General features: G+C 38.9%; 1 protein-coding gene across 2 annotated transcripts; it reads right to left on the bottom strand.

The window, feature by feature from the left end:
* Window positions 1-33,738: 33,738 nt before the first annotated feature.
* On the bottom strand, window positions 33,739-90,899 carry PIK3R1 (phosphoinositide-3-kinase regulatory subunit 1). 2 transcript variants are annotated; one of them, XM_054284153.1, is made up of 16 exons: window positions 90,731-90,899; window positions 85,518-86,269; window positions 57,533-57,625; window positions 56,117-56,191; window positions 53,188-53,319; window positions 52,104-52,305; window positions 51,828-51,907; window positions 41,790-41,892; window positions 41,021-41,119; window positions 40,714-40,894; window positions 40,131-40,256; window positions 38,996-39,138; window positions 38,556-38,732; window positions 38,390-38,458; window positions 35,894-36,064; window positions 33,739-35,437 (listed from the first exon to the last, which is right to left on the bottom strand). In XM_054284153.1, exons 2-16 carry the CDS (start codon window positions 85,849-85,851, stop codon window positions 35,248-35,250), a joined length of 2,175 nt encoding a protein of 724 aa, XP_054140128.1. In that variant the 5' UTR covers window positions 85,852-86,269; window positions 90,731-90,899; the 3' UTR covers window positions 33,739-35,247. The 2 variants fall into 2 exon arrangements, with proteins under 2 accessions (XP_054140128.1, XP_054140137.1); XM_054284162.1 differs by lacking the exons at window positions 51,828-51,907; window positions 52,104-52,305; window positions 53,188-53,319; ... (2 more) ...; window positions 85,518-86,269; window positions 90,731-90,899 and adding an exon at window positions 43,276-43,929.
* Between the last annotated feature and the right edge of the window lie 53,280 nt (window positions 90,900-144,179).

Genomic DNA, 144,179 nt, shown 5'->3' on the forward strand with positions numbered 1-144,179 from the left:
CCTTTTTTTTTTTGGTAGAGAAATGAGGAGAAACTGGCGATCATGGGTTCACACACACTTGTTTATTTTGTGTCACTTACAGAAGCAACAAAAAATTCCAGAGCAATCATTAATATACAGCTGTAATATTTTAAATAGATCAAACTGACATTGGGGAAAAAAAAGAAGGAAAACCCTTCCAGAAATTTTTGATGTCATCCTGGCATGCAGGTGCATGAGATCAGACATCTGCATGGTCTAACTGTTGTGAAGGTCTGTTTGGGCTCAGAAGTTTGCATGTGGGAATCTTTGTCCATTTTGCAAGTTAAACCAGTCAAGATTTTTCCAATTAAACCCTCCTAAATGAGGTATATTCTCCAGAAAAGCACATGATCTTACACAGGGGAAGAGGGGGACATGGACTGTTAGGACTTTACCCAACGGACTCTGACTCTCATGAAAGACTCTTTGAGCAAAAGACCAAAACAAAAATTTCGTAAGATACTGTAATTCTTCATTACAGCTGCTTCACAGCAACTTTGTACTCTCTTCTGTCCTTGCTATGGACCATTTGGCTTAGAAAATACAGGAAAAAATACCCTGAGACCAGTAGCAGCCTTAAAAATACCCAGTATTACTCAGAAAAGGAGACTGAGGACTTTAGTGAGAAAGGGGGACATGAGATGCAGAGTCTTGGGGAAAGAAGAGCCACTTAAGGCTCTTACAAAGAAGAGTCTGCTGGCAGGAGGAGGAAGGGAGCAGGTCACTGAGTATAGTCTTGCAACATACTCATTGGGAAAATGCAAACAGAGTAAGTGAGGGGGAGCTGTGGTCTGCTTATGGATATTCTGGAAGCAGACAAACAGGCTGATTTAACTGGATAAGTTATTAACCATGAATTGCTCTTTCCACCTGGATGATTAAAAACTCTGTTTATCTTTGTAGCCCATTTCGTATTTCTCCACAGACTTCACAGGTAAATTCAGAACTGGTTACTTAGGTAAGGCGTTTTGATAAAGGGACAAGGTAAATTAGTCAACTTGATTACAGTGGCTTCCTGCCCAAGGGCATTTGACAAAGATTACATTACACAAAGAAATAATTCAGATTTGCCTCTGAAACAGCCACATGACTAGCTCTGACCCTTTATAAGAAACCTTGTCAGTTGCTTACCTGCACAATTAAAAGTCTGTATCTCACTTTGGCCTGAATAGATCTAGTTCAACTCCCCTTGAACTTTACTCAGAAAACTCTGAATTTAGACAAAGATAAAGCAGATGTATCTTTACTGACAAAGCTGAGATGTTTTTGCAAGTTTGATCTGAACTGAAGAGAGCTGTTAAGTAATGGTGTCCTTTCAGTCCAGCAGAGGAAAGTAGGAACTGCTGGATAATTTATTTATCCTAAGATACTGCAAAGAAAAAGAACTGCTGTCCTGGGAGAGTCCTACCTTTGGTGCTAGGAAACAGTCAGAGCAAGGTAGGTTTCAAAAAAAGAAGTGCAGCATTAAAATACATCTCCACTTCAAACTGCTTAGGAAAGCTTTGCTTTCTGCCCCATCTAACTGTGCAATAAAGTGAGATCACAGCAAATCAAACAGGTTTTGCCTGGAAGCCAGGCCACCCAGAGGAGTCTGCTGCTTCTGAAAAAAGGAAGACAAAACTTTGCTCTTGGTCTGATTGCCATGGCTATCTGCTTCTACCCTGCTAGACCTGCCTATATATCTGTGAGGGACAACTGCCCCAGAACACCCCTTCAGATCCGGTTTGTACTCGAGGCTCTCCAGGCGGCCTTTCAGTTTGCATAGCTCTTGTAGTCCTCCTCCTCCCATTATCACAACTCTCCTGTGCATTGGTCTCCTTTGTTATTGTACCCCACACCGACTGCAGAATTGAATATGTAGCTCCCACCACCACCAGTGCTACGATTTTTTTAGTTGCTTGCCAGAATATTTTAGGTCTGGTAACAAAGATTCTTTGTGTATGAGAGGTGAGAGTAGGTGACTGATGTTAGCTCCTTTGCTTCTCGGCTTTCCCACTCCTTGCTCTATGCCCATTTTTCAGTTAAATATCTTCTTGTTTCATGGGCCAACAGTGGTTTCCCAGTCACTTGTCTCCCAGCTGCCTAAGGAGGAAAGTGCAAGGAGTCCAGTACTGCAGGGAGGAAGGCTGATGTTCTTTTGGGCTTTGTTTTTCTTGCCCTTGGTTAATACTCAGGTGCAGTACTTATCTTCAGACCTAGATGGTGGTGTCTCTGCTCTCTTGTAGGGGAGCATGAACCTCTTTATCATGGATGGTTCAGGTCCACTCCTGTGGGAAAGGGATATCCTGCAGTGGGTTCTGTGCTGCAGAGTGAGGCTGCTTATGGCCCACTAGGTCACTCTGCAATTGTGCCTTGCACATGATTCTGGGAACCTATGACAGGCCCCTTTCTCAGAAAATTCTCAGACATAAATTCTGGCTTTCTTCCAATGACCTGAAATTTATCCATCAAAACTTCAAAGAAGGCATACAGAGGATTGAGGTAAGGTAAAGTTGAGGGTGCATTTGCTTGACTCTATTTTGGAAGTCATGTGGCTTTTTTTCAGGAAATCCTTTGGGTCCTTTGAGGAGAGACTTGGCTACTTACAGAGAAAGTCCTGCTCATCCCTGGATCTCAGGGTCCCCGGAGCTGCTTCCAGAGCTGTCTCTTTGTCTCTGAGACCAGCTCAGTTCTAATCCCTCTGAGGTGCAGTGTCTCCAGACTGATGTGGTGCAGTGTGGGGTGGTCCTGCTGGGAGGTGGCACCAGTGATGCCATGCTCAGAAATCACAGCTATCAGACTATGGTGAATGTGGGTGTGGGGCCATCTCCTTAAAGAGATATAATGGCAGCCCTATTACTTTGACTTTTCTGCTTATGAGCTCAGGAATGTAACCTTGGAAATGCTGTTCAGTTTTCCAAATACTACCTTTTGCTTCCAAACATTCATCAGTAATCTTATCAGCAGTGCTGTACAGTTTTTGCAGTGAGCTAGATTGCCAAAATAGTTTTAGTTGGTTTTTGACTCAAAAGATCTGGTGCCTGTACCACACTCTGCTACTAAGGTGATCTGCAACTGTGAGTAAATCCCTTCTGGCTGTAATGCAGTGAAGTGAACTAACAGCAAAGTGAGGGGATTTAATGTTTTGCTTATTCAGATGCAGTAAATATTATGCCCCCATAACATGATAAGAAGTAATGCAATGAGTGAAAAACACAGATAAGGTCTGCAAAGCTTCAGCATAGCACCAGAGAAAACAGAAAAAGAAGACCCAACCTTCTAGAAAGTTCCATCTAGTCTTTCAGGTACCTGGAACCTGTTGAAATGTTTTAGCATTCATCAGATCATGCTAATATTTAAATTTATTTATGAAAAAGCTGTATAGTTATATAGTTGTAATTATAAACATAGGCTGCAGTTTTAAGATGGTTTAAGCCTCAATAGTTTATACATGCATGTAGCTCTACACAAGCATAACTGGAGAATTACACACTCTCTTAGATGTGCATATCTGTTTCTTTCTGTTTTAAAGGAGTGAAGACCAGGACAATATTCTTGGATAATATTCTATATAGTCTAGTATAATAAAGATCTCAACTGAAAAAAACCCAAACAAACACAAAATCAGCTCAAGTTTAACCCTCTGCCTTCTAAAGGGGGTAGAAATCAACCAATCTACTCAAAATATATTGAAGAGACAGCAGACCAACGCCATAATCTTCATTTAGAAAACCATGCCAAAAATCAAACTTAGATTTCCAATGACTTTTATAGTCCTCACACTCTACAATTTAAATAAGAAGAATTAATTATTTTAAAACAATTTTCCAGAAAATATGCTCTATCAATTTGTTTACCTGTCTACACTCTAACTTCATAGATTATTTACTGTGCTTTCACAGTTGTCTCCAAATCTCTGCCCCTTTACTTTTCGCTGTTTAAAACAACTTATGAAAGAACCCATTAAAAGTCAGCATAGCCTCAGACTCAGGTTAGTGAGACATTGGATCAGCTCCTCCCTACTTAGCAGCTTTATCTTGGTCTACAAAGCAATTTGCAAATTAAGCTTGTCCACCTGGCTGATCAGTGACTGTACCTATCCTGTGAACTGATTGTGTACAGCTCCTAAAGAGACCTCATGTGTTTCCTCATGTTTTGATGGATGTCTGACTCCCTCAGCCATTGTTGTGTCTATACAATGTCCTTGGTCCTATGGCCTGAGCCATTGCTGCATCCAGCTCCTTGGTCTGCAGTATGTTCTCAAACAACACATCTCACTTTCAGAAAGACAGCCTGGTACAGGACTCAGCTTTAAATTAACAACTTCTCAGTTGTCTTTCAGCCAATACAGAAAATCATAGAATTATAAAGTTTGGAAAACACTGCTAAGATCATCCATACACAATAAACACTAAGGCCTTTTGTGACATTGCCCAAAAAGTCCACCAAAGAGTACCATGAAAGTTGAGCACATAAATACACAAAAAGAGATAGTCAGAAACAATGAAGAATATGAGAAAAGGGCAAAACCACTAAATGATTGTATTGTCTTGTTTTGACATAACGCATTTATTCCTTCTAATTAATCCTCATTACAGAACTGTTTCACATTATTATCTACATGGGATAATTAAATTTTTTCTTATTCTGAAGAAAAATGTGGACATATTCCTTGCTGTCACTGAGGAAGCTTATCCAAATTCTTGCTCAGATTCTCTGTGAAAGGATCCAGAGCTGTTCCCTCAACTCTCCAAGCCTGGGCTGCTAGCATATCCTGTCCACACATTTTCAGCAGTGGTCATGGGACTGACTGCATTTTCTGGGGACATTCTCACTAAAGAGATACCCAGTAGTGTTATTTCTCCATTCCACTAAATTTTTATGGACATAACTCCCTAAAGTAGCCAAAGATGCAGGACTGAACTGTTATAGACAGACTGCTTGTCATCTTCATGTATTCCCGAGCACTATCCTTGCCAGGGGCTCCAGTCTGACTCCAGTGATATTACAGAATATTGAAGGAATTCAGCACCTTGTATATACAGTTTGGCACAAATAAAGTATTTCATTGCCTTTGGATGAAACAGTTTAAATTGACTTTTTTTGGAGCATGAAAGACACACTCTAAACAGAGTGAAATAGATACTAGACTAACCAGGAAAACTGGGGAAAATTTTGTTTAGGACAATTTTATAATTTCAAATAAAAAAACTTTATGTATTCAAGAAACTGTCAGTTTTGTATATTATTTTAGTGAACAGGGATTGAGAGTACCTATGACTATCTTCAACAGGTTTACATTTCTTGCTACTTCTCAACCACAAGAACCAGTGCAAAAGGTTCTTCTTAGTCCTACCCACACATGAGTACCCTTCCTTTTCTCTCTCCAGTCCTCACCTGTGATCCTCATTATCAAATACACCTTAATCTTCCAGGCCTTCTAATTCAGCAGCTACAACTCTAGAAATACCTTCTGTTTTAGGTAGTTGCTTATATGCTGTGCAGGTGCTGGCTTTTGGTCACATCTAAATCCCGTTGTGGCAGACTTTGTGCACTTTGCCCTGCCTATTCCTCTTCTCTCCCTCTCTTCCAATATCCTGCCTCAACTCCAGTGAACTCTGTATAATGACAGAAAACATAGAGGTTACAAATATTTACAACACCTCACATCTACTATAGATTAAAAAAACCCAAGTACTTTGCTTGTTTTTTCCTGAATCCTATTTCTTTAGGTCTTTCTGCTTTTAAAGTTACTTCAGTAGACTTATAGGGATAAAGATGACTTTTTAATTCTGGTTTTGCATCTTGTGGATGATAGTGGATTGTGTTCACAAGAATAATATAGTAAGTTCTTAGTGAGGTGACAATGGTTTTATACACAATAGGACAAAATGAAGTTAAACAGGGCCAACATGAAATAAATATCATGATTTTTGGAGCTTACTGGTAATCTCTCATCCAAAGTCATTAGTTGATCAGAACCACCAGAATAAATGAATGATCAGATTTTGTGGACTTCTCAGTGTTTCAGCAGCTGTCCTGTCAACTGCAAAAAAAGAACTTTTGCCTGAAGTTATTCAGTTACATAAAGAACCATTAACCCATCAGCATGCAGTCTGGACTATTGCAAAACAACCATGTGCCACCTCATTTTTGAGAGTATGTGTTTCTCTCCTTCTCCTTGGATGTACTATTAGTCCTCAATCTGACAACATTTTGTAATCCAGTCCCAAGGGGAAAAGCAAATGAGGATATTTTTACATCGTGCAATGTTGTGAATTCCTTTGTTATAGTCCTGTTTCCCCTTTTTACAAGAAATCATCTGCTCTGATTCTGCTTATGAGCACCCATTTAAATAGGAAAAAACCCCCAGTGATGTCTAGATTCAGTTTTGGCCTTTTCCATTATGTTCTGGAGGTGTTAGAGTATAGGTGGTCCCCCTTTTATTTAGCTATGAGCCCTATGGGGGAAAAATTTAGCCATCTTTGAAATGTTGTGTGATATTAGATGGATTTAGGACCACAGTATTTAGTGAAATAAAGAATATCATATCAGACTATGTAAACAGAGAATGAGGAAGGGGAGGTGAGCACATTTTAACTTTGTAAAAGTGAAACACCTCAATCACTGTGTGGAATAGCACTCAGTGGAATCAGTGTGCTGTTGAAGAATAATTTTTGCTGTTGAAGAATAATGTAGCCTTAGCCTAAAAACACTCTCCCTGCTGCTGCAATCTGAATTGGCTGGCCCCATAGTCTTCAAAGAAGATGAAACATTGTTCTCTCACAAATTTCACATTTATTAAAAGATTTCATCTTCTCCTGTGCTATGTTTGCTTCACAACACAAATCATCAACTTGCTTTGACCCTGACACCATTTTATAGGCTTAATAACAATAAATCTATGTCCTGAAATAGTTTCTGCAGATTACAGCAATCAATCAAAATTCCGGGAGCCTTAAACCATTAATGTCATTGGCAATGATCCAGCACCCTGGGAATCCATCTAAATCAGCCATTATTACTGAAAATGCTCCTTAAGAGCCTAAAGATAAAGGTAGTATTTGGGAGCATAAATTGCAGCTCTATTTTTATCAGCCACTGAGGGATGATTTTCATGGCAATGTTTTTTGTACCTGTTTAGAACAAGACAAAGCCAGAACAATTCCTTCTTCTGCCTCATGCAGCTCTTTTGGTTATTGTTACAGAAAATTAGAAGCCAATACATAGCAGACTGCTTTGCCTGTGTGAAATCTGTTTGTTATACAAAGGAGTCCCAAGATTTTTTTTTAAGAAAAAGGAAAGAGCTGCTGTCACAAGCCCTTGCTGTACTTCATGGAGACATTTTTAGTTCAAGGCAGTGTTACTAAGAGAAGCTGTGCCCACTTTGTGAGACTACAGGTCTGGTAATCTACAGGTTTGGTAATTTCATGCCCTGAAGTTTTGTTATGCAGAGAAGCAATGCAAAACTTTGGGACAAAGCAAGTATTTCACTGCAAGACACATCTACTACTCTTTGTCTCAGGATTTTCTGTAGATGACCATTGGCAAAGTACCTGAAAACCTTTCATCAATGGCACTTGTGTAACACTGTAGAACCCACGTATATTTCTCTTTTATTGGTAAAAATGTTTACTTTCTACTTTGTGTGTAGATTTTTTAAAAATAGCTTTCTTTTACCTGTTGTAACATGATTTTTTAAATATTATTTTTTACTTAGCTGTTTTGATTGAGGGATTCTAGTTAAAAAGAAGGGCCATATGCTTTGGAACAGGGTCTTTTGAAATTGTCTAAACTGTGTCCTCCTAAATATTTTGCTTATTGTGCTCTGACAGCTTGTTCCCACTCAACTGTGAGCACACAATGCATCTCAAGCAAATCAATGCAGGCTCTGTGATCAGCATTGTTCTGAGAACTGCCATCATTTTATAAAGATCTGATGTCCATCACCAGTGGGAATGGATTCAAGGCACCATTGAGGACTAGGCTGGGCTCACAGGTTTGTTAGAAGCTGTCTGATTGCCCAGCAGCCTGAGCCTAATGGACAGTGCTGAAGCAGTCCAGCAGTCTCCATCTTCAGCCATCAGTCTCTCAGCAGAGATCCAGCCAGATAGCTATACAACATGCTAGCAAGCTAAAAGAAAAAATGCTTAAGTAATTTTGCAGAGGAGGGGATTGTTAATCAGGTGATCAGATTGTCCCTAACGCAAGACCTGTCTGAAAAGGAAAGAGTTTTTCTTCCCTTGATGGTCTAATTCATCCACAGGTACAGCTACACTGTTTCCTTGCTCATGATTTGAGCTTTCTGCACAGAAAGAGAACAGAGCACACACAAACTGCATGGACAATTTTGAATCTTCATATCAATGAAACAAAATAAAAGATCACAAATAAAATCCTGTGTTGGAAACCATGTTGTGTGAGGCTCAATGAAAAGCACTTTAAATTTTTATCTTATTCAAAGGAAATATATCTATAGACAGGTTTTAAGCTTCCCATTTCACACTGAAAAGTGGAATATGTAAGGCAATAATTTTCTGGTTCCCCACTCCAGTGTGACTGTTTTTGCAACTGCTTAAATTCCCTGGTAAAAGGCCAGCTGAGTTTTGCACTTGAAATATGACATAGGTATTATTGGCAATTTATGGTTGAAACCAAACTTGAAGGTGTCAAGGCAAAAAGATTTCCACAGCTGACCCATCCCCCGTGAGAAATCTATAAATTTTGCTCCCAGTAACCAGGAGGTTACTGGATCTATAAAATTCTGGCCCCATCAGAAGCCTGACAAGTTTCTCTACTAGAATCTGGATTATGGCTTGTAGAGTCTATGCAGTAGAAAGAGGGTTGTAAGGAAAAACCAAACAAGTATTGTCCTTTCTCGCCTGATTTGGAGTTAATGGAAGAATAATCTATGAATATCATTACCTAAGGAGCATGCAGCAAAATCTTCTTCTCTGGTTCTTCCCTTAACCTTGTATTTCCTGAAATGGTACACTTGACCTTTTACATCTTTTAAATTTGATAGCAGTATCTTTTAAAAACAGACAGGCAATTGTGACCTTGTCAATGTCAAATAATTTTATCTACCATTAGATGCCAGTCCTTCTTATTTAACTGATTTACATTTGGGACTGCAGCTCTCCCTGAGCTGGGTGGCTGTTAATGGGGCCTGCTGCTGTGGTTGGTGATGCAATGAGCTATAAATGCTACCTTTTATCTTAGCTTTTACTATCCAAGTGAAGCCAGTTACTGGAAAAGCTGTTTGGTCAAATTTGGTCAAAGAGCCCATTTCAACTGAACAATGTAGTCCATCCTGCATCTGAAACTTTGCTACATGCATTGCAGTTAGACAGCAAAGGTGGGGACTAAAAAGCCTCAAGTTCAATATTTGGAGATGGATAGCTGCTACTTTAATTGAGCAGTGGAACAAGCAGCAAAGTTTTTATTAGGTTATTTCTGAGGCAAGTTTTCTCAATGCACTGAATGGAAGCATTCAGCTAAAAAGGAGAGGTACATGAGAAGGAGAAATTTGATTTCTTGGAGTTCAAGGTATTCCCCAGTATACAATTTTTGGCTGGTTTAGGTATACAATTTTTGGCTGGTTTAGGTTATATCTCACAGCTGCTACCCACATGACAGGACAAATGCAGGCTTCTCTGAGTTCTTGCTCTTTTACATCTTTGTGTATAACACCTATCAGGCTGTGTAGCGCTTATTCAGGCTCTGCTCTTCAGTTGTCACTAATAGTTGTGAGATCAGTGTTTGAGGTGGTGGTGTGGTGTAGGAATGAGCCATAACAGATACCCTGACAATGATGAAACCCATGGACCTGGGTAGTAACAGTGCTCAGGGATGTGTCAGGTGATGACCTAAACCTCAATTGAGGGTAAAACTAGCTTCTTTCTTAGTAGCATTTTATCTTCAGCAGAGCAAGCAAAGGCTAATGGAACCTGTGTATATGGTGCAAGCAAATTTGGAAGATTAAAAACTGTGGTAAATTTTGGGATGAACATTTGAACTCTGAACATATAACTCTTGACACAGTATCTCTGCTCTCAGAGGAGGGTTATCTTATCTAAAAGAAGTGCTAATTTGCACTGAGTTGTATTTCTATGCAATCGAAACAGGAAGAGGGTATTTCAGAACTGGGATGTCTGGTGTGTGTGGACTCCCTGTACTTACAAATGTTTACTGTTTCACTTAATGTTTGACCTTCTAGTTCTGACTGTCTCGTTCTGGAAGTCTGATCTGTGAACTCTCATCTTTCCTCTAAGCTGCAAATTAAGACATTGATACCATCACATCAAAGACGATCAGGATCACCTGCATGCAGAGTACCCTATATGGCATAGACGGTTTTTCTGGCAACTAACTCCATCTCAGAGATTTCTAACCCTCTTGGTTCTTTTAAGAAGCAGCCCAGATTCTGTCACATTGCAGTCTGGTGAAACTACATAAAGGAGATTTGCTGACATAGTGACCGTGTTTATACTACAGTAGATAATTTAGATCATAATCTTACAAGTCTACATCTGATTTTGACAAATATGTACATGTATTCAAAAGAGAGTTCCTTGCACTTAGTTAACCATATGCATAAAATGTCTCTAAGAGCTGAACTTTAATTGTTGAATGCATTTCATGCTGTTCTATATTGTCACAGGTTTATACCATCAAGAAAGTGAAAAACTCACAGTTGTGGGATACTCCTGAAGATTAATGAAGACAAATTAGTATAGAAAGACCTAGCTCTAAATTATATATGTCTTTCTAAATAAATCAAACATGATCTTTCTGACTTCACATTAGGTCAATCTTAGCAGATTCCAGCTTTCCCATTTAAAAGTTTTAAACTCTAGAAGACTAAAGACTGTTCTGTTGCTTCAAAGAGCTTTAGGTCTGAGTTCTGATGGTCCCAGTGCCAATCAGAAGTTATGCCACAGGGCATCCCTTCCCTTCAAGTGCACAGCCTAGTCCCATGTCTAGTGCAGGGTAAGAGGCTCCCTAGGATTATCAAGTATCCTCTGTAGGAGCAGTTAGAGGCGTGAAGTCTTGGGGAACTTGAAATAAAGAGTACAGGTCAGAAATGGCCCTGAGCTACCCAGGGGTTGTTCCTGCCTACAGGAACGAGGCCTTTCAGATCTGCTACAAAATAAAGCAATCAAGCCTACAAGTTGCCAGGTTGTGTTAAAGAGAAAATTGGAATGTGGGCAAAGAGCTAAGTATAGTAATGTGAAAATGTACATTAAAAAAATCATCAGCATTTCTGGAGGCTTTTGTGCTCCTAATCTTCAAGCCTAAATCATGTCCTCGGTGAGCTGGTTTTCCCAGTACCTGTCTCAGTCCTTCAGATTATTTCCTCAGTGGATGAGGACCAGAGAGGAAAAGCAATAGGTGGAGGCAGGGTGGTGATATAGGAGAGAGCAATACTTACACTACTGGCTTCATTGAGAGGATAATTCAAGGATTAATGCTTACTCCTTATTGCTTTTGAGGCCATTTCTGCAGCTGAAGATGAAGGGAAGAATTATTATTTTAATTATTATTCTGCTAAATATTGTAGAGAGGCATTTCATAATCTCCAAACTGTCCATGAGGAGGTGTTGGTTCTCTCCAGATTCCCAGGAGGTCAGGCAGGCTATCTGGTGTCTGTCTATTGTTTAAGGCTTCCAACGGATAGGGAATTTATGTAATGAACAGTAGGAGTACAGCTCTTTTACATTAAAAAAATAATGAAGATCTTGCATTAAAAAGTTGTTAAAAAATGTCTCCGAGTCTTTCATTTCTGTGTAGCTATGTGCTGTCATTCCCATGGGGTCAAGGTGGAGCCTGGATGAGGTAAAAGAAAGCCAAGAATACAAAACAATCTTGTCTGCACAGTTGTAGAGTAATGGTCTACAGTTAGAAATTATTTTAAGCATTTCAGCTTGATGTTTAGTGAGGATCAGTGCACTCAAGGCCTAATGAGGCCTGTAGAGCAGATTGGTCATAATAGAGAAGCAGCTTTCATCATCTCTTTTTTCATCCACATTATTCTAGACATAATGGGAAACAACCTCAAGGAGTTACAGCTTTGAAGTGTCTAATAAAGATAAGTTTTTCCTTCTTTGAGAAGAAATGTCAAGTGGAAGCATCTGTATTTAGGATGATAATTTCTGAGTGCAGTGAGTGAGCAGATAGCTGACAAATATGTAGTGAAGGGTTTCTGAAAAGTAGCCATGGTTTTGAATCACCAATTGTACATTAAATCTCTACATGGCCTGACATTATGCGCAGATCTTAGCAGAGGTGTAACAGAGAAATATATTGCATTTAGTGTTCCTCTTTTAGACTTTGCCAGCTGTTGTGTAATTCCTAGTGGTGACAAAGTCTTTAAATTCCAAGAAGTTAAAAGGATCAGTAGGTGCTCAGCATCTCTTCTCTGAGAGAACTTAGTCAACAGGCTCACTGCAAATCAGAACTCAGGGCAGTGCTGATAGGGAAGTGATAACCTGCTGGTGGGCAGAGGCTGAAATGTCTATAATCTCAGTGATCAACACCTCTACATGTAGGCTCAGATGCAGTCCCGAGACAATGCAGCACTTTGGCTCTGTGTAATAGAGAGCTGGACTTTGCTGGACAAGGAGTGTGTGATTGAAGTCCCATCCAACCATGGTGATCCTATGCATGGCAGCTGTAAAACAACTTTTCCAAAGTCTTCTTCATTGCAGCATTACAAACTGTGCCACACTTCACTGGTTGTCTAAGGATATGGTTTAAGTTCAGGACTAGGAATCTCACTGGGTAGAGCAAAGAGCAAGTAGCTTTTGCACCACACCTATATGACAGTTATGATAACATTCACAAACCTTCAGGATCTGGCCTGATTATTTTGTTGGGCAGAAAAGTCAATCTCCAGCGTAAGTTTATCTTTTAATTTTGAACTCTGTTCCTGCTTCCTCAGAGATCTGGTTTCAGCATTCTAAAAGGTAAAATTTTGCATTCATATTAGCTCAAGCAATGCAAATCATGCAGTTCAAAGACTGTTATGTTAAGCTGCAGGCTAATATGCTCAAAAACTTGTTAGCTGCTCATATTTGGTTGGGGGGTACTTAGTGTAGGCTACAATTCATTGTACACCTTCAAACTTCGCTTTGCTCTTAATGTAGCATAAATAAAACCAAGAAACAATATAGGTATAAACATAATCCAAGAGACTAAGTGTCACTGATATGTATGTATGCAGATCAATATATATACAGGTTCACTATCTAACTTCTTTAGCAACTTTCCAGTGACATTCAAAACAGTGATATGAGAGCCCACACAAAAGCTACAGGATATAAAAGAGTTACTAAAATATTTGAAAGTTTCATCTGTGTACTGCACTGGGCTTTTCAATCACCCTAAGTTAACCTAGCTACACCTTTTCTACTCCTAAAGAGGAATGAAAGACCCATGATCAAAGACACCTCTTCCTTATTGCTGAACTGTGATTAATGACATTAACCTGACTGAATAGTCATATAGTTGTGTTTTGCTTAAGCAAGTTTATAGAAGATACACATTTTCCTACGGGTCCTAAAGCACATAGCAGCTTGATGGAAGTAAATTTGTACAGGGATTTGCTTCCTGCTTTCTGATTTCAAACCCAGACTAAGAATCAAGCCTCATTTTTCAAAGGGTTTAGGATCATAAAGTCATAGAATGGTTGGAATTAAAAGTGATCCTAAAAAATATCCTGTTGCAGCTCCCCTGCCATAGGCAGAGACAACTTTCAGTAGACCAGGTCGCTCAAAGGCCCATTAAGACTGGCTTTGAACACTTGCGGGAATGAGGTAATACAAGGTTCACTTCAAACTGAAGCTTTCCTTTGTGATGCTAAAGAGAAAAGGGAGCTCTTCGGCCCCACTCTGCAGCTCCTGCAGCTGCACAGACTGGCGGTGCCGCCCTGCACTCCCGCCGGTCCCTGTCGTGTCTCCAGCTGCATCCTTCTCTGGGTCTCTTTAACTCTGTGTCTGCTTTAACTGGGGCTTCCTCTGCACTTAGACAGCGTTGGGCAGCACAATCCTGTTCACTGCCTCTGTCTGGGTGCTCACGTAGCATCCGTGCCCGCAATGTCCTACAGCCAAAGGAAAGGCAGGGCTGTCCTTGCTCGGAGCTGGCCAGCCCTCAGAGTGCCCAGGCACAGAGTGTTCCCTGGCCTACCTGCTGCAAGGGGGCTCAGGAGGAAGGGCACACAGCCCTCACGCTCTGATGAGGTTTTGCTTGCCAATCAAGCCATGCTCTGTGCTGCAGCTGACTGCCACCTCGGTTCATGGACACGGGAGCGCTAACAGGGGCTTCACGAAGCCAGGCCCGGTCAGCGCTGGCCCTGGTTGCAGGAACAGGACTTGCCGGGATGGTTTCCAGACGCCCCCTGAGAGGGCAGAGCCTGCAAGGAATGCCAGGCAAGTCAGGCTGGCCGGCAGTGCTGGCGTGCCCCTGAGCTCAGAGGGCTCACTGCAAATTCGGTCACAGAGTGGCCTCAGTGCCACCACAGTCGGAGCCTGGAGGAGCCACGGGAAGGATTCCTGCTGCACCGGGGACATGGCGTTGCTCACCAACCCTGCAGCAAATGGACACCCTTAAGCGTGGAAAGCTGCCACATCCTCAGGCTCCTTCCTACACAGTGTGTCCTCCCAGCTCAATTTAGGCACTTGATGGTTGGAGCTGCCCCAAACCACAGGTGGCTGCAGCCACGGGGCAGGACACGGTGCTGGCTGCTCAGTGTTGGCATCCAAGGCACAGGGCAGGGGCTGGGAAGGGACAAATAGAAAGGGAACTTTAGCTGCTCCCAAATGATCTGCAGAAACAGCAACACAATTACCATCCATGAGACAGTCATTTCATGGCCCCAAAGCTGTAGCCACACCACTGTTTTTAAAAGGAGGACATAAATGGAAGATCAATTCATGATTTATCACAAAATGGAATTAGGTCTATTCTTTAGTTATAATGGCTCATGAGGTCATCATGGCTTATGCCATACTCTCAAATTTTGTCTTCCTTGAAGAGATGGTCTACAGCAAATTAAGTGTCTGAAGTGCAGAATTTTATGTGCTTATGACTGTGCATTTTTCCTGACAGAGACATGAAATGAACCTCTATTCTCCAAGTCCTTGCACTGCAAGGTTCTTGGTGCACCTTCCTCCCTCTCCAGTCCCTCCCTCCAGCCAGCCTCCAACAGAGTTTAAAAGAACTACAGGAGGGGACTTTTTACTGCTCTAATCACCCCTCATTTGTGCTGGAAGTAGCTCATGGTCAGGGCTGCTTTACATCAGGCCTAGCAGAGGTCAGGCTGCTCAGAAGATCAAGCAAAGCATGGCTTACTTCTCCCTGGTGCTGTCAGGTTCTGAATATTCTGAGTTGGATTCCCCTGCCCACTGCAACCACCACCATGTTTTAAAATTTTGGAGTTGCTAATGCTTTTCTTTTCAAAAGGAGAGCACTGCTACAAACCTAAGCCCCACCTGCAGCATAGCCTGACTGTGGCGTGGTGTGACCAAGAGCTGAACACCAACTGGCAGTGGTCCAACAATGAGCATGGTGATGGTGCCCTTCCCATGCACATGGACACCTTGTTCTTGTCCTCTGAAGGCATTGATTCCATGCACAAATCAGGGCAACAATTGCCACAGAGAAATTCATTGTCAGAGAAGCAGAACAGGGCTGTGGAGAGCCAGGGGCCCATGGAGCAGGGTGGAGAGAAGCTGGAATCTCAACACCTTGTGCATTGTCTCAGTTTCATCTGTGTAAAAATGAGAAGCAGAGCTGGAAAACTGAGGGCCTGGCAGGGCCTTGCAGTTTTGGACATCTGGCTTGCATGGTGTGGCAGAACTACTCTGGCAAAAGGTTCTCCACTGCTCAAATGAGTTCTTCTCAAAACTTATCTTACTCCCTGCCTGAAGGGAGTTTTACACTGAAACTTAAACACTTCTTAGGGGGTTACTGAGGCCCAGGGCACAGTAACCACCTTAATTACTTCTGATCACATGTTGGGACAATTTGACTGCCATTTTTGCTGGCCCTTTTTTTTTTTGTGATCTTTTAAAAAAATATTTTTTTTTAATTTCTGTGCAGTTAAAGTAAAAATAATGATGACAAATTGCCTAGTGAGGGATGGATTGCAGTATTGGTACTGCTGCAAGCCCATTCCAAGCATAAAATATGATGCTGATTTTGCTTCCCAGTGGTATTTTGATTGCTGATAGGGCTTGCTGCATCAGTGTTTCAGTTTCTGTTTGAGAAAAACTACAACCAAAATACGTTATGAAAACTAAGAAAAATCCCTTTCAATGCAAAACTATTTCCTAGTCCAAACTGGAATAACAACCCATGTGTACAGCTAATTTCCTAAACTATACCCTGCCAAGCACCCTTTCCCACGAGAGAGACTCCTGTATCAGCCCTCTGTGGTTCTGTATCTGTGCCCAGTGCCGTGTGCTCATACTCACATTACTTCCTCCTCAACACAGCCTCCACCACCAGCAAATGTTCTTGAGTGCTTTCTTCAAAAATCTAACACAAAAAATAATCCAGAACACTCTTTCAGTCTCTCCTATAAGTCATAGCTTTAAAACATCTAAGCAGTTTATTTTAAGCCACTCCTTCACCTAATTCCATGTCTCTAACCAAATTATCCTGCTGTTAGCTGTTATCTCAGTAATCCTCAAAAAACTGTATTTCAGCTTAGCTGATTTGTAACAAAGTCTACTCCACAGGCCTTAGTACTGGGGCCAGAGCTCTTGGCCCCTCCACCCTGACCTAGAGCTTGTGGTGGCTTGAACGTTTTCTCTTGGGTTTGTTTTCCCTGAAAGAGTCAAGATGATGCCACACTGCTGACTTGCTCCCACAAGCAAAGCCCATTTCAGAGGACTTCAAAATCCATTTACAACAGTTATTGACTTTGTAAGAAACGACTGCTCACTTTTAAAATTTTTAAAGGTTTATTAAACCTTAACAAAAAATACAACAAAAGGACTAAATAAGGAAAAAATTACAGTGCTGGGAATGGAGCCAAGCTAAGCCCCACCCCCATGACTACCAGCCACAGGCTCATCTGCAAAAGGAATGCCCTGCCTTTTATAACCTTAGCTCTGCCCAAAGTTTTGTCAGCCAACTCCTTCTCTGCCATCCACTGGTGGAGATCACTTTCTTATACCTTAATTGGAGGTCAGGTGTTGTTACACCGCGCCTCCTGGTAACAAGCCCGCCTTCTCCAAATGTCCTGGCAGCTGAGGCTACTACAAGGGCAAGGGAGAAAGGGAAAGGGGAATATGGGAGGACATATTGCCATAACATCACTCTACATTTTAACATCCACCTAATATCTGTCTCTTAATTGTGAGAGCTGACTGTTGTATTACTCACCTATAACAACTTCCTTAAATGTTCCAGAAAAAAGGTATCAAATGACATGAGGAAACCTACCAGCTGGGATGCTTTTTTCTTGCCACAGGAATGGCATTGTTGTTTGGTGGGAGGAAAACCCAAGGGAAAGGAGAACAGTCTTCTGCTCACTAGAATGGCTAATTGCTAATGAGCTTCTGTTCCTGAGTCAGTTTAAGAAATCAAAAAGCAGCTTGTCCACAACATAGTGGAGTACTCTCGCCATGATGCAGCCACATATTTGAAATATGACTTTTCCAAATGAAAACTCTTGTTAGTATTATTAAAGTAGATAAATACTGTCTACTAGGGCTCATAAATAACTAAATAGATGCTAGAGAAGGATCTTGTACCTTGTCTCTTATATCCCCCAGTGAGAGATCTAGCCATTGTGCCATCATATCCCTCCTAATTGCCTATCATTGCTCTGGGCCAGTGAATGTTGAATTATTTCCACAGTGAAGAATAACTCCCACAAAAGAGGCTGGTATTGGTGGAGTATGGTAATGATATTACTTTGCTAAACATGGTGTATGATTATAATAGCACAACACTCTTCCAGAAGTACTGTGTCCTTGGTCATTTCTCCCAGACATGGAAAGTGGAAGCTCTGCAGTCACAGAGCCTCACCAAAATGCTTCTTTTAAGAGGTTTTTTTCACTTTTCATTTGTGTGTCTAATTTTTTAGATTTTGTTCTCTATGGATTGAGTGTTCTCTCATGCCTTTCCTCCCCACCTCAAAGAAGCTTGTGGTAGAAAGCTAAGAGATAAGGCTCTGCTAAAACAGAGAAAAGAAAAAATGTGACCAATTGCAATAAGCTTGCACTGGGTAATTTAATACACTCACATGAATTCTGCTTTCCTAATGTGCTGTGTTAGTTAGTGCATAGTCAGATGGCCACAAGAAAAACATAACAGAAGAAAAAAGAAAGAATCTGAACAGGAAAAAACCCGCCCATATTCCAACCCTCCCAGGGAGGGGTGAGTAAATTTTTGGCACTCAGATATTTTAGGTGAATTATTTCTCCTTCCCATAGTCATCTAGATGAAAGGAGACAGGCTGATGAGAGTGACTGAGCTTTCCACAAGCAGCCTGGTCTGACAGAAAAGTGTCCTTCCAAATAATTTCTATTAACATAAGGCCAAAAATGAAGTACAGTGGCTCTAAGGCTACTGGGTGAGACTGAGGAATTGAGGAATAGACAGAGTTTGACAGGCTTGTCTAGCACAGTGGATCCTCTCACAGGGCTTCATCTCGTGCCTGGAATGAATTCCAGATGTATCTGCATTCCACTGAACAGGAGGAACTGCAATATCTGCCTTGAAAATTAATCAGGATGATATAACTTTGTACTAGTATCTTCACAGCTGGAGGGAAAAATTGATTTGTCACTGTGTTAATCTGAAAGTTGTTACTTTTTTTTTAGCTTTGTCTAAATGACGGTTTTTTTAGTTTCATCTCTTTGTTATTGTTTTTTTTTCATTTTGGGTTTTGGGTTTGTTTTGTTTTTTGTACCTGCAGTGTCTGGAAATAGAAGGAGATTCTATTTTCCTCATACTTATTTGAGTAATGAAGAATGAGAAAGGAGACAAAGGGCAGGAGGGGATAAAAATTCAGAAATTCATCAGGTGGAAACGCAGTGACTAATCTATGATAATTCAGGGATTAATAGCCTTAATCCAGCATGATCGTAGGGCTTTTGTTTTCTCTCCTTTCACTTCAAGACAAAACTTCCCCTTACGGCTAAACGTAGGGAAAGAATGAAAAAAAAATCTTCATATTTATCCTACTTGGTGAGTGTTTTCCAGAATGGAAAGGAGGAGGAAGCCCTGTTTGAATGACTGAAAATTTAAAGGACTAAATTATCAGGAAGATGTTTCTAACCAAATAAATGTTATTTGCATGCAGCATGAGTTCTGAATATATGGGCAGGCAACTACTAAATGTCTTATAGTCCGATCCATATTGGATAGCAGCTAAAGACCTCTTGGCTTCAACATGTTCGGATAGAGTAGTACCTTAATTCTTCTTCCCCTTCCTGTTAATGGGAAGAACAGCAGCTGGGAGGAACATTTGCTGTGGGCAGAGCGTAGATTGCATTAAGGATCAAACATTTAAGCAGAACATTTCAACAGGGATGCAGAACCCATTTAGATTTCAGCTGTGAACATGTTCCATCTTGTTTAAAACTGAGCCTCTTAGAATGCCACTGCAAAAGCTGAGAAGTGTTGGAATTTAAGATTGCATTTACCCTTGAAGCAAAAGGTCATAAGAATGAAATAAGAATATTCCCTTATTTGTTTGTGTTAACAAATATGTGGTGTGGTTATGGTACTGCACACTCCAGAGTTTGAAAGTGAGTCTCACAGACTCTTGTAGAGATGGCATTCCTATAGATTTTTCTAGAACTTCTATTAAATTTCTCATGAGCTCTGGGAGACTTAGGAAGAAAAAAAAAGTATTATTCTAAATGTGAACCAATATTCTGGAAAAATGGCAAAGCATAACAAGACCTGACATTTTTGAATGTAGATCTATGTGGAGTTGATAATCACAGGTGACGCTATAAAGGGTCTAACTCTCAAAACCTTCAAAAATTTGGCATCCAGGTCTGAATGATTTCAATATCTTTTTATTATACACTTGATTAGTCCCTTTATAATAGCTTCTGTGGTTTATCATTCCTTCAGTTCTACCTGCAGTCTACAGATTTTACTGCCTGTAATTGTAGCAGCAGTTTTTCATTCAGTTGTCTGGCTGTATTTGACTGCAATGAGTTTGCCTTATCACCCTTCAGTATTCATGGTTTCCCAGCTAAAGAATTTCACAGTGCATCTATATACTATTTGTATTCATGTGTTTTAAGTTAACCACCTGTTCAGTTTGTTTGATGCCATTGGACCTTGTGTTCTAAGAAGCAGTAACTAAATTTTCTGTTTGCCTTTTCTCTGTCTTTCAGAAGTGGTTGTACCTATCACACCTCCTCATCAGCTTCTTTGCTGAGCTAAAGCACCCTATGTCCTCTTTCAGTGAAGCTCTGCTACACCTTTGACCACATTTGTCATGCTACCTCTACATTTGCTAGCTTTTTAATCTGCTTTTCATCTGCTTTTTTTTCATGATGAAGAAGACAGCAACCATTTGTAGTCAAAGACTCCCACTATCTTTGAAGCAGCTGAGTTGTTTACCAACTTATGAACTGAGCCTCTTTGAGATGGGTTCTATATAAGGGCTTTCTCAAAGGTTCAGGTTTGATAAGGCAACACTGAAGTGTGAAGTTCCACTACCAGCCCAAGAAAAAGTTGGTGTGTCTGTACGGGTCTTCGGGCTGATTGTCATCATGGTGCCGGGGAGGCTCTAGCAGTGACATTTACTTGTTCATTTGTCCTATGTGCCTGAAGAAACACTTGCAAAAACCCACAAAAAAACCAAACCAACCAAACAAACAAATACAGCCAGAAACCAAGCAGCTTTTAGGAGCATTGCAATTTTAGAAGAGGAAAGGTACACCTCCCTTTGCCTTTATGACTAATGAAAAAAGCCACTTCCTCCCCACACCCCACCCCAGCTATCTCCACAAAGAAACAAGAGACAGAAAATATTGAACCCTCCAAAATAAGGTAACCACTGAGACAATTTTCTCATCATCCCCTGAAATTTGCTCTTCTACCAACTGCTTGCCCCATCCTGAAAGAGTGGGGCTCCTGATGACTCAGTGAGACAAGCATCTGATCAGACTGGCAATTTGCCCTCTCTCCTTCACTCCCACCAGTTTATTTTTCAGACAGGGAGATGAACATGCAGAAGAATTTAAAAAGACAAAATCCATCTTGTATGAAGAACGTATAAACAAAATTTATAGTTCAGATTCAAAAGACAAAGAGATTAAAAAACTTGATCATCTGTAAGAACAGTCAAGCTCTCTAATTAGGAAAGACAAGTTCTCTTCTCCATTGCAAATATTATTCAGGTGCAGTAGGTGCAATCAGTCAGGCACAGAAGGGGAAAAGGTTTCTATGACACTTGTACAAAAGCAGTCCACAGGAACTTGTGGCAGAAAAATTAGGTGAGACAGATAATTTACAAAAGCACTTACAAAAGCAGTATCATCAGATCTAGATAAATTATTGAAAAAGTTGTCAAATAAATAGCCTAATGGATATGATAACCATTTTGCTGGTTGAACAGCATTTGAATAAGTGCTCCTCCAATAATTTGTGAAAGGAACTGTCTGAGTGAAGTTTTAATGTGACTTTCCTTCTGCTAAAGTTTTTGAAATTAATATCCCTGATGCAATTTTATCACTCACTTGTAAGTTTTGCACTTTGATACTGCTCCCTTGGAAATGATAGGAGAAGAGTTTCTCCTTAACAGATGATGCATGTTTTCAAGACTCGGAGGTCTGACCAGTGATTTTAGTTCAGCCACATTTAAAAATGTTAGTAAAGAAAGCAGAAACCATTTAAGAATATTCTAGTGTAGCAGATAGGCAGGGCTAATCACTGTAATTTAACACCAAGAATAGTGACCTGAACGCCAGCCGGATCTACCTATAGGGTAGGTAATTCTAGGGGGACATTTTGTGCTGGGATTAGATGGGATCAGTGAACCTAAAGAGAGTTTTGGCACATGAAGCTCCATCATGTATTTCCAGTTCACACCAATTTCTGTTGAGATTGGAGTAGTCTGGAGGGAAGAGGTCTGAAACAAATAGGAATGGGTCTTTTCTAATTTGGAGTTTCCAATCAGTGTAATAGTTAGTTATGTTATATGGTTAGACTTATATGCAGCCATAAAAGATTCTAATGTGTTCATTGGCCTTTTTTTATTGCTGTGGTCAAATGCTTGTGTTTCTGATCGAAAAGACTAGGCAGTATTGAGTTTTTCAGTACAATGGAGCCAAACCTTTGATTTCTAAATGGATAAGATATGGTTGTGAATATACCAGTCCAGTCTGGTTTCTGTGTCATACTCAGATCTGGCTAGGTATGGTTTCCTGATCTGTTTTTAAGTTACTTATGTCCAAAGCAGCAGGTCTGTTATTGCTGTGATTACATGAGAGAGCTTTTAATGGTCAAAAAATATCCCAGACTTTGATACTTTGGTATCCAAAGCCAGACTCATATTGCAGACGAATTAAGCCTTAAAATGCGGATATTGATCTAAAAATATTTCTGATCTAGATATCACTTCTTGGTCTGTAATACTCAGTAAAAACCAAAGAACTCAAACTGCCTATAGAAAAACATCACCACCTTTATAACTGTACAATTACCCATATCTACCCAAAGCCTGCCTAGTTTTCTTGCTCTAGGCATGCAGTAATTATTGAAGCAGGGATGTGAATTCAATCTTCCCTTTTATCTGCTGAGTGACAAAACCAGGCATTATAAACAGTTTTCATTATCCAAAAAAAATATTTTATTTTATTTTATTGGTGGACTAAAACCACCAATGAATTGAAACTATTTCTGTAGTGTGGTGAAAATTGCATAAAGCATTCACCTGGAGCACCTTCTCTCTGACTTCAGCCTCTTCTCACTGAAGACTCCCCTAGATCTCACATGGTCAAAGTGGCTATGAGGATGGTCACTGTTGGCTAAGAGGCTTTATTAGATGGAAAATGAAGTCCCGCTTTTAGTTTTGAACCTTCATATGGGCCATTCACTTCAGAGTTGGACTTGATGACCCTTGTGGATCCCTTTCAACTCAAAATATTCTGTGATTCTGTGATCTGTAAAAGAGTTCCACTAAATTCATAACTCTTTTGAGGATTTAATATAAAATTAGTGAGGTTTTAAAAATAAGAATTTCTATGGAGGAATGATTTTTATCTACTCTAATTTGTGCATACTGAGCCTTTCCTTCCTAGGGTCTTTCAAGGTTCATGAGTAAATTAGTTTCTAGGAAAGGACAGAGAATGATGACATCTTGCTGCTAAGTGTGTCATTTATATGACACAGGAATATAACCTTGGATTATCAAATGCATCAGCACTAACAAATACACCAATAACTTTGAATTGATAAGGATATTGAGCTGGAAGACATATCCTCTATTATCTGCAGAGCAAAATTAAAAAGATAAGTAAATCCAAGATTTTAGAAGACTGTGTGGACACCTGGGCATGTTTTCGTGCCTTGACCCTTCTGTTTCCATTTAAGAAGATCCACCGGGAATATAATCTACTGCAAATGGGTAGCTCAAGAAAATTATGGAAGAAAACTTGGTTTTTCATGTCTTGTGGTCCTTCTCTTGCAATGAGAGCTAGTTCTCAGAACTCCAGAGTTAGGTTTGCATCAGAAGCCTTAGAGATGAAAATGTAGATAAACTTCAGATGTGAATTATGTGCTGAGACTCTGAAGATGTCAGCTCAAAGAAGAAAACATACATGTTGAATTGGGCATGGATGCATGCCAGTTAAGGGCTACATATGTGTTACCAGATGGGAGAGTATTTTTTGGAGTTTCTGGATCAGGCATGTTTTTCACATGCATCCTGATTTCATATTAGGGCATAAGTCAGCCACCACCTTCCCTCACAGCTCTGTTGCCACAGAAAACAACCCAGGTGCATGGGTGGGAGTAGCTTTGGCTGCTTCAGCTGGTTTCCCAGTCAGTGGCCAGAACACTAAAATTTGAGAACAGTAAAAAAGAGCACAGCCCTTGTTTTTTGACTGGAGATAAATCTATCAGATCTGATCTAGAAATAATAAATATTGTCATGGTTTGAAAGACAGGTGTCTTCCAAGGAAAGTGGGAACCTCCCTTGGAATGGAGAATATGGTCCACTTCCATCCGAATCATTGCAAATCTGAAAATAAGGGGCTTTCAGGCAAAGATATGGGAAAGGAATAACAGTTCTTTACTGGTTGATGTATGTATATAACAAGGCAAACAAGTGATAACAACAAACAAACCAGAACACCCAATCAAGTCTCCTGCCGGCGGTTTATCCCATTTCCCCTTGGTGCAGTTCCAGTCACAGCCAGCAGGGGCGCTGCTGGCTCCGGGCCGGGCAGCGCGGTGATTCCCCCGCGCCTGCAGGGGGCGCTGTGCCGCGGGCTCAGGGACCACGCGGGGAAGGCGGCTCGGCCCAGATGGGAAAGGATGGAAAAAAGGTTTTCTTTACAAATTCTCAAGGGTAACCAATCCAGGTGCCCCTCTGGATAGTGTAATGAGTTGTAGCTGGGACCTCGGAGCAGCAGCTGGAACGGCAGGAATCAGGACAGTCCCGGAGTACTAGACAAGATAGATCAGAAACTCTGCGGCTGTAGCACCAGGTCTTGGCAGGCACTGGGTGTGGGGCTGCAGTGTAGTGGGGAAAAAACCTGGAGCAGTGGCAGAGGAGTAGTGGGGCTGGGCAGTAGCAGCCTGTCTCTTGAACATGGCAGGAAGAGGTTGCCTTGGAGGAGGAAAGGGGCTCAGGGATCTTGGGATGCCCTGAGGGAGCTGAGCAGATGGGGAAGGGTCCCCTGTCTGGTGAGGTAAGGTGTTAATAAAGTCCCAGTGCTTTTTATGAGCAGAGTTCTGCTCATAAGAAGCATTGGGACTTTTTTAACATCCTATCAATGCTTCTTATGAGCAGAGTTCCACTCGTGGTAGGAGGCAGCAGAAGACAGAATCCCACAGTTGGTGGCAAATTCTTCTGACATTGACCCCAGCCTCTCTTACCCCCGAATGCTGAGAGAGCAAGACAGAGCTAGGAGCTGCGCCCAGCCCTTTCCCTCAGCCCCAGTCTTGTGGTATCTCTGCCCTTTCCAGGAGAATGCCCTCAGCTACCATAGTAAAGCCAGCTGCACTCCACCCCTTTCTCCATGGTTATTTCTTTTCTTTCTCCTAAGTAGCAATTGTTATTGCTTTTTAGCAATAAAATGGGAGAAGATGCCCTAAGAGAAAGAAAACAAAAACGGAAAAATCCTAACCTCTAACAAATATGTACAATAGGGACAGGATCTATCAAGCTCCACAAGTGTCTGTTCTGGAAAACCTCTACAGCAATGTGCTTCACTTGGGCAACATAGTTACTTCTTTATTTAGGCATTGACATGGATTTCTTTGGCTTCTCCAGAGGCTTTTCCTCAATTTTATACTAATTTCAAAGGATGTTTGAATTTCAGAAATTTGGGAAGAGTGGCATTTTGAAAGGAAGACTATTCATTGGCATGGCCTGGCTAAGAATCTGAACGCACTTTCCATAAGTTAGCTTGTCTTCAGACCTGAGGTCACGTTATTGGGTGTATTCCACTAAGAAATGTCACCTTAGGTGAGTCTTAGGTCATGGATGTTACAGTCACTGTGTCTCCAACAGAGACATGCTGAAGGGAGCATGTGCATGTACACTGGTATAGTGAAAATAAGGGAGAACTTGTTCATGTAATTGCCGCAGCTAGCTGCCTTCCCCAGTAAAAGGAGCTCTCTCCAACCATCTTCGTGGAGAATGTGTTCTTCGGTATGTGACGCCAAAAGGAAAATTCTTACTATCAAAACTTTAATAACAGTCTCTTTCTTTTCCTGGCTGCTCCCATGTTCTGGAAATGGCTGTTTGGAGTCAGGATTACTCAGGAGTTGCCTCAGACAGCTGTCAGAAGGGCACACAGGCAAATTGTGTCTGGTCTCTGGCCACACCCTGCTGGAAGTACATATGGCCCAGCCAGATAAGAGGCCTTTTTTCTACTGGAGAGCCATGGACAAGACCTAGCTCATCCATGCCTGCCAAGATTACAGTGCAAATTTGGCAGGCCATGACAAGATTTCAGTTTTAGTAACTCTGTTATTGGTTATGGAGATCAAGACATTTTGAAATAACAATGTTATTTAATTGTGTGTATTTGTACACAATTGGCCTTTTTTTTATTCCTTTAAATCAGTTTGTCCTCTCATTCTGTCTGAAATACAGCTCTGCAGGACAGTGGCTGTACAAATTCACTCATGAGCTAGGTCAGTGTGTTTTCACCTAGAAGCAATATGTTCTTGCCCAGAAATCTACAGTGCCTACCATAAAGAGGTGCAATGCTGTGAACCCACTCTGAGGATTTTACTAACATATCCTGAGAAATCCTGGTGCTCAAGGGTTGTTTGTCAATCCCTGGCTTTCTTGTTTACATTGCCTCTTATCAGTAGAGCAACAGACTGTTTGCATAGCAGTTTGTCTTCCTTCATCTCAAGACTTCTGAAGCTTCTCCCCAAAATGTTCCTGCCTTTGACCTGACACTGGATCTGCTCTAGCCACTGAAGCTATTCAAGGCCAGATCCTCCATTTCATTGGATGGGGAAACTCCCCGGGCTGTCTGCAGTCTCTTCCCAGTAGAACACTCTGCACTGAAAGGTTCAATTTAACTGGAGTAGGTATGCATACATAATGTACCCAAAAATCACTATGGGACCTGCCACCTTCTCGAATTTTTCATGTAGTAGATGCCTGGGGGATTTCACACAGTTCTCTTGCCCGGAGGTAGAACTCAGTCTGACTGGCAGGTAATTTGACTGAAGTCCTTCCGATCTTAGTTTTACTATCACAATACCCCACCCTATTATCTTGGCTATGAGCCAACTGGAAGGAAAGAAAGTCAAGTTCCCTAGATTTCCCCTGGATAAGAAAGGAAACATAGATGTGGTGATTAACAAACTGATCTTACTTGGAAAAAACGGCAGCATCTTCTTCATCCATATCTTTTCAGTGACCACATGGTTGGCAAAAGACCAAATTATTCCTCAAAAGACAGGTCTATAGCCCTCACAAAGACAGGCTGTTGGGAGGAACTGATAAGCCGGGTCTGAGGTAGTGCCAGGTTTTTCCCTGAAGCAGTCAGGGAAGGCGGTAGTATCATGGCATTACTGCTTATCTGGATTCCTCTGTGTGGAATCCAGCATTACATCTCCAAGGAAGATAGGGGCCAGAATCTCTTTGAACCTGTCTGTCACCCTTGCAATTATTATGAAAAACCCCAACTTCTATGAACCAATTGAAATTCCAGACCCAAATTAATTGTCCTTTATCATTATGCCTAAGAGCAGAAGACATTGCAGCTGGTACTGGAAAGACTAAAACTGAACTGCCTATCAGCAGGGAAGAGACTGAGTTCATCCAGCCTTAGCCACATTAAACGTGCAATCTAGCATAAGCGATTTGCCTGAGCTCTGTCCATCCAGTCAATGGAACAATTCCATAGAGTGATTCACTGCATCCTAGGAATAGTGCCTGAGGTAGGTGGAGTGAATCACTCTGGGGAATTGCCTGGCTCTCTCTGAAGAGAGTTTTGCCAGACAGCTTTGATGAAGAGCCTTTCTTCATGTGCTTAAAATTAGATAAGATGAATCCTGCCTCTAAATGTTAAAACTCACTGTCTTTCTGAAACAATGAAGAGCTGCAAATTGCATGAGAATGCAAACAGCTGATGTTTTTAAGTGACAGCCTTCACCCAAGGCCAATCCTTCATGGATTTCACATGGTGGAAGACAAGTGGACGGTGCAGTCTGGGTGGGAGGTGCTCGCTCAGCCTGCAGTGAGAGGTGCAAAGCTGCTCCTCTCACCTTTGCTCCCAGGTCTGGCTCCAGTTCTGACGCCTCGTGATTTGCATTCATCTCGTATTTCCACATCATGCTCTAGGAGGTCTCTACTCCCATTCAGCCATACAGCAAGCAACCTATGAAGAGTTGCTATACCTCTTAGATAGGTAAAGCTTACTGCTCATTACTGTGAGCGCAGTGACAGGCACGAGAGCCCATGAAAGCCACCACCTGTATGAACCACTGCCATGGGTACTGTGCAGGCAGGGGTAATGGATGACCCTGTCACACAAACAAGACACACAATTCCTGCAGAATTGACTCCAAACATTGAGTCTCAATGTGTCTTTTTCACCTAACACCCCATGGATGACTGCTGGAGGACTTCCACCAATTACAACATGAACATGTTGTGAAAATTAAATTAATTTCACAAAATTGTGGAAATTATAAATCCAGCAATATTTGTTTTATACCAAGCACAAGATTGGGGGGCGGGGGAAAGTAAACCATGTAGAAAACAAACATTTATAGAGGATTAAATGCTCTCAGGTATGAATTCATTATCTTTCTTCTCAGGCTATGACTTCTAATAAGTTAGGAATACCAGACACAGGTGGACAGTGAAATCATCATCTGAATTAACTATATTCATGTCCAGTTTTGTCAATATTTTTTGTTCAAAGACCTGAGAATGGTGGGCTTTAGATCCTTTTATATGCTCCCTGTTAAATTTTAGTCCTGTAAATATTTACACATTTAAATCAGTAACCCTAAATGCCTCCATTTTTAGTATGCAAAGGTAATTTCTTCGTAGAGGACAGAATGGCACAAGTGGTGTCCTTGTAATGCCATTCTGGCAGAAAACAAGCCCTTGAATAGCCATGGATAAAAGCCCTTTTTTCGAAGAAGGGCATTTCTGGTTATCTCATTGCTTCATCAGAAGTCAAAAAGCTTGTCCCTGTAAAGATTATCCAAAGTTTAAATAGTGGCTGATCAATTAATATCTGTTTATCTAGAAGGTCCCAACAGAATTTCTCTTTTTGGTGGTCTATGTATTTGAGGACATAGGTCCTCAAAGGGATTGAAAGAGACACCAGAACCACGTGGTGTTCCCAGAGTTCCTGCTTTTTGTGTACCAGAGGCAATAGGGAAGCCTGACGCCTCTTGCACAGCCCACATCTGTGCGGAAGCATGTCTGACCTCCCTCCCCTGCAAGCTGTTCTGCAGAGAAAGCAAAACCATTTATTTTTAGCCTTCTTTCCAGTCAGGGATGCTGGCAAGTCCCTGCTGTTTGCTATTCCCTCAGTTTGCACCCTCTAAATGAGGGAATGGGGCCCCTGTGGTAAATGTTAGATGTATCCTAATGGCAATCACTTCAGGAGAGTCCATGAGAACAAGAGCAGCTCTTCCCCTGTGACAGCTGGGAGGGCCATGATGAGCAGCGATAGGTGGCTTCAGAGGAACTGCTCTCCTTGCCCCTGCCCTTTTGTGCCCAGCTGCAGCCCTAGGAGCACCTGTTGGTCCATGAAGAGCCACAGAAACAGCAACAGTGAGTTTCAAAACCTCCCTCCCCTTTTTGGCTTCATGGCTCAAATAAAGAGATTTGAGTGAAGTTACTTGCACACAACTTTGCACTAGTCAAGCAACTCTGGGAGAAAAAGTCCCAGCCCATGAGCGTTCCCAAGCCTTTAAAAATATCACATCCATTTGTATCTGCACAAAAATAGAATTAAGCAGTTTTCCTATGATTCTGTGACCATCAAAGTTTAGCAAGAAAGCAGAGGGAAAATGGGGGAGCATTTGTCTGCAGACAGTAAAAATAGAATGGCATTTTTGCAAATTACTTTTCTCGTCTGCCAAGTGATTTCTATACAATGTATGGTACTGGCAGGAAATCTGCCAGTCCATAGATTTTTCTGGATTATGATCCATCAGTCTTAATTTCTCTCCAATAGATGATGATGGATAACACATGATTCACCACTTACCTCATCTTATTTTTCAGTGATGACTCTGTGGCTGCAGAAGAGTTTTGGTCCCCAACATTGGTTCAGGGGGCAGGAGTGAGATAAACTCAGTGTCAGTATAAAAGTGTCAGTCTTCTGCGAAAAACTGCAACAGATGCAAGTGCTGCAGGTCTAGCCCCTCTTGCTATTAAAAAAGCTAAAAATACAGTAATAGCCCTTAGTCTAAGTTTCTTGTAAGAATCTCTAAGGGCCAATGACAATGTTGTGGTTGTTAAAAATTGTTCAAGTTGGGGCTGAATATCTCAGTGAAGGGTATTTCCACATTAGTGTGAGCAATATTTAAGCAAAGTTTAGAATGGAAACCTTGGACAGAACAGGAAGAGGAATCTCTTTTTCCAGAATAGCTGGCTGACTTCCCTGGAGGACCTCTCTTGGGGCAAGATATGAATGAACTCCAAGAAGTCAGATACCATATATCAATAATGAGGTGAAGCAAACAATATTCACAATTGCCCTTACCCAATCCCCTCCCCCCCCCCCCCCCCCCCATACTTCCTCCCTCTTCACTCTTCTGCTGGGTTTCACAATTACATGCAGACAGGAAGCTGGTAAATGACTTTCAATGGCAAATGCTCAGGGGCTGGCTTCATGGAAATCAGTGACAAAACTCACACACTTTTGAGAAGAACCATAACTTTATCTGCACTGCAAGAGGCAGAACACAGATCATGAGTATTGTACTGGTTTTGCAATAGCATGAGATGAGCAAAACCATCATTTTGTCACTGTTTGACAAGAGATTATTTTGGAGCTACTCAACTACCTCATTCAGTTCAAGACACAAAATGGCTGTGAGTCAGCTGAAATGATTTGCTCCCTAGTTCCTCTAATAATAAGAGCATTTGGGTATCATTTTCAAAGAAGGCCACATATTGACAGGAAGAGTTAGGCAAGGATGCTGGTAAATAGATAGCACGGTCGTTATTGAAGCCTCAACAAATGAAGTGCAGTTTCAAAACAACCTTTATTCTGCTTGAAGACTTATTACAATTTTTAAAGCAACTCAAAAACAAGACACAGCTCCATCAACTCTACAGCTTGAACAAAATTTTAAGGAGGCATGTTTTCACTGTTGCCTTGTAAAGGCAGTTTACAATCTGCTTTACTCTCCACCTCCTCAACGACAATTTTGAAACAAAGCAATCTTAATGTTTTAAAGACATGTAACAGAACAGAGCTTTATTTTCAAAAAACAAGAATAAAAAAAAAAAATAGCAGCAACTTGGGCAGCTAATGCAATCTCATCAGGACAAGTGCAATGTAACCTTACCAACTCCTACAGTTTAGTCTCAACTGCAGTAAACAGAACATGACTCTACATAAAATGTTGCACTTTGTAACCTTGTCCCATGGGAGGCATTATGCTTTGAGCTGCCCATTTCTAAAGTGACCCTGAAAAAAACCACTATCAGGATTCACTTTCCCAACTTAATACCATGCATAGCAAAAGCACTGTGTGAAAATCGGCAGTTTTCCCCATTAGAAGCATCTGAATGTTTTCCCAAGCATTATTATTTCATTGCCAATTACAAGACAAAGCCATTTTTTCACTACAGAACAGTTGACACCAAATAGAAAATCTGAAGATTTGGTTTTACAGATTGCTTGACAAGATAACGGAACCATACAGACAAGCTTTTTTTTTCTTTTTTTTTTTTAAAGAAACTATCCAACAACACAGAAACTCAGTTTTCTAACTGTATCTGGAAACATGCTGCACCCACAAAGGTCTAGTGTGCATGTGTGTGTCCTTAAACAAAGTTAATGATTTCACTTACTAAATTCAGCAAAATGATCATGTTCGGTGAAAATGCATCTATATTGGGAACAGTTCATACATAAACACAGCAAGTGTGTATGAGTATGCACAGATATGAATCCCCAACCTGCAAATTCGTACTTCAGCTGAATTAAATCAGAAACTCATAATTTTGCCTGTGAGTTTTGGTTCTCTTTGCAATGTCTCATGCCTTTCAAAGGCCTTGAGAAAGAGATGCTGCAGTGCAGCATAACTCAGGGACTTAAAATAAAACGAAAAGTTATGCAAATTAAAAAAAGAAAAAAAAGTAACAGAGTTAAGCCCATCCATTGATTATATTTGATGAAAAAAACTTTGCATCAATAGAAATACAGAAAAACACTGTGTTTCTTTAGTTATATCCCCATGCTTTTTTTTCTGTATATAGTAGTCTGAGATCAGATCAAAACTGGAGTGAACAATATGGTACATTAAAGACAAACAACTCTGCAGTGAATAGGGCCTTTGGCAGGACTTAGCTCTGTGCATTAAGGAGGGAGAGAAATGCAGAGGCCACACAATATGTAAGTACCAAAGAAAACCCACTCATGCCAATTTGAGGGCGTAGATGATCCCTGCAAATTGCACAGACCCTGTGTAGGCAGAACATCCCCTTAAGAAGCCCTAAGCATTCATCATTAAAACATAGGGCTTATTTCTCATTGTTGCTTGTGCAAGAAAAGCAAGTGTCAAATCTGCACACACACTGGTTTTTTTCTGCTACAGCCACACACAAAGAGAAGTTGCACAGCACACAGGAATGAATTATATTCCATATTGGGCTGGGCATGCTAAGGATATGGCCCACTGACATAGCAGAGATTTTCTTAATATGAGGAAAATTAGATCCAAATGCTTTAACTATGATAAAATTTCTTGACAATTGCTACGTGAAACATCAATTCAGATTACATATATTTTGCCTACAGAGAAAAAATACAATTTTACTCTTAAAATATTTAACATTCAGAAATTAATATATGTCCAAAGAATATCTTGGATTGCTATAAGCGTTAAACTGCTGTATATTGAACTAATCTGTAACTTCAAGCCCAGTAGTATAACTGGCATGCTAGAGTAATTGTTGGTGTTTTTTGTAGTATAAACCAGTTATTTGTATAACAGATTCACATGGTCCTACAGGCCTGAAAAAGATGTGGAATGGGAAAGGGAAGGCATGAAGACTAAACTTCTATTCAGGAAAAATATTCAGAATAATTTTCTAAGTGATGACTATCGTGAAACAATATTTGTTGCATCTTGTTTCCTGATATAAATAAGAAAATACAACTACAGGAAAGCTAAGACAACCCACCAAAAAAAAATAGACCACAAAGTCAAAGTAAAATCAAAAATCTTACAGCCTCAGAACTGAAGTAACAATGTAAAAATGAAAAGATAATATGAAGATTAGTGGAGACCGGCAAATTTCTTATTATTATTTCCAATAGCTTATAAAGCATTGCATACTTTGAAATAAAACACAAGTATCTCTAACCAGAGCTATTATGAGAGAACTCCATTGGTCTCATTCTTTTGATTGTGTGTGCAACTCTCTTTAATATTAATAGATCTTATCTTTTGCATCTTGGGGGAAGAATAATTTCATATGTTCACTTAGTCAAATCTTCTCCAAGATTTCTCTGAATGTCATTACTTTATTGATTTGCAACGTGTGAATTTCCTCAGTGGTCAGGACAATAAATAACCATTGCAAACTATTGACAGTGAACTATCTCAGGATTATGGGCAACTCTGTTTTAGGGAGATTTATGTATTTGTTTCCCTGAACTGAATCATGATTTTGTCTCTGGTGCCCTAAAATTAAGGAAGTGTTCACTTTGATACTGCCTCAGCCTACAGACTTTTGAAAATACATATCATAGCCTAATCATTTTAAAAAAAGATATTTTCCAGTCTTAATTAGTTCTATATTGTATCCAAATGTTCTCTGTAGAGGTGGAATTTTTTTTTTCCACAATACTAATACAAAAAATAAACCTAGGCAACAGATTGGAGAAACTTCCTTCATGTGAAATGAAAATACCTTTAGAGCCTGACAAAAATTCTGTCACAGGAGGTCAAGAAGTCATTTATTTACTGTGAAGGTGGATTCATTCTGAGATCCAAACTATCTACACTCTACACTGCAGTAGCAAAATATCCCCATTTATTTCTGCAGTCACTATCAAAGAAGGATACACTATTTTCCTTGTCTTCCATATATAAGACAATCATTATAGAAGTCCAAAATGCTTCAAGAAGCAAATGTAGCATGGTACCGTATTCTAAAGATATCTCTGAAACAGTATTGTTGGACTCAGTGATATTTTGTAATGTTCATATAATTTTATTGAACTAAGCAGCTTTGAAGCTTATCAGGCACTGCCCAACAAAGTATTTAGTCAAAAAAATTTATGAACTTTTTAAACTTTGAGCTAGTAGCTCAATATTCTATACAATGAAAATTGTCAAATATTCCACAGTTTAAATTTTCAAGCCAACTCTTGCTGGCTCCCTGTACATTAAAACAAAACAAAACAAAACAAACAAGAAAATTATTAACAAAAAGTAATCGCCAGGAAGAATATCCTTAGGGAAAGGAAATAAAAAAAAAAAAAGAAGATAAAAAAACCAAGAAAAACAAGCTTAATCTGCAGATATGCTTGAGAGAAGACTACAGCCTAAAGAAAATTCAGTATTGCATAGCATAGTCTAAAAACTTAGCTTTGAGCAAACAGAAAAGGAAAAAACGAAGCAGTTTGGTATTGACAGTTTCCATCAATGACAGTTAGTCATCCAGTACTATGTACATTATTATACACTGTATACCATTGAAAATCCTGTTTTCTTCAGTCTTAAATATATTCTTAAAACAGGATTTTTAATCATCTAAACAAAACACTTCCTGGCACTTTGCTATTACAATTACTCTGAGCAACATACTGTAACTGAAGTCCTTTTAAAGTGTCCCTTAGAAATGAAAGTGCCACTCTGCTACATATCATTCACCAGAAACCAAAACAGAACCACAAGGCTGTATGTCTGGATCCACTGAGTGCAGCAACACCATTCCAAGTCAGATTATGACCACGAAATTCCAATAACTGAATGACACAGACCTCTTATACCTTGTGTCTGCATAATCCAATGTTCTAGCTGGTAAAGCTTCAGAAGTGGTCGTAAACAAGCACCATGCTTAAAGGCCTCTATGTCCCTGCAGGGAGATCAGGTTTGGATTTTTCTCTTGTGTTTTTCTTTTATAATTACAAAAAAAAAAAAAAAAAGCACTTTAGATTACAAACATACATTCACAGCATAACACTGTGATCTCTCCCACTGCAGTTGTGAAGGAAATCTTTAGTTCCATCTGAAGACAAATAGCTTTGATACTACAAATTCTTGAGTAAAGCTGAAAGGAGCCTTTTCTCTCCAGAGGCCTCAACGTTGCCAAATAATTCCTTTAAAAAAACCAACAAACAACCCAGAGTATCAGGATCTTCATCGCCTCTGCTGTGCATATACTGGGTAGGCTAGCGTGACATTGAGAGAGTCATTGTGCTGCACAAGTGACGTGTGTTGGTAATGTAGCACCAGTTCTTTGAGCGAGTTGTACAAGTTATATGGCTCTGCAAATCCATACCCAGTAGGTGTTTTGTTTATCACACAGTGCTTTACTTCACCATCCACCCTAAAAAAAATCAAAACAAAACCAAACAATTTTTAGTTTTTGAGTACAGTAAAATTAAGATAGAAAATAAGGTATTAGCAATACATCTTAAGATCCTAGTCAGTACATAGAATTCCTCTGTTTTGTGGTGGGATAATGGTAAAAACGCATGTTTAGTCCAAATTTGTGAATGTCATCCTAGCTTAGGGAGGAAGGAGATAGGCAGGACTTAGCAGCTGCACAGAAAGGAGAGCACACATATTTTGGTTTCCTCTCTGAGTGAGGCTCCTCTGTGGGAGTGGCACAGGTTGGAGCTGTGTAGGAAATGGAGCAGCAATAAGAATGCTCAGGAGTCCCTGAGCTGCTACTAAGCCAAAAGGTCCAAGAGGAATTGTGCATATGAAAGTGACCATCTGCCCCCAGCTGAAGGTAGCCCCTTGCATGTGGGTTTTATCATTCACAAGTTAGGGTACATACACAACAGAGCAGGCATAGCAGCCTTGTTTGCTGCTCTCTCGAACAAGGAATGTTCCATCTCGTTTTCCCCGCAGCAGATTTTCAGCTTGGCTTCTATTGATATTTCCCACATTCCATGTTCTCTCGTCATGATGGGGCAAGTCTTCATCATCTTCTACCATAGAGTATTGGCTGTTGGAAAGAAAAAATATGTTTGTGAAACACAGAACAAAGTCCACTAATTAAGTAATCTTTATTCAGTATTACAGTGGTTAGCAGTACCTCCCAGGCAAAACTGGGGATTTAAACTAAGTAATACTGCACCATTTAAACCACTGGATAAAAGTAAAATATAAGCTCTGTTTCTTCTTTCTTTGAAACATAAATTTTAGGAAGAATACAAAAAGATGATGTGTTATTTTTCAGAATATGCTGTGAGCACTTTAGTACTTCTATCATTGCTCACTGTTTTGGTAAATAGCAAGCCCAACAAAATCAGTACTCTCTGAGTCAGCTTCATTTCCAAAGATCAGAACACTTGGTCAGCAGTGAAAAATCATGCAATGTATCAACTGCAGCTGCTCCTAGAGAACCTCTGAGCAGTTGCACAGGGAGGCATTAATTATTTATAGGGGAATGGCTTTGTGAAAAGGTGCAAGAAAACAGAGTGCTTTCTCTCTCCCTCTCTCTCTCTTCTCCGCCCCTCCTGCCCCTTATAAGGAGATTGTGAAAATAGCATGCAATACATGCTTCTCTACTAAATCAGCCACCAACTATAAAGCTGATTCAGAGTTACAGAGAACCTTCTGAGCTAGAGCCACCATGAAAAAAGAGGGATCTAGTTCAGCTGTGTGGGTATCACCTTGGAATTCTGCAGTTGCAGAGCTCCCCAATCCCACAGTCTGCAGTGGCTGGCCCTGCCTCTCCTGTTCAGCTTGCAGTAAGTCTGTGTTAGGCTAATGCATTCATTCTCTCTGTAATAGGCTTTTAATTAGTTTTTCTTGGTCTAAGAAAAGATAACTTCTCACTCATCCATGGTTCTGTTTTTCTGAAGATTCTCAAAGTAGTCTACAGAAACCAGCAATCGCACAATTCTATTTTTCATAAAGAGAAAAGGTTCTTTTTGTTTCAGATAACATTATCTCCAGGTCCCTTATCCCATCCCTCTTTTGACCTGCATGACATTCACATACATTCAGTAGTAGCTCTGTTTTCAAATAGCATTTAGAGAAAGGAATTCTTGTTTTCATCCTGCTTATTATATTGGGGAATTTTTTTCTGCACTACAACTTCAGAAGAAAAGCCATATTCTAAAAGTTTAATTTTTCAGCAGTTATCAGACTTGCCAGCAAGGAGTATCAGAGTGAGAGAAAATTAAGATTTTCTTCAAACAGTTTGATTACTATTTTGATGCTACATTAAACTGACAGAGTGTTCTTTGTCTACTGTTTAAGTGATAGGAAAACTAGTGGGAACAGGTGCCTACCTATTTTACAATATCTAATCTTTGCTAAGACTGAGAAACCAACATGGCTTTAAAATGTGTATGTCATTTTATCTCCTGCTACTACCACAGTGATAAGAACAATTTCCAGGATAACAGTAAGAATTTCTTTATTAACAATAAACCAAGCCAAATGAAAATAGATTTGGACAAGGCCAGAATGCAAGGCAGAATGCACTACAGTCATTGTCAGTCTGCTGCTTTCATATTATATTCAATCAGGCAACATAAAAGGGATGCATAAGAAACTACATAGGCAGAAAACGTTGATACAACTACTACTGAGACAATTTTGATTTTTCTATTTGTTCATTTTTCACTGTTACTGTGCTTCAGATATTACTTTGTGTCTTGCTTTTGTTTAAATTTGGCGTATGTTTACACAACCCAAGCACTTTTTGCCTTTTTTTTTCCCAGGAATGAAATGAAATGTATTCATCAGCCTAGCCTCTGTCAGAACCTACAGTAAACTAAACTGAAAGGGCAGAATACTACCCTGCCATTTTCCAGAAAAACAAATCAGACCACAAAACTACAGGATATTCTTCAGCACATACAAATTTTTCATCTCCAACCGCAATGTGACACAATGATGTGGGTACCCCTATACTGGATAACATCATGGGACCCACAGATGAGATTTGGAAAAAGCCTGCTTATGCCTAAGAGACCTTCTGAATAATTTATCCATCCATATGACATCTCTCTAAAATACTAAGACTTTATGAACTTAACTTTGCTGGGAAGATAAAAGACATAGGTTACATTTCAGTGCTTTGCTACAGTAACTTGAATATGCACTTAGCTGAAAAAAGGATGAGAGCAGAGGGTGAGACAGTATCCTTTCTAATACTTGCATTATGTAGGCTGTCATGTCTTAATAGTATGCATTGTTACTGAAGACCTAGGCTTGAGATTTACTCTTTGTGGTCCAAGACTTAAATATGCCTTATCTCACTTCTGTATTTAGGTGATTTGAACAACCAGAAATATCTAAATCTTTCAATACTTACTCTTCTGCATTTTCATTTCCAAGCCATTCATTTAGCTTCTTTTGCCGAACGCCTTTTTGAGTCAGCCACCTGGACAATAATTGCAAATGAAATTAATTTTTAGTCACAAAAGTTGGAAACCATTAAAAACCAAACAACTTAAAATTTTTTAATTCATGGTACTCACATCAAGTACTGATCTCTTGTCTTCCTCAGCTGTATGAGGTCCGGCTTAATGCTGTTCATACGCTTGTCTATCTCTCTATATTCAGCTGCTTGCTTTTTTAAGTCTTCTTCTAATCTACGCCTGCTGTCCACAATTTCACTTATCCGAGACTTCAGTTTTTCATAGTTGTGCATGATCCTAGATGGAACAATGTGGCAGGTTACACTCTGATTTCATAACTTTATAGTCTGCTATTTAGGGGTGTAGACTCCTAAGAGAACAGATTCTTTCTCTAGATATAGTTATACATTTTGCCAGTTCATGTCTACCCTATTCGAGGCTTCTTTGCTTACAGCTGAACAATTTAAAACTTGCCATCTTGCTTCAATTTTAGGCAGACCTATACTTGGCATTGTTTTTTCAAAAATCATACAATTTGGGACTCAAAATCAAATACTGACCTTTGTATTTCTTTTTCATTTCCTTCCCGTTTAAATTTTTCAATGTATTCCTTACTGTATCTTTCCTGTGTTTGGCACTGCTCTTCAAATATTTTTATTGTTTCATTAAATGCCTCAATGGCTGTTCTTTTCATTTGAATTTCCTGAAAATAAAATAATTGTTATTGCAGTTGTTATCAGATAAAGGGGAAGATTTATTGGCTTGTATCACAGAAACACTTCAGGATATTGTAGAAGAATTTCATCTCAATATCCCTTCACCAAAACATATTTTGCCTGCTGAACCTCATGGCATAGAGACAACAGGCCTGTGCAAAAGGTTACCGTGATAAGATTTCCATGATGAGGTTTATCAAGAAATAGAACTGCTAAAAAAAGAATCACCTACAATCTTTGCTTTGTATAAATAAATTGATGCTTAGAACCTTATGGCAGGGCACTTTGCCCTTTGTATGAACTCAAGTCATTAGAGGCACACCTGGCTTTCTGAATTAAAGGCAGCCTTGACAGGTTTCGGGAGGTTATCTGGTTTACCCTCCTGCCCCTACATACCTAGTTGGTAGCCAGGTCTTAAGTAATAGTTCAAATTGGCAACAATTCTCCAACTTTCTTCAATTCTTTTTAGGTGTATTTCCTGCACACTTTTAAGAAGCAGTCCTGATTCTGGGACTTTAAAACTGGACTTTCAGTGGCACTTCAAGGCATGGCTAAAAATTGATTAAGCTGAAAGAGGCAGCTTTTCATTCCTGCATTTTGTCTACACATGTCATCTCTTTATCCTGTATAGGTAAACCAGACCCTTCAAAAACTCAAAACAAAATGCAATGCTTCCCTGGAAATGTGCCTTGAAAACTGTAAATCAGCTTGATGAGGTCAGTATGCAGAAGTGGTGTAAATAAAGACATTTATGTACTTGCTTTGGATGGAGCTGTCAGACTTGGGCAGAGGGTGGCTTAGTTTACAGGTGGTGGCTGTTCAAACATGAGTAAGCAATTGCACTGTTCTGAGCAAGCACATCAGGGCAATGCAGTGGTGGTGGAAGAGAGTAGTAGGAAGATGACAATACAAATTCACAGTAATATTCTTCAAAATCTGCAAAGTTTTCCATTCTCCCTTTGGTTCAAATCCAGCTCACCTGAGATGTTCTTGTGTAGTCTTCATAGAGTCTGTCATATTCTCTGCTTTTTTCTTGGAACTGGGTATTATATTCATGTAATTTCTTTCCTACTGCTTCAATGCTATCCTCTTTTACAACTTGATCCTGGAATGATGAACAGAAAGAAAGATATTCTGTAAGGAAACAATTATATTGCCCAGCTTTTCTGGATAAAACTGCTTAAAAATGCTTAGATAATTACACGGAAATGTGACTCCTCTTTCACCAATATGGAGATACACTAAATGCATAATATGCAAATGAGATATTAATTACAAAAAGGAATTTTGCATTGCAAGTGTTTAGCTTTATGCTGAAAATTACATATTTCACCACTGAGTGGGATAATTATTAAGATGTTTATTTCCTAACAGTGCATCTGCATTATTTAAACTTTTAAATATTTACATGCAAAGCATGGAATTGATTTTAAACAAAAATATCAGGTTTTGTACCCACATGATTTTTTTGAACAGTAACAGCTGAAGTTTTTCATGTTTGGCAAGTTTGGCAATAATTTCTCTGTTTTTAAGTGAAATGCAAATAAAATAAACTAAATTACCTGCTGGTACTTAGATACTGGATAGAGTAATTTTACATCCAGTTTAGGATTATACTGGGCTAGAGATTCATTCCGGTAGTGGTTTATTAGCTCGACCACAGAGTTGAATGTTAATGGGTCAGAGAAGCCATATTTTCCATCTCGGTGAAAAATTTTGATTAATTTGTTATTTCCTCCTTTCCTGCAAATAAAGTATATTGAAAAGTTAGGCATGCTTCAAGTACTATTTCCTAAAGAATACTCTGCATTAAGAGCAGTTGTTGCATTTTACTATCAAGTATTACAGACCCAGTGTAACTAGTCTTACCTCAGTGTCAGTGTGTAGTCCCCATGCATTTTGGTTGAAGCATCTCGTACCAAAAAGGTACCATCAGCTGTGTCTCTAAGCTTCTCATTCACTTCTTCTCTAAAATGAAAGCAAAAGTAACCAACATTTCAATCAGTTCTCACACACTTATTCTTCCACAGTGCTCTAAATTCAAAATCAAATGTTTTGAAGTAAGTGTGTTTTAGGAGCCTTCTATGTCTCCATATTAATATATTACCTTATTTAACATTTAGAGAGCAAGTGGGATAAAAAATGGCATACTCTGTGCTCTCACTACTGGACAAAATTATTATTCATACAAAGCTCTTTCTGCTTGTTCATACAAGCCTATGCAAGTGGAGCAGTCAGTGCTGGTCTAATATAGCTATATATAGTACAGATAAAAATGTTGCTAATATATGGCACTTGTTAGTCTGACTTGCTGACTATAGTGCCTACAGCTGAGGTTCTGAATGAAAGACAGGAACAAAATTCTTTCTTAGTGCAATCTTTTCATGCTAGTATTTCATATAAGTCTTAAAGTAATAGAAAAATCATTTTGCATACTACATTCTTAGTGACTGCCAGTAACTTTTTAGTCATATTTGGAATAAAACCAACTGTAATATGTTTATGGTGGAAACTATAATAAAATTGCTCTTAAAACTGTGAATTTTCTATACTCAAAGCCTAATACATATACAAAGAATAGCACAGCAAAAACAGCACAAAGCTAAAGATAAGAAATACATGTCTTGAGGTGATTTACCTTGAGATATCCCCCCAGTACCATTCAGCGTCTTGTAATGACATGTTGTTATTCATGCTATTGTTAGTTACGGTATTAGGTTTCGGTGGCTTAGGAGGCAGTGCTGCAAATGAAAGGGGGCAGAAAAGTTGTAACTCACTGAAAACATTACCATATATTCCTTGAAATTACACATTATTACATAAATTTTAAAATTCTATGAGTGCATTAAAAAAAGAACTGTTTACCAAATAGAGTTGTCCATCATTAACAGAATTTAAAAGACACTACAGGAATCAAGAAATTTGAAAACAAAATAACTCAAAATAAAGTTTTACTGTTTCAAAAAATGATGCTATCTTGCAATAATATTTTAAGGAAAATATAACACCATACTCAACTCCTGCCTCTGTGAAGAAAGCATTTGAGAAAAAAAAAATCTGAAGTTTGTTTTTACCCTCTTTCACTATCTTTGGGTGAACACAAGTAATAAAACATGCCACTTTTTTTTTTTTATCCTTCTATGTAATGATCTTAGAGGAATGCTGCTGTTTTCTTACCTAGAAGCTGAGTAATAAAAGATGCAAACCCATAGCAATATACTGTAGAAGAAGCATCAGGGTTTTGAAATCCTCAGCATTCTGTGCAATGATTTTCAAGAAAACCAAAAAAAACCAAACTCAACAGTTTAAGAAACCCATCTGTGACCCAAATATCCGTTGTGTTAATCTTAGTATCCCACAGAATAAATTGTGTTCCAAATGCCAGGACTGATTGAAAAAACACCCCCCCCTTTTTTCAATGTCAAAGCTGCATATGTATACCAGTGGGTGCCAGAGAAGATACTGCAGCACTGACTTAGTAACAAGAGGGACTACACTGGAATCAGGATTAAAAATCAACTCAGCTCTTTCAGTTCTCCAGTAAGTACAACATTCCTGTCCTGTATATTATGACCAGGCTGAAAAGACAATGTTTTTAAAGTTGCAAGGAATATCAGGATCGTGTAATACTTTCATATTATATGAAAAAATGATGCTACAACAGGCATTCAATTAGTATTGCTAGATTTTAAAAATGTTTTTTCCTTAAACAATCCAAGCCAATGATTTGGAATTACTGTTTCAGGAAATATGAGTGTTACTACAGCATCTCCTTTTAGGCACAGTGTGGAACAGAGAGAGCAAAAATAGTAATGAAAGAAATACAATTTTTACATTATAAAATAGCAGGACTAAAACTACATCTGACATAATAAAATCAAAACAGAAACAGGTCAATTCAGTAAAAATTCAATTAAGTAAGCAATCAGATATTTTAACATGTTAAGATTCTAATTACTACAACCATGCACTAATTCACAATTTTATTCTAATTTATGAAAAAAGGAAACCTATTTGTATCAATAACAAAGTAAAGAAATCCTACATATCCAGTAAGAATTTTTCAGCAGCTATTGTAAAGACCAAAATTAATTAAGTCTTCTATAATAAGACTGCAGTTTTACCTGGTGGATCCATTTCTATGTAAAACATCAAGTCTGTGCCATAATTTATATCTGTCTTAGGATATTCTATATCCAGTTCTTCCATATTCCAAACAGTATTGTACATTTGTATGAGTTTCACTGAGTAAGCTCAGATACAAGAAAAGAGTCAGGCTGTCTTTGTAATGGTGTCTTGGAATTCATTTTAAAACCTATAAGGGGCTGCACTGTAACCTATTACATCATAATCCTCAGCCAATCATGTCAAAATAATGTCAGCAAACCACTCCTGCTTTCTCATTTTTTTCCACATTAATCTTAAAACATTTTCAGTTTTGGGAAGAATCTCTATTTAGCAGAATTGCAATATAAAGCTGGTATTACATGCAAAAGGAGCAAGTGGACTCTCCTTGCCCATATTCCTGGCTCATTTTCCTGACTTTGCAGCATGGTACAGTCCAATCCTGGCAGGATGACAAAAGGCTGATATGCTGCAGCACGTAGCTCATAGACACAGGCGCACACAACACTCACACACAGGGCAGCTCCCTTCAGAAGCAGGTTGGTCACATCTCAGGTGCATTCTCCTGCTTAAATGCCTGAAGCTTGCCATTCAAAAATATTTTAAAAGATTCTATAACTACTGCACATATTAGAGATGCATTAGAGAAGAGCATGACTGTGTGTGTATATCCATTACACACTCATTTTACACAAACACACAGAAAGATGTATATATCCACATAATGAAGTATGGATTATGTTTTTAAACTCTCCATACTTCTACTATTTTTATGGGCACATAGGTCTGATAGAGTTTATATTATGATATAAATGTGCTTACTGAAGAGATGCCTTCCTCTCTTGCTATTCAAATCAATCTATATTAATTAATTTTGAAATCCAAACCCCAAATACTGTAATCTTACATTCAGCTGATTCACTCAAACAATGGAAGAAAGTTGTAACTGAGCAAAATCTTCAAAAATGGTTTGCTGTACATGAAAAAGGCTGTAAGGACAAAACAAGATTTAGTCTGCCTTTTCACACAGTTTCTCTGCCCTATTCTCATTGATATATTTATCAAGTTAATTGTTTTTAAAAGCAAGAGTCTCTTGTCAGTGTCTCCTCTGCCCCTTGTCAGTGTCTCCTTTGCCCCTTTATGTCAGCAGCATCCTCCAACCATTTAGAAATATTCTATCTTAACTCTCCTCATCACTGACCATAACTCTCTCTGACCACTTGGAAGAAACATGGACAGAATAGACTATTAACTTCAGAGCAGAATGCTGTGTAACGCAATATACTTGCTATAATCTATGGCGGGAGAAAACCAGAGACAAAAAACAACTACAACGAAAACTAGCTGTAGCAACTACCTGTGCCATACACCTTAAGAAATTGTGGAACAGCTGAACTGTGCTCTATCTCACATAAAAAAAAATTAACACAATTTGTATGATTTCCAAATATTTCACCCCTGCCCCCGCCCCCCCCTCACCCCCCCACTGTCTGTGCCTCTGAGCAGGTTACCCCTTACAGACAAGCATCAGCATACAAGAGCATGTCTGGAGTACAAACATACACAAAAAGATGCAAGCTAGTTTGCTTTGTACATTAAGAAGCTTCATTTTGAAGTAGACTCTCCCCTTCCTATTGAGGTAGATAAACTCCAAAGATTCTTTCAATTTCCAAAATGAGAATCACCCCAGACACAAGTCTAAATGCTAAACTTTGGGGTTTAACCCACCTGCTGCCCAAACAATTAACTTGCCAAGGTAATTATTTAAATTAACTTACAAAGATTTCCTACAAAAACTGCATTGTTGTTTTTAGGTCTCATATGGGAGCAGTAATTTTTTTTTATTCCATTGAATAAAGACTTCCAGGAAAAATTACTTCCCTAGAGTTTCACTGGTGGCCAAATCTAGGACTGAACAAACTTGTATAATCAGGTTAGTGCTCAGTTCAGACTAGCCTAGCCTGCAGGCAAGAAAAGACAGAGGAGGCAGATAGGCTATTACCCATTTCATATATAACCTGGAGAGGTACTGAAGTACTAGACTTGAATTCATCTTTCTCTAAAACTTTAAAAACTCTACCTGGTAATCAGTTGCAGTATAATACTTCCACAAGATGATGAAAAAACCACAGAAATTCAAAATCACTTACTTTGTAAATTATGCATCGCAAATGATCACTCTTGTAAAACAGTTGAAAATACAATCCAATATTGGTTTCCTCTTATAAAAATCTTGCTTAAAAATAAACCCGAAAATCTTCATTTACTAGGAAGCTTCTCTGAAGCAATGAAGAAAAAGCAATTGCTCTGCTTTCCAACCAATATTCCATAAAACCCCCTAGTAGAGTTGTAATTGGAACTGAGAAAAGCCAAGCCTTCTCTCTCAACTGCTTAAACCTCTGTGCTGTGCAGAAGGTATCCACTTACTCTGGTTCATCATTAAAAGTGAACCTGACTTCAGTACTGTGAAAGAAAAAAAAGAAACCACCACCCTCAGTAGCTTGCACGTCCCTCTCAGATAAAGATCTCAGTTTCATGATTAACTTGGGTAGGTTCAAATATTTGCTGAGCCAGGAATTTCAGCTGGGGGATGGGAGCCATATTCAAAGTAAAAGTTGTCATCAACTAACAAGTGGCCAATGCAGAGCTAACTTTCTCATTTTAGCTAAGTAAATGAGAAGACCATTGTAAGAAGTCTTAAAATAGTCCCTATCACTGGCTGCTGCATGCAGCACTGAAGATGAGAAAAGCACCATGAACAGCCAAATACAGGAAGTGGCTACTGCAGAAAAAAATAAAATAAAAATTTTCATTGAAAAGAGCTGCATCTGTAGAAGCAGCCTTGTGCAAGCAAAATAGCCTGCTTGCAAGCACAGCATCCCTTTGTACATGCTCACGCTGGATCATAAATATAGGTGCTCCTTCAAGACCCTTAGTCTGAGGCTGTGAGACTGTTTATCAATTTCCAATATACTAAAAATATTAAAAAAAAAAAAATCTGTCTGTATCCATGGTGGTTTCCAGTACATCCGGATTGTTCATTTCCTGGGCAGGCAGGTGGGAAAAGGAATGGTACAAAAAGGGAGGAGCTTAGGTTAAATCTGTTTTCCTTGCCTTAGTGTTTGGTGGAGATCAAAATTGCTAAAGGAACAGAGCAGCAATTAAAGAGCCCACAGATGTTATCTTCTTTGCCAGTTAAACTTCCAAAAGGAAATAAATTCAAAGTAAAAGGAGAAGTAGACACATTAAGAAAAGGAGAAGAGAGGACTAATATTTTCCTCTCCCTTCTTGCAAACAGTGAGAATTTCTAACAAAAACACTGAGAATTTCTTTGAGATCTGCTTGTTGCTCCTCAAGGCAGTCAAATAGTATTGAAAAGTTTTTGCCTTCTTCATACTTCACATACCAAAATCCTCCTACACTATGAAACACCACTTGTACCTAATAATGAAATCCCAAATACCTGCAGTACATTTATGTTTTGCACTTGATTGATTAGCTTCTCCTATAACAATCCCTTGCTTCCCTACTTTTAGCCTCTGCCTACTCGAACAATTATCAGTTCTAAATATAATTTAAATCTGCAGAGTCATAAAGGTACAGCCTACTTCAAGTGGAGATGGAAACCTGTGTTTCTGAACTAATTTAGCTTCAGACTGTACTTAATATACTTCTTTACTGCTAAAATTACAGAAGGATTTGAGAACATTTCTTTGGTTTTAGGACCACAATACAGATGTATATAGTCAGAAGAGAAAAGACAATGCAAACTTCATTCACTTTTTATGTCTAAAAAAGCACAAATACCCACACAGAGATAATGAGTTCATCATTATCCTGCAGGAGAGATACAAGTGTCTTGTCAGAAAGAGATACTGACATGCACACACCTGTACTTTCCTTGATATATTGCCAGGACTTTTCTTTTTATCTAAATTTCAAAAAATTGAGTGGTGTCCATTTAATTTGCAGCCTGCTATTCCTTGCAGTCATATTCACAGTGTTCCTCTATTAACACAGCACATTTTTTTTTCTAAAATATTATGTCTGAAGCAGGAAAAGAACTTAGCAGTTTTGACACGCTTCCACATGTTTTGCACACGCATACCTGCACAAGGACATAACAATCTGTAAAAACACTAATAATGTTGTACATATTGTTTCACTTTTATAAAATTCCTGCAATTAGTTATTGAGAAACATAAAGCACTGGCTTGTGTGAAACCTTAAACCAAGGATACAGCATTCCAAAGCACGGTGGTTAGCCAAGCACTGTGGTTTCCGTTAGGTCGGGGATAAAGCCTGGCTTTTATTAGCTTAGAAGGGGAGCCCTCTGCTGGGTAGGACACGGATGCACACGGTCCCCGCGGCCGCCCTGGGCACCGCATCCGCTGTCCCTGGCACTCGCAGCCCTCTGCCCGCTCCAAACCCCACTCGGCCCTGCTGGCAGTCCAGCCAAGACTCTGACACGATGCAGATAAGTTCTGACAACTGATAGCATTCCTACACATTTGTTTATTTCCCCAGGACATTACTGACAGGACTGTGGTCTTAGGCTAATGCCTGTATCAACAGGCATTGTACCTTTGAGGACGAATCAAATTCCAGGAGGCACTGTTTCAGCCTTTACATTGCCCTGCTTTAGCTATTATGCCACCACTCTTGTGAATATTTTTTGTAGCCAAAAGCAAAGTTCTGCACTTTGGTGAAGCTACCACGACTTTCATCTCATCCCCAACAAGTGAGCAGTTACATGTAAGGCAGCCTTATTACCTCACTCATTCTTGCATATGATGCTCTGAGTAATAAAAACTGCTTCTTCAGGCTGCAGTATTTCAGTCTGAGCTGTTATTTACCATGTCACATACAAGCCTGGGAAACAGGAATAAACTGGGATAGACAGCCCAGACAAAGCAGCTCAGCTCTAGTCAGTGCACAGCTGTTGGAGGCTTTGATTCATTGATACAAGGCAGCTCTTTGCTGTAGCTCCTCTTCTGCTCTTCACCAGCAGTGCTATGAGCTCCCCACATCCCCTTGCTCTCTCGTCAAATCCCACTTCCTCCTTGCCTTCCTTAAACAGATATTATTCTCACACACTCCAGCTCCAGAAAGGACTCCTATCTCTCTAAACTCCCCACCAAAAATTACTTCCCAACTTTCCCTGTGTGGCCTGCTTTCACAGCTACAAGTGTTAAACAGACCCTGTTGCTCTGAGCACTTACTACACCTACTATGGGCAGTCTTGGGATCTTCATCCAGGGCAAGTCACCTCCACAAAGAAAAACCAGGAGCCTCTAAGATCCTTGACAATTAACTGAAAAACTACCCCAGTCTTCTATACTACAAATATAGCCTATTTATTGTCACAAGTCTGTATGATGTGTGAGATTCTGTGAGACCTGAGCAGCACTATTTGCTAAAATATATGTTACAATTAAGATATTTTCTTCTAATAGTACTGTTTTGGATAGCACACTTAGAGGCTTGTACTTTGTTTCTCACTGTGCCCTTTAAAGTCTGTGCAGCTGTACATCAAGCTGGGATGTTTAGATGGGATACAAAAATCACCTGCCTTGCCCACCAACACCATCTTTTGTCCTTTTGTACTGACAAACTTGAAGAATGAGACAAGAACCAGAAAACTGATCTAATTTTTTCCAGCCTTTCTCCTGCAACATTACTTTGTCTTCATCTGCTACACAAAAATCTACGATTCTATTAATAAGTATTGTTAACTTTAGTATTCTTTGTAGGACTAAGCACTATTTTAATCCACAAACTAGAATCTATAGTTTGCTGATGAACACCATGACAGGCAAAATACCCCAATCCACATGTTCTGCGGTAAGTCAAGTAATGGTCTAGGAGTAATTATTTTATTCATGTTATGACATCCAAGAAGCACCACTCTAGCTAAAAGACGTCCAACTGAAGATGCCTAATTTAAGATACAGATTTTAAAATGCAGTAAGATGTAAGGTCCAGCTGCTTACTTTCTAGTGTTTTCAGGTAACAAGTATATTAGTGGGTGATGTGGAAAGGAAAAAACCCACAGCTGTGCAAAGATCTGCCTGCTATTCAGATCGGTTATCTCTTAACACCACCTTTAATGTATTTATATACTGCATAAGATACCACTAGAACTTCATGCGCAGCTTGTTTCAGACAGAATGTTCTCATCTTAACAAAATAATTAAGAAGGAAGGAAGCCATCACTCCAGCCCATATGAAGAGAAGAAACCTGGCAGCACTAGCTTCCCTGTTATCACTTAGTTATCATGACGTTATTTTCAATAAGTAAACTTCTTTCTGCTTAAGACCTCTCAAATTCTCCACTTGTAAAGTTCTATTTAAGATTGTAATTCTCAAAATACTTACATGATAAAGAAGGTATATTTTATTGGGATTTTCTTTTTATTAGAGTCTATCTAAACAGTCTTTATGGAAAATCAAGCCACTGAAAGCAGTAATCTTAAAGATGACAATTCTGAAAAACACATCTTAAGAGTGCTTTTTATAGTTCTATGAGAACAATAAAAACAGACCACTCCAGATGTTCAGGTGACTGAATGATATTGGTGTGGAAATGGACTCATGACATAATCCTGCAAACTTACAGAACATATTAATAAGTATTCAACTTTGGAAAATTAGTCAAACTCCTTACAGGCCTGAGGGCAAAGACTAGCTAACCAGCACTACAAAGCCTGAAAATTTGTATCTGAGGTTTTTTTTCCAGCATATTTGTGCATGTGTTTTACTACATGTTCTACTAAAAAACATTCTACCAGACACGACAGACTTAAATGCAGAGGGAAGGAGTTCTATTTTTGTAACAGATCACATGAAAAATCCTAGGACTGTCAAAGTAAACTACTGCATCATGCTATATTAATTAATGCAGAAGTAATATTAAAAATAATCAGGTCTTCCATTATAATTATTAATGTAGTGTCACATCATATAAATCTGGTGGATACAATGGCATTTCTTCAAGCACTCTAATGACGCTCTCAAAATGACTAGATTCCTTGTTCTCTTTAGTTGTTCTAACATCAACACCTTTCACTTTTATACTTTCCTCTCATGAAGCTACTTGGGCAGATAAGCAACCAAGTGATCTCTTAAATGAAACTTCTAAAGTTCTTGCTTTGAAACTGACGAAACTGTTGACCTTACCTTTGTAACCTCCCAACCAGCTTCGAGACATATATATTTACACATTCCAAAGCATTTGCAAACATGTAACTACAAAAAATGCTATTAGCATCAGACTTTTAGAATCTGTTTTGCTTTTTAGGTCTTGCATCATGTGACAAAGACAATAATTCTTTAACAATTAGCAGCTATTTGCTGATTCTTAGTAAAACAGAACTAATACTGTAAGTCTGGACTCTCCTAGTTGTTACAAAGCATTAGGCAGAAAAATACACAGTGGTTCTGGAAATCTCTGTTAACTACTTCACCAAAATTGAACAAAACTAAATAGCAAGCTGAAAACAGAGGTACACAAAACATTAGGGAAAATTTCCTAACTAACAGAACTGGCAAGATCAGAAAAGCCTTTCAAACATAGTATTAGGAACAAAAATTTTAGCCATTTTAAATTAATCTTCATTAGCTGATGAAGAGGATTATACAATGTGCCTACCTGAAATACAGGAAATAAAGTACTTTTCTGCTGTGTTCTAGCTCTTCAGAACTTAAGTAACCCTACAAATCCTACTGCCATGAACTTTATTTTGTCCTTTGACTACAGAGGTGGGAAAGGTATAGGATGTCAAATGTTCTATTTGCCCTTTCCTTTGCTAGATTATTCTCTGTTAATAAGCTGTGAAAGGAATTGCTTTCAGCTAATATGTAAAGTTGTCTGCATTAATAATTTCCTTTGCACATAGTTAGCAACTCTGCCTTGCTTCTACTGAATACTTGATTCAAACCCAGGGATTTTGCATAAATTACAGGTGTGTTTACTATTTGTTGACTTAATTAGATGCTAACTTACAGAAGCAATACAAGTAGGAAGGAACTTTCCTGGATGGGCTCTTAATATTTTTTACGTTATTTATTGATATTGATAAATACATATTTTGTGTATCTGGATTAAAAAATATGTATGTAAATATGTATGTAAATAATGTCTCCGTAGGGTATAGCAGATCTAAGAAAATTTGCCTGGGAGTAAATTGAGAGCTCAATAAAATCCAAGAATTAGCCTCCCCACCACTGTATGACATGCATTCTACTTGTTTACAGGTCTTAAAAAACTCACAAAATCCAACTTGCTGTTTACTGAAAGAGAACAAAAGTCCTAATGCTGTACAAACTATAGGCACTAAAATGATTTTAATGAAAAATCTTCTATTTCTTATAAAACAAACATTACACACCACTATAAAACACACAACTTCTGCTTAGCTCTGTAATTGTGCACTTTTGTTTTGCATGAAGTTTGACTTAAATAGAAAACATTGTAAGCATTTACTGTCATTAAGTTGAATTTTGTTATTTAAGAGAACCTATAACTTTTAAAATTAAAAATATTTTTTACCTGGTACAGGCTGTCTCTCGTTCCATTCACTTGAGATTAAAACCTCTAGGATTTTTACGTGGTGTTCTGTATTATCAGAGCTGCAAGAGATGGATTAGGCAGTAAGAACTAGGAGAAATACAAAAGTTTACTTTAAATTATTAAAACAAAATAGAAAGAATTTACTACAATGCCCTCACATCAGAAATAAGGTCAGAAAATGATTTAATTAATTTTATTTTGCATATAACTAATTCATATTTACAGTACAAAATATGGTAAAGATGACCCACATACCTTGCTATCTGGAATCTGAATAGCAGAGGGCTGAAAATTTCAGCCAGAGACCTTGCATTCAAGAGATTTTTGCTGGAGGCTTGACAAACTCTGAGGAAATGTTTGAGCAAATACTGGAGTGTGAGCCAATACTGAGGAGGTATATTTGGAGATCTGATCAGTTTCTTCAGCAACTGAGCATATTCCTCTGAGCTCTGCACTTCTGCAAGCAAACAGATAAATGGTTCTTGAAACCAGCACAGAAACATTCAAGTAAAATGAAACTATATGTGGCTCCTTTAGAAACACCAATTTTAGAGAAAAAAAAAAATCTGTCCTGCATTAGAACCAAAAGATATCTTTCTTCTTTTAAAAAATGAGAAACGCTCAGAGAAGAGTAAAGAACAAGTATTTAAAAGTCAAATGGAAACAGATATGCATTTTTGTAAAAACCACAACGTGTTCAGAGTGTACTGGTAGAAGTCTGTCTTGTGTTTAGCGTCACACATGATTGGGTAATTCTGAGATGCACTAGATAAGTCTCACAGGTGCTGTTCTAACTTTGAAGGTTACCAGTAACAATATCCTGTCCTGAGATATATAACAGAATACTTGGCCTATGTGCTGAAAGCTTATCAGCTGTACTTGTTTGAAATGACCACTGTAGATGACGAATCTCACATGCATGTATTTCTCACTTCATAATCTGCAACTCCAATGTAACACAGCACTACATGACCTCTAATACATTTACTTTGTCAGCACTGATAAAAAGTTAAAAATTAGCTTTCTGTATACAGTCCTTGATTTTTTCCCCCAGTTCTTCTATAGTGTTTCTACTTACTCAAATGAAGAGAACTGTGTTATTCCTTATATTTTACATTATGTTTGCCTAAATAAGTAACCAAATAATGCAGAATAATGTCTAAAAACAGTTTTCTATGAAACAGTTTTCATGAAAAAGGGTAAAGGTATATTTATGGCTTCTGAGATGCTGCCAGGTTGTGTAGAATTTTTGCTGTTCTGTAACAGCTGAACCACCCGTTATCCAGAATTCTAATAAAAGCCTTTCTGTTTGACATTTGAAATAATGTCATAATCATACCTTGAGATACAGAAATCATGTCACTGTAAACAGCTGCTGGAATGATGGGATTTGGCAGGTCCAGGATATACCTCTTGAGAGCATCTGATAAAGTCTGAACATCAAATGTCTCTAAATCTAATGAAGAGGCATCTAAAGGAAAAGAGCAACATGCTTTTAAGACTTCAGAAAGTGGAAAAAATATACAAGCTCACAACAAGCCAAAATTGCTAACTTACATATGGTTCATGGAGAACAATTCATAAGAACGTAAGACACCAAGAAGTTGTCTTTGAGAAGTTGTCTTTGAGAAGAACAACACACAGAGTTCAACACCATGCCCAGTCCCTTGGCATCTGATGAACCAAATGATTTCCATAACTGTGTGTGGCCTTCTGTTGCTGCATCTTGGCAATGTTATGGAACATCAGAATATTTTTAACAGGTCTCTGTTTTATGTGTAAATATTTTGTGTAAGAAGTAAGTACTAATCAAAGGTTTGGCCAAATGCAGCTTCTATACAGGGAGCTACTTCTATTATGACTAAAAGTTTGATTAACATCTTGGGGATCCAAGTCTGCAAATATTTATGTAAGTAAGTCAAAACAAATATACACGTGCAGAACAGTGTGCTTGGTGTTTTATGCAGCTGTTGAGATTTATCTTGTAAAACCTGATACCCTTCCAGGATAGTTATGACTTGGGATAAGGTTTGGCAGTGTCACATAAAGAACTACTTGTTAGTGTTGGAGCAAAGAATATCAGCAGCAAAAATTAAAATGAGAAAATACAAAAATCCTTATTTAGTGAAAGCAAGGTTAGGGTTCATCCTATAACATGAAACTCTGGCACAGTAAAGTCCTAAGTGTATACAAAAAGATCCTTATTTTATACAAGAATTTGGAGGCATTAATGCTGATCAGCCTTCTATCTAGCTAGAGTCTTGGTAAAATAACTATTGAATCTGTTTGTCTACTTTAAACAAAGGGAACAGGGAGGTAGAAGACTCAAATAAATGGTATGTCTACCAATACTGTGAAATAAGGCAGCCAAGAGGGGGTAATGAGAAACTTAGTGCTCCTCCACCTCCTTTGTTTTCCTCAACAAAGAGCTTGCAGTATGAGCTCAAACCTTCTCAGACACCCAAGAATTTGCATGAGTGAAATGGCATAATAAATGTCTTAAATTATATAAAACTTGCAGTGTGGGAATGATTTCTGCAAGATCAATTATGTGTCAGAGAATCCACAAATTCTTAAAGAAATACCTTTCATTAATTTTGCTGCTTACTGGCTGTTTTTTAATTCATAAGCCAAGTTAAATCATGCATTTTCAGTGTTGACCATTTCTCTGAAGTATGTCCCAAATTACTATAATGAATACATGAGTAAGAATATACTTATTCTGCAACTCTCTGGGTGTAATATCATAAACGGACCTGAACTCTTCCATCTGCTGAGCTGACAAGATGTAAATCAGCTTTGATTTTGGAGCTAGATAGGATTGTGTTAATGCTAACAGCCAGTTATCCAATTAAAAAATGGAGAGTATTTAAACCACTAGCAGAACAGCATACTAATGCAAGTTCATAACTTTGAGACCAAAGCTGACTTTGCTCTCTGAATTAGCATTCTGCTAATTCAAAGACAGCAGGCAGAGGAAATAGATCTGCCTCTATCCCTGTACCTGGATACTCACTGCACCAGCTCTGAGCTGAAGATACTAATGCTATTTTAAAGAGAAGTCAGAGAGAGACACTTTTACTAAAGGGAAAAATTCTATTTCTGTTACTCAAAACTAACAACATTTTAAGTAGGAATACATGTAAACCATGAGTTTTTAATCTCAAGGAGCAGATAAACCTTTCAAAAATTATAGCTCAGTTTAGAGACTTAAGAAAGGATTCAGATAAATAAAGAAATGTAATCATATTGATGCCACCAAAAATCTGGATTTATGCAGACTGAAAAACATAAACACAACACTGAAGAGGTTGCTGCTATCATGCGGCTGCTAGCACCACATGCCTATCTTCTCTCTCTGCTTGTACACTTACAATTCTTCACTCCTACCACAATCAGCATAGGATAGGATGCTCTTTTATTTTGAAAAACAGACAACTCAGAGTATAATTAGCTTTGTTGATGTTTGCAATTATTAAAAATGAGGAGACTAAATCACTGAGTGAGTTTGCTTTTTTTGTCCCTTTGGCAACAAGGCACGTAACCATTTCCATTTTCTACCCCTTGTATTTTTTGCACTCTTTTAGGCAAATGAAAGCTCACATTGCATCCCAGCTTGCCAAGTCGTGGTCAAACTCTCCTCCAACTCTCATACTGAAACAGTGCTGCCATGACAGTATATTCTGTCTTGAAGAAGAAATTAAGAATACCAAAAAAAGAAGAGGAAATATATTTCAGGAAACTTGAACAGGTATGTGGCGTGGTTGCATTTTTACTGTCTGAGAACTCAGCCTACAGTATTAATTCAATTGTCTTTCTTCAGTATCACTCTGTAGCAGGTAGATAATGGGCTGCTATTGACACCCCACCTACTGGACAAAAAAAATGCACCACAGAACTGTATGTAAACAACTGGCCATTTGTTTACAAAATAATAACCTGCAGCCTTTCAGGACTAATCTATCTTTATCTCGATTTTGAACAAAACATCTCGTTTTTCTCAGTACAGCTAAAATGTCAGTCTTTGAACAAGCCACACAACAAGAGATTAAAATAAATATTCTTAGGAAAAAAAGGTGCAGCTGAGCCATGAAAAAAGACAACTTGTAAAAGTGAAAAATACTTTCCATATCAAGAGTAAAAGTTAGAAAACTTCTTTATTTATATATGTCTTTTTAATAGTATATTATTGAGAACCAGCACATATGTGTGAGAGTGGTCTGACCACAAAATCTGTCTAGTGCTTTAAGGAAGAGAACTGTACTTACCACACTCAAAAATTTGTCTTAATTCCACTGCGCTGCTTGAGCCTTGTGCTCCATACAAAGTTGAGTACTCCAGCCCTTCAGAACAAAATCAATAGGACGCGTTCAGGACAGCATTAATATTTTGGTGACTGTTGCCCTGATGCAGCATATTTCTGTTTTGTTCAGTAAGTACTTACAGTATAAACTAGCAACATTCTTTCACCTACCACACTACAGAATGTGATTGCTTTTTTAAGGCTGTAAGACACCTCTTTGTGCACTCAAGCTGCTGTGTCTGCAGAAAGAGATGGCCAAAGAAGATCAGAGATGCTGGCATCATATTCTGTAGAATTGTCCACTGGCCAACTACAAAAGGCCAGGACTAGGAAACAGATTCACACTAGTGTCAGAGAAAGTATCTGTATACATCGCATAATGTGATAAAATAATTCACCTGAATTGTTAGAGAAGACATCAGTAAAGTGTTTTCACATAAAAGATATTGTTTACAACTCTTCTACACCAGTGAAAATAGAGAAGACACAAGGAAAGAGACCATGTGCAGAGCACTGACGATTTAACTCTATCAGTGGTGTCTCCTGAAAGCAGCAGCTCCTTATGCACACTTGTGCTAAATACTGGCCCTCCACGCTGGTATCAGCAAGCTTCTACTCTTTCAGGAAAGGCTTACAGCCTTTTAAAGTGCCAGAGAAGTATGTTAGAACCCATGAGCCCAATGACAGCAGCCTGATTCTCATCAGAATACCACTTTTGCTCTTGTTCCCCAGCTTAAGGCCCTTAAATGAGCAGGACTCACAGAGCTGCTCCTTACCTCACCAGGACTATGAAAGACACATCAGAGGAGATGCCAGGAAGATATAAATAGGGCAAAAGAAGTATGACATTGTAAGAGAAAGAGGAAAGCTTCAAAAGGATGGAGAGACATCAACACAGAAAAGCAGGTGAGGGAAAAAAAACATAAAAATAACACTGTCTGGCTCATTATAGAGCAGCAATAAAGAATTGGCTCCTGAAGAATAAAACCAGTTCCTGAAACCTTTTCATATTTCATTATTTTCTTTTTTCCCCTGCCTTGGGGCAAAACATTACTTTTTTCCCTGTGCCACCAATGCAATGTTATGCTGGCATTTACATAACCAACTAAAGGTGCTTACTCGTTACAATACCAAACCCTTCTCCCTTACTTTCCAATAATGCTTATGTTAATTATTAAATGCCATTTGAGGCAAGCTTTGGTTTTGCTCCTACAGTCCAAAGAGCCTGTAATGAGCAAAAACCTTAACGAAAGTTAAGGAGATTATTTTGGATGTTAAGTAATGTGATGCATTATCAGTTCTAGAAAGAGGACATGCCAGCTCTGGATCCAGTTCTTCACATAAGCAACAGAACATTTTGGAAGATCATTCTTCAGCCTACCTTTCTTTTCAATTGTCTCTACTATCTTGACAAGAATTGGTGGAGCAACATCAGGAGGTGTGAACTGTTCTGTAAGGTCTGGAAGTGAAAAAGCTGTAAAAAAAAAAAAAAAAGAAGAGAAATAAGCCAAGCTGCAGATGAATGCAATTACTTTTATGAAAATCATGACATATAATGCAACTAGTTAATTTTTAATCACAGAACAAACATCCTGGTTGTCAGTGCTGTACAAGAAAACAAGCTCCATACTTAATCAAAAAAATGAATAAAAATTATGACAACTACATTTTTTATAGCATTTTCTTTCAGGAAACTCAGTTCTAGATTCACTCTCCATATTGTCTAGGAAAAGAAAACACAATAAAAGTTTGCAGTCTATGGATGTGCAGAAATACAATGCAAGTAAGGAAAGAAAAAGTCTTTCTGTTTGAGATACTCACATACACTGTGCACCAAGTGAAGGGGTTATTAAACACATAATTGGCTGTGAGTACCTGATCCCCTGGGTAAAACAGACTTAAAAAGGCCTGAAAGAGCAGTAGAAACAAGTATTTCACACTCATACACAAGCTCAGTAACTTGTGTGCATTTCAATTTTCCAGCATTATACTATTAACAGTATAGTTTACTTGAAGCACGAATTTTCTACATGGACTGGTCAGGAATAAATAGCAGTATAATTGGAAAGGGACACTTTGCAGATTCAAACAAAACTGCACACAGGTTTTATACAAAGTCAGCTTTCATGCAATCTGGTTTCTAAATGGAAAGAACACACTCTTAAAGGTATGTTTTGGCTCTGTGAGTAAAGATCTGTCTCTAAATACACAATTTTCTCCAAAAGAATAATTCAAAAGTTTTAGAGTGGTGCTGTTTAACACCTGGAAACAAAAATGTTTACATAAACTACTGCCAGAACCATCTGGCATAGTTTGATGGATTATGATTGATGAACAAAAAATTAATCATTGAAGCAAAAATTGTCATTTGCCTAAGTAATGGTGATCTCTGCTCAATTAAACTCACCATGGACAGAGAGCAATTCTTGAACACACATACACAAAGGTGCCTATAGGGATATGCATAAATATATATACGCACACCCTCCACCTCTATTTTCAGAAGACTGAAACAAAATGATGATGATAACTAAGTAGAAGGAGAAAAAAACCCACAGAAAATTATGAACAGAGAGTTTTTAACTAAAAACTTTGAGATAACAACAACAACAAAAAAAATCAACTGAGAAAGAATATATATCAACTGAGAAAGAGAGAGCAGACAGTTTTGGCTGGTAATTCACCCTGTTTTGAATTACATAACTTCATTAAAATGCAAACAATTTTGCTGTGGTTTAACCCCAGTCAGCAACCAAGTCCCACACAACTGCTCAGGCACTCTCCTCTGGTGGGATAGGGGTGAGAGTCAGAAGGGTAAAAGTGAGAAAAGGTTAGCAGATTGACGTTTAGATAGTTTAACAGGGAAAGCAAAAGCCACATACAAAAGCAACTCAAGCAAATCAAGGTATTAATTCATCCCATTGGCATGCAGATGTTCAGCAATCTCCAGGAGAGCAGGGTTTCATCACTGAGTAATGGCAACTTGGGAAGGCAAACACCATCACTTTGTGCATCTCCCACTTTCTTATTCTTCCCCCAGATTTACTGCTGAGCAGTGCTCTGTGGTACGGAATGTCTCTGTGTCAGTTGTGGTCAGCAGTCCTGACTCTGTCCCTTCTCAACTTCTTGTGCACTCCCTGCCTCCTCACTTGTGAGGTGGGGTCTGAAGCAGAAAAGGCCTTCACACTGTATAAACCCCACTCAGCAATAACTAAAATATCCCTGTACTATTAGCGCTGTCTCCAGTGTGAATCTGAAATGCAGTCCAAGGATAGCTACTATTAAGAAAATTACTTCTACCCCAGTCAAAACCAGCACAAATTTAAAAAACAGTAGGACAGCAAGGAAGGGACAGAAGTTTGGAAGTGTAGAGAGACGAGGAGTGAAATGAAAAGACAATAGTAGTAATACAAGTGAAGCATACTGGCAAAAAGAAGGAAAATTATGGTACCATAATGATGGAAATACTTTCCTAACCCATTCATAACTGATGGTATTAGAAAAACATCTGTTACTCATAACAGTTTAACTTAGGAGGCCTGGAAGATAACCATTCAGGAGTTTAGAAAGAGTTGCCTATGCAGATCTCTGCCCTGCTGATGCTTTTTAATGACTTGAGGAAAATAAGAACAACTCCCACAGATCCAAAGAGCTCTAACATCTGATACCATACTCTGCAAGGACAAGTAACATGCCTACATGCTAGTGTCATTATGGGTCCTGGACAAAATAAAGAAAAACCTAAAACCAGGCTCATATAATGCAACAAAAGACAGCAGACAGCACTGTAATGAAGGATAATCTACACAGTTTTTTAGAAGATAGGTTCTTTCCTTAGTGACACCTTTGTGAGCTGAAAAAGGCCAATGAGTAGACATAATAAACTCCAAAATTCTGCCAGATAGTTGATTTAGTATAACAATCCAATTAAGCTAAATTCAATGCAAGCATGTTATATAGGTATATTAAGGTAGAACCAAGCTACTCAGGGAGCAAATGGACTTTTCAACTTTTCCCATCTTCAAATCATTTTCAGATTCCATTTGGAACATCTCTTTTGTATCTGCTTAATGAACACAAGATGGGCTCAAATGGAAAATGCTGCACTCTAAGTAGCCTCTGCTGAGGCATACTGAAGTACAGGCCAACAGATCTGTAATATTCAAATCAAATAGTTATTTTCAACTCCAAACTATGTATCTATCTTATGATATGGACAAATCTATTGAAATAATAAATGAAAGACTAGAGTGATTTCAAAGGCTATGCTATGAAATTTCTCAGATTGTGAGATACTAGTAGACTCAAGTGAATGTTAAGGGCTTAAAATGGATCCCTTACATGGTAGCAGAGGAGGAATATGTTTTAAGAACAGAGCTTACATAAATTGACCTATGAAAGTAACTTTCTGGTTCCTGAGGGAGCTAGTTACATTTAATTCCTCCCTCTTTCATAACATCAACAAAATTGCATCATCTCTGAACAAAGATGTTCATTTTCTAATTCTAGATGGAGGCAACATGCAGCCACAGTCAACAGCCTAAACTGGAAACAGAGGAAAGAGACAAAGAGCAATAAATAGAGACAGAGGATGGAAGTCAAAACTGACAGACAGATGGATCCTATCAAGTGACAGCTTGGTGGTTCAGGGATGGCCTATCTAGGCTATTGAGCAGCACAGTGCTTTCTTCCATTAACCAAATTGTGCTTTGAAATGATGGCAAGACATCAGCAAATACCTATCAAGAATATACAGAAATATTAGAAATATACCTATTAGAAAAATAATTCTAATTTCCACTGATGTAGACTTTCTACACAAGGGGCAGAGTCCAAGGAAAGCAAAGAGGAGAACCCAGCCACAGGGGAAGAAGCCCCTTACAAGGTGAAGACAAGACAATACAGAAAACAGTTTGTCTCTGCAGACTTTACCTAAATTACCTAAGCAGAGAGGGCCTCTTCCTGCAGCCCTTTAGCTTAAAACCAGGTTTTTATCATAATCTGTTACAAATATCTTTGTTGTAGAGTATTCATCAATCAGTAATATTCTTACTTGTTGAAACCCTTTTGGAAGCTATGCATTTCCCTTTATATTTACACAAAATACGTAATGTATCTACAAAACATGCCTATGCAAACAAAATGCTGCATTGCTTCAAATGAAAAGTTTCCAAAAGTTTTCTGCTAGCATAAAATATGCATTTTAGGAGTTCAGAAGATTGCTGATGTCTCTTCCTTCTTTATCCCATTCCTTTGCAAAACTGGAAACTTATATAGCCAAAGACATTGCCGAACTTTTAGATATGACATGAGACTTCAAGTGAATGACAATGCCTTCCATAAATACATTGTATGTAAAATACTTGTGTATTTGACTGAATACTCAGGATATTCATCTCTCTTTTAAGCTCTGCAGCAAAAAGACACAAACAGGTCCAAAACCCGCAGTTATCAGCAACTTCAAAGTTAGAGAAGAAAACATCTAAGTCACATAGTTACAATGCTCAGCAATGTACAAGAAAAACATTCACTTCATCAGCATGCTGAAGACAGCATGAACAAATTAAAATAATTTAACCTCCCACCTGTTCTAGGATTTTCCACTCACTGTGTCACCTTCAATATAATTAGTGCACAACATCATACTGACTTTTGCTTCAAATTTCCCAGCTTTCACACAAAATAGAAAATTAGGTTTGTTTAAAGGAAAAGGCTTTACAAGACACATGTAGTCAGAAAAAAACCCCAAAAAACTCAACACTACTCAAAGAACTGAAGCCACTTATTTACATTTATAGAGAAGACAGCCTAATTTGGGAATAGTGTGCGTACCAGGAGAAAACCCAGAATGCATGTTAAGATTTGCAGCAGGAAAGGAAGACTCTTTAGATAGGTCAGTTTTAGTAAAAGACAACTGAAAAAAACCTCATATGCAACCTGCATTTAGTACCTGATTTCAAAGTTGACTTTTTCTTTGAAGAATGCTGTAGGGCAGCAAAGATGTTTGAAGAACCATATCCACTCTAAAGGATTTTAAAGGATTTGGGCAAATTTGTAGATGCCTTTGCTAAAATCCTGTATCAGTTTTTCATTAAAAGCAATATTTTTCCCCAAATGCCTCTGTTTTGTTACTTTTGTTTTCCTTCCCTTAATCCCAGTGTCTCCAAAATATAATGGTTCTCAAAATTGATCGTAAGGAAGCTTATTCCAGATTGTAAGGAAGCTTCTGATGACACTTAATAAAAGCTGGGTTTTCCACTAGCTCTATTTTTACCTTGCAACAGTGAGAATCAATGAGATGAACCACAAATCAAGAGTTCTCTCCAACCTGCAAACTCTTCCTTCTCCCTGTTACAGACAGGACTGAACAGCTCTAAGGCAATGGCAATGTGTGGAAGATGAGAGCATACCTTAGATTCAAGGGTTGCCAGCACAGCTACAAAGTGCAAGATGAAACCAGCACACAGCTGCACCTTTTGGAAGGGTTCTCAGTAAAAATATATAGAGTTAGTACCTGGCAATGACAAGTGGAAATTTAAAGCCGCAATTTGGCTTCAGATGATTCTGAGACATATCTTTCATTACTGCCAGAAGAAGAATGAAATTTAAAAACATATATAATAAAACCCCTTAAAATGTACAGTATGTACCATGAAAGGGAATTTAATTTCTAAATAATTACAGGAACTATATACTAACTCTACTTGAATTTAATTTTGAATTAAGACTACTCCACGAATGTTCTCATTTTTCCAGAAATGGCATTAAAGTTTGTGCACGCATTTTGTGCTTTTGATGACAAATGTATCCACTAACATAATGATTTTCTATAGCTTTACACAGGTACCTTGTTTGGAAGTCATACAATAACTCCAGACATGAAAGGTTTTACCAGTACTTAAATCAGCTATATTAAACATTGGCATATTAATTAATGCAGAAGAAGAAATGCAAAGGTAAGGATCATGGTCAAGCAAGTTGTGATAACGCTCCAACAAGATTAGCCAACAAACTGTAAAGAAATGATGCCTGCTCAAGCACCTAAAGTACTTCTGCCAGCAGCACCATCCATATAATGCATTACCAGCTGTGGACAATGGGGGGTTTCCTACATAGTTCAATACCCATGCTTGCTATTGGAATTTCTGGGAAACACAGGAGCTTACTTTCTTGATTGAAATACTATTATTTCAGCAGTTATGTACTCTACTCTAGGTATGGGAAATGGAATTCAAACAATGTGCCACTGTTATCATCCATCTTCCTTGAAACAGAGTCTGGATTTCAATAAGGATTCATACTATCTGAATTTAACAGCTTATCAGTATACAATGTTGAATTCTAGTGAAGATGCATTGGAAATGAGGGCAGTTTGGCAGTTCTGCAGGCCTTTCAGGCAGTGGTATACATTAAGCTGTCCCATGTATCCCTCCAGGGTGCTGGCTGCTAGTGACTCCCACATCAGAGACAGCAGAGCTTGAGGAGATTGTGCTGGGAACACAGCAAAAGCCATGCCTGCAGAAACACAAATTCAGACCCTGGAAAGCACTAGGAGGTATGCCATCATACAGATGATGGCACAACTTGAAGCCTTTCCTGGCCCTGTGGTGTCAGCTGGTACAGATGCTGAGCCTCAGCCATCACCACCCTCTCAGCACCTGTTGTAATCAGCTGGAGAAGAAAAGGCCACATGAGCCTCACAAAATGTCTGAGTGAAAGAAGCCTTACTGACAAAAAACTCTTAATTTATAGTGAAAGGGAATTCTGTGATCTACTAAATGTTCCTTTAAAAAGTAGTGATTCCTTGCAAAAAGTTTCCGTACAACAGTATGAAAGGCTAAAAAAATCCCTCAACTCTTAACTCTGGAGAAATTTTCCACAGAAATCTGTGCTTTGGGTTCACTGTCAGACCAACACAAAAGATAAGTCTGGTATTAATTAAATAACAAAGAGCAATTCACCCTGAGATTTGAAGAGCTCAACCTTGCCTTGACATTTGCATTTTCAGAAAACCTAATTGTATTTACCAAAAGAACAATGTTCAGAACTGCCCAATTGCCATTAGCAAAAGGTTTTCACTAGGCAAAGATGAAAGACAAAAAGGTGAGAGTGAAGAGAAAGTCAGTGTTACTGTGTGTCTCAAATAAATCAAGGACTGGAACAGACAGCAAATTCAGCTGCAACTGTTGGTAGAGAATACTTCTTAGTCCCTACTGAGATGATTTCGTTTGGCTATAGTTAAATGCTACTTTCAACGGTTGAAATCACCATTTAAAGTGTCAGGAGGAAGAGCTGTTTCTCCAGTACTGGTTTCATTAGAAAGATTTTTAAAACATAACACCATTAATGGAAAAATATGAAAGAGACTTAAGCATCCATGAATTTGATACATCATTACAAGCAACTTGATAAGTCTGCCAACTATTACTTGTCTCTTACTTTTGTGAGATGTCATCATTCAGGCAGGGTGCAGACTCAGAATATCACAGAAGCCTTGGCAGTAGGGAAGACTAGATTCAGGAGAACTGAAGACAGGTGAAGAGTATTGCAGCAGTAGAAAAAGAAATGGTCATGCCCACCAACACTATGAGCCTTTGAGCTCAGAAGAAGTCCATTTATTATGGAGGCAAAAAATGTCTGAGACTCAGGATTTATTGTGATATGAATGACCCCAGTGCTATGAAAAGAAATATGGAAAATAATGCCTGCACGTGACTTTAAATTACTGGGGTACAACTGCAAAGCAGAATGAAAATACTACCACTTCATAATCCTTGAATATTATGTACCCAGGACAGCCTGCTTCTTCCACTAACAGGCTAACAGGTGTTGGGTATGAACTGGAGGACAAAGTGGTAACTTGATTTACATGTTTCCTTTTAACAGAACACTGAAGATTTTAGCCAGGAAATACAGATCTGTACTGAGAATACAGTTTATTACATCTGCTGTCATTCCTCTTTTTTCTCTGTCTTCAATGATGGAACATCTGAATAAAGCCTTTCAAGGGCATTAATGGCAACATTTAACCCTCATGGCAAAACAGTATTCCAAGACTTTCAGACTTCAAATATCTTTGTAAAGCACTCATAGTTCTGATGTGATCCTACATCGGTAACACCGAGTGACAACAGCTTATCCAAGGGGCTTATTCCAAAAGGAAGACAACAGCAGTTCTCACAAGCATGACCTACTGACTCACCAGTCCCAGTGTACTGCCCAAAACAAAGCCAACACATCCAGATTCCTCTGTGCAAGATAGGTACTAACACATAACCTACACAGTAGAAAAAGGGACCTCAAACCGACTTTTATAGAAAAATGTACAAAACCTGTCATAATATTATGACACTTAATAGAATAAGGCAGTCATTTTTTCAGAAGGGTAAGCACACGTATATTAAGACTGGGCCATTTATAGTCCAACCCACTAAATCTAAAAGGGTCAGAAAAAAACCTGAATGTTACTTCATTTTATCCTAATTACACATAGTATGTCAAAAAGACAAGGTTACCTGCATAAATCAATGTTGTAACTGAGACCTACTTTGCCTAGATGCTTCTCAGGGTTATCAGCACACATGGAAGCAATGCTGTGGTTGATAAAGTATCATGTGCATGGTGACTATGCAGGGAATTTTGGGGGCCAGGAGAACTAATTCCTCTCTTCATTCCAGTTTATGAAGCTGTGCCAGCTGCACTCTCGGGGCTAAAAAGGACAAGGGGCAGCTATGTGAAAAGGGGTGAAACAAGCCCTGGTAAATACAGATTACAAAAAAATAATTTGTAAAGAATAGATGGCAGGACTAGGAAGAAAAAAGGTCTGATTAGATATTGAAAGTCTTACTCAATAAGATACCAATTCTCTGAAAGAAATCCAGGATCTTTTTACCCTTCTCTGTCACAAAAATGAATACTTGTCCTAGAGCTGCTGCATTATCAACAAAGAATTCCTCTAAGACAAAGCAAAATTAAAGTAGGGAAAGGAAGAACAAAGAGATTGTGTCTGGCTTGAGGAAAGTTTAGTTGCAGAGATAAGCAGAAAAACAAAACCACAAAGCAACATAGTATAGAGAACTTTATACGTGTGTCCTTTATAACAGTTTAATACTTTCAATAGGGCTGATAATCATGTTTCACACTTATTAATTTAATATTTCATAAAGCCCTGTTTCTATCATCAGTTGAAAGGGAAGTGATAATGTCTGTACTGGGAAGAAACTCTGTATGTAATATTCTATCAGATTAAACCTCAATAACTTTATGAATTATGAGCTGTCAGACATTTTTCTCATCTGCTACAGAACATACTTCTTAGAAATAGAAGCTATAATTAAGACAACAGATGTTCTTTGTTGGCTTCATCTGAAGCATGGATAATTTTTTAAAAGCAGCCTATAGTTCAGACAGTATTCTGCTTCCCTCTATGGGTGAGCTTTTGCAATACTCTTTTTCCAAAAAGAATTGAATTTAATGGCTGCAACTATTTACAACTATTATTAGCATGATTAGAAAACATGAGCAGTACCATTCTGAGGAAAAAAAAAAAAACATTAAATAAGTAAAATGTGCTGGCATCAAGTACACTGCATAATGCCATACATAATGCATACATAGTTTTGCCAAAGAAACTCCTTCCCCCAAAAAGCAAGCAAGAGGTGGGAAAATCACTTCCTTATTCAACTCTTTTTTCAAGGATCTGTGAGATAAACAGAAAGAAAAAAATAAGAAATAAGCAAGAATGTACTAAAAGATGTCTTTCTGCTTCTAAGTAGAGGAGGCACTCAAAAAGCTGAGGAGGATAGAGTGTGGGTCAGGATATACTTAGCTGGAGCTGAAAACCAAACAGGCTAGCACTGGAACTTTAACACTGCTGGCTGCCAGGAGAGCCACATCTCACCACCCTCAAGTGGTTTGGAGCATTGGCACAGCTTGAGGCTTCTCATGCTTTTCTCAGGCGTGGCAGACTGGTGAATAATTCCTTCTTACCCTTCACTCTCAGGGATCAACCTAAGCCCTGTGTGACATGCAGGAGCACAGCAGTAGTAGTGTTCTCACATTCCCATGAGCATCACTTTAAATGGAAGGACAGGTTAACATCTCTAAATAGAACAAGCCAGCATGGATTTCAGTGCATGATTCCAATGACAGAGGAAAAAAAATTAATAAGCTAACACCTGTTTTTCCTGTCTTGTTGACATCTGCAGGTTCCCTGCCCGCAGTTTTCAGTCAGAGAGATACCAGCAGATGAGAGGTAAGCTCTGATGTAGGTACCAAGTTACTGCATCAACACATGCAAGGAGATGATGACAGATGACAGAAAAGAAGGAACAGGACAGGGTCAACTAAATAGCTGAAGCAATAAAGTGCAGAACTGCTTTTTTCATGAAGTGAGGCTTGTTATATTCCCTCCCCTTCCTTCAGGATGGCTGTTCCAGGACTAGAAAAGAACTGAGATCTGCAAGAATTTGAGTGACTCGGCCTGCTTAGTTCTCCTCAGAGACACTAAATGACAATTTCAGCTTCTGACAGTGGTTTGACATGAAACCATACATACTATCAAGAAGGGAAATATATACCACCGAATGGTCAAGAGTAGTATTGATAGTGCTGGTGAGAGAACAAACAGCACATTCCACCAGCAGCTGCATCTTGTGACTTATTTATCAAGTTCCCAGTGCTTCAATGTTATTGTTGCCATTAAACATCCAGATTTTAGTGGTGGTACATAGAAGTCCTTATTAGAAAAAATTTTGATAGTTCTCAAAACAAAACCTCCCTCACTGGCATTATGATTAACTAAGTATTCCCTTAGAACTGTTGCCAGCTGCCTTCCCACAAACTACCTCATCATTCCCAAGGATATTTATGCCATGATTTCTATTAACTTCTGCACTCTAGGCTTTTTTTTTTAACTAAGCAAGAGTGAAAATTCACTAAAAATATAATTTAGTGTAAAGTGACTAGATGTATGCTAATACATCTAGTATGTATTAGCAAAATTTACATGGTACTTTTGCTATTAGTCAAAATTTACACGGTACTTTTGCTAGTCACTCCATAAGGAATGAGCAGCAAAGCTCCCTCTGATGCCTGCCATACCACGCAGACACATTAACAAAACTATATTTTAAGAGCATCAAGACCACCACCAAGGTCAAGCACTCAAAACTTAAGACCACAAAGAACTAAGGCTGCATGTTAAATTTCAGTTCATGCTTTTGTCTCTTTTCATATAATGACATAGAATTTTCTCCATTAAATTACACTGCCCATTTCAGTGCACAAAGACCAGAGCTCTCAAGGGATAAAACTCAGCTGAAGAACTGAGTACTTTGGTACCTGGAATATTATCTAGACTGTACAAGGACACAGGGTCATGCAGTAGGCTTATATTCTCCTGTTTATTTTCCTCTTCAAACCTGAATTTTCTATCATCTCCTCTTAGAATGGCTTCCCATGTAAAAGTACTATGGTCCACAATTTGTTCTTGAGTTCTTCCTAGCAAGTGGGAGAGGAAATACGTATTTGGTTTTTCCTGAAAACATTTGACACATAGGAAAGAGGCAGTTGCCTATCTTTTTAAGGGAAGGAATGCTGAGGTCCATCTCAAAAGGCGCTTGAAAATTGTGGTTCTGGCTGACTAGTGGAAAGCCACAGCGAGACTATTTCAACGACCTCTATCAGATAAAACTGCATAGATAGAGCAAGTTCATGTGCTGAAACCATTTTCATTTAAAAAGTAGTAACATGTATTTTAAAAAGCAGTAACATGTCTGGTGCTATCCTACAAGGAGTACTAATCTCAATTCCCTTTCCCCATATAAATGGTGACAGTTAGAAACTGCAGTGCTCCAGCAGCATCTGCTCTTTGTAGCCAGGACAGGCCATGAAGGTGGATGAACCTTCACTGTGAGATACCATGGTCGCTGCAACACTGTTGAGAATGACCTGTCCTATCTCTAAAGGATCCTTGTTCCTTACTGCTGTGTCCTTTTTACCAGTAACAATGTTATGCAGGGCAAACACTGGTTTGTGATAGTATCTCTGCTTGAGAAGAGCAGAATTTAAAGCATTCTCTTTTTATTCAATAACCATAATACATAAAAATTCAGGGCAGTATGTTGTTTTGCTCTGAAAGAATGCTTTGTTTTGTTACCTTTTTGCTGTGGAGAAACTAATGGGAGAAGAATGACAACAAATCTCTGTCAAACTATCCACAGACAAAAAAATCTAGAAGAAAAGAATAGGCTCTTCACAGCTGCAAGAAAAGATAATGCATATTACTATGCTTGAGAAGTCAAGTTGTTTAGATCTGGAAGATTTACATAAAAGAACTGGCAGAAGCTGCTGACAGATAAAAGTCAACACTGCTCCTTCATCTTTTGGGAATTGTGGGAAACATTTGTAAGTACACAGAAAGTTAAAAATAATGAGTGTACAGCAGTCACCCAGAAAAAAAATGCAAACAATGGCAACAGCTCTCCAGCACCACGACTTTTATTCAAAAATTGAATGTGTTTCCAATCAAATCAAACATGTTTCCTCCTCTAAAAAAAAAAAAAAAAGAAAAAATTAAAAGCTTAGAGCCGTAGCTGTAGCAACAGAATTCAGCAATACAGCAATGCTGAAAGGCAGACTTATAAGAAAGTAAAACTGGGTTAATCCTTACAGCCATTAAACCACTGGGTGATCTGACATAGTCACAGAAATAACATTATTAGGAAAATCCTGGACTGAATCTATAGAGAGGTAATCCCACCATCCTCTTTACCTTAGATGAAGAAGAAAACTCTAAGTCTATATGTAATAAGATTTTTTGACCCATATCATCCTCCCGTGGAGATTTCTCTGCATAGCAGTATCAGTGTTATTTTCTTATTCCAATATATTTCATACTACCAAGATCCTAAACAAAAAAGATGTCATACAATATCAAGTACATGTACTTAATGCATGAACCTAAAGATCTCTCTTTCATTAATCATTGTTTGTTCACACTTCTCTTCTGAGGTAGCTTTAATTCAGACCTTAGCACTTAGGGAGACAAATGAATTTCATGAACCTTTACAAAGTTGTCAGGGCTCCAACTGGTTAACTAACTCTAACTGGCAAAAAACCTTCATTTGTGTACTGACCATCACACTGTGTTATGAAATTCACATAGTGTAAAACCTGTTTATAGAAAGTGCTTAAGAAAATTGACAATGACAACAAAGATGGTGCTCATGAAAAACTGGCTGTTTTTACATCACCATCTGCAAGCCAAGGATTAACTGAAGTCAGGGTAAGAAGGTATGGAACAGGATTTCAGTCTGCAGTGGGATCATTCATTTGAAAAGAGACCAAAAGCAAGAGACAAAGCCTCTCTAAGAAAACCCAAACACTTCAAATCCAAGAAATCCTTTTCTAACCTTACAGTGTTAGAGTGCCTTGTGGTCTAAAACAAAAAAAAAGTCTCTCTTGAAAACCAGTGGTAGAAGAGTGAGACTGAACAGAATAGGATGAAATAACTGAAAGAAAGATTTTGTAAGTGATCTTGGAAGGTGTAAGCTACAGAAGGGCAAAAATAGAAAAACATACATCTGGTTAAGAACTGACAACATGTTCCTAATGATCTTTAGCTCAGGTGAATCAAATAAAAGCAGCTCTTTCATGGAGTAAATGAGGAGGCAGAAGCTCTTTTTAGGTCCTCTACAAAGATCCAAGAGATAAGCAAGAAGTATTTTTGATCCATTGCTTCCATTACTTACTTCTGCTACTCAGCAGATTCCCTACACTGACCTACTCCAGCACAGTGGAATGTGCTATAGACATTCTCCAACTTTCTTGTAGAAAATTCATGGGTAACAGGATCTGAACTTAGAGGACTACTAAGTGTATACATGAGAATGACAAGAAAAACTAATGTTTTGAATATTTAAGTACTGCTCATGTACCACTCCTCTAGAGGTCACACACATAAAACATACAAATCAGTCTTTCCACCATCTTGTGCCTGCCAGGAAAGTTAGCTGGTCTTCTAACCCATCCATATCTGAAAATACAGTGGCATTATCTATCTATATATTTATCTCCATTTCCACAAATGTACAGAGCTTAAAGCAAAAATCACTCAACTGACTTGGAATGTTGCTTATAGGATGCAATAAAGGAGTAAAAATACATTCCTGACTTGAGCAAGATGTGATCAAACATGTGAAAAGGCCTTCTAGCTATGACTCACTAAGAAATGGGTGGGGGATTGAGAGGCTGAAAGGCTGCTGGCTGACTGGAGTAAGCCTTCTTCCACACTGGCCAGCAAGGACTGAGAATTGTCTATTCTGTCAAAATGCCAGGTATATATTGCTTGTTTTCCTGCTACCCTACCGGGTGTGGGGGCTGGGGGAAAGAGAGAGAGAGAGACCGAGAGAGGAAAGAAAGGAAGTCTTACATTTATGGTCTTTCTGTTATTGTGCTCCAGAGGAATCCCTTGGTCATCTTGCCAGAAGAAAGAACCAGTTACCTTTATTTGGCCTTAGCAGAAGGGAACACCTTTTCCTCATTTTGTTTGCCTTTTCAAATCTATCTATCTATCTATCTATCTATCTATCTATCTATCTATCTATCTATCTAAATGTTGGCTATGCCAGAAGGAAAAAGGGTATCTCACTTGACTTCCAGAAGGAAAATAATTCCAAAAGAACCAGTTCCCTGCTGAGAACACGAAAAAGAGGAATACATTAATTTTAAACTGACCTGATTTTTCTAAAACGCGTATGACTCCTTGTTTTTAAGCACAGTTCATATGAACTGCCTGCATGAAGCTGGAAAAACTTGTCTCCTAAACAGTTCACATGTGGCAACTTCGGAGAACTTTACTGAGGATTTTACTATATAAAGTTCCTCAAAAATGGCAGCAGACATCTGGTCTAACTCATCTAAACTCTGCTATGCCACCACCGTGGACCTTTTTATTGCAGGACCTATTACCTCTCAAAGGATTCTAGTCTTTCATGGTAAATGTGCCACTTGTAGTCCCTAAAATAATTTAGATGTATCACTATGAGCAATCATCTAAACTCTGGCCTTTTTTAAAGGGAAATTCCCTTTTATTTTTGCTTTTTTGGTGGTTTGGGTTTTTTTCAAATAGCATATTTCTTGATCTCTCAGGGGAGCCAGCCCTTCTGCTTCTCTTTTTCTTGTTTCAGTACATCAGTCTGCTTTTCACCTGTCAGCTTCCCATACTTCAAATCTTGCTCTCAAACTGAGAAGTAAGTCTTAGGAGACAGAGCAAGGTGGCTGGTTATTCTATAATGGCATTCAGGTAGAAGTGAGCAATACAAAAAACCAAGTCAAAATGCCACTCTCTGTTGCCTTAGGTTGAGGAGCAAGACATCAAGAAAGTCCAAGGCCACAGGTGTAGACTTCTCTAGCTACACATACTCAACTTGCTCATCTCCTGATTACAAAACATTGCAGGATAGTTTCGTTCCAAACCTGAATGCATAAAGACTGGGTTGGGAGTTTATTTTATTTTTTTTCCCAGAATAGCTACAAATTACATATCGCAAAATTAAATGAAGAAATTTAACATCTACTGGGAGTCAACAGTGGAGTTTTGAGTCATGCTAATAAAGAGAAGAACAAAGTTTCGTAGCCTATTATAGTGGCCACTTATGTCACAGTCTAACAGTGCTCTGTAAATATCCTAGACAAAGTGCGAATTTTTTTTTTAAATTTGAGTCAGAAAATAAGCATGGATTAAAGATTTCTGACAAGCTGCAAATAGGTAACCAAATAATACCTAGCATGATAGAAAACACAGTATTTTCCAGAACATTAACTTCATACTGAAATAAGAGAATTTCATGTTTTTACTTCTGCATGGCTATCAACTTGAGCCCAACAGAACAAATTGGAACCATATTCAAATCTATTTTTTCCTGCTGGCTTTATAGCTTCCCCACGCTTTCTGCACATTACACGTTCCCTCTCTTTTGCTCTCAGCATTTGGACTCTCTCCTTCAGGCATTCTGTAATCCTGCCAGCCAAAGAGCTTTGCTTTTAGTGAGTAGATCTGCCAACTTAAACACCAGTCTCCTAAGGCAATCAAATAATGAAACACACATGTATGTACTTGCACATAATCTGTCAAATACCTCTCTAGCCCACTACAAATGATTTTTGCAATCTGGGGTTTTCAGAGGAGCATGCATACATACGTAGTTTTCAAAGATCAAATGCCATGGCTCTCCAGAGTTCTCTCTCTTGTTTGTACACTCAAACCCAACGACCCTGCAATTTCCATATTAACATCTAAAGATATGAAAAATGAAAAACTTAAAAACAAAAAGATCTTTGTGCAGAAAATTTCATAGGGAGTAAGAGCAGAAAACTTCATATGGAGTAAGTATATCCTTCAATTTCTCCAATTTGGCAGAAGTCTCCTGCAAGACAGCACAGATTCCTCCATGGCAGAACACTCTTTCCAATTTCTAGTGCGTCTGGAAAGTTAATGAATAACCATTCCAGGTGTCAAGAGTATTTTTCATACCTCCCTCATTACTCATCTGTCATCCACACTTGATGTCTTGACTTCCACTTTCTAAACTAGTGTTTCCTGAAAGAGGAATCTAATGTATGATGCTAGCAACAGAGTAGCCCAGGAAAAGCTTTGAACTTTGTCATACTAGGATAAAATTGCGCTGCCACACCTCTTGATTAATTAAGGTTGCAGCTTACTACATGGCAAGATAAAGACAGGAGCAAAGGCATCTTTCAAGGAAGCAAGTTATTGATTAGTATTACAAGAGCAAAGATCTAGTTCCCAGAATGGTAATTTACTATGTAATGTCACCATTCACAAAATATTCCTGTATTGTGAATCACAACTATGATACAACAACATCACAAAACTAATAGAGATGCACCATAAAAACCTAAAGTAAGAGGTGCTTAAAACATGTGTCACTGAAATGTTCTATTGCAAGGCATGTCTAACAGGAACAACAAAGTACTGAGAATTTGAAACTCTGGATTTGCAAAGTCATGGAACAAATAAGCTAACACTAAATTATGTTACCATATATGTTGAATCTGTGTATTCACGTTCTAGTAATTATTTTGATTTTGATGCTTATATTTGGATTCCAGCTGGCGCAGGAAGAGGCATGCCAGGAAGATTTGTTCTGCAAGGAATTGTTTTGGACAGCCAGTACATAGTAACTTAAGCCAGACATGGAGTGAGAATATGGTACTCACTCCTTGTGACAAATAAAGATTTGCAAAGTCAAACCTAATCCATTTCCGGTTCCTGCGTTTATTTATCTCAGTGAAGTGTAACTGCTAAGGTTCTCATATGTTAAGAGTTTTTAAGAGTTACTTCCTAGGTTCACATTTTTGAAGTGAAATGTACATGGCATGAAGAGATTAACCTTAGACTATCTTGAAGCAGTAGGTTTGTTTGTTTGGTTGTTTTTTTAATTGTCTGTATTGTTTACCTTATTCCTTACAGGAATGATGATAGCACCTTTGCTCACAAAAGTGTCCTAAAGATGACTTAGTATTGTCATTATGAAGTTCTGTGAAACACTAATTAGTCATGTCATTGGAAAGAGCACAAGTATCAATGAAAAAACCTGTTTCCAGAAAGAAGGTTGAAGGCTGTGAAGAACAGGTGGCTTAATACTATGAACTGATCAACCTGAATGAAGCAATTTTAATTCAGTGAAGACCTTGGAAAAAAGAAAGCAATAAAAAATGGGGGAAAGGGTGCAACAACTATATCAATAAAAAAAATTGCATCAGACGGTATACACTTGAAGAAGCTGTACTTTTATGTATAAACACAAGATTTAGATGCAGTTTTGAAACCCTAATGTTCTCCTACTGTAGTGTGCAGCTCTGTGTCTATACACACATACATCAAGGTGATAAAACTCTGTATTTATTCTAAGTATAATAATTTGTTACCGTAAAAGAATTTACAAATAAAACTGTCACCATATCACTTCCTCAATTATAAGAAACCCTATTACTATCACATTATTACCCAAACTGGCAGCCCTAAGGAAAACATCAGCCCTGCCAAAGTACCTATCACCCTAGAGCAAATTTTTAACAAGTATCAGTGAGGAGTTCTGAATATATAGAAAGAAAATAACCTGGTCAAAGCAGTTTCTATACTGTCATCACCAAATACAATTAAATTTATGTAGTTTCCTAAATGAAAACATTTTACTACTAAATTCACAATTCTTATAATGTCCTGGATATTAAAGGGATAAAAAGTTAAGTAATCTACACTAAATATGTACAAAGGAAGCAGTTTGGACTATTTAGTAACAGGCTTTAAATTCATCTAGAAGTTAGGAGCTTCAAGCAGGAATAACAGGGTGAAATTACATGCCCTACATTAGCCCAGGACCTCAGAAGAGATGCTCACAACAAGTCCCTTACTTGTTTTCAAAATTTATGAAAGGACAGTCAGACTCTGCTCTTTACACCAGCGTTTATAGTGTAGTATTTTGCGCACATTCATATACTATGAATCTGGTATACTGGAATCTCTTCCAAAAAGAGATAAGATTTGTGCTCCAAACACTAAGAGTATTGTGAATTTTGCCAAAAAGAATTAAGACTAAGAACCATGCGATTTTTCCCAATGCTGCTAAATCTTGACTATAGGTCTGATCCTGTTCCTTCTGAAGTCAAGATGGGTTTTGCCACAAATTTAAGAAAAAGTAGAATAGTAATTTATGGCTTTGTGTATGAACAAGTTCTTGAAGTAAAGGAAAAAAACCCTCAATCATGTATAGTATTTTCAAGAACATCAGTACTTTACAATAATTTTTTATTTTTAGTTTGCATCCAAAAGGATTTTGAAGAAAGGATTTTAGTACTCTATTTAGAACAGAGCAGCTCACATTAACAAGCATGGGCATGTTCCATCCAAACTACTAGACAATTTACCACCGTATTTGATTGACTGGCTATTTAGTTCAAACAGACATTGAGAATTAAAAAAAAAAAAACACACAAAACACCCCCAACAAAACAACCATACTCATCTAATTGGCATGTTCTTACTGTGTCATAATAAAACTCTACATATTTGTCTTAGAGGAAACATCTGGAGAAAAAGCATAACAGTTGGTAACTGTCTTCCCCTTTTTTGCTAAACTGTTCATGCAACTCAAAATCCTGCATTCTAAATCACTCTGGAAGGCAGCAGTAGCCCACTAGCGCCTTCAGTGAAGGTTTTTGTATCAAAAATAGATGAGACTTTCAATTTGCTAAGAAGCAAGATTTAATGCTAGTTGCTCTGTAGTAAACATTGTTCAACCAGTGGTTTAATATTATTCCCAAATCCTGACAATAATGAGACTGTGAAAATCTATTATTTCATGTAGGGGACTGCAGTTTACACAGGCTACCAGAAAGTTTTTAGAATTGTAAGCACTAAGTTTGATCCAAGAAGTAGTCAGAAAAACATGGAAGTTGCAGGGAACACTAATTTTTCAACCAACAGTAATTAATTATAAATACAGCAAAGAGAATTCAAACATTCATCACTCTGTGCCCTTAAGAAGCCCTCATTCAATGAACAGAGGTCCTATTTTTGGTTTTTTCAGAAGAAATTTTTGCTACTTGCTGTTTAGAATTTGTTCCTTAAAATTCTATCATTTGGCCAGCCCAGATTACGAGGATGACTAGAAAAATTTTTATGGCTAGAACTGGCTTGCACTGGAGCAAAAAAGCCTCCCTTAATCTTCTTATTAAGAAAATTACTTATTTGGGCTACTGACTTATTTAGGCTATACTCCTCTGGCTTCAGAACAATTGAGTAGATTTGGACTGGCCAGAATATATTCTTAATTGTACTTAAACATCTGTACAGATTTTACTCCAAAGTACCTAAAACAAGCCTTCACAGAATACCCATATACCAGCAGAGACTGAAAGGCCAAGCAACAGATCACACCTCGCTGCACCCCATGGTGTCCTGGCACCTCACAACTCTTGGCAGATCACATCAGGGCAGATGTCCCTCATGCATGTGCCAGTCAACTAAGAGCAAAGCAGGAAATGATGGAGGGTTTTGCCACAGTCTCTGTTGCTCCTCACCTGTGCCAAGCAGCTGTGTCTTGGCAAGGAGACAATTCAAGGGTAAGGTTGAAAACACAAGCGACTTTTTCCTGCTCCCTGCATCCAAGCACAGCACATGAAAAATTGCACCGAAATTTTCATGAAAAAATAGCACCAGAGGACTGGAATTTGTGCTCACAGTGTCGAATACCATGTGCAAATATGAAAAAGACTGAAAATTTTTCCCCTTAACTGCTTATTTCTGGAATGTCCTGGATAGAGAGATAATGAAACCACATACAGCTGTGCAGCCTTATCTACTGTGATGCATTAGTGGTTTCTTTCATTAATTCCCTAATTTAAGTGCCTTCATCTACCTCCAGCAAAAAAGAGCTGAGGAAGAGGACTGGGAAATAAAAAAGTAACCTCACAAACTAAGAGGCTTCTCCTTGAGAGAGACAGCTGGAGAAGTTGTAACATGCTTTGAAACATTGATTTGCAGTGTACCATTCAAAAGTTTCTTTGCCAAGAATAGTCCTCCATGCTTATCTGCCTATCTACCAATGTTATCCAAGCAGGATGAAGAGATCTTGGAAAAATAGGTGACAGCATTGAAGTTTTCTCTCCTGACCCCAACAAATAAATTCCACTGTTATATCTGTAAACAAGACATACAAACCTGGTGCAGCCATGCCTTCTGCTAGGTTGTCGTTGTAACTCTATCCCAGCACAAACCAGCTCAGAGGTGCATTCCCTCTCAGACTACAGATCTCAGGTTGTAATATGCTTCCTTTCTTCCCAGGTGGCAAGCAGGAGGCAATGGAACTGGAGTGTTCAAACATGATGCATCCAACAAATACAGCTCCAGAGAGGAGAAATAGCAAGGTAGAGACCACTTGAATTAAATGTTCTAGAGTGGAATAATTTGGCTTTTTGCCACTACCTTTACAACCTAAGATGTGCATGTGTTTTACAGGAAAGCATCAAAATGTTCAAGGAAAGTAGAGCTTAACTTTGTTTTTCTAAAACACAGACACTAAAAAGAAAAAAAAAAGGCAAAAAACCCACAGAGAAAAATCAACTCCATCTATTTTACTGGAAAGACACAATTGCTGCGTATACAAAGTAACTGCCATTCCTGCAAGAGGTCTCCCTTCTGCAGGAGCATCTTCCTGTCCCAGATGCCACCAAGTGATTTGCCAGCAGAGATGGAAACTGGCATGTTTAGACCTACCAAAGGCAGATCTTACTTCTTGCTCTCAACATCCACAACCTCCAGTGAAGAAATTATCTCAGATACTGACCTCTGGGAAATGTTCTAGCATAGCAAATGATGAGGAGCACATACAAACATTAGTGGATTGAATGAGAAAATTGTCTGACAGCTAACTAAATTGTAAAAGACATTTTTCATTATTCATGTCATAGTTTACATAGTAGTTTTGAAGTAGAAGATAGTCTCAAAAGATATTTTTGAAGTGTAGAAACCATATGAAATCACATCTTTCCCTGGATCAAGGCAGTAGTGAGTTTTTGAAAATCTGCCTTGTGAATCTTGTTACCTGAAAAGCCATCAGCTTAAATATATTTTTTTAATGCTGTTTTACATACAAACTATTTTATAAAGTGGGTCAACATGTGAAAATAAGGAACAAAATTTAGGTGCTACCCTAGTGGACTGCAGCATACAGCATTTATAAAAGACTGAACAAAAAGCAGTCTCATTAGTACAAAAGGTTACACCTGCTAACACTTTATGAAAAGATTTCAGGCAATGTGCAAGGGTGCAGGCATTTCTACAAGACAGTAGAAAAAAGAAAACAAAAAAACCAAAACCCTAACAAAAAAATCTGCACAAGCACCTTCTCTTAATGAAACCATCATAAAATAGAATTGCATTTTAGACATGTATTTTGATGAAGACATGAACAAAAGTTAGCAACTATTAACCAACTATTTTTTTTTAAGCCAGAAATTCTCTTTAAGTTCTCTCAAGCACTTAGATTCTTACCAAAGTATTCTCAGGACTTAATACCCTTCTCCAGTTAAAATAACCATGTCTTTAATATTGTGTAATTCCCTTTGTCATTCTTAGCTATGAAAATAAAGAAGTTCTTTGTATTCTAGGCTTCAGATTGATTTCATGGATGTTCATCATGGAGAGTGGCTTTGGTAAAACGCAGATGTGAAACAGTGCACAGCCAGCTGCAGTTACAGACTTGTGTTTTTTCACACAAGAAAATCTGGATGCATATATGGCATCACACAACTATTTAAGTGGGCATGGTTATTTGCTCAGGGTGCTGAATGATCCATTCTTGGCAAACACTTAGTACCATGTATTGCTAAAACTCACAAACTGACGTTATCACATGGAAGCCTAAGTAAGAACTATTTGCTAACCAGTGAAGGTTTTTTCAGATGTTCCTGGATCACAGCTACAGGACAAAGATGATTCCAATAAGAGTGTAGGCCAATTCACCTTTGCCATGCTTTACATCTGCCCCAGCTTTCATGTCAGCACAAGGTATTAGCAAACTAAATCAGTATAACAGAAGGCTAAGAAAATGTAAGCAAAGTCACTCAACATAGTGACACCTTTGTAATCACAGAAAGGCATATTAAAATAAGTATGACACAAAACAGACAAATATTTGTTACAGCAGCTAAACAGGAGTGTCTTATTATTTCAGCTTCTTAATGCAAAAATGTGTAAAATAATATGTTAGATTAATTAGATTGATACACTCAGGGAAAAAAGATTCATTTCAGTCACACAAGCCTTTTCAGTCTAAGATCAGCCTTGAGGATTAAAAGGGGGTTCTGTGTACTCCAAGCGATATATTTTTCACAGGAATATCTATTTTTCAATTCAAGAATAATTTTAAAAAGCTCTGTCTCTCACTTTAATTTTTATCCTGTGAGGATTAAAATGCAACATGGAAGACAATGTGTTCGAAGGTCCTTCCTCCCTCTTGCTTCCTTCCTCCTGTACCAGCAGGTGGGGCCACGCATCAACCATGAACTTGCCCAGGCCCTCTCTCCACGTGCAGTTTGTACTCAGACTTGCAAAGCCTATCCCTGTGGTTCCTGTGGTGCTTACAAAGGCTTTTCTAGTTATTATCAACCCTGATATTATCGCTGTGAAGAAAAAATGTTCTATCTCACTTCAGTGGAGCTTGCAAAAATCTTTGCCATCATCAGTGATAAAGCAGTTGTCAAGGACTCTGTTTTCAGATGCATGCACTTATCTGGCAGCTAGAAATTTGCCTAGAAGTGTTATCACAAGCAGCCAGCAAGGCTTTACGGCAGGAACTTGCCCCATTTCCCAGTGCAAGTCAAACTCAACTGACGTGAAAATTCATGTCTGCAATGAAGTTCTGACAACTGCAGCTGGGCAAAGGCTTATACTCCAACTGGTTCTAAAAAGAAAGAATTCAAGGGCTCTGGCTTGAATGGTAAATATATTTACCATTTGTGTATGTCATGAGATAGTGGCTCATCACCTCATAATTTCCTTTTTCCATTTGCCTAAATCATCCAAGATGACTGTTTTCTTGCCAATGGAGGCTCCAGGTTCACTGCATTTCACCCACTCTTATGTCCCTCAATACACAAATCTAAGTAATTTTCACAAATGGATTGTTACACTGGCTTTAGAGCAAAATTAAAGAAACAAATCCTACAACACACTCGGTTAAACCATGCACAAACGGTTTTATGCCCTCTGTCAGTTTGGAACTCTATCAGATATTGCATAACCTGGTTGGTGAAAGGAAAGAGTTTCCAAATGTTATGTGTCATTATCTTTGTATAACTTGCTGATCCGTATCTGTTCTAGAAGAAGAGTGAAAAAGAGTTTGGACTTTTTCTTTAAAAAAAAAAAATCTCTTTTATAGTTTCACCACAAGAAGGAAGAGCTTCAGATTATTTTTAGGCTCAAAATCAGCTGAAATAGTACAAAGTGTCAACATAAACAACCCTTTTAAGTGATACAGGAAGTTACAGGAAGTGTCAAAACATCAAACCAGACAAATTATTCATATAAAGTTTTGGTCTGCCCTTCTGCAATCTGATCTTCATTTCAAAGTGAGAATTTAGCATTCTGAGTTAAATCCGTATTTCAGTCCATAAATCAAAGCTTAATGCTCCAAAGTATGCTTAAGATCAGCCTTCACAAAACAGGTAGGGAAATGATACTGTATGAATTAACTCTAAATATATATGGCCATATCAGATGAGCTGAATCAACATTTGAAAACCATATCTGGACTTTGTACAGCTTATGCACTTTCCATTTGCAAAGAATTGAGGAAAACTGGGATAAGCAAGAGGAACCAGCCTAATGTAGCTTCAATTAAAATAAAAAAAAAAATTCATTCCAAGAGAAAAAAAAACAGTCTTGCAAAATCTTTACTGTTTCACATAAACTTCAGATATCTGCTGGGGGGAATAAAGATGACCCTATGCTGTGTCTCCACTGTTGCAAGTACCTCAATCCTCCCAGCAGCAGCCAGGCACCCTTGTCTGGGAAAAAAATGTGGCATGTTGGATCACTTGGAATCTCTCAACAGTGAGAGGAATTACATCTGCCTTGCCATAGCTCTGACACTGCATCATCTGACACTGAGACTAGAAGGTGCTAGAGACTTCTTGGGGCTTTTGTTTCTCTTTTCTTTTATGTCTTTTCAGGTGCTATTTTAAAAAAATCCCCCAAAAATCAAACTAAATCTAATTCTTTACTGACAAAGATAAGGGGAAGACAGGCAAAATATAATAGTCCTAACATTTCAGCCAAGGAATGCTAATTCCTGTCTTAACCAATGGTTCAAGAAACTTAAAATAAGTGATGAATGAAATAAAAATATGGGGAAGGAGTTAAGTGTTTTAATGGAACTTAAGACCACCAGCGGGGGGGGGGTTGTTTTCAGATTGGCTTTTAACATTCAGGAAGCTCTCTGATTTTAAGACTGACTGCGTAAGACAGGCCTGATGAGCAGAGCTCTTCCCATGTCAACAGCCTCCTTGACTGCAAAGTGTGTTCAGATGTCTATGATTATTTGTTTCTGAGTAATACAGCATTATGAGTACTGGCAGCATTGTGCTTAAATACTGCAAATTATATCCAATATAAAGCAATCTGGACATTGATGAGCAAGTGATCAGGCTTAATAAAGACAAGGGGGAAAACCATTCAGTAATTAAGTACCATTCAATAATTAAGTATTAAAGAGCAGTGTAAGTATTAAAAAGTTTTCTTCAAAAAATAAACCTAGGTATATGGCAAACTAATGGAACTTCTTTGATTATGCATATATATTCTTTGAAATGGCAAGTTTCTGATACTATTATTCAACATATACGCAACAGGAGTACATACAGAATTCCCTCTTTACAGAATTAAAAAAGGATACAGATTACAAATAAATGAGGTACGTTTAAGTAGTTTTAAATTACAGTTCCCCGTTAATTTGTCATTTTAATCCACAGTACTTTCAATTAATCAAGTAGTGAAAATGGAAACTTGACTGCATTTGGTCAGGCAACTTCACACTACACCTTAATTTATTTGAAATACACTCTAAGGGTGTAGAGAGAAGTATCATCTTGGGAAGAATCTCTTGGCCTACTGCCCATTACATTGGCTGCTGGACAATGTTAACTGTGCTATTCCCTGCCCCAAATAACACAAACAAAAATAGTGAAGCCATCTGAAAATCAAACATATATTGCTACATTGTTCTTTATCTGAGCTGTATTTCTGCCCTCACCTCTGATTTTACCCTACCTTTTGTAGCATTCTGCTAACTTAAAAGTCTTACCTTCATTTTGATTTTTATAATACCCTTTCGAAAATTTCCAAGGCTGCTTCTAAGATTCAAAGCACTCTCTGCCTCAGATCTCTTCAGGAAAAAAGATCTGTAAAGAGACTACTTATAATTACTTTTCCTAATTTCTTTTAGGAAAGCATACTTTATTTTAAGAGTAATTAGGCCTGAAGTTCAAATTTCTATTCAGAAGGGTCTAATCCCTGGTCTTAGGGCATTATGGAGGTGTCTAGCCTCTTATATGAAGCTTAAAATCTTTAATTCAAAACAAGCTATGGGAAGTCCTTTTTTTCTTTTTATCAGAAGAAAACAAGGTTGGACTGCAAGCTGATTCTTAAGCATTTTAGAACACAGCAGGATTATGTGCGCAGGCTTTGAGATGAAGATTCTCAGTTAAATCAGAACATTCTCTTGTTTCCAATTCCCAGAGTCCCATGGTATTAAAAATAAACACATTGTATGTAAATAGCACTTTGTCTACAGGCAATAAATCTCACATAGAAGGTTACATATAAGCAGAGCCCCCCCAAATCTGCAGCAGAATTTCCCAAAGTAACTCCCAGCAGCTGAAACTCCCATAAATGTCTGTTACAAACACAGTCCTGAGGCAGGCTTGGAAACAGCAAGATTAACACCAGGACTTCCCAGCGCAGTGCTGCGGCCAGCTCACAGCATGGTGCTGCGAACAGAAGCATCCAGCAAGCACGAGTACAGAAACTAAAGAAGTTACAAAGTGCTACTTTTTAAACCAATAAACATCAAAGCCAGGACGCTGGTTGCTTCACCACACCACAGAACATGTAAAGAATGGGATTTTCTTTCCATTCTCTGCTTCTCAAAATAACCTGTCGACTGTGAGATGTCTATCCAAAAAAACATATTTCTTCTGCAGTTACACAGGATGATGATAACTATCTCCACAGGTAGGTTAAGAAAACAGCCAGTGTCACTTGAGCAGCATAATTAATATCCAATAAAAGAATGATCAAAGATATAATAGTTTTTCTTTTAAAAGGAAATACTCTATTTTCAGAACTATGCCAATGAAAGAGAAAACATGAGGCTCTAATGACTAGCAGTTAAGAGTTCAAGGACTTCAGAGATAGGGACAGCACAACTTAAAATCCCCTACAGCCTCATCTGCCCTCAACTTCATCCTAACAATGATTTACATCTAGGCACTGCAGACTTGTAAGGAATACCTGCTGCAGTGCTTCAGAACACCGCTGTATAAACCACTGCAGATTCACTCTTTGTTAAGTCCCCACCAACCCAGAAATGCTTCTGCCAGGTTAACTTGGTTGCCACATACATTTTTGTATATTTGCGCCCTTATATTTGCTGGTTATCAGCAGAGCTGAATATAAAGTTACAATATGCACAAAGGGATGAAAATTGATAAACTGATCCCACAAATTTGCAAGTGATGCTGCAAACATTTCTGTGTAGGAAGTGCAATGATACTGTTCATTACTATGGTGTCACTGTAGTGACACCATAGTAATGAACATGACCACATACTACAATTCTTATTACCTACAGTTAGAAACCCAGAGAATTTATGAAGCATTAGAAGTTGAAGAAATAAAAGCCAGTCTAGACTTCTCCAATAAGCTGTAAAGTCTATTCTAAAATGTACTTGGCTTATTGACCTGTAAAACTCAAATTTGAATGTCAGTAGGTAAAAGAGACAAAATCACTTGGAGGAAGAGTTTTTTTGTTTCTTTTGGTTTTTTACCCCAAAGCTTTTCCAATTATAAAAGACAAGACTTGTTTCTTCTCTTAACAGAAGAGTTCTGATAAAATTCCAAGTTGTGCCTAGCATCTTGTTGCAAATAAAGCTTAAAAAGCAACTTAGGAAGGTATTTCCTCTGTTTAACCTTTTTTCATATAAGGATATCTTTTTCTACTGTATGCCATACCCCAAAATTATAAATCTGAATTTCTCTTTATTATAATTTCATTCTTAATTTTAAATTATTCAATTTTACCTTTAAGGCCACAGGGAACCCCCCCATGATGAGACTATATCTTCTGCTGGTAGCAAAAGATTTGTGGTAAGAACATGCTTTTATTTAGAATGCATAGTATTGGACTCACCAAGAACTTTCTCAATAGTGAGTTTGATGAACCACAAAAGGAAATGCTTCCATCCGTTTCTTAGAAACCTAAAATAAATGTTAACTGGCTCATTTTCCACTTAAGGTTTTAGAGTGGAGAATCAGAAGCAGACTTTCTAACCTGTGAAATGTACCTCACAGTAAGTCACTGGTCCTTGTGCTTGAGACAAACCATACAAAACTACAAAGTGTGTGAGCTAAACATTACAATGTAGAAACAATTCTTAACTGACTGAAATGAGCTGTACACTAAAAAAAGGTAACCAACAGGTGCTATATACATGAAAGTACACTCAGACAAGACTGTGAAACAAAAATACTTGAAACCATGCATCTTCTGAATACTGACCTTGTTGCTCACTCTCTGATTCAGCTTTTGCAGGACTTGGTGCTACTGGAAGGGGCCGAGGAGGACGAGGCTTTGGAGTGGGGGGAGATATTTTTTTTCTTCCAATGTACTCTACATAAGTTCCTGGGAAATCCCCCCTCTCCCCTGTGGTTTCATTAAAGCCGTTCAACCAACCAATTTCCTCAGGCTTTGCTTCTTCCCCTTCACTGAATCCAAGTGCTAGTAAGGTACCTTTATTCACAGTTAATATATCTCCTAAGTGCAAGTCAATGTCTTCTTCTCGCTCCTTTTTGTAGTCATATAAAGCTCTGTATTGATATCCCTCAGCACTCATCTTGGCAAATGATCTAACATTCAAAAGTGTTACTAAACAGTATTGAAATGCAATTGTCCAGTTATAGTTTTATGTACAGAGAAATTCAAGATTAATTAAATGGGATGATGAAAACGTCTCTTAAGTAATAAAATCCAAAAGATAATGAAAAAATACAGTCTGCCTTTTCACTGCAGATGTTTTTACCAATGTACTTATTCTTAGTCACTGTCTGTTGCAGAAGTTAAAAGTTCCAATTCTTCTGTGTCTAGCAATATTCTTCCAATTAATTCTTTTCCTGGGCTTCCCAGCACTTCTTTGTCTTCATACACAGGTTCAGACGACTCTTTAGCCAGTCACGCTTTCTTCAGATGTATTTGCCACAGACTGCCCACATACCTTAAATATTCTGCCACCAAACTCTGCACACATGCTTTTCCTGAAAAGAGAAGAGAAATGTCATGAAATCATTTCACATTCACTTGATGATTGTGAACTTGGGATTCTACCTCTGGCTTCAGCTTTCTGCAACCCTGGCAAAGACTCTGTCCCACACAAGAATCCTATGTGACAATAAAATGAAACAAGAGCACAAAAAATATCAACAGCAAATGTTTGCATTTTTATAAAGGATATATGTCAAATTACTTGAACCAAATTTGTAACTCTGCAGTATGAGGCACACTTCCTTCTCTGTGACTTACGGCTACTGAAAAGCCTCAGAGTGAGAGGGCTAAGCCCTGGAGCTGTTCCTCTCCACTCTAGTGCAGTATCTAACCAGGCAGCAAGATTTTATATACTATCTCCCCGAAGCCAGACAGCCACACCCCTTCTCCACAAAAGGTCTGTCAAGACAGAGGAGGAGCTTACTGTAATTAGCACTGACCACTGGGGTATCCAGTCTCCTCCTCTTTATGACAAGGGTAAGGATGGGCAACAATCCCTATCCTGCCTCCTGTATTTCAAAAACCTTTTGGAGGAACGGGTCTTCTTGTAATCTGTAGAAGGACCAAAGACTCAAAAGAACTTTTACTTGATGACTACCATATTTCCCCTTTTTCTTTTTTAAAGAGGGGCTTTACCACTCCCCCAACTTCCAGATGTTTTTTAATGTGTTTATGGTATAATACTAGAAAAACAATCAGCAACTGAAACAGGCCCACCCAGACCACCTAAGCAGCCCTAGCAGGAGTGAAGTATCAGGGTACAGGCTTAAATTACATTAAAGGCAAGAGAACACAGGCCTGAACTTTTAGCTCAAGGTTGCCCAACCATAAAGTAAAAGAAAAATATGACTAAAACCCAAATCTATTTAGAGAACAGTTGCTTGAAGACATATAGAACAGTGAAAGCTTTCTAAATATTATTTCAACTGTTACTCATTTTCATCTACTTAAAAAGACAAGCCAAATCATAATTTGAAATGCTATACTGGAAACCAGAAAGTACTAACTACACAAAGCTGCAATGAAAGTCCTAAACTACATCTGAATAAAAGACTTGAGAGAGCTGTGTAATACCAGCAGGTAAATATTGACTATGTACTTTGCATTCAATGTATAGAAAGCCCCTTTTTTTTTTTTTTTTTTTTTTTTTGTAAAACACTCCGTTTTTACACTGTAAAGAGACATCAGTAGACAGGGCTGGAACAGGGAACATCTGACAGCTCTTTTCCACACCATTTTTTCTAATGCCTCAGTCATCAAGTCCTTTGAAATGTGATTGACAAGCTAAGAAGTGTTTATAGGAACGCATATGGACTTTCTGTGCCAGTGAATAAACCTGATCCCTAATTTGTATGTGGCTCCTCTTCAGCCCATCAGGTCCCTGCAGCATATTGCACAACATCTCTCGTGACAGAACACAGAAGAAAATCTTGTTAAGTTCTAGAAGAACTTCCTTATCATCCCTTGCAACCAGTTTTTGTTGTAGGAAAGAATTATGTGGGCCTGAATGAGACTTCCTATTTCAAAAAGCTTGCACATAAGTATTTTAACAACTTGCAAATCTATCCATGTGTATTAGGCACCCAGCTCACACCAAAGTTTTAATTAGAGATTTCTGCAGCCACTTCTGAAAAACCAAACTATGTTGCCTACCTGACTGATGCTACCAAATATCACAGACTTTGTAATTACCATGAATAGTTTCACTTATATTTAATTTTGACTCTTCTACCGGAGAAAAGTCTACCGACAAAAACTGTGGAAAAAGTACAGGTACCAGTGTATCAACTAAATAGAAGAGAAGCCTTTACAAAAGCATGGATTTCTCCTGTTTCATGTAGCAAGAGAAAAAAAATGCACTTTAACAGTTTTGATCCAAGCATTATGATTAATACAAATGTTTCCAATCAAAACCAACTATGCACACAGCAAAGCCTGCTAGAAAATTACCACTTTGACTACTTTAAATACTCTGAAATATTTATTTTCTTTCTAAGGAAGGTTCAACAAGTGCTCTGCTACAACTACTTATTTAACTCCTACTGCCTGTGGGCATTTTGGCAGCCAACGAAGTCTTCTAAACACTGCATAATTCAACTGACTTGACCTCCTCCTCTGATCTTTTATTATCAAATGTATGATAGCAACTTTATGGCCATATATTTAAAATGAATACTTCTCTCTCTTATTAATCTCTTGAACATACAGAACTGGAAATGTTGTAGTAGAACTTCTTATGACAATTTTAAAGCATATTTTAAAAACTCAAACCGTTAGAAAAACTCAATGAAGTTATGATAGCAAAGTTTCCTTAGATCCAGTTTCCTTGGGGCTCAGAGCTGCAGTACCTGTTCATGCTCACTTATCAGCACCACCCTCAGTACAGAGTACCCAGGATCTGCCCTCCTGATCTACGGTTCATGTACCTGGAGACACTCCTGTGAGTCAGCCATTGTGAACTCCTTGGATTTATGCCTTTTTCTATTGTTACTGCGTCTCAGGTTCAGGGATGAACTAAGACTCAGAGTTCAAGAGCCTTGCGTATAGATCCAACACAGGGACAAACACCAGTTTTCCTCACCTGCTCAGTAACACCACAGTGTATGCAAAATGCCTCTTAGAGTGCTTGGCTAAGATCCTGCATTAAAAAAAAATCCTTTTACTCCAATTGAAATTACACAGTCTCTACATTCAGGCATTTTGACTCAAGCTGACTGGTCCTAAAATATATAGCTTGAACACCATCTTAAATAGATTGAAACAAACAAACCAAACACTTCAGGGAAGAAATACTCCTATATTTGAGATGATTTTATTACTGGATTTCCATTTGGCTGGTCAAATGGAAAAGGAAGAAGTAGTACAGGAGGAGAATCAATGTTCATTTGTTTTTTATTTACTGTCTAAGAGCATGATGCCACTAAAAGATTCCTGAGTTCAGGCAAAATTCCGATCTCTTAGCAGAATCGTTTACATTGAGCATTTCAGGAGGGAAAAAAAATTAATATTCAATAGAAAAACTCGGGACATTCCTACAAATCTAGGTGAAAAACAAAGGGGACATGAAATCTTCCCCTTCACCCTCCCTTTCTTCCCCTGTTAAAAAAGACATCTGGCTCCCACTTCACTGGTACCCAAGGGTTTCCTCCCACACAAGCTATCATGTCTTTGGAGCTGGAGAATAAAAACTTCTACACTGCATTTGCATGCACAGTGATACCAGAGGGGTGGGCTGTTACTGGTACAGCATGCCTAGTACAAGACGCAAAGATTTTCTTCACCTTTATATTAACAAATTTAATAACCATATTTCCTGCAGTGCAATCTCTTTAACAATTTCCAAAAATCCCTAGAGAAATCCCTGCAATCCTACCTGCTTATCCATTGCAGGATAAGCTTGGTAGATAGAAGAGCAGACTAACATACTTAGGGGGACACTGAAATAATGAGAATTGTGGGGTAAGCAGGGAAATTTGCTTGGAGACCAAAATCTTCTCCCCACTAGGTGTCTACACACCTGTGACTCAAACTGCAGCTTTCTCTGAAATATACTCTCCAAGTGGAGACGACCAAGTACCACTTTAGAACACTATTTTCTGCAAGAAAGTGAGGTCCGTGATGTATCACGTAGTAATACCTTTATACCGTTTACAGTCTGAAATAATTGTTTTGAATCTGTGGAGATTCTATCACAAGTCTTTAAACGAGTCCAAATAGATACACATTGAATAAGTACTGTAAGCACTATACACCACATCTCGTTCTGAAACATCTCAAAGACCTTATAAAGGCTGAAAACTATGGACGAAGGGAGGTGATAATAATGAAAAAACTCAGGAAAGCAGTACAGTCTGAACTTCCGTCCCGTTGAAGAGGCCGGCAGGTTAACCACTCCGGAGCCCGCGCCGACACGCAGTCCCCGCCGCAGAGCAGCCGCTCTCCGGGGCCGCTGCTCAGGGGCTGCTGTCCCTCCACCGCCGGGGCAGGGCTGCACCGAACCGGCGCTCGATGGTGGAGGCCCGGGCACGGAGGACGCCGAGCCGACCGCTCCCGCCCCAGCGCCCCGTACGGACACCCCTTCCGCCGCCCGGGGGGGCTGTATCCCGGCGCGGGTACCAGCCCGGCTCCCCACGCCACCCGGGCAGCCCCGCGGGGGCCGCTCGCCCTGCCCGTACAGGAAGCGCCGGGCCGAGCCGCCCCCGGCCGCGAGGGAACAGGCTGCCCCATCCCCGGGGCTCGGCCTCGGCCGCAGCGGACGGCCCGCCCCGGCACGGGGGGAAAAGTTGCGCGGGGCGGCGCTGCCGCTCGCGCTGTCACCCCACACGGGCGGCCGGTGCCCTGGCTCCGGGCGGCCGCACGGCCCCGCGCCGCCCCCTCCCGCCCCGCTCCCGTGCCCCCGGCAGCCGCCCGAGGGCCAGCACCAGCTGCAGCGGATGCAGCAGGACTCGCTTTACCTCAGCGGCAGCAGCGGTGCCAGCAGGAGCAGCAGGAACAGCAAGAGCGGCGGGGCCGTCACCACCTCCCTCCCACCGGCGGGCAGCAGCTACCGCCGCGACGCCCCACTCTCCACCGTACGCCCGTCCCGCCGCGCTCCCGACCGCGCTCGCCGCCTCAGTGCCTCGGCGGTGCCGTGCCCGCCGCCGGCTCTGCCCCCGCCCCCGGCGCCTTCGCCAACCCGCTCAGGCACCGCCTTCCGCGGCCGCTGACTGACGGCGGCACCGCCCGCCCCCCGCTCCGCGGGACCTAGGCACAGCCCGGTGCGGAGCCTGGGCGCCGCCGGGTGCCCCGCAGCGTCCCCGCCGTGGCCAGGGGCCTTTGGGTCGCCGTCGGCGAGCTTCGGGCGCGGCGCCCAGAGATGCCTGCAAGCCTCGGGCGCCGCCTCAGCCCGGGGACACCAGTCCAGGCCGGGAGGCGGCAGCGAGAGGAGCACGTGCTTCTGGCTAGTTCCTCGTTGGGGATTTTCCTCCTCTCTTCTCCTTCCCGCCCCCTCCCCCTTGTTGAGGTGGTGTGTCACGCTGGTGAATTGTGAAGTTGGTGAAGTCCAGAACAAATCCAGCCACCGCGGGCCGCGGGTGCCCGGCTGTGTGTGGAGCAGGGCTGTGCAGTACAGCCGGCTGTCCTCCCTCGATAGACTGTCCGGGGCTCCCGCCGCGACACTGCTTGGTGGCCGTGTGGATTTGGCCCCGCATAGGTGTGAAAGAGCCCTGCACGGCTGTGTGCTTGAAGGTCCAGGACCCAGACCCTGGAAGATGGTAAAAATGCCTTCAGTGGTCTACCTGGCAACCTAGAGATGCAGAATTGCTTTTTAAATTGATACTTCTTTTGGAGTAGAGACTGTTGTTTGTACGCAAGTAAAAACATTGCTATAATTTAAATAGTGAACAGTAAATTTTTTGAGGAAAATGTCAGCTCATACAGGGTTTTTTTTGGGGGGGGTTGGTGGAGGGGGAGGGTGGGTTTGTGGGATTGAAAATGCAGGCAGAAGCAGAATTAAGAAATAATGTTTCATTTCTTCTGTCCAGACTGCTGTCTCTGGCATTTGCTATTGCTGAAGGCAAAAACAGCATGGATTTTGGAGGGGATTAGGCAGCCTGGCTGGTTGGAATGCCAGTCCTGGGCACTGATCTAACAATGAGTATTTAGGGGAAATAAAGATCTCCAAAGTAGCATTTCCCAGCTGGTGAGATAGACTTGTCCCACAGGTGAAATACAGGGCTAGAGTCGATGTCTGTGCTCCCTCCCTGCTGGCATGGTATCCCTCGGTGGAGGGAAAAAGTCTCTCTGGGAAGTTCCAGGATCACCTTGCTTCCCTCTGCCCCTCCAGGGTGTGTGGGTCTGCTTTTTTGACGAGTTTTCTTCCCTGAGCCTGACTTTTGATTTCACCTTGAGCATCTAACTTGCTGCTTTCTCTGTCAATCAAAGAAAGAAATGGGCCCAAAAGAGGTAGGCAATAGCAGCATGTAACTTTGATGCTTTCCTTGCTGGCTTTGCTGTCTTGTCTGTTGTGACTTCAGTCTCAAGGTCACTCCAGCTCTTTCACGCCTCTTTCCCCATAGATCCCAGCAGTATCCCAGTGTTTCCAGGAATAATTTCCTATGTTTAATCTTGGTAGATGAAATTTATACAACAAGGTTTGCCATAGGAATATTGCAAAGCAGTACCCCAGGAGACAGAAAGGAGAAAGCACAAATTGAAAACCATGTTCCTTCTTCTATCAGGTACTTTTCAGAGGGTCTTAAGGACTCCATAAAGCTTTTGCATATTAAGTTTATAGTGGGCTTTAATGCATGTAGATGTGTTTGATTAGTTCTAGGTTTGTTGAGGAGGATATTCTTGAGAAATTGAAAGGTTAAGTTATTGAGGCAGCATGTAAACAGGAGGGATTTTCAAGGCAACGGTCAGTGAAAAGCAGAAGACAAAAGGGTAAAATATAGGTGAGAGGGCGGGATCATCAAGGTACAAACCATACATACATGTATTTACTAAGACAACTGTAGTCTCCATCTTTCAGGAGACCTTTTGAGCATTTCTGCTAGAAGCTGCTTAGGAGAAGGCAATAAAAAAGTGAGCAGGTTCTTTTATCAGTACTAGTAGCAGCTGGATGATATGAGCCTTTGCATCTTATGTCTGTGTAAACTTTCTGTGGTAAAGGTCATGCAGCACTGGAGAGGATCTACACTGGAAGCTCCCTTTCCTCTAGGAAAAAAGTTCAGCTAGATCTTACAAAGGAAATTTTAAAGTATGGAAACTGAGAGGAAAAAAATGTGCTCATCAGAGGATTTGTGGGGAAAGCAAGAGTTTCCAGAGTATAGGATCTCTTCCACTTCAACTAACAAACTCCATTTTTTTTTCTTTACTGGCACATTTTAAGCAGGAAGACTTCCTTCTTTTCTTATAGGATGTCAAGGCAAATCCATTTGCGAAGTAAGATGCCTACATTAATGGATAGTGTTAAGTTCGTGGTTGGACTCAATGATCCTAAAAATCTTTTCTAATCTAAATAACTCTATGACTTTACCAGTGCTGGATCTGGTCTCCTGGGGCAGATAGACAAAGGTGGAAAAGACTGTGCAGAGGAGTTTTACTGCAATATACCTTAGGTGTGATGAATGTTAATGGCACATACCATTTACTAAGTTCAGAAGAGGGTCCTGTGACTTACTACATATTATCATACCATCCTACAGCACTGGGACTTTCAGGTAGCTGATTTCAGGGAAGGAATTGGAGGAGAATCAATGCATACATCCATTTTACTCCCAAAGATGAAAATTATTTCATACAGTGTAGTTATACTGTTCTACTAGCACACATTGCTAAATGACTCATGTAAAATTCCCAAAGGAATGGGAGTCCCTGAAACAACCGGAAAAACTATCCATAGTTATTGTAGACATGAATTAAATGCAAAATAAGTGCAATGGATCACAAGAAGGACAAGCATCAAAGACTGTGAATGGTGATGTTTTCCTGTCATAGCCAGGACAAGGAAACATTGCTCTTCAGAAATGTAGCTTTAAGTGTGTTTCAGAAGTCAAAACAGCACGATGAAAAGCAAATTCCTTCACTGCTTAAAAGCTTTCTAGCATGTAAGGGAAAAGAATGAGCTAAAAATAAGACAGAGAAATTCAGGCAATAAAGAAGCAAAACTTGCTATCTCGTTACGAATCAGAGAAGTAGCCCTGACAACTTTCATTTTAAAACTGGAAGGAAGCTGATTAGCAGCATGCTAATCATGCTGGGCATCACAACGTGATTTGGTTTGAATTTATTTCTGTTCTGTGGGAAGGGTAGAATGGTTTCTCTCTGGCCATCAACTCTGATATCCAATAAATTTGGATATCTCAGCTAATCAGACAAATCTGCCTTATATATTTCCACTTTATATTCATGTCATGGTTGACATCTAAGGCTGTTTTCCACTATTCAAGATACAATGCACCTGAAGAGGCAATGGAATCTCCATCATTAAATGTTTTTTAGGAAGGTAGTCATATATCTGCCCAGCTGAGACAATGGTTGTCCTGACTCAGCCAAAGAGAGGTGGCCACTGGAGACCTTCTGCGATTCTATAAGTGGACATATATACAAATTATCAGAAGCAGGCACAAACCTTGAGAAATTATACTTTCTCTTAAATAAATTTTCCCATGAGAATGAAAGCGGCCCAAAATTTGCTCCCCCAGCTTCCACCCAATATCTGAAAGATGATGACTGCAATTGTAAAACAAATAGGGCCTTGCTTCTGCAATATGATCTTTTAGCAAGGAATTTCTCCAGTCTGCATTAGATCACATTTTAAAAACACAAAAGTAGTGGGAAATAAGATTTTTGTGTGCTAATCACATCTAGGAAACACTTTGTGTTCGTGAAAAGTCTTCAAAATATTTTGCTTAAAAAAAACCCCAAACTACTTTCAGCTATCTGAAAGATGACTTTTTATTTAATTTTTTTCTTTAGTCTCATAATTTTGACTAAGTGTATGAAAATATGCATTTTGTCAAGAAACTTTTTAAAATATGTAAGGATTAAGAAATGTAAATATACCAAGTTTTTCCATATCTGAAGCACAGCATAATTGATAAAATAATGTTATAAATATAATATCTGCAAATGCAACATCTGTGTTTATCTTTCAACCATATAAAATTACATAAACAAAGATTCTGCTTTTTATGAAATCTATGAGTAATTCCTCCTCTGCTCTTTCAGTGCTTGTATGCTAAATGATAGAAAAGTCAGGTTTGACAACCATGTAAAACTCACGTCTTCAGTGTAGACAAGTGATGCAGAGTGAACAGAAATTTTAGGAGTTTTCTCAGGCACTGCATCCTTTTTGCACTGACATCTATACCAACGTTTCAGCTCTGTCTGAGTAAGACTGCTAGGAATAATAAGACCTCCATGTGTAACAAAGTACCTATATATCCAGGGTCATTTGTAGCTGCATTTTCTATTGAGACTGTTTTCCTAAAGATGCCATTTGTAGTTTTTGATATTGACACTGATCACAGGGAAATTTTAATTCTGCAGAAATAAACTCAGAATAGGATGATGTTCAACTTGAGACCATTTAGTCATTTTGTATCAGTTTTTACAGAGTAAGAGTTGTGCCCTTTCTTTAATAACATCAAGGTGGAAGGTGTCACATATTGTTACAATTTTCTGAGATATCCTGGACCCTTAAATCAATTATTCAGAGGAGTCACTTATCACAGTACATCTCAGTATGGGTATTTGATAGGTGGGACACTCCCTTCCCTTTCAAAGTGGATAAGATGCAAGACCAAGCGTCAGAAAGCTTGCCAATTTAGATGTGTTTTTGTAGAGCTTGTGAAACCCACTGCAATATGTGCATGAATAATCCAGATTCTGCCAGGCAGGAACATGTGCTGTTGCTCCTACATAAAATGCATCTAAAGTGACATATCAAGCAATTACAGTACTAGGAAGCAAATGCAAAATCAGGGCTCATCCTGTGAAGCTAGTAGGAATTCAGGGTCAAAAGAAAAGTGTATTTAGTATCCTCTTGCTTCCTGGACTAGGAAAGGAGGTGGTTTTTTTGTTTGGTTGGTTGGGTTTTTTGTTTGATTTTTTTTTGGGGGGGGGGAGTGGTGTTTGTTTGGTTGTTTGGTTTGGTTGTTTGTTTTGTTGCAGTGATAAATAAATTATTTCTTGGTGTTTAAACTGGTGGGCCAGAGCTATCATATTTTTAAAATCGGACAGAAATTTGCAATGTGATTAATTATATGTATAAATGCATTCTACTGCTAACTAAGGGTGCAGCTCCAACATGTCAAGCTTTTTATTGCAAATATTATCACACAACATGACGGTTGTCATCTGAGCAAGCTCAAAATGATAATGCAGGAGCTGTGAGCTGCACCTTAGAAAGTCAGGCTTCCTTAAATCTCAGTTAGTTGAGAAGGCTGTGAACATTTCCCTTTCCCTTTTTTGGGGGAAAATGCATGGCAGCAAATTGCCTTTATTATTCCTACCTACTCCTCTTCCAAAGGAACAGCAAACAGAAGATTTTCTGTCCCACCTTTCAGCTATAGGACAGGATGATTAATCATGGTTCTCTGCAGTGCACAAGCATACCAACCAACACATATGCACATATAACTGATCATTATTTCTGCTGCCATCTGAGTGGGGTGTTTGTGTCATTTTATGGCAACAGCATAGTTGCTGTACTAAAAAAAGATATGTCTTACTGTAAAAATGTCACAAAGCTATTAAATTAATGTCACTGTAAAATAAGCAATTATAGGAACAATTAGTGTTTGGAACCTTTTTCTGTTTACATGATCTAAATTTGAAGCTAGCCATGCTTGGAGCAAATTACAAAGAATGGGCTGAATAGCCCCCAGTGGTCCTTTCCAACCTAAATTATTCTGTGAGTCAGTGATTCTATGAAATTTTAATTTCTTTCATTTTGACTTGGAATGTGAATGCATTATATGTAACATGTCTAGAAGGGTATTTATTTGGTATGTACTACTAGGAAATCTTTTTAATGAGATAAAAATAGGATTTTACAAATGCATGGGAGCTAATATATTTCAATATAAATGGAATAAATGTTTAAATTGTACTTTCTTTGAAAAAATAGGGAAAAGAATAAAATTTTTTTGAAAGGCTCATATCAAGACAATTGCATCAGGAATTTACCAAACTGAAAAGCCCAACCAGAGAAGCCCTCAGTTACTAGCAGAAAAAGAAAATGCTATCCTTGGTATTCAGTTGTCATTTTCATACTATCAGCAAGCCTCAGAATAACAGAATTATTTAATGTTTTCTTACATGCAGTGAAAGTGGTGAAACCTCCTCCAGTTCTGACTTTATCTGTTAAGCCACAAAGAAAAGCGGGGGGAGCTTTGGGGAAGGGAGAGCAAACCACAGTTTTAAAGCAAGATTTTAGGGTCTAAGAAAAAGAATGGAAATTCAAAGATAAGGATAGTAGTTGTCTACCCATTACCCACCAATTTGTACATTGTTGTTACAAGTTTCATATGAGAACAAGTATTTCACTTCTCTATGACTTTGGAAACAGAATGTATTTGGGAAAAGAAGCACCCCTTAATAACCTTCACAAGACAGGAAAATGAACCTTGAACAGAGCCATGTAGTCTCCAGCAGTATTTGTTATTGGTGTATGGGGTTTGTTTGATTTGTTGGTTTTGAACAAGTATAGGTTCAGATGGCAAATAAAAATCAGTGTCTGGTGCAAAAATACCATAATCTCCTGCAAGTCGTGAAGAAAGTGAGTTATGTTGTTGCTCTTACCATCCTTGTTTGAGTATGCCAGCTCCCTGAAGCAGAAACTATGTTACAAAGGGCAATGTATTCATGCAACTTTCTGCTGAAAAGTACTCCCTCGATGTGATGCAACTGGGGCTTACGGTAGGGTCACCAGCCTCTTAAGAGACACTACTGCTCTCTGGCCTGTTTTCTTAAACATAGCTTTATAAAGTAAAGCAATTTTGGGAACTTGTAGTTCATCAACTGTGTCATATCGTAAATCAGATCTCAGAGAGATCTTGTGAGAGCCTTGAGGATGTAAGAACTAGCTGAACTCAGTACAGAAGTGGACTGAGACAGTATTCACCATAAAATGTGACAAAGAAAAATCTTGACATTTTAAGACTTTCTTAAAAGAAGCAGAAAATGCTGATGGCTTGAGTTTAGGAAAAACCATGCAAAATATATAGGCTATGGGAACAGAGGGATATGGTGAGGTAACTGTAGGAAACATCATGGTTAAATGCAGGACAGAAGAATTGCTGCTACAGCAAAACATTTTCTTGGAAGATGATGAGAGGAAGTGCTATTAAAGCAGTGTGACATGTTCTGAAACTGTGGCTATTCTTGTATGAGTCTGAATTGAATTACTGACAAGGGTCTGAACTGTGGGAAGAAAATCTCCTGTCTCAGATCTAGCCACAGCACCTGAGGACTACAGTCTACATGTTTTCTGGAAGGCCAGGAAGTAGAAATTGGGGGGCCAAGGAGGGCCAGCATCTCTGCAGGGTTGTCTTCTCACAATGCTCACTCAGCACAGATGCCTTAATAGATTCATAACTAAAGTGCCACACAGAGAAACTCCAATCTGAGTGAGCCCATGGTGTGCCTTGCTCAAATTTCATTTATGTGCCTTAGTGCAGCCACAACAATCTCTCAAAATGGAAAGAAAATGGAAGAAGCTGGAGAGCATAACTGTGCCTCATACAGATCCACAGGAAAATTGAAGTACAGAGGTAAGTGTGGTACATTGACCTCTGAAAAAAAGTTGTAAGCAGTTGTCCTTGGAGAGCATTTCTTCTTTGAGTAGGGAGAGACAGAGGGAGGTCTGAGCGAACCACCGTGCATGGTGTTTCATGCACTGCTCTACAGTGTTAAAATCAGGAGAGCTGAAGGAATATGGGGCCTGTTGAATTCACCATCAAAAATCTCAGTTTTACTGAAAGCTTCCCCTATGTATTTTTTCTCTCTGTGTGTGCACATGTTGTTGCTAATGGTTGGTAAAATGTTGCAAAGAATGCTGGAATAGCATTTCTGTGATGGAGTAGGGAGCCTTATTCGAAAGAAAAGTCAAGGAGATTATAGTTTGCAAGAAACTATAGGGTTTTTTTTGTGAGCTGGGAGTCCTCTTTTATTTCAAACTGGACAGTATCATATGTACTGAATTTTTTAAAGAACATTTCAATTCTCTGCTTTCATACAATGCAACCTTAATTTGCTTCCACTGCTTGTAGTAGGGACAGGGTCAGGCTGCATCATCTATGTATCAGAGTTCTATACATTAATGTAACAATTAAATGGGAATGAAGTAATTCTATTCAGCCTGGTAAACTTGTTTGCTGCACAGTGCTAATTTCATTTTTATGCCACTCCATGGAATCTCAGTGAGCCTCGGCAAGAAGGGGAGGCAATTTCTGGGGGTAGGCTGAGATAGACTTCCCTTTCAATAGGAGTTTTAATTCTGAAGCCTCAGTATTTCTTGAAGACTTCACCCTTCTTCCATGAAGACAGCAGGATATTCAGTTTGTTGCCCTGTCTCTGTCAAAGGACATCTCATCATGTCAGCTGATGCTGGTGATGAGGCCAGTGTGCTTATAGAAAAAGAAAAAACATTCTTTCACAAATTCCAAATGAGATGAAAGATATCTCTATAGTAGCTTTGTTGCAGGGGTGTCTTCACAGAAATATATGTGATCCATAGCTCTTAATTTTTGCTGGATTGTATCCTGTAGTTAGATGTATTAGTGGGATCCAGGCCCCTGCTATGCTATATTTGAACAGGCATTGCAAAAAGAGGGTCACTCTGGAGACCTGTATGATGAGAGGTAGGTAAAGGGCTTAGGCCAATCAGTTCCTCCCTCTGTGGTCAGTACGGTGGGAGTGCTGCTTCTCTTCATGCCTTCATTCTCCATGAAAACCTCTGTTGGCTTGCACACCTTGACCTTGATTCAGTATTGTTATGAGGCAGGGAAGGCAGGCATGGTATCCCTCAGGGTTGTTGCTATGACTGGACAGTCAGGCTTAGAATCAAGTTGGGGACTTCCATAATGAAAAGCCTGAGTCTCACTGCTTTCCCTGCAGTCAGATTCCAGCTAGTGGCAGTTACTTCTGTTCCATAATGCATCAAGGAATACACAGATCCAATTGAGAAGAGCAGTGCAACGCTGAGAAACCTGCTAGGATTCTGCAGAGCCTCGTCTTTGGCCAGTGAGTTCACACTTTGCATATTAACTTTATCCTATAGCAGTAGAGTAGGTGTGCAAATTCCTTCTTCCCATATGTGCTCACAGAACATAGGCTTCAATGAGCAGGTCTGCAGCTTTTCCAGTTCAACAGTCCTAATGTCTTACCAACCTTTATTTTTATTATAATCTGAGCAGAAAGCTTTAAGTTCTGTGCTTGCAATCCACTATGTCCAGCTCACCTGGCTACAGCTTATGTGGTAGAGTCTTCTCTTCTGCAGAAGAAGTGAACAAGATCTTGGTGTCGTACTGTGATGGATCACTAATTCAGTCCATTAGGGTCTTGTTTCATGTATAATAAAGAAAAAAGAACATTCTCTGACTTTAATGTTCCAATACAATTTTTAATTCATAGATCTAAACCCCTAAGAAGCAGGTGCAGCCCTCTGTCATTTCAGAAAATTGCAAGCTGATCCTTTATTTACATATGTCCACTACCTTGCATGATAAATCTGGATGGTGTACATTCCACTGAATACTCCTTCTAATTTCAGGACCTACTTTACCTGTGTGAAAAGTTATTTTACTCCTTAGAAAATTATTGTCATATCTTGTCCCACAAAGGAATCAAACCACATAGTCCCATGTCCTTGTGTTGAGTCCCATTAAAGCCTACTTGTGGATTCTCAACTGAAGTGAACCAGCACATATTTGTCAAAGCCATTAATTTATTTATGTATTTGAGTTTATTGCTAGCAAAACAATGCAGACAAATCTGTTTAAAGGATTCCCTTTCTGGAATGTTATGAATTAAAGATAAAATATGTTAAATATTCTTGGCATAATTATTCATCCAGTCAATAGGCAAGATTTAATTGGATTTTATTATTAAATTACCACATAGACCTATTAAATAATCACAAATGCATGTAAACATATTCTCCGCTACAGGAAGTAAGAAAATACCTATAGGCACTAAATACCACAGAAATAGTATCCTAAACACTTTGATCCATTTTTATACTACTATGTAGGAAAATGAAGTCCTCAGCAAATCTTTTTTGTTTTAAGAGTTATTTCTTTGAAGAATTATTCCCCAAATCTCCCCACTAAGTTCCTGGTACATTGTTCCTGGTAGATTCCACTTTATATACTAGAGTGTTAAAATTTACAGTGCATTTTCTCATTTGTTTTTAAGCCATCATCAAATAACAATTAACTAAAATAGCTGATCTTGTAAATGGAGTGTAACAGTAATTAATAATTTATTTTTTTCTGATTCCAGTGTGCAAGAATGTGAAAATGAATGACTAATTTGTTGTTGATATGGGAAGGAATTTTAATCTTTTATGAGAACATCTTGAGAGTTGGTATGCTTATCTCTGAGAAAGAGAGTTGGAATTCTTCAGTGGGCAGTCTGTGAATATTATTGAGACAATTTTGAAAGTAAAAATAATTGAACAAGGATCTAGTAACAATTTCCTCTTCCGTATCTAAGATCGTTATCAAGAACTTTCTAAGCAAATGGCTAGCCCATATTAAACAGATATAAACCATTCATTTATTCATTTATTAATTGAACATTAGTTGCTTCTGCAATAGGAGACATTGTTACAAACAAGCTAAAAGAACGATTTGGCTCCTTTTTAATAAACATTCTCAAAAAGATGACTTAATGATCAATATAAGTGTCATTGCTACTTTAATTAGGATTTCAGAAGAGTGGTTGTCCTTTTGTATTCTGGGGCCACTTTCCTGTCCCCTACTCTTAGGTTCGTGCTTCCACTGAAAGTTCACCAATGTGATTGAAAATCAGACCTGGTGATTACTGGGGCAAACCATCTGCCCTCATCACCAGCACTGCCTGCTGCAATACTTTAAGTATATTTTTATGCAGCCTCCTTTTTAATGAGTGTAGCTGGTAGACAGAATAAAGAAGGAAGCCCTGGTCAGCTCTAGCAGTCTCAGCTCTGTTGGTGCAGATGTGTAATCCAGAAACATTCTTCCAGATGTGTACTTCCAAGAAATAACTAAAAGTCATTGGTACTGAATCTACTACCTATCTCACTCAGTGAATCAGAGCATACAGAGGGTAATGAGTATAAAGCAATCTCCCTCAAGGTCTTTTGTTACTACTGTTGATGATATAGTGCTCAATAAAGAAATAGTAAAGAAATATTCCTAGCAAAACCCAAGAACAGTGACTTGACTTGCCCCTTATACACATGCATGCTCATCCATACTACCTACATCATTTTCACACTCTGCCATTTTCATGATCTTCTCCTGTACAAGCTACTTTTTTTTTTCAGAGAAGAACTGAAATGACTAAATGTGCTGCTAAGCCCATAGACAGTCTAAGAAAAGTGCCCATTATTTTCTTAGGCAGAAACACTGACCTGAGACCTGTTTCTCAGCATCTTTCTTTGGTGTGCTGTAGCTGCTGTCTCTCTGTTCTTCTCTTTCACCTCATGGGTCACATTTTCAAAGCACTCATTTTACCTTACAATTCCTGCCCCAGTAGGAGGATACCTTTCTTTGTGCTTACATAGCACCTAGGATTGTGAAACTTCTGTCCACTCAAACCTTCTTAACGATGTTGTGGTATGAGTAAGCAGTGAGTGCTATCTTAGCTGGCCACTGCACTAACGCCAGGAGCTGAGGCAGATTTCCATTATTTTCATATCTTTGCATCCCTCCTATAGTGACAACTAGACTTCGTAGATCCCCATATATGGTGACTCATGAAAAGTAATTTCTTGGTCCTTCTCATTGCAGCTGTCTTCTTTTGTTTGAGAATTGGCAAGAGCAGGAATAGAGAGGAGTGTGATGGACCCACCGCTGGCCAAGGCCAAACCAGTCAGAGGAGGTGGTAATGCCTTTGTGATATCATACTTAAGAAGCAAAAGAGAAGTTACAGTGCAGATGTAATTGGGCTCAGAGAAGAGCAGAGTTAGAGTAAGAAGAGCAGCTCTGCAGTCATCAAGGTTGGTAAAGGAGGGACAGGAGGTGCTCCAGGCACCAGAGCTGAGGTTCCCCTGCAGCCCCGGTGAGACCATGGTGAGGCAGCTGTGGCCCTGCAGCCATGCAGGTTCCTGAGGATGCAGAGATCCACCTGCAGCCCCTGGAGGAGACCTACACTGGAGCAGATGCATGCCCAAAAGAAGGCTGTGACCCTGTGGGAAGTCTGCACTGTAACAGGCTCCTGGAAGGACCGGTGGATAGAGGAGCCCATGCAGCAGCGGGTTTGCTGGTGGGAGCTGTGACCCTGTTGGCCATGAACACTGGAGCAGGCAGTTCTTGAAGGACTGCACCTTCATGAGGACCTGCAGCCCATGGCAATGATTCACACTGGAGAGGTTTGTGGAGAACTGTCTCCTGTGGAGGGACCCATGTGGGAGCAATGAAAGGGCTCCTTTCCCTGAGAAGCATCAGAAACAATCTGTGATGACTTGATCATAACCCCCATTCTTCATCTTCCTGCACCACTGGAGAGGAGGAGGTAGATCCTAGAAAACAGGAAGGGGTGGGGGGGAAAGGTGTTTTTAATATTTATTTTACTTCTCATTATTCTGCTGTGAATTTGAATTGTAATAAATTCAGTTAATTTCTCCAAGTCAAGCCTGTTTTGCCTATGACAACAATCTGTTTGTGATATTTCTTGGTTCTTACCCCATGAGCCTTTTGTTATGTTTTCTCTCCCCTTTCCAGTTGTGGAGAGGAGTGATAGAGTGGCACCTGTCATCCAGCCACGGTCAATCTGTCCCACACAATTTTGTCAGCTCTCTATGACTGACTTTGTTTTCTCTTTGGAAAACAATACAACTGGAAATTAAAACTATTTTAGTAAGAAAACTATAAAATTTTAACATTTGTGGCGGCATAGATTTTTATTCTTCCCTTTTTTGTTTTTTGGGGGGAAGTCTGTTCTTCCTTTCTTCTTGCAGTCTCACATGACTACTTCAATATTTGTTTGGCTTTAAATTTAGTGTTTCCATTTACTAATTTCATAGAGTTTCACTTCTTTTACAGAAATGTAGAAAATGTTTTGTACCTTTTCAAGCAATGCACTTTCAATTATGTTAGATTGTAGTGAAAGTGGAAATGGAAAATGCCCCTTTATAATTCTAGTTAATGCTCTTCATACCAAAATTGTTGCATATAGATATTCTCAAGAACCTTGAGTAATAACATTTTAAGTGGTTCTCCCATTCTTCTATGAAGGGTAGCATTTACATTCCTGTAGACTTCCCTGCTATACACCTTTCTTGAGATGTCACAATAATTCAGATACACTTCTGAGAAGTCACCTATGTTTGTGCTTACAATAGGCAACTTTCTTTCTTTTTGTTTTAAGGAGTCTTATTCCAATAACTTTCTCGATTGGTGCAAAAAAGCCCTGAATGTGAGCATTTCTTTTTGCATGCTCCAGAAAATGGCATCAGATCATGTAGAGTATACATGCTTTTTATGCAAGTAAACTAGCATACAAGTAAGTATGAACATTGCTACTGCCCTGTTGATTTTACACTGCAGAGGAGATGCTATTATTGGCTTCAGGCTCAAATGTCATCTGGGTTTGGAGTCTTCCAGATTATGATTTCATCTTTGTAAATTCTAGTTTTCATAAGCCTGTTTATATGCACTGTAAACTGAAATATTCCATCTGAAATAGTTACAGACATACAATGCTAATCAAAACATTTTATGGTTGAGTTATGCCTGCTTTTACTCTTTTAAAAATTCTGCTTGGGAAATCACAGCATTGTATTTTAGATTAGATGCCGAACATTTCCTTGTTTGTGTACTTTCTTTACCCAGACAAGCCACCATATTCAGTTGAGCTGGGCTTAGGACTCGAAAAGGGACGTTATTTTTGGATAAAAACCAAATAAAACAATGCCAATTTTATTCTTTCCAAGACAAGCTTATCACTGCTGATTTTATTAGTTTAAATCATTTGCCCCCTTGAATTTGCTAGCTACCTTTAAAGATCATGCAATTCCTTCAAATTCCAGGATAAATGCCATTATAAGATGGTACAGAATGGGGATTGGTGAGCTTTTGTATGTCTCAGTGAGCAAAATAGGTGACAGGAAGCAGTTCTGCTTCTTAGACATTCATCCAAGTCTCGCCATAAGGACTGGAAGGACATCCATTGACTTCACTGGGAACTGGATGAGTCTCTAAGTGTCAATAAAATCAAAGAATTCTCACAGTGAATCGGCCTATCTGGCAGGCATTAAAATAAACGATTGTAAATTTTGAAAATGACTCTTCTTGCAGCATAGGCCAATTGGTCAGCTGCAAATTTGGCACAGCTGTGCAGCATGTGTCCTGGGCAGTCCACAGGAACATGATGTTCTTTTTCACTCCTGAGAGCTTTGGAGAATGAAAGAAAGAACTCAACCCATTGCTGAAGACTAAATGCTGAAATTAATGAAGCTAAATAAAGAAATCAACAAAAGGCTTACAAAGGTAACATTTATTTTGGAAGAAAATAAATTAACAAAACCTCAAAAAATGAAACATTTTAAAGGCATGTGTACTGCTTAATTGAGTGTTCTGGAAAGAAAAGAAGAAAATTCTCTGGCTGAAGCTGATGGAATTTGACCTTTATATCAATGCACTGTAGAAATAAGGCAGAATTCCTGAAAAAAAAATACTGAGCATGTAATTTTCATCCTTTAACCATCTGTGAGGGGAGTGAAACTCATCCAAAGAGAGGAGAAGCTACTGAGCCCTAGGCATCCACACTGCTATGAAGAAATGCTGCTGCTCTGTCTTCAAATAGAAGGATGATTTTGCAGCACAGACTCCTAGGGGATGCCTTTAAAGCCTTGTGCAGTGGGTATGAACTCTAGAAAGAATACATTTTCAACTGCATATAAAGACAAAAGAGCAAAAAATTACAGTTGAATATTGTTTTTCATGTAATAAAGCACAGCACATGCACACTTAGGCTTTAAAGCAGCTACTGAAAAACTGGTTTTGATTGTCCTGATTTCCCACAAAGGAAGCTTCTCATGCTTAGAAAGCTGGACAAATGTCATTAATAGAAAAGGAGCTTCACCACAATAAAAGAAATGTGAGATTTAGTATCTGTACCATGCTGTTAAACACTAATCTCAAAAGACCTTAAGTCTAGCTCAGCATTTTGCAATTACATAGTATAGGATACTTTGGACTTCCTTATTTAATGTCTTTGGGGATAGTCTGCACTGGTAAAACAAGATACTACAGAATATATGATTAGTAACTAAATATCCCTGAAACCTAGAGATAACTACTTCTCTCCAAGATAAGTGAATTCCTGAAGAGTCTTTTTGCAGTTGTTAAAAGGTATTAAAAAGTCACTCTAAAAAAACGTAATTTTAAATAAGCATTTTAATTCTGGGGGCTTTAGAACCCCAAAGCTTCATCTGTGTTTTGTTTTGCTTTTTACTTCCAGCATGTGATCTGCATGTGATCTGGAGTTCTCCTCCTTCTCTGCTTCCCTGCTGGCTCTGAATGATTTGTGACTGCATTCCACAAAGATCCAGTGTGACAAGAGCAGAAGAATACATTAAAAGACTTTTTTTAGAGGTGATCTTAAAACTCTGGTTTTTGTTAATTCAACCTTTTTTTTTCAGTTAAAATATCTGACTACTAGTAGTTTAAGTTGACTCATTGATGCTAATGGTCCATGTCCACCTCTGTTTCTATGGAAATGGATGCCAGCCTGAAGAGCAAGGAAAGATTTTAAATATATTCTTCACAGAAGCTGTTACTTATTGGATGTCCTTTATTGCTAAAATCTGACTTAGAATGTATTCTGGTAGAAAAACAAAAGCACTGCTAAATAGTTTCTAGTAATGCTAGTTGAGGACTAAATTTACCGAAATACATTTTGAAGTATATACAGAAGAAAATCCCAGGTTCACTGGCTTCTTGATCTTGATTTGTTATTGTTTTGCATCAAGTACAATAATTCGCCAGATCAGAAAGAGTATATCAAATGCTATGAAAGTAGGATGGGTGAATAAAGCATTACCAAAATGGGACAAATTTGCTTCATTGTTCTTTGTAAACAACCAGGCATGGTGAGAAGGAAAGAAGGGTGAAAAATGGGCAAATTTCAATTATCTGCTCTTAAAGGGAGCATGGACATTGTTCTCCCAAGGGAACATTGGCTCTCCATAGAGGTTTTGCAAGTAAGGTCTAATGCAACATTTCTCTCTGAAAGCTATCACTCTGCAGGAGTATTTCCTTAGGCTGAATAGGTTAGTGCTGTGTTGAGGTTTTTTTCTGATTAATGGGTAAAATTCTGGTTGGTTCAATAAGTAGTATTTACAGCTGAGAGCAAAATTGTTTCTAAAGATATAGGCAAAACTTGAAAGTCTTTTCTTTTTCCCAGCAAAAGATTGAAAGACTTCATTGAAAATATCCTATTAATGTCTCCAATCTGTATATACATGCGCACACATGATCTTGGTCTCATATAAAACAGTGAGGAAGGATAACATGGAATGAGTATTTACTCAGAGAATTATAATGAATACAAGTCACTTCCACTTTTTAATTAACTTCTCTGGCACAATGTGTAAAGGCAGAACACATGTCCTGGCATGTATGCTATTTCAGCAGATTGTGGAATATTGCCACATGCTTGTTTTCATGACTTTTTTATGAGTTCTCCCATTGGCTATCACCTGGTTTTAGGTTATTGAGTCAAGTGTAATCTAACATGCAGCATGTGTATTTTAATATCTGTAACTGGACATACTGTAGTGCCTCAACAGCATAGCCTCTGATAGATAGATTATTATTATCAATATTAACATACTGAGCATTTTGTGTTGTGAATGACCCATGGATTCCATATGTGCTTCTCATTATCTGAGCTCTTGCCCTTCATGCCTCCCTCATTGTGTACTTTGTCTATCCACTCCATTGATCAAGTGGCAATGGGCTTCATTGAAAACAGTGCTGACCAGTTTGCCCCTGGTTTGAGCAGGTGGCTTAATATTGATCTTAAGACAAAGAAATATTTTTGACAATTTGTCCCAAATACTTTCTCTGAATAGGACTTTTGTCCTGGGACAGTTCCCACCTAGAAAAATGATGTATCATTATGTGACAAACTTGCATTTTCAGATTCACTGGATGGACTAGAGAAAAATTTTTTCCTTGTTGAATTTTTTATGTTTTCTGAAGTGGAGTAAGAAAAAGAAACGTGCTGAAGATTTTTTCACCCAAATGCTATGGAGGTTGTAGGTCCTGTCACAAGCTACAGACCCTCATTTCCCTCAGTGAGGTGCTAGGATGTATTACAAGAATCCCTGATCTTATCACTGTGGAGAAAATTGAAGTCACAGGACATGAACATTAGCATATATCGCATCAATCAAATTTGGCAATGTTGATAGTAGAAAGATTCAGCTGAAAACCAACATTGTGTTTAAAAATTAGTTGAAAAAACAATTTTCTGTTGAAATGAAGTTTGTACAAAAAAACCCTACTCTCAACCAGTAATATCTGAAAGGCCAATATTCTGCTGATGGCAAAGTATTTGGTTGTTACTTTTGTACAGATGGCTGCATAACATTCACAGAAGGAATGATTCTAGAAGCCAGTTTTTCAAATGTCATCTTCTACATACGTAAGTGCAAATGGGTCCCAGCATATCACTTGTGCATGCAAATGGTAGACCTAGCATTTGCACATCAAGCACAGATCATCTTTGGGCATTATCCTACAGATGGACAGATACAGTGTGAATCACATTTATTCAAAGAAAGGCAAGCTAAAATCCCTTTAGAAAGGCAGTCTCTTGGTTTTTCTACTCCCAGCAACACACAGTTGCTGAGGTAAGCAGTTACTCCTCCACAATCTTGTGAAAAGAATTTTTTCATCCTCTGAATATGCTCTTATTAATCCTATTTTCCGAAGGTATGATACCATTTTATAAGGCTGTACAGTGCAGAAAATAAGAGGATTTTAAAATTGATATTGGCTTGGGCTGTCAATATTACACACTTACCTCTGCACAAAAGTTGACAGAAAGAAAATATGCTGGGTCAATATTAGGAGACTGGATTTTTAAAAAATATTTTGCGATATTGTTGTCTTTAATCTGTCATGTCATTAATGATGCATCGTTGGCTGAGGAGCTACGGCACATTATTTATGGTTCTGATTAAATTTAGCAATGTGAAAGGTTTTTTTTTTCTCAGACTATTTATTTGTGAGGATAGATTTTTTTACCAGAATAGCTAAGACTGAGAAATTTTGGTCTCATCAAATCTAAGCTGATTCCATTGGTTTCTATACCAATTATTTAGTCATAGATTGGAAATAAACACCTTCATAGTAATTTGGAATGGTGTTAAATTGCTAATAGTATGCTATGTATAGATGTACCAATACAAATGTGATAGCTAGACATGCATCATACATCATCTCATTGAAAGTTTTATTACTACTTCAATGCTAGAGAAGAAACTAAGGTTTTACTCTGACTGAGAGTAGGAACAGTTCTCCAAACAGTACCATTTAAAATGTGCAACATGCAATAAATTACCTTTTGTCTGAAGGATTTAAATTGTATTTATATTTCAAAGAACAAATGACAAAACTTTTTCTTGTTTAAACACAATTCTTTCCATGGTATCTTTCTGAAAGAAAGGGAGGTTGAACATACAATTTTAAGCTTTTGTAGACATTTACTGAAGCTTTGCTTCAGTATTCTTGATATTTTTTAAGGAACTCAGTTAAAGGTGCCTTATTAGCTACTTTGTCACCTGTTTGATGCCAAAAGTGTTAACATAGGTGAAATAAAGTTCATGGAAAATATTGTATTTCTAAACAACAGACAGCTTAGCACATTCTCTGTTGGTCTGGTCATTTGACAAGGGGGCCTTATCAGGACAGGCTTGGTTTTATTACTAGAGGTAAACCTTTTTGTATGTGGCGAGCTATTTGACTGTTAGGGTACTGCATTTTGGGTAGTGAGCCATAAACATGTTTGTGTGCTTTCAGATGTATAAAAAAATCGAGGACTTATATAATCACCCATGAAGAAGAAGAATCTAGTATGATTTTTGTTTGCATTCTGTAGGGAGTACAGCTCAGATGAGTGTTTGCTTTCTGACTGAAGACAACACAGGTTTTAAAAGCTTTTAGATCTTTACATGTCTGTAGCTAACTTAAGAAGTCTTCAAAAGGCTTTCAGAAGTCATGGTGCTTTTTTTTTTTGCTTAACAATGAACTTACAGCACTTAAACAATGTAAGGTGATAAACAATGTAAGAAGATACTGGAGGAAATCTACATCTTCTGAGTCCAGGGAAAAGGGCCAGAAGACCCAAAATAGTGGACAGAGTGTGAAGTTTTCCTAGTAGTAGTAACACACCAACAGCAAAGCAAGATGTCAAGCTTGGTGTAGAAATAACTACATTAAATTAATATTTCCTTCCTCTTCTCTCCACAAATAGGTTCAGATAAAAGGACCCTGTGACTTCTTCCCTTTTGAACTTAAATTGTTTTTATTGTTTGTCAATTTCTGTAGCCATCTGTAGGGTGAATATGACATAAACTCTGTTAAGAAAAGTGCAAAGAAATTGAGTGCAACTGAAATTGAAAAATCTTCAGTAATGAATAATTTTGAATGGGAAGAGAATGGACCGAAGAAGCATGACAGGAAATAAGACATGTGTTGACATGATTTTAATGTTTTATTACATAGTTATCTCCAAAGACAGGTATTTACAGTGGAGTTCATCATCTAAATCAGTTCTTAGACAGCATCTGAGAAGAGCATTTCTCTCTGCTATTCCCCTTAAAGTCCCACCATGCATTTTATTGAACATGAAAGACAAACATCTCTTATAAATAATGAAATCATGTTTCTCCTAGTTTGAAGCAAAATACTGGACCACATAATCTACTGAGAATCCTTCCCTATTTCCTTTTCATTGATTCTATTGTTGGAGGCAACTTCCCTGTGTTCCTACAGCTTTCTTTGATGCAAAAGCAAAACCACAATTAATTAAAATTGAAGTGCTATCTAATTTTCTGTAAGAAATTCATTAGTCAGAAAGTAAAAAGCAGGAAAGAAAATGGTCTCTGTCTCTTCTTGGATCAATGTCACTCTGTTGCCAACAAGTTAATTCATTGGTGTGGAAATGCACTTCCTTCTTTCCTCAGTGCAAATCCTAGTTCAGGATTTGTATTGCCTTGCCAATAATAGGGGTCTGATGAATTGATATTTGATATGTTTTCAGCTAAGTAAATTCAAGATCAGTCTTAACGAATAATATGGAACTGTGGAGCAGATTTGGATTCTGTGCTGGGCGGAACATTTCAAAGATAGGCAACTCATTTAACTTTATTTAGTGTACCTTTTACTTATGAATTCTAGGCATCCTCCTGTCAAGTATCTACAAAAGATGGAACTGTATCCAAGAACTGACAGCTATTCAGAATGGGCAACAAACTAACGTGAATTCAAGTTTTTGAAGTCACCAAATGCCAAGAGAAGTTATCATAAATCCTGCCAAATTTTCTGGATGCTTTATACATGTGATAAACAAAAACCAGACAGCATTCTGTGGGCAGATATGATCTCAAAAAGCAAAGTCTGCTCCTTTTCTTTCCAGTGCTGTTGCTCCATATAGTGGTAATTGGGCCACTGAACTCTCTGTCGCATTTCAATAGCCTTTCCACATACTGAGTGCCAGCTTTCTTACACAGAGTTCTTAAAATGACAGGTATCCTTGATCAATACTTAACCATCCAGATTTCTTGAACTCAAGTTCTTTGACTCACAGGTTGTTGCAGTTGAGATGGACATGACATGACTCTGTGGTTCACGCAGAAACAGTGAATTTTTATTGATTATAGCTCTCTTTTAATATGGTTTTCGAATAATCTCACAGTTGATCCCAATTGACTAAATTCTGGTTACCACTCAGCTCACTAGGCAATAGCTGCCTGTGTCCATGCTTGTCAGGGATTGGCTGGAGTTGTTTGAATTTGAATCTCCCAGCTTCTCAATGCCTTCCTCCTAGGGATGTTTACTTCTTTTCCTTAACAGCATAGACTAGTTGAGTTATAGTTAGGGCCACCTATGACTGTGAAGCCTCCAGGCCACCTGTTGGCCCTCACAACTCCCCCTTTTTGTTTTTAAATACAAATGCAGTGTCTGTCACTCTCTGCAGGGCCCTTGCAGACAGGATGACAAACATGGCACAACATGTGAAATAATTATGATGGCACAAATGACAAGCCTAGTTTGAAGGAGCCTCTTCAGCCAACTTGACAAGCCTAGCCTTACCAGCCATTTATCTATCCCACATACTATCAAAAAGTTTTTACTATCATGTCCAGGAAATATCAAAAATAAGCACAGTTTTACAGGGTGGTACACTGCACACTGTTCACATCTATGGCTGAACTGCTCAAACTAAAGTTACAAACAAGTCAAAAAACTGTCAAAGGTAGCATTCAAAAACTGTAAGAGGTAACATTTCACTATCTTGTCTCAGTTTCATCTTACAGGTCATGTCCAGGTGTGTAATTAAAATTTACATGTCCTTTTACTGGTAATGTCCTTAAATTATTTCACTCTTCAGGTTAAAGTGAAGTAATAGGTAAATTGTCTTCCAATTGCTGACAACATCCAGTAGCTGTTGGTTTGTTAAGTCATATTGAATGTGACTGAGAATTTTAAGAATATCCAAGGCTTTTGTGGTGCGTATATACCATCCCTGCACTCCCCCTACTTTGTTTTTACAATAGTATATTTTAACATCATTATTCAGTGGCAGTGGTGAAAATAATGAATTTTTTCACTTTTCAAACATTGAAATCTGAATGTCGATGTTGTTGAAAGGGCTTTTTTCTTTTGTTACAGCATAAGCTTCATTTCCTGTTGGTCCATGGATATAATAGTGATAGATATATGCCAGCTGGCTTGTCCAAAGATGAAAGTAGTTTTTCCAGTACTGCTTGTGATCTGGTTATGGAGCTGTCCAGGCAGGGCTAGCTAACCCATCAGGTCAGGTATTTGAATCCTAGTCCTGAGCACAGAGTATACACAGCTGCACAACCTTGGTCAACAATGTTTCAAATCTGAGAAAGAACGGTGTCTATTTCAAGTACTGTGAAATAGATGAAAGTATCTGAATGAGGAGGCAGGGCACATTTTGTAATCTAGTCTTGCCTATTATACTGTTTATGTCCCTTCAGACTTTGGAGTCCTAATTATTTAGCCAGACCATAGACCACATCCTTTAAATAAGTACCAATATCCATTTAACAAGTTCCTTCACAACTTAACAGTCAAGTGCCATTACCTATTTTACAAGTAAGTTAATTGAGATGTTGCACACAGTGCAATCCCCCTGTAAATTAAAATAATCCCTCACAACTGGCTCAGACTTGCTGCCCTTCAAATACTTGCACAGAGATTTAGAAGAGGTAGCATATTTAGTGAGGAGATGAAAAGGAGGGAGAGATGACTAGTCTCTTCCTTTGGCTAGCGTTTGTAAATTGGTCATCATACTTGACAATTTTATACATTGCACTGTGTAGGATACACTGTCAGGCTGAGCACCTGAGTGTCTCTTTCAGGCACATGCAGTTTGCACCCATGTCATTTGTAGTTAATTACAGTGGTTTTGTGTGGATAGATATATGTACAAAGCTTTGAGATAGAAAATATAACTTCAGACTTTGTTAATTATTACTAGTAGATTAGGAGTGCCTTGGTTGATCTGATTTTGTGGGGTTGTGGTATCTCTTATTTTTAAGGCAGTCTGTAAGATACAAACTCTCTACCCCACACATAACGTCTTTAAACAAAGCAAAACACTTTAAAGAAAATTCTAAGTTTTTTGAGAGTGGCAGCCATACTTGTTTATGTATGCTAATTATTTATGGAGTTAGCACTACCAAAACGCAGATTTGGATCCCAGGCAAATGCATTAGATAATTGCTAGTCTATTTGCTCTTGTGGTGTTTTGTGGTATTTTATGCTGTGTTAATGGCATCACCTGAGATTCTTTGAGCACAAAAATATTTTAAGCTGTGGTCAGTAATAAATTTTCAGGAAATGCTTTTCAAATTCCCACAGAAAGAAGGTCTGTTGACAATGTTGAAATGGCCAGGTTATAATTTTGAGATGGTCATTAGAGAATACTGAATTCTAGTTAATTTAAACTGTAAGTATTATATATACATATAAATTCAGCCATATTGTATAGAGATATATGTAACTGTTGAGACTTAAGCATGCCACCGAGAGGTTATTAAATACAGCACACATTCCAAGGACAGCAGGTCCAGTGGAAGTGTTCACACATTTTCAGTCCATACCAGTATGAATAACGCCAATGCTTGTATCAGCATCATAAACTGGTTAAATTGCCAAGTCTGGCTAAAGAGAAACATTGCTATGAGTACAGCCATGAGTGTGAGCCTTTCTTGAACAGGCTGTAAATGAGTTCTGAGTAGGTGTGTGATGGCTGCTACCTGAACAGCAAAGAATGGCAGTGCCCAATTCTCCCTTAAAGGGATGGTGAATTCTGCTCCTTATAGTATCTACTCTGGCTCTGAAAAGAAATCACTGTGAAGGTTCTGCAAGTTACCCATTGTTTCTGTATCTCAAATGATGTATTTCAGCTTCACTAACTGTAATATACCAGCAAGATGCCAACAACTCTGAAAGCTGTCTTCCACTGAGAAGCCAGCTTGTTACATACAGGACAACGACCTAAACTGCTTGAAAGTGTAGATCCAAACAAAGTGTAGATATAAAAATAAATGGGCACTATGTATTGCTGAATTGGAAAAATCCTAAACAGAATGCTGAGAAGTATCCCCTGGTAAACATTCATTCTTTCAAGTATGTTATTTGTCCTTAGATTCAGTTCTATTGTCATGTATGAAACCATGTAAATCTTGCTGTATGGAAGCAGCCTGAATCATCTGTTTGTAGTAGGAATAATAAATTTCACACTTGGTTCTGAATGAAATTTCTCTTGATATTTGAAAACCACATGTCATTTTCATGCATAGCCACATAAAGAGAAGTAAGAAGTCCAGGAGGTTACCACCCAGCTCACTGGCCAACACCTGCCTTGTGTCCATGCTTGTCAGGGATTGGCTGGTGTTGCTTGAATTTGAATCTCCCAGCTCCTCACTGTCTCCCTCCTAGGGATGTTTACTTCTTTTCCCTGATGGCATAGACTGGTCAAGTTATAGTTATGCTACCTATGACTGTGAGGCCTCCAGACCAGCTGTTGGCCATCACAACAGGTGGTTATAAATGGCTTAGGAGAGTTTCAGAATAAAACACTTGTGGTTAGGTAAGGAAGAATGATATTTTAAGATAAATAGCTCCAGAAGAATAGGTCTATAGATGGTTCGTTTAAACGTCACAGCTCTTCAAATATGATAAAGAAAATAAAGCTTTGGCCTGAGAATTTGAGCTAAGCAGAAAGAATAATAGTTATTTTTTCTTTGTTGGATAAGGAATTCTACCGTTGTACTCTTTTGACTGTATACTGAGAATTAAATACAGGTATGGAAATTTTACAATTGTCTCAGAGAAAAATTCAAGCATGGATATGTGGCAGAATGGAGATTGTTTGTTTGTTTTTTGTTTGGGTTTTTTTTTTATTTTGATGGGTTATTTTTTTTGTTTGGTTCTTTTTGGGGTTTGGGTTTTTCTGTTTTGTTTGTTTTTGGTTTTCTTTTTTTTTTTTCTTTGCTTTTGGTTTGTTTTTTTTTTTTAATATTTCAAATAGGTCTAGAAGGTCCAAGAAAAATTACACATTTTGTCCTTGAATTGTTAGGTGGATTTCTGCATATGGAGGAGAGAGGCAACAGCCAGAATGTTTAGCTTCTTATCTGGGATTGCGCCCACTCCATACAAGTGGTCACAGATGCCACTTAATGTTTTTAGCATCCACTATTACTACCTAATTTTGTGACTTGTATCTCTTATTCAGACCCTAGTTTTAATAACTGCTTGGTTCTTTCTCTCATGTACATCTTTCTGCATTTGTCTCTAATGACAAAGTGAACAGTTCTCTCCGGTACTTCATATGTATCCCCTTTCAGAGGGTAGCACCACACATTTGGTGGCATGACTTCATAGCCTCTACAGTCCGTCCAAAACAACAGCCCCCTTCATGTTTTTCTGTACTGCTGGAGCTCTTTGGAACTTGTTCCTGGGAGTGGAATGCAGACCAATAAAATTCCAGAGTACATGAGGTTTATAAATAAATTAAAGTGTTCTCATCTGAAACACTTAGAAGGGTATTTGTGAACATTAACTGTGTGCGTGCACAGAACTACACCCTTGCTCTTCATCTCTTGTTGACTTTAAACAGTTCATCCACCTGCTGGTATACATGTGATACATGTGTAAAACACTTTCTCTCTTCACAGCATGCATTGCTCAGCATTTTAGCAAACACCATTTAGAATCCCACTGGCAGATGTTCTAGAGCCACATAAGAAAGAAAATTCCAACAGTATACCTCAGCTTCTCCAAAGACTATTACAATTTTCAGGTAGGGAGTCATATGTAACTTCCCTGCCCTACATCCAGTTTTATGAGTATTTCAGTAAAAGAGAACTAAAAGAAATACACTTACCCAGTCCCAGTCAAGCATGTACAATTAAATCTATGCAAATCTTTCAACCAAGGAAAAAGAATTGTCATTTAAGGAGTGCTATATATCTCATCATCTTATTGCTATCCCACAACTACTTCAGTCTTACAAGCCAGTTTACAGCTTTGGGGGAAAAAAAAGGCCAAATTGCAGATACAGTAATCACTGAGTGATAATCAGATGTTTTTAATGCATCAATGTTGGACAAAGAGAGAGCCTGTCTTCCTCTCGTAGAAGACTCTTTTCTGGTACCAAACTTGTGCCAAGGCTAGCTTATCTGTTTGGTTGCATTTTTCCTGTTCTAAGTCAGAAATGTCAAATAATCAGCATACTCAACTTGATTTTATTTTCTAAATATGTTTATAGTTTCTATTGTATCAGATCTTTGTGATCCTATTGCAGGACAATAGGTAAGGCAGAATGAAACCTCTGGACCTGGGAGACTGATGAACTGTACTTGTGCCCCACAGTGCAGGTTGTAGGCCAGGCTGGTTTCAGGGCATAGAGAAAAAGGTAAATCCCATGAACGTTCACTCAGGATTTGTGCATAGAGAGCCAGATCTTTTTAAGGAGTAGATGTTGGCTCTAACCTGTATTGTTCAATATACCTTACCCCTTCTTCAAAGGTAAGGATGTTTTTCAGGTACAATGGAAGGACACTTAATCCCAGCTCTCACTGCAGAGCATTGTATATCTCAGTCCACTGCTGGCTGTATTTCTGTCTCAGATTTACTACTGCCTCTTGAGCAGATACTTCTCTGTTTTGATTTTTTTTCTCATTTGGCTCCATCATCAGGAGTTTCCATTTTCAGTCTGTAGAAGAAAGCTGCTACAAAATATGTTCAGTTTTCAGAACACACTGAATGTTGAGCTTGTCAGATGGAAGATTGTGACTTCAATAGTTTTGATAGATGCTATAAATACCACTTATAAAATAAGCTGCTCTTATTTAACAAGTTTGTTTGAAAAATGCCTATGATTTGCTGGCACTAAAAAATTAAAATAATGGAGATTTACAATTTCAAATCAAAATGGACTTTTGCCTGTTCCTTTCTGCAACAGGGTAACTGTAAGATCATGGAGTTTTATTCACTACAGAAACAGATGACAAAACAACATGTACTAAGCAACCAACTAGAAGATGTCTTTTTAAGTGCTGACTTCAAGTGAGTTTGGAAACATCCCCAGTGAAAAAATGATGGCCAGAGGCCAGAAGAACAGCTCATCAAGAGAGGTGGGAATCAGACTGTAGAATGAAATAAAATAAAATACATTAAATTTCTTGTGGAATGAAGTCTTAAACCCCAGATGATTGCTTCTATCACTGTGTAAATTTTGGTGTTGTCACAATACTTTGTTATAATTTGGATTTTTCTTTCAAAAATAGAAAATAGTAAATATTAAAGGCTTAGTTTAAATCAAATTGTTACAGTAGAAAACTGCAGAAGCTCAATGAAGTCCAAATAAAGTATTTTGCTTTAGTTGAATCAGCATGTTTTGACACAGCATAAGTTAGTGAGGAAGCTTCATATCTTATGCCAATGTACTAGGAATAATTTTTGTCTTATGTACCCTAAAAGCCAGAAGGTACAAATGTGACCTCCTATTTAACATATCTCTTTTTTCTTCTGGATCAGACCACTTGGAAGCCTTTGCATCAGTGAACAGCAAGTTCTGAAAGAAATTATTTCACTTCATTTAATAAATTCATTTCTACTTTATCTGAAATAACTTTTGAAAGTCAATCTCTCTAGGCTTTTGAAATGTCTTCCAACATTGAGCCCTTACTGATATCACTAACAGAAGAGCAAATTGGTGCAGAAGGCAGCATGTTCCCTTGGCAATACTAAACCTGTTGGTCTTGTTGTTACCTTGGCCTCCCAAATGGAATGATTTTTGTATCAGTGAGCTGTCCTATATGGCGTCAGCTATACGAAGTAATTGCTCCCAGAACAGTTAAAGTGTTCTACAGGAAATATCTCTGTAGTTATGGATGCTTCCAGTAGCTGGAATCCTGTTTGTAAAAGGCAAGGCAACTCTCATTGTCTGCAAAGTGTGATACATTTACCCTCCCTTTGTATATTAATCTGAATGGTGGTTTAAAAATATTTAATCTCCATTATATGGAAAAAAGAGTTGTCAGCGAGAACCTGAGTTCTCATTTCTAGGTAAAGCTCACAAATTCAAATGAAGAAACTGGAACTGGAAAATGGGGATTTGGGGCGCATTCCCCACCCACTAAAGTCATTGGCACATATCCCATTGCTGTTGGAGAGCATACAAAAAGACACCATCTAGGGCACTTTGTATTGCATTTAACTTGCCCAAATGAATAATAATGAATGGCTTGAGTCCCTGGCTTAGTCCATTTTGAGGTAATGTCCAAAATTAGCTTAATCTTCCTGCATATCCATAAATAATTAAAGAACAGCTACATTAAATCTGGTCCCGTGAAAAACCTGGGGATTAAATCTGCAGGACCTACATGGCTAAGTGGATGAATCTGGCTATGCATCTTGTAAATAAACATGGATTGCAGATACTTATATAAGTTCCCATCACCTCTAAGAATGTGAAGTACTTCCAGCTCTGGATGTCTGGGCCTAAGTTATCTAAACTGGGAGTTGCAGCAAACTTTGCATATATAGCCAAGGCAGAGAACCTACACTAGGTAGGTTACTATACCTCCAGCCTTACTACAACTGACTTCAGTATTTGCACATCTACTTTCTCCTGATTGAAATCAAAAGAAACACCTTTTTAAAATTACACAGACATAATTGAATCCATCTTGCAGCATGACCTCTGAAATGCTTTGTTGACACAAGGCAAATCCACATCAATTACTCTGTCCCTGGACAGAGGCAATGCTAACGAAATGATGTGAAGCCCAGGTATAGAGCCCTTAGCTAGTTTCTATGTAAGTACCACATTTACCCTCATGCAGACTTTAGTCTTTGTGCATTCTTGGATGTTTTAAGCTGTAACTGAAAGTGGCTTGAGCTGAAGTATTTTAAATCTTTTTAATACTCAAATTAAAAGTTCTTTGAAACACTTTTGTATCTTTCAATAGAACCATCCACCAAAGATGCTTATTGCCTAAAAAAGAAGAAGGTCTTAAGTTTTCAAACCCAGCGATATATTCACCAAGAGAGAACCTAGTTTAAAGTTTTCTATTTGTGTTGTTTTCATCTACTTTTCTAATATCTCTTATTAAAGAGGTATTTTTGTCACTCTTGCGCTGGGGTCAGGGCAGGAACAGACGAGAGTCAGGATTGTGGAAAAGGCAAAGAAGGCTTTATTCAAAAGAGCTGCATGGTATTTATAGAGTGGTACGATAGATTCTATTCTATTGGCTAACTAACAGAAACATCTTTCTTACGCATTGTTTTTGAGAGGAACAGAAAAATAAAGTAGAAAAACCCCACTTGCAGATTGTTTATAGTCAACATGTTATCACATCTTTCTAGCTCTTTAAAACTTATCACAAGCTGCTGTGAGAAACAAGTTGCTGTTTTTCTCTCTCCCTGTCCCATGGCATCCACAATTTTCACTACTATAATTTACACAACTACAAGAAATTTTTGAAAGGTAGCTATAAGAAATTATACTTGAAACTTCCAAATTCTTTGGGGTTTTTTCCATGCTATGACATTTTAACAAGATCTGCAATGATAAGATAAGGACAGCATCTACATATAATTTACTTATCATACTTCTATACCAACACTGATATGTCTAGTCCTTCTTCCAAATATTTGACTCATTTTTATTACTGTTGAAAAGGTTAATAAATGTTTAGTAACTCAGTACTGTCAGCTTTTTACCACTCATTCCCTGCTGTGTAATTTTTTTTCTGCAGAATTGCAGAAACGGCATGAATGATGCATCACATAAGCCAGTCATAGTGTTATAATCTCTTGGTTACTTATTAATACAATTCATCAACTACCTAATGTTGCAGTGTGAGCTCATTTCCTGTTTTAGATTTCCCAGTCCCTTCCCAGGTGTGGCAATACCTCTCCTTTCCCCCTCCCCCTCGCCCCCTTGCTGGGTTGTCAGTCAGTCTTAACATTCCAGCAAGGCTGTCATGTGGTTGTCAAGTTCGAAAGATGCCCCTCAGGCCTGGGGTCATTGGCATAGCCAAGCGTCGTTTATCCGCTGAGACCCTCCTCCTCCCACCTGGTTGGTGCTCACTGTCCCTGCCCCTGCCCCTGGGCTTTAAATGAGCCAGGACCATGTGGTCAGCATTCTGTTGGAGCTGTTACCTAAGATTCAGGTGTCTGTTGTTATGAACAAAATTCGGGTAATATTTTTTTTGTGAGAAAAATTACAAAAAGGCAGCCAGACCACGGGTAGCTGCTGAAGTTCTTCGTGTTTTGTTATTGTAATCACGAGTCGTTGTGGCTAATCGCTCCTTTTGTATCAGCAGAGCCTCGCCCGAGGCTAAGTTGTACCTTTCCCAGAAGGGTGGGAACCTTCCCGAACAGTAGAAGAGACCTGAGAAGGTGAGGGGGGCTATGCAAAGTGACTCCAAGACCACAATGCAGCATGGGTCCCCCGCTGTACGGAGAAAACCCCAAAACAACGAGCCACCTAAGAATTGAGAGACTGGAGTGATGTCTGGACGTGAGGAGCCGAATGCTGAGCCTGCAGAGACGCGGAACACCTTCGGACCCTCTCGCCCTGACCAAGAGAGACGACCCCGGCGGTGAGACCAGGCCGACTGAGCCGGCAAAAGTACCACCTGGCGGGGAATACCACGCCCAAAAGGCTCCCACGAGGACTGGATTCCCCCAGTTCTGCCCCTTGTGGACAGAGCTGCGCATATCCTCCTCTTCTGAGTCGCCCTGGGAGACGACGAGACACCCAATCCTGAGCTGATCACTTTTAATAAAGGCATTAAAAAGGAGAAGAAGTCTCCTGGCCCTTTGTTTATTTCATCTGTGACCACGGAATAAAACTCTGGATTAAACTGTCTGCAGAATCTGTCATCTTTTCCTCTTCACTGTCGCCTGAAGCCTTTCCACCAGAGGTAAACTGAGTTCCTGCACGCCTGGACCTCTTTCCAGTGCCCAGCTGCAACCTCCAGCCAGCCAAAGGTGTCTCTGAGGTGAAACACCACAGCTGCCGCCTTTGGCCCAGCAGCAAGGGTCAGACGAGCCCAGGCATGTTCCACCTGGTAATATTGGGATCATATTCCAATAACTTAAATTCCTTAGATTTGTTTTCATTGTACTAACTGTAGGATTTTGAGTCTTCTTTCGGTGAAAAACTTTGGAATTTTTTCTGGGAAAGAAATACAGCTTCACTTCTCAGTGGATCCAAAAACTGGATTTCACAAATGCTCTGAGCAATGAAGTTCATTGGTCATTAGTAATGCTTAGCATTTATTTTAGCAGGGAGAAGGATGACAACTTGAAGCTTGTTCAGGCAGAAATGGATGGAATACAAAATGTTCTTCCTCACTTCATGTCACATATAAATTATTAACATTCCTAAAAATTTCTCTCCCCCTCAGTTACCTCCTGTTGTGCATGAAGAGTCAGATTTTTTTCTAAAACTTTCCTTTTTTATACAGGCCACAGTAAGAGACTTAGCTGACAAAATGGAGGAATTGTGCCAGCAAAATTGCAAGTACAATTAAGTTTCTTCATTTGAAGAATGACCCAAGTTCTCCAATCTCTTCTCTATTGTTGACTCCAGTAAACAACTCAGAATGCAATTCAGGAAGTAAAAACCATGCCCTAATAGTGAACTTTCATCTAAATCATAGATGAACTGTCGTGTTCCCTTCTCTTTCTGCCCATCTCCTGAAAAAAACAACCAAAAACAAACTGAATGGAAAAGACGTATTACTACTTCTCCATCATAGCAGAAACTTCTGATAAGCACTGGTGATAAGTACTTGTGATAAGCATGTGCATCATTACCCCTTGACATCCTCTTATGTGGACAAATGTTAACCTAGTACTGGATGTCAGCTACTTGTTCTCCAAGGGACAGATCCGTGTAGCTGAGCAGATACCTCTTGTATGGTAAGGGTTTCCAAGCTGGCAGTGTACTCAGTGGCACTTGCAAAACAGAGTGTAAAAACCATTTGCTATTGCACTGTCAGTGCTTCTGTGCTGAACTAGCAACTGTCTTCCATGCTCAGTTCAGACTTAAACACATCACTGAACTGAGCATGGAAGACAGTTGCTAGTTCTGAAAACTACCTGACCTGGAGTTTTCCCTACTGCTGTTGAGGTGATAATGCTAACTGCATGCAGTGTAGTTAAGCAGACAGTTTTAAATAGGACTTTATAACCCCAGAATCAGTCTTCTCGTAGTTCAAGAATACGAATTACAAAAAGTGCCTTCATCAGGGGCTTGGATGCATAAGATGAAAACCTCTACAGAGCCAGAACTGCAGCTGTAACTAGCCTCAGGCGTATCCACCAAAGCTAAGGCAATTCTAGATTGAATCATTCCCTCTAAAATTTTGTTTTCTATCTGGCATCATACTACTCAGACCCTAAAGCAATGCTCCCGAAGATGTTTTTGTGTTGTGCTGTGATCAGAGTTCACACTGCACTGCTGCTCAGCAGAGAAGGAAACCCTCTGTGTGCCAGCTATGATGGTGTCTGCAGCAACACTTCTCATTTTGCGGGTTTCCTATCAACAGCTAGCAGTTACCCACTGGCCTCAGAGCACACCTCGCCAATTCTCAGCCACATGCCACCACATGAATACTGCTGCTTATCTCAGCAGTAACGGCAGCTGGTTTCCCAATCCAGCTGCAGTCAAATGGTTTGCTGATCAGGTGTTATAATCATAAATATGGCAGTTAAGGCTGACAGACATTGCAGATGCTGCTCCTTTCTTCCTGTGCCACAGGGCAAGGTAATTTTTTCCTCCAAACACTGTGGATCACCACATCTCCATCCTGCTTTCTTTACTTCACGCTGCCTCCTTCTTCCCCTTCTTACCTTTGCTCTTGTTCCATACTAACCAGAGTTATTCTTTTATTCTTTCCTTCATCTGTTCTTGTTCCTTGAAAGATTCCTGTAGAATCTCTCAGTTTGTCATTAAAGGGTGAACAATTATTTTCCTAAGCAGTCTAATCTTTAAATAAGAAGCCCTTAATGCCTTTAAGTTAAGCATGGAGATCAGGTTTTCTTGCCTGACTAAAATTTGTCAATCATTTTTGGTTTCACATAAACTGTGTGAATCTTTCTGTACTACTCTTCTGTCCAGGTTCACAGTTTGCAGACAGACACCTGTATTTTCTCTGCTATAGCCTGAGGGCTCTAAACCAGGCCCCAGATGATTCACAGCTTTTTCTTGTCTGTGAGCAAGATAACAAAATCTTCTTGTTCTTACTTCTTATCTTTCATGTATGTCCCCCACTTTGTTTTGTAAATAGGCTCTGATCTTGTTTCAGGTGTCTACAGAAGCATGTGCAAACGACTTGAGATGACTACTGCAGTTTTTGGTCAAGTCTTTTCTCAGCAGCAGGTAACTCAAAGCCAGAAAACCAGCCTGAATTTAGAAGGGAGTGAGTAAGAAAGTACTTGTGAAGAGGGTACAGACTATATATGTGAGGTGTTTTGTCTTTCAGAAGCTCTCACACTAGTTTCAGGCAGAATTGCAATAAAATCATACTCCTAACAAAATTATAATCTATTTTACAGGTATAGTTGCAGTTATTTCCTACAACTGTGTCTATACCAACATGGCTGGGAACAATTTTTAATATGCACTTCTGTCTGCCGGTTTTAATCCCATTCAAAGACAGGACACAAGACTTTTATGAAGACAGCTCCTTTTCTTTTCTCTTCCAGTTCTTACAGCATATTTCACGCTGCGCTACTGGTAGATGCCAAACTCTGGCATTTATTGAAGTGTTCCCTCGTATTTTACTTGGTGGCTGGCATAATTGAACAGCAAGCATGATATGCCTATACTCCAGCCATGTACAGGGTTAGCCCATGCAGGTTCCCAAGATGCTGGATGCTTTACAACCATCATGCTACAGCATTTATCAGACTCCTGCTTGCAATGACAGCATGATGTGACTTGCTACAGATCTGCGCTACACACCAACTAAAAGCAAGTTGCTGCTAATTATTCAGATTCTCTCAGGGAATCACAATCTCTGCAAGTTCCTTCTGCTCTTGTTAGGAAATGTCTGAATCCATTCTCCTCTGAAGAAACCACCACCAGAACTCAGTCTACAAGACAAATCCAGATGCAATCTACTAACACCTTTGGTCTTTGGTGAAAATAAAGTCTGATTCTTTGAAGACCTGCAGAGTCTCCTCTGTAACAAACAAGTCTTGAAGACATGATTGCTATACAATACCTCCCCTCTCTTTTTAATCATAACTGTAAATATCCAATTTGGGAAGACTGAAATTTCGGAGTAATGATCTGAAACCTGTAACATCCCGTGTATTTTCCTATCCATATGGAAGAATAGTTCTCTGTGATTTTTGCCACTAAGTTCTTAGAAAGCCACAGCAAGATAGGAGAACTGTTTAAACATATTTTTAATGTAAAAATAGCATGAAAGAATAAAAAAATCTGTAGAAACTCTTCATTACAGTTTAAGATCAAACCTTACCCTATGAATTTCACTAGGAACTCCCTTCCCCTTTTTCTCCTTCTCTGCTGCTGCAGGCTGCTTCCTAGGAAGCTAATGAGCTGCGTGTGACCATGCCCTTTGCTGGCTGACCTTTGTCTCTCCAGCCTGTAGCCCCAGAACCTTTCACCCTGGCTGTGACCTGGCAATAGACCTTGCCGCATGTAGTTAACTCATCATCCCTATCCCGTATTTGAAATCCCATTATTAGATAACAGCATTAAAACCAGCACAAACAGCAAATTAACTATAGATTCACTTTTAATTAATATCTGTATTTTTATAGGCAAGAGTTGGATTATTCACAGAGTAAGAACATGTAACAGTTGCAGTTGCAGCTGAGAAATCAGTGAATGAGTTGTAATAATATATTGGTGGGAAAGGTTCCTGTTGTTTGTGCTTTGGTAGACGTTGTCATGAGATATTATGATATACTTCCTAAGTCACATATGGTAACCATAATGTACTGGAACAGAGCTGCATCTATTTTGGTCATCCTTTGTGCTTGACAGCACTCAAGGTGACACCAAACTATTCTTCTGATCTTACAGATTCCTGTGGAGCTGCTTCTCTATATTGATTTAAGACATGTGAGAAGAGTTTCTCTTGAAGCGGTATTGTCAGACAGCATATGGAAGTTGGACTCAATGTAGCTCAGCTTTGCCCCATGGAATCAGATTCACTAAGGGATTATTGAAAAACCTTAAGTATCTGAGTTGCAGGTGTTTGAGCTTTGTATACGTGTTATGAATACATATGGCCAGCCAGCTTCCTTCACAGAGACATTTCTTCACACATTTCTTCAAAATACAATCTCTAGAATAAAACATAGTCCTGAAAATATCTCAAGTTAATATTTTCAGAAGACACAAGTGATATATATGGTACACTCTCTGATGAAGCATATGTTTGAGCAAATCTTACTGCATTTCAGAGGTCATCTGTGACAAGTAATAGGTATGCACAGAAGGCCTTCAATATATTTCAGAGTAGGAAGGAGTTTGAATAAGAATAAGGTTAAGTTTTCATCTCAGAAAATGCATAATATGAGAAAACTGCAGACATGACAGCAATCCATGTTTGCTATTTTGCATGTGTTGAGGTGTGTTGAGAAATTTAACTAAAATCAGGTAAGATGCTGATATAAGGTGAGGATTTGTAGAAAACTTTCATTAGTGTAGAAAAACAGGGCTTGCCACTGTGAATGGAAAAACAGGACAGCCTGTGGATAATCAGAAATAGTTTATTAGAATCCCAAAGGGGCCTCAGCCTTTTATTAATGCTAGTCAGTTCAGAGCACGGTTCTACATAATGCAGTGCACAGTAGGTAGCTTCAGCTATGTCTTAATTAATTAGGCATGTCTTAAATATATGTTAGAATTGCTTGAACAATGTGTGTTTAAAACTAGCTGCTCTAGCAAACCAAATTCACTGTATGTGAATCTTCCTTTCTTAGAAAATATAAAAATTTCTTCACAACAGGAAGGGAGGTTAGAACTTTTGAGAAGCAGCAGAATTTGTCTGGAAGGTTAGTGAGGAGAAAGACCTCTAGCTGGAAAAGATCAAGCTAGTGACCGCAATATGAAGGATGTGACTCAGAACTCAAGCTCAGTAAGAACTGTGAATTAAAGAATGTGACAGGTGACAGGATTTAATAAGTTGTCTAGAGTGAAAATGAATTCACCACAAACAAAGCCAGGGGAATCTGAGATAATGGGAATAATGCCTGATTATATATATATAATATATATTATATCTATTATATAGATTATAAATATTAGATATATTATATATATTATACATATTATATCTATTACATATTTTACATTTTGTATATATAATATATATAATATATTATATATAATATATATTCTGACAATTACCAGCTGTTACTGATGCTTGATTATATGTATACATTCTGTCCATTACCAGCTGTTACTGGTAACCCTATGTCATGTTTTGACACTGGCACAATGCCAGTGCCCCCATGAACGTACCTTCTCTCTGGTTTCTGCTGTGAGATGTGACCAGGAATAAGCAAAGCAGGCTCCCACTTAGAAATAAAGAAGAATTTATTAACTAAACTACAAGGGAAAGGAAAAAAAAGAAACACACAAGGAAAATGAAAACTTCACAAATACATCTCCTCCTCCTCCCCACCAAATTCCCAATACAATACATTCACCTAAATCACCGACTCTCGGTCCGGCGCCACATTTCAAACAATCAGTTTTCAGTTCATCAAGAGGAGAGGAGTCTTTCTTGTGCCATCGTGACCTCTTCCTTCATGTTCAGTGCTCTCGCCACTGAACACAGACCAGAGCTGCTTCTAGGGTCGTCTTTTAAGGATGCCTTGTCTCACTGCAAAAAAGGCCACAGTCTCTCCTTTGGGACACTTGTCTCCCCCACATTTTTTGCACCCCCTGGGGCCGAGGGGTATCCACACTGAACCCTCCTGGTTCTGAGGCCTTCCCTCCCCCCTGGAAGCAGTCTCTGTATCACAAGGAAACAGCCCATATCTACACAAAAAAGAGTCTAGCAAAAATGCTACTCCATCTTCTCAATTCTTCTGACATCTCTCTCTCTGGCCCAGACCTTCACCACTTGCCCATTTCCTTCTTCATCTTCTACTCTTATCACTCTTCTAGGAAGGGTTAATGTTCTGTAAAGTTTTCATTGTACGCAAAGGGTTAAAAGCGCCTACAAGCGGCTGGACTCTTTCTTGGTGCACCCTCCCTTCCTATCCTTCTCAGCCGTGCTGCCTGCTGCCGGCACATGTTTATCAAGTTTCAAGGTAACAGAGTCACAAGCACAGGCTGCACTCTCCCGGCACTTCTTTCTTCCACCCCTGCACCCTCGGGGTCAGGCCTACCTCTCCCGGGCCACATGGCCTTCCCCTCCGCCGCCCAGCAGTGGAGAGCTGGGCAGGGGAGATCTGATCTGCTTCCCTCGCTGGAAATCCAAAGGGAGCCTCCGACGGGAGAGCTCTGCTTTTAACCCTGTGTTCTCAGAGGCGGATCCAATGCTCCAGTGGCCAAACCAGGTGCCAATATTAAAATCTGAGCACCCATTGGCCTGACCACAGCATCTCAGCAGACTCATTTCCTGTCAAACCACCACGCTCTAGTAACAAATTTCGCTAGAACTGCTCAGAAATGTCCAAATGGATATTTTTCTGTTAAAAAATGTGAACTAAATAACATGAAATCCGCTCACAAGAAAATACTAACCTGGGAATCTTGGGACAGACTGAGAACACTTCCTGCAAGGAGAGTTGCCAAGATTGGCTGCCAGACAAATTTCTATCAGGGGTTTGCCAGTTTGCTCAGCCAAATGCTTGGCATGTACCTATAATGCATCCTCAGGTTTTTGACCTAAGACTCAATGGGTTGGCACCCCTGAGAGCTCCTATCCTGTATGTTGCCCTAGAAATCAGCAGTCCAGGAGTATTTTCAGCTTTGCCAAGTCCCAGAGAGTAGCACTTCAGAGCTGCTGTTACTTCTGCTGTTGTTGGGGAGTTTGATTTGAAATATCTGAAATGAAATCTCATTTCACAATGAAATCCAATATGAATTTTCTCTTTCCAAAGAAACTTCTGAAGATATTTTGGGGCAACGTGCAATATCATTCTCTTCCAATTTTGCAATACCTTATAGAGAAGAAATTCTTACTTTTCTCACATCTAGAAGCTTTATAACAGAATAAAAACAGTCCCCTGCTCACTTGCTTCGGCAAAGAAAAGGAGTTTTATCAAAAGATAAACTTGTCAGTGTTAGCAACTCAGGCCATGCTTGACTTCACTAGCTTGCCTTATGGTGTTGTGTTTCAGATTTCACTTGCTTTTTTCTTAATATGCATCAGTCATGTCTGATTAAAAGCCCTCCTGAAAAGTGAATGCATAGCCATTGGCCAGCAATTAGCAAACACAAGAGAAGACAAAGGCACCAGGGTAGGGAAAATATAAATTATTCAGAGTAAATATAGGCCAGGAAGGCAAGTTGCTTTTGAAATGATAGTCACTCAAGCTGAAATATTCTGTCCATTGCAGCTGCTACCTCTGTTAAGTTCTGAGCATAACTTTCTTTCCAAGATTTGCTGAAGTAAACTTACAGAGAAACAGGCAAGGAGATTTTGAAATGCTGGACTTTTCTGGGTAGGAAGAATAAAGAGATAAATATTATCACCTAATTAGTTATAAAAAAAAGCCCTGACAAAATAAGAAGAGTTTGTATATAGAAAACCTTTAAATAGTGAAGAAAAGCAACTGAAATGCTGGGTCAACATAAATACAGCTAGAACTTCCTCACTGAAAGATGTAATATAATCTGTAATAATATGCTTATAATAATAATATTTTGACTAGGATTGCAGAAAACTATTGTATTTCTTTGTGCTGAAGCCATACAATACATATAAAACATGCTATGTGCTGTTGTTGTGGCTTAACAATGAGGACAGCTGATTACTCAGGAATGCATGAAGATTTCTTCTGCATTAACGTAAAGTTGTTTACCTGTTTGCATGTCCATTGAGGATCGAAAATCTTGGATAGATACCCCTCTTACTTACATTCAGGCTTTGTCATACAAATTGTTAGCAAAACAAATGTTGCAAAGAGTATGCACTCCAACAGCTGGGCAATTGCCTTCTACATCTGGACCCCAATCTGAAAAAAATAGTGTGGAACTAATTCACCTGATTTCCACTTGTCCAAACATAAAGAAAAACACAGTGGAATATGTCTTATGCATGGCTTTAGCCACATATATTTCTCACAAGGAAAATGCAATGTAATTAGACTTCTTGTTGAAAGAGGAAACAGAGGTTTCTTTCAGCTCCCTCTGATACACTAAAGTGTCCTTCTAAGAAGCTGTGAGAGTTTATCCAAGCAAGATGATTATTGTTTCATGTTAAGAGAGTAATTCAGATGCTCATCTCTTTCATATTATCACTGATAATGCTGAGAATTAAATCATGAGGTTGTCAGCAATATAAATGTTTGCAATCTCAGTTATTTTCATGAACTTCCATTGTCTATGAAAGTAGATTTTCTCTATATTCTGCAAGATTTTTTCTGCTCTGTGTCATTCATGATATTGAAAATAGGAATGTGTTGCCCAACTTTTTGATGGAGAATGACATCGATATTCTGGGATTCCTTACTCTCATTTGGAGAGAGAATAAAAAGGCTGGAGCTGTTACCATTTTTGATGTTTTGTTGTTTTCAGCTTTGAGGAAAACAAATCCAGTATCAGTGTACACAGACAAAATAACATTCACAGCCTAAAAAATACTTTTGCTTGCTGCTGTAGTCAGCTACTGAGCACTGCTTAAGACAGTGCAAATATAGGCTCTGTGTCATATCATTGGCTTTCAAGGCACGAGTATAGGATTCCTCATAGTGTTAAAGCCTTTCACGGTAAATGTGTGTGCTATAAATTTTGATGTACTTCCCAGCTGAATGGATGCTCTGAGTGGAGACAGACTGGCTGGAGCTAAAGTAGTTAGGTTTGATTTACCTCTTCTTTATTGTTCAGTTCTGTCGAGAATTTGGAGGAGTGATATCAAGGCATGTTGATTGACTTCAGTTTGTAGATTGAAATAAAGTGAGTGCTATTTAACCTTGGCCAACACCATACAACCTTATAGTGATATTATCAGGATGAAGTAATGTGTAGATTTGTAAGACAGACAATGAAACCTGATCTTTGCAAATAAATCCATTGACAGATGAGTTTTTCCTAATAATCATTCAGTGTGTATTTTTTGTGGAAGTCCTTATGGGATTTCCAGAATTAGAGAAGTACTTGTGAAGAGTCCCTGTGCGTGCCATTCCTTAAGTACTATTTATATTTAGTTTAATTTGTAAAGTTTGGTTTGGATATGTTGGCCATATTCATGCAGTGCATTTCATCTGCTGCTTTTTCTAGAGCTAAAACAGTTCTTGCTCTCCAGCATTTGCAGAATATTCCTTCTTGCTACAAATTTTCAGCTGCAGTTGTAGTGAGTGTGAGATAGCTATTAGTGTGCCTAAAATGAATGATGAAAAAGAATTGATCAATTTTCTAAGTCCTGTTATGACACTCTGTAGGCTTCTTCATAAATATCTATATACTTCTGATATTCATTGTCAGATGGAACAGTAGCTATTTGTGGAGTCAAATAATTCCCTCACCAGTTTTCCTCACCTAGCTTCCTCACAAAGAAGCAAAGCATGATTTCTCTTTTCTTCTGGAATCAGGCAATGATATCAGGATTACTTTCCAGCTGTTAATGAGACTCATTAACAGTTTTAAAGGCATTAATCCTGTGAAAAGGTCCTGTGTTTTGCTGCAAATTATGGGTGGCTTTTAAAGGACTTCAATACTGACAGTTTAAAGTGCCATGCAGTAAAAAGGGCAAGCAATGGTGGGAAAAAAAACCAAACCCAAGACAGATGTGCAACTGTCCTGAGAAAGACCAGGGGTCATAAAATTGAATAAGTCCTTGCCAGCAGTATTTCAGAAGGTAGTGTGATAGTTATGTGTGAATCCCTAGGGGCTTTCTGAATGGGAATGCCTGTCAACTGTGGCAGCTGTAAGTTACAGTCCTCCAAGCACATATTTGGTCTTCTGCATACTTGTCATGCAGTCTGGTGGCCCAAGGTTAAGCCAGAATTAAGATATTTATATCCTGAATATTATTGTCACTAAACCACACCAGAGTTAGACACAGTTGAGCTGTATTTGGCCATTGCATTAGACTCCGCGCACTCGAGGGAAATTCCCAAAAAGAGGAGGGGAAGGTCTGAGTAGTATCAGCTGTTACCATGCAGCAAAGCGACAATTAAACACTCAGTGTGTACAGTTCTGGTTAGTGTCTATGCATGCAGAAATGTGACCAGCTCTCTCAGACATATCTGCTGTTACTGTGCACCATGCTATGCTGTTCTTGCTCAGACAAAACTGTCAGCAGCTGAAGGTGGAGCATGATCCTGTGATCCAAGGCCTTACTTTTTGATCACCACATCCTTTAAATTAACTAGTCTAAACTAGGTGAAATATAGAATCCTTGCTGGCTTTTACCAAAATAGAACTCCATAAATGAATCTCAGTTTATTCTTTTCCATCTCTGTTGATTTTCTGAGACCAACCCTTCCCACAGATGAAAAAAATGCTTAGCATTCAACTGAAGAGCTATATCAGACTCCAGCTGAATTTGAAATAGTTGCAACCCTTAAGCATTCAGGTCTTTCAGAGACGACGAAAATCCAGAGAGTGTGTGCAAAACAGACCCTGCAGAGTGAAGTTGCAACAGGAGGTTTAGTCTGTCTCACATGTCCTGAAGATTCATACTTGGGTTTTTATTCCAAATGAAGAAGTCTACATTCAATTGGAAGATTATGGAGTAAAACCACATATAGCCCACTGAGTTATCAAAGGAGTGTGGTTCTCATTCATTAGTTGTAATGGATGGGAATTCCCTTTGAAGTTCTAGTATTACAGGTTCTAAATTATTTGTTGTAAGAGGCTGGCTCTGTGTTTTGAGTGTTTTCTTTAATGCCAGGTAGAATATTTTTGTGTTGGTACTTAGGAAAAAAAAAAGTAATTGTACCTTTTCTGTAAAAGAGAAAACCATGCAGCCAAGTTCAATATTCATCAGACAGCCCAGGACAGAGTGGAGAAGATGAGGAGGAGAGACCTCACAGATGCAGCTCCACAGATGTAAAACGAAGAGCTGTGCTCCTGACCACATCCTTTGAAGTGGTTTCTAAACCAAATCAGTTTGAAGGAGCCTGGGAAGATCTTTCATCATCTGTCTCCTTGCTTCCCTTCCTTGATTAGTGTCAATGAGTTTGAGGGTGAGGGCTGAAAAAGGCTTGCCAGTGCAGCACTCCTTGTTCTGTCCCTCAGGCAGAATTCAGGGAAACACATGCAATGAATTGTCTTTACTTCTAAGTATTTTTCAGGTGAGACTAATATAACCACCTATCCAATGGCTATATACAACACATGAAACATATGTGTTGCAACTGACACAGTTTTGTACTGGCAAAGTGCCAGTATCCAGTATAATTTAAATATCATGGACTCAGTGTTAATCAGTAGCTTGTCTCTGAGAAGAAGACTGTGCTGATATTTCTAGTTAGTTCTTGCTACAAAACTGATTTTTAAATCTAAGGTGGCCCAGTTCTATGAAGTAGAGTGTGAATATAATTTGCTTAATATTGCCATTTTCCATGATTTTATGAATTATATTTCAGAATTAATAATAATTACCCAGGAAGGCAGTTGTTCTCATTTATTTGTCTGAATTACTTGAAATACATCTTGGAATTACCAAACCATGGAGATGTAGAGGACAAAAGCTAAACTACGACTCTATCATAGTATGACTCTTTGGATTTTGTTGGACTATTCTGCTTGTTTTATAAACTCTGTTTTTTCAATGCCATGCTTTTTAACCTCCATAAATAATTATTCCATGTCAGCAGCTGAGGTAATTTTGCTAAAGCCTATTCAGTTGCCCACATGCATGACAACCTTACTGCTATTAGGAGGAAAAGCATGGCATCATATTGAGCCACCACATTTCTACATCATTTCTAGTTCCACATCACATTCCATATCAGTCTCAGTGTTCTACTTAGTGGGTGTTTTTATGTACATGTCTTTCTAAATCTGGCATTACAAGTTTCAGAGGCACTTTCTGCTGTACTTTCAAAAATCTACTCTAAATGTCAGAAGTTCCTCAATATATGTTCCAAAATCTACTCCCTAAGTCAGAAGTTCTCACATCAATGATAATGACACACCATTTTGACACTTCTCACAGTTTAACATATCTCTTAAGGTACTAATGACTACATCATAATCCCATCTTTCACTAAAAAAAATGTACATAAATAATATCACTCCACAAACTGGCCTATTGCACAGAACATGAAAGAGGAACACTGCAAATCCAAACATCTTTAGGTAAATAAGCAGCCCTCAACATGCATTTTTATTTAATTCTCATTGTTTTTACCAACACCTTCAGCTTTTTGTGATTAGGATTTTTTCTCCTTCTTTTTCCTTTCTCTTCTTTGATCACTCAAGGTTGGCAACACAATCACAGAACCACAGAATCATTTAGGCTGTAAAAGACCTCCGGGATTATCAAGTCCCACCTTTAAAAATACCACCCTCTTAACTAGATCATGGCATTAAGTGCCACATCCAGTCTCTTCTTTCTTGATCACCTCCAGGGATGGCGACTCCACCATTTGGATGGTGACTCCACTGTTTGGATGGCAGTCCATTCCAATGCTTAACCACCCTTTCCATGAAAAAATTCTTACTGATGTCCAGCCTCCCCTGGTGCAGCTTGAGGTGACGTCCTCTTGCCCTGTCACTGGTTGCCTAGGAGAAGAGACTGACTCTCCCAGCTACAATTTCAGGCAGTGGTAGGATAAGGTCACTACCGAGCTTCCTTCTCTCCAGGTTCCCTCAAGCCCTTCTCATAAGATTTGTATTCCAGACTCTTCAACATCTCCACCACCTCAATGTCCTTGTAGTGAGGGCTCAGAGCTGGACACAATACTTAAGGTATGGCCTCACCAGTGCAAACACCTGATGCTGCTTCATGAGAAGAAATTCTAAATCCATTCTAGCTCTTTAGTTGTAGAAGTGAAAAAATCATCATCAGTCTTCCAATAGTAACATTTAACTGCCCCGATTACTTATACATAAGCATGTTTCTGGAACTACTTGCATTTTACTGCATAAAATTCATTACTTTTGTTATATGTCTGATGGAGAGACAGAAGGTGATAAGTACAGATGGATTTTGGTAAGTAAATGCATAGGGATATACACTGTTTCTGCAACAGAAGATAAAATACATACTTAAAGTAAGAACAGTTTTCAGTTCAAAGAGAAATGCAAAAAGTTTAAAAAGTCTCAATACATAAATTTCATTTTCTGTTCACAAAATACATCTATGTTTTCTGTATTCTTATATGCCTAATGTTAGGTAGTATCATTTTCCTTGGAATGGTATTTTTTGATTAAAGATTGTTTAACTATGGGCAGTTCTGAAACCTAGACAAATTCTTCAGTCATTCTCCTTTGGCAAAGTGACCTCTCAGTGGTGTGGTTTTAAAAATGCAGTTGCAGAGGTTGTGTTGCTTGATGTGGAAGAAGTAATACACCCAAATTTTCTCTGCATTAGGCAAGGCAATCCCATGAAGTTTTTAGCAAGTCTCATGTCAATCACCAGAAAGAACAGAATAAAGATAAAGAATCAATGGTAAGGGCAAGCAAAGATTTTGTGAATTTACTGTAAGATTTTCACATTTAGGAAGTTAAGCTTCAAGAGATCCTCCTGAAATTCCTTTAATTCCTTGTTAGTTTAAATTAGATATTTTTTCAGAATGTCCTTCATATTTTTGGTGCTGACTCAGATGTAAAAAGATCCAAAGGAATTATATTAAGCTAGTATATAAAAATTATGCAATCTGCAATAGACTTTTTTTTGGCACAACTGTTCAAGATTTTCTGTATGTGGAAAAGCCACAGGGTACTTTTCAGAGCACAGAAATCCCTCCACGCTAAAATTTCTTAGCACTTCATGCCATCAGAAACACTGTGATAAAACTACTGCACATTTTTAGAAGAAAAATAATTTTTTTGTAATTGGATTATGAAGAATTGAACCCTGTAGTGACCCTAATAAAAAGATCCGTTGAAAATTACTTGTGAGAAATAACAGCTTAGTTGAAGTTGAGTAAAAAGGTGTTATAGGCGTGCAATGTGATGCAGTCAGAAACAAAGGCAAACACACTACTGGTGTGTATTAGAAGTTCCTCCATCAGAAATGGAGTGCTGTTACAGTCAGACCCCTCCACTTGTCACTTGTGAGACCACACCTGGAGCACTGCACCCCGTGGGATGATGGCGGAAGATCCAGCAGGGCCCAAGGCTTGCTGCCTATGGCCTGCACTGTGCACCTGCTTCGTTATCCTTGGGGATGGAGACTGTATAATGCACATCAAGAAAGCATGAGTTGGCTGAAGGACAAGGTCCTGTGCAGGTTGGATGGGGAATGGCTCTGATGAACTGCACAGAATGCAACAGTCATGTGATTGGAACTTCAAAGAGCACCATCACCCAAAATGTAACTTTTAGAATCATGAAGTCATAGAATGACTCAGGCTGGAAAAGACCTCCAAGATCATCCAGGCCTTTGACTGATCATCACCATGCCAACTAAACTATAGCACTCACTAAGTCCAGCTGTTTCTTGAGTACTTCCAGTTTGTTCCAGTGCTTGACAACCTGTTTAGTGAAGAAATTCTTCCTGATGTCTGACCTGAACTTTTCCATGGTGTAGCTTGAGGCCACTTTCTCTTGCCCTGAATTTGTGCATTAAAATACATGTCCTGCAAATACTAGTAAGTATAATGAAGTACATGCTTCCATGTGTATGACCATTTTACTCAAACTGTCTGCTTAGATCATGCTGCATGTAACAGGGAAGGAGGGGATAAGACTGGGTTGTATATATATGGGTAGGAATTTCACCTAAGTTAGGAGAAAAACTCAAAATAATCTTACCAACAGCTGACTGACAACCCTCCTCTCCCTCCTCCCAAGGAGAAACACCTTCTTCCTGAGCTTCTTAGTAGGATGGTTCTTACTATTACCCCGGTGAGCACAGTATTATTGTTATTAGAGCTCTATTGCAGCTATTGCATTCAGCAGCAACAATGCTGAATCTGTATGTCTGTTGCTTCAATAAACCACAGTATTTGTGAATCTGTGATTGCAAAGTTCTTACTGAAGCGACTGGATCCAAAGTTTCTTACTGGTCAATCTCACCATTCGTGAATCTATGATACCACAAATTCTTATTGAACAGGACGAGACTTCTAGTACCAAATGGATTATAATCAGAGATTTAGCCTAGTCACACCCAGCCTCTTTGATCTCTGAGGACCAGGTGGAATGCAAGGGGGTTTATGTCCTGGCCAAATTGCTTAACCTTAATGCAACAGACCCTCAACATACACAGGGAATGGACTCATTGAAGCAGGTCCAGATGAGAGCATGAATATAATCAGAAGGATGGACATCTCTCCTATGAAGACAGACTGAGGGATTTGGGCTTGTTCAGACTGGAAAAAAAAAATTTGGAGACACCTCTCAGCCCCCTTTCTAAAGGAGGCTTACAAGAAAGATGAAGATGGACCTTTTAAAAGGGAGTGTAGTGAGAGGATAAGGGTTAATGGCTTTAAACTGAAAGGAGGAAGGTTTAGATTGAATGCTAGGAAGAAATTCTCACTGTGAGAATGGTGAGAAGAAATTCTTCATTGTGAGATTGGCAAAGCACTGGAAGAGGTTGTTAAGAGAAGTTGTAAATGCCCCATCCCTGGAAGTGTTAAAGGCCAGGCTGGATGGGGCTTTAAGCAGCCAGGTATAAAAGGAGGTGTTCCTGCCCAGGCAGGAGGGCTGGAACTAGGTAGTCTTTGTCCCTTCCAGCCCACACCTTTTTATGATTCTATGATTAAACATCTCTTGTGCAAATAAATTTGAACTTGGATGTTGTATTTAGGAAAGGTTAGTTTGGATTATAATGAGAGAGGAACAGAGAAGAAAGAAGCAATTGTATGTTGCAAAGATACTAGAGTAGTCTAGTTTGCTTTACATTGTAAAAACACAAACTATGAAGGAATATGTTCATTTTCTAAAGCAAGGAGGAAGAAGAGTTGTATATAACAACAGTTTATGCTGGCAGAAACCCAAGCATAGCCATGGTTCACAGCTTTAAATTACAGAGTCTTTTCAAACAGAACAAAGGAGCAAATCACCTTACACTGGTGCAGACTACTGTGCATGCACTTAGAGAAGTCTGGGGTTCAGCACTTAGGAGGTCAATTCTGGCATGGCTTGCTATGAAGACCAAACAAGGAAATGGAAGTGGATTTGGAATTTTTTTCAGTGAAATCTGTTTCTCATGGGAAATTCTAAATTATCAAACAAAAATTTCCCACTCTGGCTTGAAATTTCTTTTTACTTGAAACTTTCAATTCCTTTTTTAATTCCCCTCCCCAAGATTTCATTCTTCAGCTTGACTGGGCATAAGCATTTTTTGTGTGAAAGGAAAACACTTTCCTTAGGGCTTTGTTAGCAGCCATACTTGTGCATTGCCTGGCTGTACTGAGAGGCAGTGATTTACATCTCTATTCTATTGGCTCTTCAAGATTTTAATTCTGTTTCCCTCTAAGTACACTTCTTTGTGTATCCTCTATAACAGCAAATACATTTTTTCTGCTTTATTCTGATTTCAAGACAACATACATGAAGGAATCAGATCTCCATGTTATCAGGATTTGATCAGTGATGATTGGATATTCAATACTCAGACTTCAAAAAATATCTTGAATCACAAGTATGGTAGATGATAGACCCCTCAGGTTTAGAAATGTATCCACAAAAAAGGATGAAAGAATGACAACATGCACGGAAGCTGTACTACACATGGGCAGACTGCCCATCAGTCAAGAAGAAGTAATGATGGGAGTTTTTTCACTAAAACCCTTTTTTATGGATGCAGGAAGTGTGGTTTAGTACAGGTAATCCGACTCTTTTCTTCTTTCTTGTTTTAAAAGTAATTTTAATGCATTTTAATTTGAAAGATTGGAGAGATCTTCCATTGATAAGTGGGGTAGGCTACATGACAGACTTAAGAAGTGCTGGACATATCTGCAGTCTAAACATTTGAGCTGGCATACAGCTGCTGACACTAGAAGTCCTGAATTTCTACATTTTGGCTATACGTTAAGAGACTCTAGGCCCTGAAATTCCTAGTAGCAAGGAAGTTCTGTGGCAAGGGCTATCCATCTTCCCTGCAGGGCCACTCCCCTGGCACATGCTGGATTCTCTCAGAGACAGCACATGCCTTCAGGATCTGATTGTATTTACTGGAAGGAGGTTCTCTGAAAATCTAAATTATTCAAAAATTTTATCTCTGAATTATATCTAATTATATTTTTGTGAAATGTTTTGGATAGGGACTGTTCCTGACCACAGTTTTAAAGAAAATTCTCTATCTGACTGGAGAATGGGAAGACATGAGGTCATGCCAATGTACAGCCTTAGACAGTAGCACATTACAGAACTAGATAAACTGTAGTTTGCTTACCTTCCCCTCTCCATTCCTCCCATCCATCCACTCCACGGCCTCCACAAACACAAAGTCCAAAGAGATCTTCTGCCCTCCTCAGAGCTACAGTTTTTATTGGTGTAAAATGCTTTCACTTACATTATCGGAGAAGTACACGGTGGAAGTTCTGATTTGCAGCCCTTTCTGGCATGAAGAAATAACATACTGAAAACATGTTTAATTGCCTAGTTGAGTTGGAGCTGAAAAAGCTGAAATAACATCACCAATATCTCTGTTAGATATCTTTTGTGCTAAAACATTGCTACCTTCTAAGCATACATTAAGACAGCTGGCAACAATTAGTTAAGCAGAAACAAGCAGTAAAATCAGACTGGCAGATACAATTGGAATTGCCTGCCCTCTTCTTTTTCCAGATTTGGATTAATTTTTAGCTGTTAATTTTTTATATTTCCCTATGCTTCAATTCCCATTTCAGCATGGGAAAAAATGTTGCAATATCTGAAAAACTCCTATGGAATGGAAGGATACTTTTTGATTTGCATTTGGAGAGCAGATATAATACGAATAATACTGTTCTTTCCTCTTCCTTTAGTTTGTCTTTCCCTGAGTTTCTTTTCAGTCACATGAATAGAGCTAGACTTCTTACAGTGTGAAGTGTCAGAGTTCACTGACTCAGACAGAAAACATACATCTTCCTGCTACCTGATCGAAATATCCTTTTAATATAATTTCTCAACTAAATATCTGGGATTACATGCAGAGCTTTAAAAGTGGAAAAAGGAATGAAAAGCTGGGAACACAGTACATATAATGCTGTGTTCAATTCCAGAATGGCAAATTTTAAAAGCCATCTCACCACATCCCACATGTTTTTTGTTATAGCTGAAGCCTTTTGGTTAATGTAAATGACTGTGCAGCTATTGAAACTGGTGTACACAAAACAAAAAATTAATTCATGATCTGAAAGAAGAGAAAGCTACTGCATTTTTCTCCTCTGACTAAACTGAAAGTTGTTGTTGTATTTACAATATGCAGCATTCTGGAGAGAGAAGGAGGTTTGTGTGGGACTGGCCTCCCAGACAGATCAAGCAGCAATGGCAACAACAACTTTGTTGTTTAGTGGTTTTCAGAGGCACATTCAAAGCTCTTACAGGAAGAGCACATGAAAAAACCTTTAAAGAAACACAGTCAAATACTAAATTTAAAGCAGAAGTGAAAATGTGGTTTAAAATAGACCAGGAAACACGTTCCAAAGAGACACCCTTCAAGGCTCTTGAATGATGTTAGAGAAGATATCTGCAAGCTAGGACTGAGAATGGTCTTGACAGTAATACATTCAAACACCATGAAAGTGATTCTAAGAAAGATTTTTAGGATTTTTTTTTTTAAATTTTGCACAACACTAAGTACTTCTGTACAATGCTAGAGCATGATGTAATTGCTAATTAAATGCTCGTCCCAAAACTCACAATAGTCACATTGGCTACATTTACATTATTACATAAACAGGGGCCAGGCAGCAAACAAGAGCCTTGGATTCCAGATAGTTGAGACAGATTGACTACTGATTCGCCTCTGTGCTCTACTTGACTGACCTTGTCCAAGATGAAGCTAGTCTTGGTTCTAGGGACAGGTATCTTAAGGGAACATTCCCACCAAACCACAGTGTAGGTGTTGCATCAGAGTTGGCTCCCTCTGCAGTATGCCATCCTCCAAATCAACCCTGGAGGGGCTGCATCCCCTTATATCCTTACATGCCTCCTTGCTACACTCAGGGGCATACCACCATTACCTTGAGTTTCAGTCTCTAAAAATCCACTCTGGTATAGCACAGTCTTCATTATGTCACACAGTCCCAAAACCTCTTTCCAGAAACTTTGTTCACCGGGCCTCTTGTGTTTAGTTGCAGCGACCTACCATCTGAGTCAGGTGAAGGTCCACAAAGCATAGTGTCCACTGAAAATATTTGCACACAAATTTCTTTGGCTAAGAATATGGGAGCAGGAATATAAGCACATGCAAAGCAATCAGGGAATGATACCTCTTGTGCCCTGATACTTTGTCCTCGGGGATTTTCTGAGGTAGAGATTATTTACCTCTGTTTAATAGCTCCTACAACATGAAAACTTGCCCACGATTACAATAAACCAAGCATGAACTTTGATTTGCCTAAATATGTGCAAATTGTACTCCAGCCCTATTTACACCCTTGCTGGGATTTGGGAAAGATTAAAAGAAAAAAAAAAAAAAAGAAGAAGAAAAGCAACAGACTTTAATGGCTTGTTCAATGGTAAACCTGGAGAGCTTATTTTAAATTTATATATTCCACTGCCAGGAAGACAACCTTTTTTTATTTTGTTGAAAAAAATTGTATTTCTGAAGCAGTCATTTAAGTTTAGCAGCAAAGGCTTAAGGAAGATAACCAAACTATCATGAGACTTGGACATTGAGAAGGACACAGAGCATAGGACCAGAATTTGGAGGTTTCTTATCCAGCCTTTTACTTTTTTGCTTTTTTTTTTACCAAAGATTCTTGAGGGCTTTTAAAAATAATATTGTATAATCACTTGTATTTGGTAGCTTATGGAAACCACAAATTTTTAGAGTTTTGGGGGTTTTTTTCAATTTGTAAAAACTGTCATTGCTTTTTTGCCTGAAATGTTAACACCAGCAAGAGTGTTTCAATCAAGTTGAAGCCTGTTTATCATCTCTCTTGGCACAGCCTAAATCAAGGCAATGTAATAAACTATCTGGAGAAATGCTCTTCTTAGTATTACTCTTGGATGCAGATGAAGAAGTTTAGCTTATGAAAACATTTTGTGTTTATTAGTATAATCTTTGTCCAATCTAGCTATCATAACAGATCAAATCAATACATTAAAAAAATGAAAAAAATCTATATATTTAAAGGCAACAATATAATACATTACTGCAGTTCAGAAATAAAACAACAACAACAAAAAAATTCCTCTTTCATTTTAATTTGTCTTTCACAATAATTTTCCTGTTTCAGTCTGGATAATGCTTTCTCTCTTTGTGGTGCACCCAGTCCAGTAGATTATGTATATATTTCCCTATTTATAGCTCTGAAAGCACACACACTTAAATATTCTATAAGTTACTATAACTCACAGAGAAGCTGTGGGTGAATATTGAAATTGTTGGCTGTACCTTTATAAACTGTTTTATGCTGACAGTGTAACTATGTGACGATCCCTTCTGGTTTTAAAATTCCTGACTAAGTATGAATTTCTAGCAGACTATTCATAGGTGCACTTGAAGAAAAAAGGTGTGTTCTGCACACTTTTCCACTGAAATACAGCTATCTTCAAAAGGTAAATTAAATCAGCTTAAAACAAGCTATAACCCCACAGAGGGAAACATTTCCACAGTTCAGGTACTGGTTACAAAATCTGTTTGATGCTTTTTGCGACTGATGCAAGAAATGAATGAAGAAATTTCTTTGAAACACAGGAAAGGTTTTGCTTGCATTATTTTTCTTAGCTGGATCCAGGTTTAGACTGGCTCTCATTTTATCTGCACCCTGTTCCCCACCTTCACATGAGTACGCACAAAGCGGGGGCTTCAAAGCTGACAGCACTGGCCTAACTCTGTTCTTGTTAAAAGCATTGGCAAAAGTCCCAGTGGCTTCAACAGCAACAGGATTAGGCCAACTGTGCATGCTTTGAAAAACTCACCCAAGGCAATAAATCTACCATTAATTCACAAAAAAGAAAACCAAACAGAAAAAGGAATGAAGAGAGGGAAAAGAGGAGCCATTGTTCAGTTGCTCAAGGTTGTTTAATAGAAAAATTTCCCCGGTTACATATTGTGGTGTAGGGTCTGTGTGGCTGGTACGTGAGAGATTGTGTTAGGCTGTTTAGGACTGTGCAGGCAGTGAAGATCCCTTCCCTGACCCCTGGGCAGAAACTTCTGGCAATCCTGCTGTTTAAATGGTGCAAGAGCAAGGAGAGCTCTGAGATCAGAGCTCCAACTCACCCAGCTACAGAACTGTACTGGACCAGGCCAGCACATGCTTCACCCTTTCCACTGCAAAGCATGCGCTGCTCCAGCCTCTAGTGACCTGAGGCACTTCGCTGCCATTTATTTGACATATCTGCATCCACCTTTTCTCAACTCATCTTGCATGTCTTGCAGTACCTGAGGGGGGGCTACAAGAAAGCCGGAGAGGATCTTTTACAGGAGTAGTGATATGACAAAGGAGAATAGCTTCAAACTGAAAGTGGGTGGGTTTAGGTTACATATTAAGAAGTTATTCTTCACTGAGATGTGGAGTGTGAGACACTGGAACAGGTTGCCCAGAGAAGTTTGGATGCCCTGTGTTTTGAAGTGTTCAAGGCTAGGTTGGATGGAGCTCTGAGCAACCAGGTTTAGTGGAAGGTGTCTCTGCCCATGGCTAGTGGATTGGGAGTAGATGATCTTTAAGGTCCTTTCCAACCTAAATTGTTCTATGATTCACATAAACTTTTTTACCACTCATTTGCCTGTGGCTGTTTTTGAATTACCTCCTGTATGTTGTTTTGTGGTTTGGTATGGGGGATTTTTTTGTTTTTATTTTTTTGTTTTGTTTGAGGTCTTTGGTTTGTTTTTGTTGTTTGCTTGTTTGTTGTTAGGTTTTTTGTTTGGTTTGGTTTTGTTGCTTTTTTTGCTGTTGTCTTTTGGGGTACTTTTGTTTCTTTTGGGTTTTTTAAGGGGGGAGGTTTGTTTGTGGGTTTTTATGGATTGATTTTTGGGGGGAG

This window comes from Melozone crissalis, unplaced genomic scaffold (assembly GCF_028551555.1).
Source record: "Melozone crissalis strain CALT ecotype California unplaced genomic scaffold, PUWL_Pcris_2 ptg000005l_1, whole genome shotgun sequence".
NCBI lineage: Eukaryota > Metazoa > Chordata > Aves > Passeriformes > Passerellidae > Melozone > Melozone crissalis.

What these genes read in the sequence shown, in the direction of transcription:
- PIK3R1 (XM_054284153.1), bottom strand. Translation starts at nt 85,851, where the DNA reads ATGAGTGCTGAGGGATATCAATACAGAGCTTTATATGACTACAAAAAG. An exon ending in AAGACAAATTTTTGAGTGTG is followed by an intron (nt 53,320 to 56,116) that starts GTAAGTACAGTT and finishes CTTTTCCTTTAG; the next exon opens with ATGCCTCTTCATTAGATTTA. An exon ending in ACTACACAAGAACATCTCAG is followed by an intron (nt 39,139 to 40,130) that starts GTGAGCTGGATT and finishes TTTTATTTTCAG; the next exon opens with GAAATTCAAATGAAAAGAAC.